General features: G+C 43.3%; 2 protein-coding genes across 3 annotated transcripts; one reads left to right on the top strand and one right to left on the bottom strand.

Annotated features, from left to right (window-relative positions):
- Positions 1–9,934: 9,934 nt before the first annotated feature.
- On the bottom strand, positions 9,935–94,999 carry LOC311142142 (A disintegrin and metalloproteinase with thrombospondin motifs 2-like). Its single transcript, XM_084177734.1, is given in 23 exon segments — positions 9,935–12,342; positions 14,310–14,384; positions 14,506–14,635; positions 14,774–14,981; positions 15,158–15,290; positions 15,761–15,920; positions 16,665–16,828; positions 17,189–17,269; positions 17,407–17,530; positions 19,147–19,280; positions 22,696–22,871; positions 22,989–23,134; positions 23,270–23,383; positions 32,105–32,237; positions 32,519–32,665; positions 32,860–32,965; positions 33,079–33,235; positions 33,923–34,006; positions 38,471–38,697; positions 65,675–65,840; positions 93,020–93,055; positions 93,057–93,448; positions 94,839–94,999. Coding segments are annotated over 23 exon segments (4,068 nt in total). The 5' UTR covers positions 94,924–94,999; the 3' UTR covers positions 9,935–11,452.
- Positions 42,540–47,048, top strand: LOC311142143 (G2/M phase-specific E3 ubiquitin-protein ligase-like). Of its 2 annotated transcripts, none has more exons than XM_084177736.1 (8): positions 42,540–42,724; positions 43,381–43,575; positions 44,079–44,165; positions 44,844–45,097; positions 45,178–45,303; positions 45,533–45,673; positions 45,839–45,947; positions 46,053–47,048. In XM_084177736.1, the coding sequence occupies exons 1-8, from the start codon at positions 42,721–42,723 to the stop codon at positions 46,262–46,264; spliced, it is 1,128 nt and encodes a 375-aa protein (XP_084033862.1). In that variant the 5' UTR covers positions 42,540–42,720; the 3' UTR covers positions 46,265–47,048. The 2 variants fall into 2 exon arrangements, with proteins under 2 accessions (XP_084033862.1, XP_084033861.1); XM_084177735.1 differs by lacking the exon at positions 42,540–42,724 and adding an exon at positions 42,854–43,023.
- Positions 95,000–119,726: the final 24,727 nt, after the last annotated feature.

The following is a 119,726-nucleotide window of genomic DNA, read 5'->3' as shown; positions in this document are numbered from 1 at the left end:
TCACAACTTCCGCCGAGGCTGCCTCCCCTCCTTGTTTGGGCAGGCTTCAGCGTTCGTCGTCACAGGCCTTCCAGCCACTGCCACTCCATATATCATCATTCCATTTGTCTTGTCTTGTCAATTACACACACCTGGTTCATATCCCCTCATTAGTCCGTATATAAGTGTTCCCTCTGCCCCCTTGTCCTTGTGGGTGATTGTTTTATGTGAGTTGAGTGTAGCTCGGTGGAGCTACTCGTACCTTGTATTGCCGGGGTAGATTATTCCCCTGTGCCTGTATTTTGTTGTCGCTATCCAGCGCAACTGTGTACAACGGAATAAACTCTGTATTCTGTGATTTACCCTCCTGCGCCTGACTCCATCTAATCACACTCATCACACCTACATATGGTGGGGTCTGAAATGATTGACACCATTGATAAAGATGAGTAAAAATTACTTTATAAAATAAATAATTCAAATTCTGAGATATATTGTATGCTAAAAAAGCTGGGGTAATTATATTTTATACTAATACAATTGCACAGATACATTTTGTTTAACAAGTAACAACTATTTTTTTCTCAAAAAGGTTTGGGTTAAAATGATTGACAATCCTGTTTTCAATACCTTTCAATGCCTCACCTTGCAAGGATAATGGCACTGAGCCTTTCTCTAAAATGTTTATTGAGTTGGAGAACACTTTGGGAAGGATCTTAGACCATTCCTCCATACAGAATCCCTCCAGATCCTTGATATCCTTCGTCTGTGCTTATGGACTGCACTCTTCAATTCAAACCACAGGTTTTCAATGGGTTTAAGTCTGGAGACTGAGATGGCCATTGGAAAAATGTTGATTTTGTGGCCAATAAACCATTTATTATTGGATTTTGTTGTGCGCATGGGGTTATTGTCTTGCTGGAAGATCCACTTGCGGCCAAGTTTCAGCCTCCTGGCAGAGGCAACCAGGTTTTTGGCTAAAATGTCCTGGTACTGGGTAAAGTTAATGATGCCGTTGACCTTAACAAGGGCCGCAAGACCAGTGAAAGAAAAATAGCCCCATAACATCAAAGCTCCACCAGCATATCTTACAGTAGGTATGGGGTTATTTTCTGCTTATGCATTCTCATTTCGAAGCCAAACCCACCACTTGTGTGCATGGCCAAAGAGCTTTATTTTCATGTAATCTAAGAACGCCTGGAGTTTGCTCAATGGCATTGGCACTTGGAATGGGATCGGTACTTTGGTCAGATGACATGAAAATAGAGCTCTTTGGCCATGCACACCCAATGTGTTCTCCAACTCATAAAACATCTTAGAAAATGGCTGTGCACACAATGTGAGATATTGAAAGGTATTAAAAGCCCCTACCTTTTTGAGAATTTGTTTTATAACTTTTTAAACAAAATCTCTTTCTCTGAGCAATAGAATTAGTATAAAATAATATAATTTACCAATTCTTTAGCATTCAGAAAGTATTCAGACCCCTTCACTTTCTCACCATTTTGTTACGTTACAGCCTTATTTTAAAATTGATTGAATGCACATTTTTCCTCATCAATCTACACACAATACCTCATAATGACAAAGCGAAAACAGGTTTTTAGACCTTTTTGCAGTATTCAGACCCTTTGCTATTAGACTCGAAATTGAGCTCAGGTGCATCCTGTTTCCATTGATCATCCTTGAGATGTTTCTACAACTTGATTGGAGTCCACCTGTGTTAAATTCAATTGATTGGACATGATTTGGAAAGGCACACACCTCTCTATATAAGGTCCCACAGTTGACAGTGCATGTCAGAGCAAAAACCAAGCCATGTGGTCGAAGGAATTGTCCTAGAGCTCTGAGACAGGATTGTGTCGAGGCACAGATCTGGGGAAGGGTGCCAAAAAAATTATGCAGCATTGAAGGTCCCCAATAACACAGTGCCCTCCATCATTCTTAAATGGAAGAAGTTTGGAACCACCAAGATTCTTCCAAGAACTGGCCGCCCGGCCGAGCAATCGGGGGAGAACAGCCTTGGTCAGAGAGGTGACCAAGAACCCGATGGTCACTCTGACAGAGCTTCAGAGATCCTCTGTGAAGATGATAGAACCTTTCAGAAGGACAACGGAAGCCACTCCTCAGTAAAAGGCACATGATAGCCCACTTGGAGTTTGTCAAAAGGCACCTAAAGGACTCTCAGACCATGAGAAACAAGATTCTCTGGTTTGATGAAACCAAGATTGAACTCTTTGGCCTGAAAGCCAAGCGTCATGTCTGGAGGAAACCTGGCACCATCCCTACGGTGAAGCATGGTAGTGGCAGCATCATGCTGTGAGGATATTTTTCAGCGTCAGGGACTGGGAGACTAGTCAGGATCGAGGGAAAGATGGAGCAAAGAGATCCTTGATGAAAACCTGCTCCAGAGTGCTCAGGACCTCAGACTGGGGCGAAGGTTCACCTTCCAACAGGACAACAACCCTAAGCACACAGCCAAGACAATGCAGGAGTGGCTTCGGGATAAGTCTCTGAATGTCCTTGAGTGGCCCAGCCAGAGCCCGGACTTGAACCCGATTGAACATCTCTGGAGAGACCTGAAAATAGCTGTGCAGCGACGCTCCCCATCCAACCTGACAGAGCTTAAGAGGATCTGCAGAGAAGAATGGGAGAAACTCCCCAAATACAGGTGTGCCGAGCTTGTAGCGTCATACCCAAGAAGACTTGAGGCTGTAATCACTGCCAAAGGTGCTTCAACAAAGTACTGAGTAAAGGGTCTGAATACTTATGTAAATGTGATATTTCTGTTTTTTATTTGTTATAAATTGCCAAAAAAAAATCAACACCTGTTTTTGCTTTGTCATTATGGGGTGTTGTGTGTAGATTGATGAGGGAAAAAATACGATTTCATCCATGTTAGTATAAGGCTGTAATGTAACAAAATGTGGAACAAGTCAATGGTTCTGAATTCTTTCCGAAGGCACTGTAGCTCAATATTTTGATTATTTATTTGTTCATCTTTATCAATGGTGTCAATAATTTCGGACTCCACTGTATGTCAGGTATATAAAATATATTGGCACCCTTGCAGTTTTCTTAAATAATTCCCTATTTCTTCTAAAATAAGTTAAAAATATTTAATTGGTCTCCACACCTTGTTATTGAATTTTCAACATTGCAGCACCAGCTCTCGCCATTGGTTATGGATGTGATTCAGATTTGGACTCTTAACTGGTCACTTTAGAACAGTCCAGCATCTCTTCTTGAACCATTCCTGGGGGGATTTTGATGTGTGTTTGGGATTAATGTCTTGCTGGAAGACCCAGAAGCTTCAACGGAGACAGTTTTTGGACCCTGTGTTGAATGTTGCACTCCAAAACAGCTTGATCATCTGCTGATTTCATGATGTCTTGAACATATTCAAGGCCCCCAGTACCAGAGGGAGCAAAGCAACCCCACAGCATTATCGAACCTCACCCATCTTTCATTGCGGGGATGTTTTTTATTTATTTTAATGTTTCATTTGGTTGTTGGTAAATTTAAATTGTAAACTTAAATTGAAAATCCAATAAAATAAAAAATATTAGGCCACAACTGTATATACAGTATAGGGTTGTGGCCAAATAATATGCAAAGTCAATAATGTGACCAAATATTTTAATGGAGTCTGTAAAGAAAGAAACCACATGGAAAAAGTGGTCAGCAAGTTCGGTCCTAAACCTAGCATTAAAGTGAGGTCCTAAACCTAGCATTAAAGTGCATCCTTGGAGCTTTGTGGGCTAATATAATCAGAATGTTTGCCTCAGGGTAAGTTGAGCCAATGGCCATGGAGTAAGTTGAGCCAATGGCCACCATACCCCATACAAATTATGATAACATTTAGTCCGTTTTATGCATAATATGCATATTATTTTTGCAATCTGTCATGCATATGAACTCAAGTGCATTTTTATTATTACAGAGCAGACATCATCATGCCCTGTGTATACCAACTTAAAACAAGCGGTGGTCTAGCCCCCCTTGAGGTTCTTGAAAAAGCAGCCAAGGAAGTGAGAGAAGGGAAAAAGTCAATTTGAGCAACAGCAAGGAATGAAAAAATAGACTCAAATAACACTGAAGAGGTACATTGACAAAAAAGAACATGTAACTGTGTGAAAGAGAGGCTATGATAGAGTAGCAGAGGACCACAACCCAGCGAACAATTCTAGGGAGAGAGAACATTTTTGTAATGTTATCCATAATGTTCCCCTAATGTTTGAGTGTCCAGTTTTCCCTTAGTTAGGGGAACATTCTATCTATGTTAGCAAAAACCTTCTGAGAACCTTTTTAGCACGTTTTGGTGTTAAAGTTAGGAGAACATTCCCTTAATGTCAAACAGAAATGATCTAGAACGTGGTTACAATGTACAATATTAATGTTCTAGACACGTTTCATGAGAACGTTGCAAGAACTTTCCTGTGTCCTGTTTTCTGAAGGTTAGGAGAATATTCCATCAACGTCCCAGCAAACACACAGAACATGGTTGCTATGTTCTCAGAATAGAAGATACAATGGCTTGCGAAAGTATTCACCCCCCTTGGCATTTTTCCTATTTTGTTGCCTTACAACCTGGCATTTAAATGGATTTATGGGGGGTTTGTATCATTTGATTTACACAACATGCCTACCACTTTGAAGATGCAACATATTTTTTATTGTGAAAGAAACAAGAAATAAGACAAAAAAACAGAAAACTTGAGCGTGCATCACTATTCACCCCCCCCCAAGTCTCTTGGGGTATGTCTCTAGAAGCTTGGCACATCTAGCCACTGGGATTTCTGGCCATTCTTCAAGGCAAAACTGCTCCAGCTCCTTCAAGTTGGATGGGTTCCGCTGGTGTACAACATTCTTTAAGTCATACCACAGATTCTCAAATGGATTGAGGTCTGAGCTTTGACTAGGCCATTCTTTGACTAGGCCATTCCAAGACATTTAAATGTTTCCCCTTAAACCACTCATGCTCTTCAATCGAACGCTGCTGGCACCCTCCCACCCGACTAGAATCACCACTCTCGACGGGTCTGACCTAGAGTATGTGGACAACTACAAATACCTAGGTGTCTGGTTAGACTGTAAACTCTCCTTCCAGACTCACATTAAGAATCTCCAATCCAAAGTTAAATCTAGAATCGGCTTCCTATTTCGCAACAAAGCCTCCATCACTCATGCTGCCAAACATGCCCTCGTAAAACTGACTATCCTACCGATCCTTGACTTCGGCGATGTCATTTACAAAATAGCCTCCAACACTCTACTCAGCAAATTGGATGTAGTCTATCACAGTGCCATCCGTTTTGTCTCCAAAGCCCCATACACTACCCACCACTGTGACCTGTACGCTCTTGTTGGCTGGTCCTCACTACATGTTCGTCGTCAAACCCACTGGCTCCAGGCCATCTATAAATCACTGCTAGGCAAATCCCCGCCTTATCTTAGCTCATTGGTCACCATAGCAGCACCCACCCGTAGTCTGCGCTCCAGCAGGTATATCTCACTGGTCATTCCCAAAGCCAACACCTCCTTTGGCCGCCATTCCTTCCAGTTCTCTGCTGCCAATGACTGGAACAAATTGCAAAAATCTCTGAAGCTGGAGACTCTTATCTCCCTCACTAACTTTAAGCATCAATTGTCAGAGCACCTTACCGATCACTGCACCTGTACACAGCCCATCTGAAATTAGCCCACCCAACTACCTCATCCCTATATTGTTATTTATTTTGCTCTTTTGCACCCCAGTATCTCTATTTGCACATAATCTCTTGCACATCTAGCATTCCAGTGTTAATACTAATTGTAATTATTTTGTACTATAGCCTATTTATTGCCTTACCTCCATAACTTGCTACATTTGCACAAACTGTATATATATTTTCTGTTGTATTTTTTTTGGACTTTATGTTTTTTTACCCCATATGTAACTCTGTGTTGTTGTTTTTATCGCACTACTATGCTTTATCTTGGCCAGGTCGCAGTTGTAAATGAGAACTTGTTCTCAACTGGCTTACCTGGTTAAATAAAGGTTAAATAAAATAAATAAATAAAACTCAAGTGTTGCTTTAGCAGTATGCTTAGGGTCATTATCCTGCTGGAAGGTGAACCTCCGTCCCAGTCTCAAATCTCTGGAAGACTGAAACAGGTTTCCCTCAAGAATGTCCCTGTATTTAGCGCCATCCATCATTCCTTCAATTCTGACCAGTTTCCCAGTCACTGCAGACTAAAAACATCCCCACAGCATGATGCTGCCACCACCGTGCTTCACTATGGGGATGGTGTTCTCGGGGTGATGAGAGGTGCTGGGTTTGCGCCAGACATAGCGTTTTCCTTGATGGCCAAAAAGCTCAATTTTAGTCTCATCTGACCAGAGTACCTTCTTCCATATGCTTGGGGTCTCCCACATGCCTTTTGGCGAACACCACACGTGTTTGCTTATTGTTTTCTTTAAGCAATGGCTTTTTTTCTGGTCACTCTTCCATAAAACCCAGCTCCGTGGAGTGTATGGCTTAAAGTGGTCCTATGGACAGATACTCCAATCTCAGCTGTGGAGCTTTGCAGCTCCTTCAGGGTTATCTTTGGTCTCTTTGTTGCCTCTCTGACTAATGCCCTCCTTGCCTGGTCCATGAGTTTTGGTGGGCGGCCATCTCTTGGCAGGTTTGTTGTGGTGCCATATTCTTTCAATTTTTTAATAATGGATTTAATGGTGCTTTTGTCTGTTGGCAAGGTTAGGGATACTCACACATAATGCTTTTAATATAGTGTTTCTAACACACATATTGATTACATTGTACATGTTCATTTACACAGTAATTATTATTCAGCATGTCCTCACCTGGGATTTGAACTCATAACATCTTGGTTCACAGCATTCAAAGCTTCCTGCTATGCCATCATGTCTGTATCAGTTAATTTGACTATTCTCTCATCATTGATTTAATTTACTTATTTCAACAATTTAAGGGCTTTCTGTATAGTTGTCTAATGTTAGTGGGGCATATTAACCTGTTTTAATTATACTCCTGAATCACTATGATCAATAAAAGCTTTTCTTGAGTGTACTTTTAACAGAGCTGAGATTTGCTTCAAAGTGCATTCACCCTACTGCTTACACCTATCCTAGGGAGGAGGGGTTAGGGTTTCTTCTGGACCGGGCCTAACTATACTAGCCTAATAAGCACATGCTCTAGAGATATCCCTTATTGGGACAGTGGTTAGGTTGTTTGATGCTGGTGGCCTGGGTTCAACACCTGCTAGGGCAGTTACCCTACGCTCACATTCTTAGCAGTTAATGTCATTTTTTGGTAGAATTCTAAATAGCTGAGCATCTTGGAGTCATGACTCTGTAGCTCAGCTGGTAGAGCACAGCGCTTGTAACGCCAAGGTAGTGGGTTCGATCCCCGGGACCACCCATACACAAAAATGTATGCACGCATGACTGTAAGTCGCTTTGGATAAAAGCGTCTGCTAAATGGCATATTATATTTATTATTTATATTTTAAAGAGAATTCTCGATTGTCTTTTTGAAATCCGCACCACATACTGTATACCTTGTAGAACAAACATGTCTCTGATTAGGAATCACATCAGCTCTCGTCATTGCATTTCTATCTGTAACATTCCTAATTTGTTTGCCGAAACATGGCCCAGATGGTAGTGTTGTTTCTGCTAGAAACATACCCAGAACATGGTTGCCATATTCTGAGAATATCAGAAATGTGTATATTTACACATTCTCACATTTGCCATTTAAGCAATGATGATGCCAGTTATACCAAAACAGTACAAAACACATAGTTCCATCTCCAAGTTTTAATGTGGAAAAACAGACAAATTGCAACAGAATCACTTGCCACAAATCATATGTTAAAGGTGCAATCTGCAGTTGCTACATCAATCTTTGAACGGTGTGGATTTCAAGAAGACTTTGCAGCTGTATAGAATTAATAAATACTAATAACATATGAGAGGTAGTGGAAATATGGTCATAATTCTTGTGCAAAGGGTAATCCTACAGATTCCCATCTTTCAATGAGAAACTCATTTTAATTAGATCAGATAAGTGTGTTGTAACTGTTGCCAAATAATGACATTAACATACAGTGGGGAGAACAAGTATTTGATACACTGCCGATTTTGCAGATTTTCCTACTTACAAAGCATGTAGAGGTCTGTAATTTTTATCATAGGTACACTTCAACTGTGAGAGACGGAATCTAAAACAAAAATCCAGAAAATCACATTGTATGATTTTTAAGGAGTTAATTTGCATTTTATTGCCTGACATAAGTATTTGATCACCTACCAACCAGTAAGAATTCCAGCTCTCACAGACCTGTTAGTTTTTCTTTAAGAAGCCCTCATGTTCTCCACTCATTACCTGTATTAACTGCACCTGTTTGAACTCGTTACCTATATAAAAGACACCTATCCACACACTCAATCAAACAGACTCCAACCTCTCCACAATGGCCAAGACCAGAGAGCTGTGTAAGGACATCAGGGATAAAATTGTAGACCTGCACAAGGCTGGGATGGGCTACAGGACAATAGGCAAGCAGCTTGGTGAGAAGGCAACAACTGTTGGCGCAATTATTAGAAAATGGAAGAAGTTCAAGATGACGGTCAATCACCCTCGGTCTGGGGCTCCATGCAAGATCTCACCTCGTGGGGCATCAATGATCATGAGGAAGGTGAGGGATCAGCCCAGAACTACACGGCAGGACATGGTCAATGACCTGAAGAGAGCTGGGACCACAGTCTCAAAGAAAACCATTAGTAACACACTACGCCGTCATGGATTAAAATCCTGCAGCGCACGCAAGGTCCCCCTGCTCAAGCCAGCGCATGTCCAGGCCCGTCTGAAGTTTGCCAATGACCATCTGGATGATCCAGAGGAGGAATGGGAGAAGGTCATGTGGTCGGATGAGACAAAAATAGAGCTTTTTGGTCTAAACTCCACTCGCTGTGTTTGGAGGAAGAAGAAGGATGAGTACAACCCCAAGAACACCATTCCAACCGTGAAGCATGGAGGTGGAAACATCATTCTTTGGGGATGCTTTTCTGCAAAGGGGGCAGGACGACTGCACCGTATTGAGGGGAGGATGGATGGGACCATGTATCGCGAGATCTTGGCCAACAACCTCCTTCCCTCAGTAAGAGCATTGAAGATGGGTCGTGGCTGGGTCTTCCAGCATGACAATGACCCGAAACACACAGCCAGGGCAACTAAGGAGTGGCTCCGTAAGAAGCATCTCAAGGTCCTGGAGTGTCCTAGCCAGTCTCCAGACCTGAACCCAATAGAAAATCTTTGGAGGGAGCTGAAAGTCCGTATTGCCCAGCGACAGCCACGAAACCTGAAGGATCTGGAGAAGGTCTGTATGGAGGAGTGGGCCAAAATCCCTGCTGCAGTGTGTGCAAACCTGGTCAAGACCTACAGGAAACGTATGATCTCTGTAATTGCAAACAAAGGTTTCTGTACCAAATATTAAGTTCTGCTTTTATGTCATGCAATAAAATGCAAATTAATTACTTAAAAATCATACAATGTGATTTTCTGGATTTTTGTTTTAGATTCAGTCTCTCACAGTTGAAGTGTACCTATGATAAAAAATTACAGACCTCTACATGCTTTGTAAGTAGGAAAACCTGCAAAATCGGCAGTGTATCAAATACTTGTTCTCCCCACTGTATATTGCTAAGATCGTAAGAGTAGGGCGACCCCACTAGCGAGTCTCAAACCCAGGCCACCAGCATCAATGACAAACACCCTAACCACTGTCCCAATAAGGGATATCTCTAGGGCATGTGTTTAATGAGCTAGTATAGTTAGGCCCTGTCCAGAAGAAACCCTAACCCCTCCTCCCTAGGTACTTGTGTATATCTGAAACAACTTGATAGGTGTAAGCAGTAGGGTGAATGCACTTTCAAATAAATCTCAGCTCTGTTAAAAGTATTTTATTGATGATAGTGATTCAGGAGTATCAGTAAAACAGGTTAATATGCCCCACCAACATTAGACACCTATACACAAAACCCTTAAATTGCTGAAACAAGTACATCAAATCAATGATGACACAATCGTCAGATTAATGGATATCTGATACAGACATGGCCACCATGACCGTGTCCGATATCCATTAGTCTGACTATTTAGGGCAGGAAAATCAGAGTACCATGGACCAAGAGGTTGAGTTCAAATCCCAGGTGAGGACATGTTGAATAATAGTTAGTGATTAATTGAACTTGCACAATGTAATCATGTGTGTCAAATATGTAAGCTAAAAGCACTGTGTGTGTGTGAGTATACCTAACTATGAATGGATCAGTGGTATACCGATCAGGGCCTTGATCGGCTCAGCAACAAGATGTGTAATGGATATTTTTTGACGTTTTTGCAATGTTTCCATGAAACGTTTCTAGAACATTAATATCTTATGTTCTGAGAACATGGCAACCATCTTCTGTGTATGTTTGGTAGGGCGTTGATGGAATATTCTCCGAACCCTCAGAAACCTGGACACATGAATGTTCTTGCAACATTCCCATGAAATGTGACTATAACATTAATATCTTATGCTCTGAGAACATGCACCAGCACCAGCACCCACTGTCACAGGACACCATCACCCACTTACCCCAAGGTGGCTCAACTTACCCCGTCCCTATATTCAACTTACCCTATACCCGGGGTAAGTTGTGCCAAGATACAGTACCACTTATGTTATGTTTTCAAAACTGTTGTTTACATGAATTCTGATTATTTCCAGGGATAAACAAGAAAGAATAATATATGTAGATATCTTTATTAGAAAGAATACTACAGTATATTTCCCTTGAGACTGAATGTAAAAAATGAATCAACATACTCCACTCTCCCCTATATATACTGTATACTGTGTATATATACTGTGTGTGTATATACATATGTGTGTGTGTGTGTGTGTGTGTGCATACATTCTTTATGTATGGGTGGTCCTGGGAATCAAACCCACTACCCTGATGTTGCAAGCACCATGCTCTACTAACTGAGCTACAAAGGTCCAAATTGTAAATTGTAAACTGTAAATTGTTTACAATCTAAACAAAAGTATAATATGTATTGACATCAAAGCATAAAAGACTATTCAATTTCTCTTCATTGCCAAGCAGCGAGTACAAATGTGCAATTATCACTCAAGAGAATGGATTTACAGAAGAGTAATTATAGAGTTAGTATATTCATTTCTCAATATTGTGTCTGTTTAGTCCATTTCTGTCCCCTTTCCTCATTGGATAAAAAAGCAAAGCAGGCCAAATTCCAATCTTCAAGCCACAAGTTTTAATTTCTACATGACTGACAGTCTCTGAACTGGAATGAGTGGTTTCACTTTGGTTCCATTAAAACGGAATTGTTTGCAGGTGTTCAATAGGAATATCCCCATATAGAGCACTAACAAAGATGACTTGAATGACTGACTATCAAGGTTTTCTTTTTGCTCGTCTGAGAAGTAAGTCTTGCCTCCTTTTCTCGGCTAGGAGTTCTTGTATCCTTTTGTTTCGTGTCGTTTCTCGGAATGGAGGCCGTATTCTAGGAACAAAGTGGTTTTGAGAGACCTCATTGTCTACACCAACGATCCTGTACGGCACGTCCACCGAGTTGTTTTCTCTCTTGTCCCCTGTCCGGTGGGGGGCTATGGTGGAGGGCATGAGTGTCACAATGACCCTACGCTGTGTTGGAATGGTTTTCCGTCTCTTGTCTCCTTTAGGTCTGGAAGTGGATGGAGCCAGGGTCATCCAGGACTTCCTCTCAATAACATCAACCCAAGCTGTGGTGGACTTGGGGACATTTGTAGTTCTGAGAGGTAATGGGTCCTGATTGGTGGGGATTGTGGTGGGTTCCGCGGTAGTGACGGTGATGACGGTGGTGCTGGGAACCGTAGTCTCCTCAGTGGTGGTGGGTGGAGATTTAGGACTTCTGGCAGTAACCGGGGGGGTGGTTACTCTTCTGGGCCGTCTAGTGGTTAATACAGGGGTGGTGGTAGGACTATATTTTTTTGTTGTGCTGTGTTCGTCGGTTTTGGTTGTATACTCCCCATAATCATCATACTCGACATAAGCAAAGTCAGTACTATATATCCCAGTGGTGGATTTGGGTCTGAGGGTTATTGTGGGGGTTGTTGAATAGGTGCTGTTGGTGGGGGTGGGTAGTGTGGTGTACCTCCAGGGCCCAGTGGTGAAGTTCTGGCCCATAGTGGTGAAGTTCCCCTCGGCGCAGGACTTGCAGCACATCTGTCTGTACCCAGGGTTGGTGCAGTACATGCTCAGCACCGCCATACGACAGAACGCTGACCTATCCCCCTTACACTGCCCTGAAACACAAAGCAACAAACATTTCAGAAACAAAACACAACCGCTACAAACATAATAAACCATAAACTACCTCAAAGAAAGAAAAAGTGAGAAAGTAACAGAAAAGGCTACTGTGATTAATCAAGCATAAAGGAAAGGAATGCTTTATTTGTCATGCTTAATCAGATGTAAGTATGTAAACGGTAAGCTACAGTTGTTCTTCATCTTATTAGTCATCACTCTAGGTGTATAATCTGTGAGACAAAAAGTTGAATCATTTTATAATGAGTTTATTTGTTGGGTTTGGGCTGCACTACTGAAACAATCTAGAAACCAAAGTCATATAATACACTCTCCCTGTCAAATATATGAAGCTGTCTATGCAGTTCAGAATGGAGCTGTTTGTCTTGATTGAGTACATTAAATCAGAAGGTACTGTACACAGTTAACAATTTGGTAAACACTTTGGTTAAGAACTGCATAACACCAGTAAGCCAAAACAGATGAACAATAACTGATATAAACACTGGTTGTCAAGGGAAACAATAAATGTGTTCTTCTTTGTGTAAAAGGAACAGCACATTTAGTGTCTCCTGATAAGCATAAAAACTCTTAATCCAGTATCTCTGATAAAAATAATTTTTGACCAATATATAGTAAGGAACACATACTTTCAGGCCTTACAAGTTGGCTGGTAAAAGCACACAATTCATTGTTGTCACCAAGTTGAGAAACTTGCTCCTTAATACAGGCAACACATTTTGATACACTGTAGATACTCCCAAGTCACAGTTCAAGTCTTGTTGACACAGGGTTTTCCACACGGCGGCCAGAATATAGCTTGCCACAATAATGATACAATGATAATAAATGATGATATCTGTGTTGTCCATGAAGGTGCTGTGAATAGAATCCATTTGGTTGTAAACATCAAGTTCAAGTTATTTTTTCATCCTCTGCTGTATCACACAAGAAAAAAACATATTTTTTTTATTTCTCTCAACAGCCTAATAAGGCAAAGCTATTCTCCAGATGTTTATGACAAAATCATTGCATGAGGTATCTGAGTATCTTTTTGACTAATGCCTTACAATTACACACAAACAAACAAGCATTTAGAGATGTAAGGACACATTTCAGTTTCCTTGGTCTTACGCACAAAATGTGTTTTGAGTAAAAGTCACAGTACTTTCTGAAAGTGAGAATGAACCATACTCACCTCCCCATAAACATTCTGGCCTCCTTACTTAATTTCCATACTGTTTAATGCTCATTAAACATTTCACTTAAATATTTAGGTAGAATTTATACAAAAATACATATATGGTACGGTAACAGTCAGTAATGGAGAGACTTATTTCTGTGGAACTATTTCTGTTGATAATCGTGTATACATATTGTATAACTATAACGAGCATGAGTCTGCTGCACCTTTTGTGTTAACAATCATGGAAGAAATGTCTCTCCCAAAAAAAACTTTCCAGCTTCTTGTTATCAAATCCACTGCATAACTCCATATTCACTTCCATGGAGTGTCCCAGGTTGAAACCCAACAACACGCAACCAGTGAGCGACTCCATAAACAGAGGCTAGGCCACGACCATAGTCCTGCATTCAGGCATTAATAGAGCCTTATCAGGGTCGGAACTTCCATTTTTCTCTTCAGTGAGTGTTCAAGGCCAGCTCTGCAGCCTACAGTACAGTAAGACCCATGAAGGAGAGAGTGTATGTGTGTGAGAGAAAGAGCCAAAGAGCCAGAGACCACGGTACAAGAAGCCTCCATCCCCAGACAGAGAAGCCACAGTCAGGCAGGAGCTTTCAGAGCCATCCTCCAGTGTAGAGGAGAACAGGAGAAGAGGAAAAGAGGAAAAGAGCCACTATCAAGGCAGTCTGCCCCGCAGAGAGAGGCAGAGAGAGAAGGGTAGAGCCCAGGTAAGCAGAGGCATGCAGCGGACCCCGCGCTCCGCGCTATAGAGGGGACGTTTACTTGAGGAGATCTTGGGTACAGGAAACTCTGGGTTGGACCGTGACAGCCACTGGATCAAAAAGTTTTTTCCGTCACCTGAGAACAAAACAAACAGAAAAGGATTGTGCACGGTGTGAAAATCAAATAATATTGTATCAGTAATAAAAAATTTATGTATTTGTGTTCAATAACTTAAGCTTTGTGATTGGACAGTCACCTGTGCAGGGGACTAGCTGGCAGGTCCTGAGTGTGATGGGTTTGGTCTCCATGCAGAGTCCCACTGAGTTATCAGGAGTGTTACACAGAACCTGGCGCTCCTGGGTCCCGTTGCCACACGTCACCGAACACTAAAACACACACACACACACACACGACACTCCTCTGAGTTAAAGATTTCAAGGAAACAAGTGTTTTCCTGTCAATCTTATATTTGCTGTCGGTAATGGTGGAGAACTATTCACATTTGTCTTTCAACATCTACGTACCTGGGACCAGGGTCCTACTCTCCACTGGGCAGGGCAGAGCTGGCGGTTGCAGGGTCGTCTTCCCTCTGGCCTGTCATCATTACAGTACTTGCTATGGATGGAGCGTTGGCCACCGCCAGAGAGGGGCTGCTGACAGCGTACAGAGCGGCTCTGGTAGCCAGTCTTCCCACAGGATGAACTGCACTCCTCCCAGTCCCCAGTGATCCAACTGGAGAATAGAGTAGACACACACATCACCATACAGGTAGAGTGAGAACAGAAATGACTTACTGAGACATAACAGGAATATGAATAGCTTATATACAGACATAGTAATATAATAGTTACATAGAACATTCACAGCACACATATCAAACAAACACACACATAAATGCATTCACATACACTGGCTGGGAGCACTCTTTCTGGTTGCAATCCCTGCTGATAGCTCTGAGATTGTCGATGTTCACACAGTGGGTGCGGTGGACCATCTTCCCATCTGACTTTCTCCTGCAGCCAAACCTTGTGTACTGCTTACCTATAGAGGGTACAGAGTGTACACAATACCACTCACATCAACAATGTTGGTCAATATCCAAGGTTATTTGACAGCTAGCACTTTCCTGCAGTCAATGACCAAAAGAGCCCTCTGGCTTCATGGGTGAAATGTTATTAATAATTTTCCTAATTTCCTAATTAATAATGATGAATAAATCCAGTGTTTCTATGTCAAACAATTGTGTTATATTTCAGTCTTCTGTGATGTACAGTATATAAAGTGTAATATTGGGATGCAAACTCAAAATTGAATACATTTCAACTCTATATCTGACATGGTACAGGTGTCTTCTTTTTTAAAGCCCATAGCCATGTGTGTGAGGTTTATACTTTTGTTTCAATGTAGATGTGTTTAAGACTACCCAGAATCACTTTGTGTGACCCTGATTCAGCCCAATGCAGTAAAGGTTTTTAATAGCCGATTTATTGACACTTTTAAAGACTGCCTACCTCCTCCACAGGGTTTAGAGCACTGAGACCACTTCTTCAGAGCCCACTCAAAGTAGGCTGTGTCCTCCTGCACCAGGTTGCTCTCTATGGATGACTGCAGCTTCTCGTGGAGAATGTATTTGTAGGAGAGGGTCACTTTGGAGTCACCGTGGGAACGGATCTGTGGGAGGAAAAGATACAGTAAATGCCATAAATGACAAATTGTAAGTTATAGAGCAGCTTGAGATGTGGCAAACATGACAGTGACAATGATATGGTACGTTTTCTTTAACTACTGTGCATTTTCTTTAAAGGCCCACACTATTAGGTTGGAATAATACTGTGAAATTGTGAAAATGATCAATTTCAGCCTGTTTTGGTGGGATGTAGTTTTGGCCTTCCATAGAGACATCACCATGCGATAAAGTAGTTAATAAATCAATAAGAAAGAGAGTTCCAAACCTCTTTGCCAAAACCAGCAAATTTTTCATTTTCTCCTCCACACTCAGACCACTCCTAGACAATCCTAGCAAGATTCTTGCCTGAGAAATTGCTCTTTGCTAAGAAGCTATTTTTTAATTGAAAACAATCACAGTAACGTTGTGACCCAAAAATGATTTGATATTGAGATAAAAACAGCTGCATTGGACCTTTAACTAACTCCACATGAGGCAAACAGATGCTCTGAGGTTTTTTGCCAACGATATGGCTGGATAGTGGATACTCACTGCACAGAGAACATTTCAGGTTAAATGATTTCCTGAAGCTACTCCTACTATATCCGTTGGTGAGGTGATTTTAACTAAAAGTGGGTAAGGACGAAACAATGACATTAAAAACATTGCTCTGTGACATGTAGGCTACACATTAATACAGGTAATCTCAGCAATTTTTACTTGTCAGGGACCTGAGTATATTGACTCACCATGACCAGAACAGCATATCCGAGAGGTCCTGTGGTCTGGACGGTCTCCATGTCGTCATGGTTGTGGTACTCCCACTCCACCCCATTCTCTATCACCGTACGGGACTCTGGAAACTCATCCTCATCATTCAGAAACAGATGACCTGTGGCCTGGTTCTTCACCGCTGACACAAGGAGAACAAGGAGAAAAGGAAATATTAATGTTTGGTTTCTTTTCCCTCTCAGAATTACACTTTTGGTTATTCATAGCAGGAACAAACCAGAGACATTTGGCAGGATTATGATGATGAGCATTAGAGCAGTTTAAATCAGTATCTGCAGGTGATCTCTTCCCAGCAGTCCAGAGCCACTATTGGCAGTCAACTACAGTTGTCTGTACTCTCAGCCAAAACCTGACTGAAGCAGCAATTAATAACAACCCTCCTTACCCAAGCTAGTCACAGATGACTGATTTATAGAGGCCAACGTCCAGGATATTAACGACCCACTCTGATATTCACAGAACAGTTATTAAATAAACCTACCGAGGATGTGAGGGGTCCCCTTGAACTCCTTGATCAACAGATGCCTGGCCCCTCGGGGGATTTCAAGTATCTTGAGGAAACCTGAAACATACCGCAAACAGAATAGATGTGTGATGACGAAGAGGCTCCTTGGTATCAAAACAGCTTTAGATACCGAGAAGAGCATCCCTAGACTCCCATTAAAAAATAACAACTAGTGAAGTTGAGGAGGGGCTCACCTTGTTTTTTAGCACTTCTAGTGAAGTTCCCCTTGATGATCTTACAGCTGGAGTTGTCTCCACCACATATCCCACATTTGTCCTCCTGCGTGTCTGAGGCTATCTGGTTATCACAGCCCACGTGCTGTAGAGAGATAAGCTGAGTCAGTGTTTGGGAGTATGGGATCAGGCTGAGGAGTGGACCTGGATGGGTCAATCAGGACAAAGACATTCTTTCGGACAAAAAAAATTTGGACAACCTCCTCCCCCCCTCCCATTGCACATTCAACATTTAAGAGTTGTACAGTGCCGTCCACCTCATTACTCCTTCCTCTAAGCTGTGTGCGGGCGTGCAGTGGCACCGAAACTGCTGCGCACCTCCCCAGGACTGCCTTGCAGAAGAAATATCAGCCCACAGAGAGCAGCACAAGATTGAACTTCACTCAACTTTCTAGAGCAGTGGTCACCAACCGGTCGATCGCGAAGGTACAAACTCTGCCTCCCCAGCGGGCCCGGAGAGCAAATCAAGTGCACTATAGGACTACCGCTGGCCAATCGGATGGCTCATAATGTAGTGGGCATAAAAGAAAGTTACAGCAAAGTTGATACTGAGACTTCAAAACGTTTCAAACCATGACTAGAGAGAGACTGTCAACGAATACAGCAAAGAGCTGCTGTTTTTATGAGTGAGTTTAAGTTCTTACTCAGCACTGTCAACACTTTTGTATTCAACACTTTTATAAGCCATAAAATTTGCGTTTTTGTCTATTTCCATTCAGCGCTACAACAAGCACTGCAGCAGTAATGAATGAGTAGGAAAGTGTATCTGTAGGCTTACGTTGTTATTATTAGCGGCTTGGGTCTTTTTTAATATCGAGGAATATTTCAATTTCTCTGTTCATAAGAGTAACAACATGAATTTGTGCATGAGGCAGAAATAATGTGGTGTGACTCGAGTTTCACCATCAGCTGGAAGACGGTGTCCCTTTTTGGTCAGTGTCAGTAGGGGAAAGGGATCGTAGAGGGACGTTGAGAGGCGGACTCTCAGATGCAGGCGCCATCAGCCCAGTAAAATAAAAAACGATTGATTTAAATGTATGCTCACTCAGCTGTGCCTCACAAGTAATACAACAACGGATCTATTACCGGTGTGATCATATAGCCGACCTCAAATAATAATAATAAATAATAAGTCCCGTGTAGCTCAGTTGGTAGAGCATGGTGTTTGCAATGCCAGGGTTGTGGGTTCGATTCCCACGGGGGGCCAGTATGAAAATGTATGCACTCACTAACTGTAAGTCGCTCTGGATAAGAGCGTCTGCTAAATGACTTAAATGTAAATTACTCATTCTACTCTAATAAGGTGGACAGACAGTATAATATAATACATTATATTTCAATATTTATTCCATGGAAAGGGAAAGTAGGGGATAAAGGATTCCATACACATGAAAAGATGAATGAGAGAGAGAGAGAGAGAGAGAGAGAGAGAGAGAGAGAGAGAGAGAGAGAGAGAGAGAGAGAGAGAGAGAATGAATATGCATGTGGGTGCAATGGTTTTCGTCAGTATGGATAAACAGTGAGTTTGGCAAACCCACATGGAAAACGGTCATAACTTAAAATGCACCAGACCAGAGAAAATACCCAGTAGCAGGAAGAGATTTATGGGATTGTATAAGGCATCGTAATGTTTATGGCCATATTTAATAATGTCCCTTCATGCATGACTTCTGTAGGCCATAAGACCTGGGCGATGCCTACCTCACAGTCCCCCCGCACACAGACACTGTAAGGGTCTTTGTAGGAGCAGCGTGTGCCATCGTGAACCATCCTGTTCATGGCCACCACGTCTCCTGTCTCCTTGGACTGGCAGTAGAGTTGACATCTCTCATCAGCTACAGTACAGAGAGGAAAGGGGAGGAGAACAGGATATAGGAGTTAATGAAGAAATTATAGTCATACAGTACATGTTTTCAGCTTTCTTTGATTGTGCCTGTATTCCTGTCCATATCCCACCAGCACAAATGAAACAATTTGAACAAACAATATTTTTAATTCTATATCATACTATGTCTGCATTATTTTGTTTTAGTCATGAGGATACACATTTATGGCAGAAACAACAGAATAATACAATAGGGCACTGTAAGGGTGTGTAATGAGAACCTTCATTTATAAAGCTAATCAAATAACACAATAACAATATTTCACCCCGGAGGAAAGCAGGAGGGATATTCCTGAGTAATGACATTTCCATGTGTCCTTACTTAAACACTAGCCTGACCGACGTTCCCCCGACATGTGGAGAGGCATGGCCTGTCTGTCTGAGGAACTCTCAGATTCCCAAGTAAACCAATCATTCCCCAGTGACCCCACTCAGAACAATCATTATAGTCGCCAAGAGACTTGAGCTGCTGGGTCATAAACTGAGCTGATACAGCCTTCAAATCAAAATCAAATCAAATGTATTGGTCACATACACATAGTTTGCAGATGTTATTGCGAGTGTAGCGAAATGCTTGTGCTTCTAGTTCCGACAGTGCAGCAATATCTAGCAAGTAGTATCTAACAGTCCTACAACACAAACCTACTACACACAAATCTAAGTAAAGGAATGGAATAAGAATATATAAATATATATGTCATTATCATTATCAGAGTGGCATAGTCTAAGATGCAATAGATAGTATAGAATACAGAATATACATATGAGATGGGTAATGCAAGATATGTAAACATTAAAGTGGCATTATTAAAGTGACTAGTGTTCCATTTATTAAAGTGGCCAGTGATTTTCAAGTCTGTATGTAGGCAGCAGCCTCTCTGTGCTAGTGATGGCTGTTTAACAGTCTGATGGCCTTGAGAAAGAATATGTTTTTCAGTCTCTCGGTTCCAGCTTTGATGCACCTGTACTGTCCTCACCTTCTGGCAGATAGCAGGGTGAACAGGCAGTGGCTCGGGTGGTAGTTGTCCTTGATTATATTTTTGGCCTTCCTGTGACATCGGGTGCTGTAGGTGTCCTGGAGGGCAGGTAGTTTGCCCCCGGTGATGCGTTGTGCAGACTGCACCACCCTCTGGAGAGCCATGCGGTTGTGGGCTGTGCAGTTGCCGTACCAGGCGGTGATACAGCCCGACAGGATGCTCTCAATTGTGCATCTGTAAAAGTTTGTGAGGGTTTTAGGTGACAGGCCAAATTTCTTCAGCCCCCTGAGGTTGAAGAGACGCTGTTGCGCCTTCTTCACCACACTGTCTGTGTGGGTGGACCATTTCAATTTATCAGTGATGTGTACGCCAAGGAACTTTCCACCTTCTCCACTGCTGTCCCGTCGATGTGGATAGGGGGGTACTCCCTCTGCTGTTTCCTGAAGTCCACGATCATCTCCTTTGTTTTTTTTACATTGAGTGAGAGATTATTTTCCTGGCACCACACTCCCAGTGCTCTCACCTCCTCCCTGTAGGCTGTCTCATCGTTGTTGGTAATCAAGCCTACTACTGTTGTGTCGTCTGCAAACTTGATGATTGGGTTGGAGGCGTGCATGGCTACGCAGTCATGGGTGAACAGGGAGTACAGGAGGGGGCTGAGCACACACCATTGTGGGGCCCCAGTGTTGAGGATTAGCGAAGTGGAGATGTTGTTTCCTACCTTCACCACCTGGGGGTGGCCCGTCAGGAAGTCCAGGACCCAATTGCACAGGGCGGGGTTGAGACCCAGGGCCTCAAGCTTGATGATGAGCTTGGAGGGTACTATGGTGTTGAATGCTGAGCTATAGTCAATGAACAGCATTCTTACATAGGTATTCCTCTTGTCCAGATGGGATAGGGCAGTGTGCAGTGTGATGGCGATTGCATCGTCTGTGGACCTATTGGGGCGGTATGCAAATTGAAGTGGGTCTAGGGTGACAGGTAAGGTGGAGGTGATATGATCCTTGACTAGTCTCTCAAAGCACTTCATGATGACAGAAGTGAGTGCTACAGGGCGATAGTCATTTAGTTCAGTTACCTTTGCATTCTTGGGTACAGGAACAATGGTGGCCATCTTGAAGCATGTGGGGATGGCAGACTGGGATAGGGAAAGATTGAATATGTCCGTAAAGACACCAGCCAGCTGGTCTAAATGTCTTACTCACGTCAGCCACGGAGAAGGAGAGCCCACAGTCCTTGGTAGCTGGCCGCGTCACTGTGTTATCCTCAAAGTGGGCAAAGAACTTGTTTAGCTTGTCTGGCAGCAAGACGTCGGTGTCTGCGACGTGGCTGGTTTTCCTATTGTAGTCCGTGATTGTCTGTAAACCCTGCCACATACGTCTCGTGTCTGAGCCGTTGAATTGCGACTCCACTTTGTCTCGATATTGACGTTTTGCCTGTTTGATTGCCTTGCGGAGGGAACGACCATATTCCCCGTCACCTTGCCATGGTTAAATGCGATGGTTCGTGCTTTCAGTTTTTCGCGAATGCTGCCATCTATCCACGGTTTCTGGTTAGGGTAGGTTTTAATAGTAACTTGTGAAGTAGTGTGAATATCAGTGCAGCCAGATGCTTCTCCTCCTTCTCCCCCTTCTCCTCCTCCTCCTCCTCCTCTTCTTCCTTCTCCTGCTCTTCCTCCTCCCTTTCCTCCTCCCCTGCTCTCCACTTAGAGCTCAGCTGTCTGTTTTAGCTATGGGCCACCTTATGTAACTTCAGATTTTTATGATGGTTTGCCATGGAAATTGGTCCTGGCCTCACAACGGAAGAATGAGAGCAGTGGTGTAAACTTTTTCCTCTCTCTGCCTCTACAAAGCCTCCAGGTCAACTTCTGAGTAAAAAAGCCATCTGGCCTCTGAACAGTCAATGGGTGGAGAAGGCAAGCACAACACAGGAGGTTGGTGGCACCTTAATTGGGGAGGATGGGCTCGTGGTAATGGCTGGAGCAGAATAGGTGGAATGGTATCAAACACATAGTTTCTATGTGCTTGATGCCATTCCATTTGCTCCATTCCAGCCATTATTATGAGCCGTCCTCCCCTCAGCAACCTCCACTGATGCACAAGTACCAATCAAAGAGGAGAGGTGTTAGGATGGAGAAAGTCCAACTCTTATTATACCCTGCTTATATTCTAGGTATTTTTGTGTCCATTTTGTGAGTGTACTTGTGTAGATTATGATATTTTCACGATGAATAACTAATCGTCAAGAAAGTGGTAGTTATGCTATAACACAGTCCACATGTTTAAGAATAGTGCTAAAGGAAATTAACGTCAGTCTGAACCCTTCTCTGGTCCCTCTGTCTTTTTCCAAGCCAGGCCTTTTGATTCACAGGCAGCGCTGTGGACTTACGGTCAGGATGCTCATAGGGCAGCCAGTGGTGCTTGGTGTTGTCATACTCAAAGTATGGGTCCCACATCTTGCACTGCTCCTCCCTGAAGTCAGCGAAGGGCTTGGAGCACTCCTCTAGGTTGCACAGCTGGAACTCATAGCTGTTGCCATAGCAGGTGCGTCCTCCATTGGCAGGGCTGAGTTATGGCAAGGGAGAGAGACAGCGGGTATTCCTTACATTTGAGACATTTTAGACATCTTCCTATCATGAGGAGAGCGTAAATGCATACATATCAGTCTTGTGTTGTACTCACATTGGGTTGTCACACTGACGGGTCCGGAAGCGCACACCACCCCCACAGGTGCGAGAGCAGGAGCCAAAGTTACTCCACGTGCCCCAAGCACCATCCTGCCTTAGAATGTCTGGGGTCAACTTGATGCAATAACCCTTGAAGCAGTGCTGAAAGAGAGGGAGGGAGGGAACGAGAGAGAGATAGAGAGAGAGAACCAGGGTGAGAGGAAGATAGTTGTTACTGCTTATGTTTACACAAACACTGTAGCAAAGCATTAACATGTAAAGAGGAATCTTTCTCACCTTCCCCGGTGCACACTTAGTGCCGTCGATGGGCGGACCCTTCTTGGTTTTGCAGAAGAATGGGTTTTCTGGGTGACTGCACCAGAGCTGCTTGCAGGGGTCATAGGTGCTGTACTAAAAGAAACAGATTCATGCTCTCTCTCACACATGTAGCTGAAGAAAGCTTCCCACAGCCTTGACATGTCAACCAAGAAAACGTCAACAGTATTGTGTGTACACAACCGTCCAACATTGTCATTGGTGGTATTAACTTAATACTATACCAGTCCAATATATCTCTAATATTTTTAATAGTTGTAAGCTTACACAAGATATGGTTTACTCAGGTCAATAAATAATACAGACCTATAAGCTTGCTGCCAGCTCTTAGCAAACTGTTGGGAAAAATTGTGTTTTACCAAATACAATGCTATTCCTCTGTAAACAAATTAACAACAGCCTTTCAGTGTCACGACTTCCTCTGAAGCTGCCTCCTCTCCTTGTTTGGGCAGGCTTCGGCGTTCGTCGTCACCGGCCTTCAAGCCACTGGCGCTCCTCATCTCATCATTCCATTTGTTTTGTCTTGTTTATTACACACACCTGGTTCATATCCCCTCATCAGTACCTGTATAAGTGTTCCCTCTGCCTCCCATGTCTTTGTGTGTGATTGTTTACTGTGGAGGTTACTATAGCCTGGTGGAGCTATATTGTATTGTGTATCGCCGGGATATTCACCCGTGTGCCTTGTTTTCTCCAGTGCGCCGTTTTACCGCACTGTAGCGTTTCACGCATTGCTGTGTACCGCTGTATTGCCGAATAAACCATTTATTCTGTGATTTACCCTCCTGCGCCTGACTCCGTCCAAAATCACCCGCTACAGAATCACACAGCCAACAGAGTCAGCAGGAGCGGGGAATATGCCTAGAGTCGTTGAGCGGGTCCGGGAGCATTCCAACATGTTAGCCAGCTTGGGCTAAGCGATGGATCGGGTTCTCCAGGTCGTCCAACGCCTGGAGAGGAGAGGACCCGACCCTTCGGGACCAGCTGAGCGACCGGATCCAGCCACCCACACCCCAGCGCCCAGAGGTATTCAACTATCTCGACCAAGGGAGCACGACGGGACAGCGGCCCGCTGCCAGGGATTCCTCCTGCAGCTGGACCTCTACTTTTCCACCATCAGCCCGGCACCATCGGAGCGGGAGAAGGTGTCCACCCTCGTCTCCTGCCTCTCGGGGAAAGACCTGGAGTGGGCCAACGCGGTCTGGAGTGAAGGAGGAGACGCGTTGGACAATTACGGGGCGTTCAATCGCCTCTTCCGGGCAGTCTTTGATCATCCCCCTGAAGGTAGAGAGGCAGGCGAGCGTCTGGTCCATCTGAGGCAGGGGACGAGGACCGCACAAGACTTTGTCCTGGAGTTTAGAACTCTAGTGGCTGGGTCCGGGTGGAACGAGCGGGCCCTCATCGACCACTTCCGCTGCAGCCTGCGTGAGGACGTCCGAAGGGAGCTAGCCTGCTGGGATACCACGTTGACTTTCAACCAGCTGGTGGACATGGCCATCCAGTTGGACAACCTGCTGGCTTCAAAAGGACATCCTTGAAGGGGCCTGCCCATTTCACCCCCCTTCAACCCGGATTACGTTCCGATGGAGCTGGGTGGTGCAGCGATCCGGGAGAACAGAGGACGACAGATCCAGTGTCACTCCTGTGGCAAGAGAGGACATTCTGCTGCACGCTGTCGTCCGAGTTCTTCTGGGTCTGGAGGCGGCAGGTAGGGCACTCTCGCATCACCCCAGGTAGAGTAAACCCACACTCGTTCAGAGCCCTCTGCTGCGTACTTCACCATACACGTCAACTTTCCTAATTCCCCAGCGTAAGGCGCTGGTCGATTCAGGCGCAGCTGGGAACTTTATGGACAGATCTTTAGCTAATAGTCTAGGTATTACATTGGTTCCCCTACCCATTCCATTGCCCATCAAAGCACTTGACAGTCGACCATTAGGGTCAGGTTTTGTTAGGGAAGTTACAGCACCAGTCACGATGATTATGCAGGAGACCCATAGGGAGCAAATCACCTTTTATATTATTGCGTCCTGTGATTTCCCTGTTGTGTTGGGTCTTCCCTGGCTCGCACTACATGACCCCACCTTTTCATGGCCGCAGAGGGTTATTACGGGGTGATCGCGAGAGTGTCAGGGTAGGTGTCTAGCTGTTTCAGTATGTGCAACCACGGTGGAAAGTCCAGACACTACCTCCACCGTGCGCATTCCCCCCGAATACCTCAACGTTTTCCAAAATGAAGGCGACCAAATTACCACACCATCGGTTAGACACTGTGCCTCCCAGGAGTCATGTATATCCCCTGTCGCAGGCTGAAACGGAGGCTATGGAGACACACGTCTCCGAGTCCCTGCGCCAGGGGTTCATACGTCCCTCCACTTCGCCCGCCTACTCAAGTTTATTTTTCGTGAAGAAGAAAGACGGAGGTCTGCGCCCTTGCATTGATTACCGGGCACTTAATCAAACTACCATTCGCTATAGTTACCCTCTACCCCTCATCTCCTCTGTTATCGAATCAATGCATTGGGCACGCTTCTTCACAAAATTAGATCTCCGGAGTGCGTACAACCTGGTACGTGTCCGGGAAGGGGACGAGTGGAAGACAGCATTTAGCGAAACCACGGGGCATTATGAATACCTGGTGATGCCGTACGGGTTGATGAATGCTCCATCAGTCTTCCAGTCCTTTGTGAATGAGGTGTTTCGGGACATGCTTGGTCGCGGTGTGGTGGTCTACATCGATGACATTCTGGTGTATTCCGCTATGTGCGCCGAGCATGTGTCCCTGGTTCGCAAAGTGCTGGCCCAACTGTTGGAGCATGACCTTTATGCCAAGGCAGAAAAGTGTCTGTTCTTCCAACAGTCCGTCTCCTTCCTCGGATACCACATCACCACCTCAAGTGTGGAGATGGAGGGAGACCGCATTTTAGCTGTGCATAATTGGCCGACTCAAACAACGGTAAAGGAGGTGCAGCGCTTTATTGGTTTTGCCAATTAATATCTGGGGTTTATCCGGGGCTTTGGCAAGGTCACAGCTCCCATAAACTCTCTGTTGAAGGGTGGGCCGTCCCAGCTCCGCTGGTCTGCTGAGGCTGACAGGGCTTTCAGTAACCTGAGGCATTGGCTCGAGGGGGCGAAACACCCTTTTCTCATCTGGACTGACCACCTTAACCTAGAGTACATCCGGGCAGCGAGGAGGCTGAACCCTCGCCAGGCCAGGTGTGCCTTGTTCTGTCTCCTGAGTGGCGCAGTGGTCTAAGGCACTGCATCGCAGTGCTAACTGTGCCACTAGAGATCCTGGTTCGAATCCAGGCTCTGTCGCAGCCGGCCGCGACCGGGAGACTCATGGGCGGCGCACAATTGGCCCAGCGTTGTCCAGGGTAGGGGAGGGAATGGCCGGCAGGGATGTAGCTCAGTTGATAGAGCATGGCGTTTGCAACGCCAGGGTTGTGGGTTCGATTCCCACGGGGGGCCAGTATAAAAAAAAAATATATATATATATAGGTATTCACTAACTGTAAGTCGCTCTGGATAAGAGCGTCTGCTAAATGACGTAAATGTAAATGTAAATGTCTCTGTTCACCTTAGCCCCGGTACTGGCCCATCCCGATCCATCATTACCGTTTGTGGTGCAGGTGGATTCGTCCGAGGTAGGGATAGGCGCTGTCCAAGCTCCGCCCCATGCCTTCTTCTCGAAGAAGCTCAGTCCGGCGGAGCAGAACTACAACGTTGGGGATAGGGAGCTGTTGGTGGTTGTCAGAGCCCTGACCGCGTGGAGGCATTGGCTCGAGGGGGCGAAACACCCTTTTCTCATCTGGACTGACCACCTTAACCTAGAGTACATCCGGGCAGCGAGGAGGCTGAACCCTCGCCAGGCCAGGTGTGCCTTGTTCTTCACCTGGTTTATTTCCCGCTGTCATACATACCAGGCACTAAGAATGTGAAGGCAGACGCACTGTCACGGCTGTACGACACAGAGGAGAGGCCCATAGACAACACCCCCTTACTCCCGGCCTCCTGCATTGTGGTGCCGGTAGTGTTGGAGGTGGACGCGGACATAGAGCAGGCGTTACGCACAGAGCCATCTCTACCTCAGTGCACAGCTGGGCTGCGGTATGTGCCGTCTCTTGTCCGTGATCGTCTTATCTATTGGGCACACACGTCCCCCTCTTCTGGTCACCGTACAGTGCGCTGCCTGACCGGGAAGTACTGGTGGCCTACCTTGGCTAAGGACGTGAGGGTGTATGTCTCCTCCTGCTCGGTGTGCACCCAGAGTAAGGCACCTAGGCACCTTCCAGCGGGTAAGTTACATCCCTTACCAGTTCCACAACGGCCATGGTCCCACTTATCAATTGACTTGCTCACTGATCTTCCCTCTCTCAGGGTAACACCACCATCCTGGTCGTTGTGGACTGCTTTTCTAAAGCCTGCCACCTCCTTCTTCTGCCCTGTCTCCCCACGGCCCTGCAAACTGCGGAAGCCCTGTTTACTCATGTCTTCTGGCACTACGGGGTGCCAGAGGACATAGTGTCTGACCGGGGTCCCCAGTTTACATCAAGGGTCTGGAAGGCGTTCATGGAACGTCTGGGGGACTCGGTCAGCCTGACCTCTGGTTTTCACCCCGAGTCTAATGGGCAGGTGGAACGGGTGAATCAGGATGTGGGTAGGTTCCTGTGGTCCTACTGCCAGGACTGGCTGGGGGTCCTGGCAGTACGACCATATCTCAAACTGGCCAATAAAAAGAAAAGATTAAGATGGGCAAAAGAACACTGGACTTTTTCTTTGCAACTCTGCGTAGGTCAGCATCCCGAAGTCACCTCTTCACTGTTGACGTTGAGACTGGTGTTTTGCGGGTACTATTTAATGAGCTGCCAGTTGAGGACCTGTGAGGCGTCTGTTTCTCAAACTAGACACTCTAATGTATTTGTCCTCTTGCTCAGTTGTGCACCGGGGCCTCCCACTCCTCTTTCTATTCTGGTTTGAGCCAGTTTGTGCTGTTCTGTGAAGGGAGTAGTACACAGCGTTGTACGAGATCTTCAGTTTTTTGGCAATTTCTCGCATGGAATAGCCTTTGTTTCTCAGAACAAGAATAGACTGACGAGTTTCAGAAGAAAGTTATTTGTTTCTGGAAATTGTAAGCCTGTAATCAAACCCACAATTGCTGATGCTCCAGACACTCAACTAGTCTCAAGAAGGCCAGTTTTATTGCTTCTTTAATCAGCACAACAGTTTTCAGCTGTGCTAACATAATTGCAAAAGGGTTTTCTAATGATCAATTAGCCTTTTAAAATGATAAACTTGGATTAGCAAACACAACGTGCCATTGGAACACAGGACTGATGGTTGTTGGTAATGGGCCTCTGTACGCCTACGTAGATATTCAATTTTGTTTAAAATCAGCCATTTCCAGCTACAATAGCCATTTACAACATTAACAATGTCTACACCAGGGGTGTCAAACGTCCGGCCCGCGGGCCCGGATCAGGCCCGCAAACGGGTTTAATCCGGCCCGCGAGATGATTTTGTAAAGTATAAAAATTAGCTGCCATTTTTCAATAAAAGAAACTGCTGTTCCAATTGTGTCCACTGGATGGCGCAATAGCAATTGTGTTAAGCAAGCAAACTGTTTAATACCGGGGCAGAGCAAATAGGTCAAGCAAGTGCAGCCAGTCCGGATGAGCTACTTTGTTTTGCCCGCGATATTTATTACGGCTTCTACTTTTAACATTATGTGCTTTGGCACCCTCATTGCCCCAATATGTCTCTGTCAAAAAAAGAGAAAAGTGGACGCAGAGTGCAGAGTGTTCCAAGAAAAATTGTCATCCTTCTATTTATTCACGGAATTGAATGGGAAAGCTGTATGTTTGGTGTGTTCACAGCATGTTGCAGTGCTGAAAGAATATAACCTTCGTCGCCACTATGTGAGTCTTCATGCCGACAAATATGACAACTTTCAAGGACAGCGGAGAAGAGAGAAGGTGAATGAACTGTTGGTGGGTCTGAAGAAACAGCAGTCTGTGTTTACTCACAGCCGAGACATCAGTGACGCTGCAGTGAAAGCTAGCTACCTCATTGCTAATGAAATCGCAGTGGCTTCAAAACCATTTAGTGAGGGTGAATTTGTAAAAACATGCATGATGAAGGCAGCGGAGATTGTGTGCCCTGAAAAGCACCAGGCTTTTGCAAATATCAGCCTGACAAGAAACACAGTTGCAGACAGGATTTCCGATCTTTCAGTGGATTTGGACAGCCAGTTGAAGCAAAAAGTAAAGTCATTTATTGCGTTTTCGGTTGCAATTGATGAAAGCACGGACATTACAGATGTTGCACAACTGGCCATTTTCATCCGCGGAGTTGATGACACATTGACCGTCACCGAGGAGTTCGTGGAGTTGGTGCCGATGACAGATACAACGACAGCAGCTGATATTTTCACTGCACTCGTCAGCCCCGCTGGACAGGGTCGGAGTGGACTGGTCCCGCGCTGTCAGCCTGGCTACAGATGGTGTGCCCTCAATTATCGGGAAAAAAGCAGGCGTTGTGACAAAGTTCAGAGAGAAAGTGCAATCTGCAAATGGAGGACGTGATTTTTGGACTTTTCACTGTATTTTGCACCAGGAGGCTTTGTGTTGCAAGTCATTAAAGATGGATAACGTCATGAATAAAACAAAGCTGCGCTCAAGGCTCACGCACAAGCACTTGAATCACATCCTGAAGTTGGCTGCCACTCAGGATGTGACGCCTGATATTGATGCGCTGGTGAAAGCTAAAAGATGCCAGGTATCAAGAGTCAAATAAACTATGCAACCCCACTTAAAGTGCTGCATGAGACACCCTGATATAGTTCTGTGATCTGTGATATACTTCTGTGAATCACTGAGGCATTGTGTGTTTGTGTGTTGTTTGTCCTCAGAATTTCAAATAACTTGAGGTGTTTTATGATTAATAGTGATGTTGTGCTTTTGGACACACTGTCCTCAGGCTCCAGCTTTATGTTTATATGTTTTTATGTTGATGTGCTATTGTTTTTAATTGATTTTATTTTATTTGTATATTTAACCTATTCTTGACTCTGTGGTTCTTGCACTTGTTTGGGGAACAGGATTTCATTATTTGTATCTACATTTCTGCCTGAGAAATGACACCCTGATATAGTTCTGTGATCTGTGAAACAGTTATGTGAATCACTGAGGCATTGTGTGTTTGTGTGTTCTTTTTCTTTAGAATTTTCAAATAAACTTCAGGTGTTTTATGATTAATAGTGATGTTGTGCTTGTACTATTTTGGACACACTGTCCTCAGGCTCCAGCTTTATGTTTTATGTTGATAGTATTAAAACAAAGAAAACAATCTGAAGTTGTTGTTTTTAAGTTATATATACCATGATTTTACCGGTCCGGCCCACTTGGGAATAGATTTTCCTCCATGTGGCCCCTGAGCTAAAATGAGTTTGACACCCCTGGTCTACACTGTATTTCTGATCAATTTGATGTTATTTTAATGGAAATTACTAAGTGACCCCAAACATTTCAACGGTAGTGTACATTACCAAGGCCCTTAAACAAGAAATTGAACTTGGTCAAATCTGATTCACCAAGACAAAACATAATGTTTGAATTACATACAGTACATAGAACCACACATACTATGAATCTATTGCTGTCCCTCACAGCACAGTACAGTCAGATACAGTTGCAGGAGTATGTTTCACGTATAACGCCTTAACTCCAGTAGTTTAGACTGTAGGTTAAAATCACCCCATCTTTGCTTTCTCCATCACCATCAAATAAACTAACAACCTGCGTGCGAACATTCAGTACATGTAACCTGGCCCTAAGGACATGGAACACATCATGAAGGTATGTGTGTGTGTGTGTGTGTGTGTGTGTGTCTGTGTGTGTGTATGTTTCTGTGTGTTTCTGTACACACGAGGACAGGTCTGTAAAATACATTATCTTACACCAGACAGTCCACCAAGCTTATAAAATACTAACCCTGATCGAAACGAATGTACATGAATGTCACGAAGGATAGACAGTGACATGGTTGACCACCCTTACAGACACCTTAACAGCTACATGGTTTGTGGACAACATTAAACAAAGAAGTTATGGACACACTTCTCTGACCTAGGCTTATCCCTTCCCTGCTTTGCTGAACGGGCCACCCCTTCACAGCTAAGGAAATAGTTTGACAAGAAAGGGAAGCAAAGTGTCCAATAGGCACTCCCTCCAATTTACGCCTGAATGTGATCTAAAAACCTGCTGTCACAGCTGTCATTATTCTCTTTTTCCCACATCAAACAAAAACCATCTCTCCAAATAGTTCAGCCTTTTCAATATAACTGACTCTGAAATGTTGTTTTCCTCTTCAGAGGGGCAATTAAACAAACCCGTTATTGTTTTGTAGTTCTTTTCATCCAAAGACTCACATGACACTGAAACATAATGAGGTCATACTGCAGCAAAAGATCAAGTTAGCCTGCTTTGAACTCATGAGTTCATAAAAATCGGATTTGTTCCCCTGGATGCTTTAAAAGCTAAGATGGCTCCAGTTTTATGGTCACGCCCTGACCTAGACCTAGACCTAGTCAAGGAGGAAGTCAAGGACGATGGTCATTAGAGAGACCCTGGTGTGAAGCTCTATTGAATTTGACCAGCGTAGGCCCCAGATGGTGGCCTTTCTAAGGGATGGATATTCAATTCAATTGGTACCACCACTAGATGCTGCTGGTGTGGCGACTAGTCATCTTGTTGGGCATATGGGTGCGTACGGGTGTGGAGTTGATGAAGGACTCACCGCCGTGCACATGGTGTAGCCGGCGCCAAAGTCAAATCGACACTGCTCGTCCATGGAGTAGTGTATCCCTGGTAACTGTGGCAACGCCGGCCAGTCATGGTCAAAGGGGTCGTCACGGAGACAGTCATAGGAGCTATGAGAGAAAAACATGAATTGGAGTTGAAGACTTTGGTTTCGATCTAACAGTTGAATAAACATTTCAAAATCTAACCCTTCACTGTAATCACATAAGGAATGAGCCACATGACTGCAAGACAGAACAGAACAAGACAGAGAAACCTCCCTAACTAACCTGATCTAATCTGTATAAGACCATTAGACAACATAAAGCCATGTTCTATTGGGGATTGAGATGTGTCGGTTCTGACTGTGGGAACAGAGAGAGGTCAGAGGTCAGGGTTGACCTGAACTCACTTCAGGTACTTGCTGAGCTCCGCCTGGCTGCATCGGGACCAGTGGAAGCGATGGAAGGCAGCCTGCACCAGAGGGGCCATGATGCTACCCATGGGCACCTCATCACCACACTCATTACCAGGGGGGCCATCATGCTCCATACCCAGCCTGACAGGGGAGGACAGGATGGCTTCAAATAAACAGCAGGCACTAATACACAGCTGTGAGTATGCGTGCATGTGTAAAAACATTTTTATAGAGTTTCTTGTTATCCTACAAAATGTAAATGCATAGTAGTAACTGCAGTAATAAATGTATTTGTGTATACTATGTGTTGAACGGTGTGTATAAGTGTGTCTCACACGTGTCCAGTCTCGTGTGCCACGACAAAGGCAGAGGAGAAGCCGTCCTCGTGGTTGAGAGTGCAGCTCCGCACTGGGTGGCACATACCCGTCACAGGAGCGTAACCTAAGCAACGAGAAAGAGAAAGAACGAGAGAGAAAAGAAGAAAGGAATATGTATACAGTGTGCACACACGTGACGTGTATACTGTATGAGAGCACATTAAGTATCTCCAGTACCTTGCATGCCGGAGGGACCGAACTCCTGTCGGGTGAGGAAGATGGCGTGGTCATGGTACTCTGGATCACTCCTGTCTTCCTTCTGCTGCAGGAAGGCCCAGCGACATATGTTCTCTAGACTCTGAGATGGGTTCCCCAGCTCTATCAGACTCATAGACTGGAGACAATACAGGAAAGGACAAACTGTCACCACATTACCTCAGTCCATTCTTACAACATTGTTATGCTAAAACACTAGATCAGTTATTGATGAGGGCGACTCATCAAGAGGATGTCGACAACTTATTTTTGTATATTTCCCTGTGTGTCTGCAATGCATTGAAAAGGCTTTTTTCCAAAGTATTTCTGGCATATCCTGCTAGCCAGTAGGTGGTACTCTTGAAGGGACAAATGCACAAAGATGCCATGACAGCAAATGAGGAATTCTCTCATATAAACTGACAATCACAGGCAATCCATAATACAATTGATGAAACAACAAAACAAAATGCTTTTTGCACACAAGAGATAATGCCTCATTCTGTCACTACAGTAATGGGGTTCTACTATTAAATTTACTTAACCAAAGTAGATACAGTAAAGGACTATTCTTTTTTTGATCAAGGTTTTTTGTTTAAAGATTATACAGACAAACACACACAAACACACACACACACACACACACACACACACACACACACAACTGATCCTCTACCGCATCAACCCCACACCGACCCACATGCTCCAACAGAACCCCACCGCAATACCAGAGTACAGGAGTATTCTGACATGGGGATCAGTCTATCTCCTACAGGTTACATCTGCTGACCATGTGAGTGAATGACTTAAGCCTATTGTCTCTTACCTTGGCAGGACACAGCATGATGATACGGACCAGAACCACGTTGATGTGAGCACCCAAGGTACGATCCTGGTAAATCTCATTCACCTGCAGAGACAGACAGACAAACTGACGGAAGCATGTGGCCTGCGACTACAGTACATAATCATAATGCATATTACTTGGCTGACTTATCTGAGAGAGGTTGGATATTGTGCAGGAAGGGGACATTTATATGTTGGAATTCTATCAATGCATCATGTGCACCTATTCCCCAGAAATGCACCTCTTGCTAGGAATGCTCTTCTCTCTCTAAGAGGAGGTCTAATTAAAAATGTATCCACCCATATTTTATGTCTTCTGTCACTATTCCAGTCCTAACTGTCAGAGATTAGTAGGAGAGGCAGGGGTGTCCCAGTTACCATCTGAGTGAGCATGTCCCAGAGAGGGATGGGCTCCTCTGGCCCTGTCTGGCCCGTCTGGCCCTGTCTGTCTGTCACACCTTACTCATTTACACACCTCACCTGTCCTGGCCCAGGGGAGGTGGCCCATGACAGTGCAGGGAGAGTGAGGGGTTATCTGTGTGTGTGTGTGTGTGTGTGTGTGTGTGTGTGTGTGTGTGTGTGTGTGTGTGTGTGTGTGTGTGTGTGTGTGTGTGTGTGTGTGAGAGAGTGAGTGAGTGAGTGAGTGAGTGAGTGAGTGAGTGAGTGAGTGAGTGAGTGAGTGAGTGAGTGAGTGAGTGAGTGAGTGAGTGAGTGAGTGAGTGAGTGAGTGAGTGAGTGAGTGAGTGAGTGAGTGAGTGAGTGAGTGAGTGAGTGAGTGAGTGAGTGAGTGAGTGTAGAGGTATAGAGGGAGGACAGTCCCCTGTCAGATAGACTGAGCTAATGAGGCCAGGGGAGGAGAATAGAGAGCTGACAGAGACCAGAACAGACACGCACACTGACAGACTGACTGACATGGGATAATGGAAAAGGTAACTCTGATGGAAAATCTTTAGCTGTATTATCATATCAGATTTATGCTAAAGGCTAAAAGGACAATATTATTCAATGTGCGTTGGAGTCTAGATACCTGATAGACCGAATCCTTTATGTATTATGCAATTGAATGCAGTTTAATTGGCACCAATGCACAATAATCCAAACGAGCCTATTAGAGCTAAACAGAGCCATTAAGGACTAGTCCCCAGTCAGGAGAACACTGCCTGTCTCCCTCGTGCTCTCTATCTCTCTCTCCTCTTCTTCTGCATAAGAGTTGCTAAGCAACCTTCAGAAGATGTCCTTGGTAGAAACTCCCTGGGGCCTGTGTCTGTCTGGGCCCCTCCCTCCTGATGGGCCAGCTGCACCTGAGCCCCTGATCCCTGAGGCCGCCTGGCCCTGTCTGTCTGTCTGTCTGTATGTCTATCTGCCTGCCTGCCTGCCTGACTACCTGCCAGTCTGCGTGCCTGCCTGTCTGCCAGTCTCATCATCTTTCTGTTGACCTGTCTGTCTCTCTGTCTGCCTGTCTGTCTGTGAGAATTGATTTAGTTGGATTCATCCTCTTGCTCTGCTTCAGAGGATCAAATGTAAAACGGCTAAATGACTCCCCTTACTGAGGAATAACACAACTGTGCCACAGTGTGTTTCTGGGCAGCGCGTTTGATCTTGTTTTTCTTCTGTGTGTGCCTTGTATTTTCCAGTGCACCTGTTTTGCGCACTGGAGTGTTTTGAAACGTTACTGCGTAACTCTGTGGTTGCGAAATATAGCCTATTATTCTGTGATTTACCCTCCTGCGCCTGACTCCTTCAACATCACCTCATCACAGAATCACACACCTAAGACATGGAGTCAGTAGGAGAGGAGCACATGCCCGGAGTCGTGGCATGGGTCCGGGAGCATTCGACGATGCTAGCCAGCTTGGGAGAAGCGATCTTTCGGGACCAGCTGAGCAACCGGATCCAGCCACCCACACCCCAGCACCAAGAGGGATTTTGACGGGACAGCTGCCCTCTGCCAGGGATTCTTCCTACAACTGGAGTTATACCTCTCGAGCATCAGCCTGGCTCCATTGGAGCGTGAGAAGGTGTCCGCCCTCGTCTCCTGCCTCTCGGAGAAAGCCCTGGAGTGGGCCAACGCATTCTGGAGTGAAGGAGGAGCCTACGGGGAGTTTGCTCACCTCTTTCGGGCCGTGAGCGGCTGGTCCACCTGAGGCAGGGGACGAGGACCGCGCAGGACTTCACCCTGGAGTTTCGTACTCTAGCGGCTGGGTCCGGGTTGAACGAGCGGGCCCTCATCGACCACTTCCGGTGCCATATACGAGAGGACATCTGAAGGGAGCTAGCCTGCCGGGACAACACGTTGTCCTTCAATCAACTGGTGGACATGGCCATGCGGTTGGATAATCTGATGGCTGCTAGAGGACGTCCTGGAAGGGGCCTGCCTCCCCACCTTTTCATGGCCGCAGAGGGTATTCACAGGGTAGTCGCGAGAGTGTCAGGGTAGGTGTCTAGGTGTTTCCGTAGGTGCAACCACGGTGGAAAGTCCAGACACTACCTCCACTGTGCGCATGGAGATGGAGGGAGATCGCATTTCAGCCGTGCGTAATTGGCCGACTCCAACCATGGTTAAGGAGGTGCAGCGTTTCATTACTGCCAATTACTAACGGAGGTTTATCCGGGGCTTTGGCAAGGTCGCAGCTCCCATCACATCTCTGTTGAAGGGTGGGCCGTCCCGGCACCGCTGGTCTGCTGAGGCTGACAGGGTCTTCAGTAACCTGAGGGTTCTGTTCACCTCAGCCCCAATACTGGTCCATCCCGATCCATCACTACCATTCATAGTGGAGGTGGATGCATCCAAGGTAGGTATAGGCGCTGTCCTATCTCAATGCTCGGGCACGCCACCCAAGCTCCTCCCCTGTGCCTTCTTCTCCAAGAAGCTCAGCCCGGTGGAGCAGAACTACGACGTTGGTGATCTGGAGCTGTTGGCTGTTGTCCGAGCCCTGACCATGTGGAGACACTGGCTCGAGGGTGCGAAACACCCTTTCCTCGTCTGGACGGACCACCGTAACCTGGAGTACATCCGGCAGCTAGGAGGCTGAACCCTCGCCAGGCCAGGTGGGCCTTGTTCTTCACCCGGTTTCAATTTACACTATCTTACATCCCGGTTACGAAGAACGTGAAGGCAGACGCACTGTCATGGCTGTACAACACAGAGGAGAGGCCCATAGACAACATCCCCCATACTCCCGGCCTCCTACATTGTGGTGCCGGTAGTGTGGGCGGTGGACGCGGACATAGAGCGGGCGTTACGCACAGAGCCATTTCCACCTCAGTGTCCAGCTGGGCTGCAGGACGTGCCTTCTCTTGTCCGTGACCGTCTGATCTATTGGGCACACACGTCCCCCTCCTCTGGTCACCCAGATATTGGTCGTACAGTGCGCTGCCGGAATGTACTGGTGGCCTACCTTGGCTAAGGACGTGAGGGTGTATGTCTCCCCCTGCTCGGTGTGCGCCCAGAGTAAGGCACCTAGGCACCTCCCAGCATGACTTCCTCCGAAGCTGCCACCTCTCCTTGTTCGGGCAGGCTTCGGCGTTCGTCGTCACCGGCCTTCTAGCCACTGCCGCTCCTCATCTCATCATTCCATTTGTTTTGTCTTGTTTATTACACACACCTGGTTCATATCCCCTCATCAGTACCTGTATAAGTGTTCCCTCTGCCCCCTTGTCTTTGTGTGTGATTGTTTATTGTGGAGAGTAGTGAAGCTCGGTGTAGCTCCTTGTATTTTGTATCGCCGGGATATTTTCCCATGTGCCTTGTATTTTCCAGTAGCGCCTGTTTTGCGCACTGGAGTGTTTTGACACGTTACTGCGTAACTCTGTGGTTGCGGAATAAAGCCTATTATTCTGTGATTTACCCTCCTGCTCCTGACTCCTTTAACATCACCTCATCACAAAAGGAAGGCTCGCTAGCACAGATACAGCTGTGAAGCCATTTCCTCCCTTGGCCAAATAAAACAAGCATCTGTTCAATATTCACCAGTCTCCCATCGCACACTTCTCTCCCTTCCTCACACACACACTCTTTTGCCCTCACCCTTATACGTATCTACCGTCCCCTGTTTAATTCCTCCCCTCTCTATATATCTCTTCCTGGTCCTACCCCATTCCCCTGCCCCCCAGCCCTTCCTAACCCTGTGTTAATAACCTCATTAGCACTGGCCCCTGTCCTGACCCACCGGAGGGCATGGGCTGGATTCTATTTCACTGGCCAGGTAGCTGGCTAATTGAAGCCAGTGAGGCCAGAGTGCCAGAAAATCATTAGAATCAAATTAATAATTCTGCAAGGTCTCACACAGGAGCTACTGTACATTCAACTGAGGGGAGATGGGTGGTGGAAGAGACAGAAATGAAACAAGGGAAAACACATGGAAACGTGAAGCACATAAAACAGGTTACAGAGTTTAGGTTAGAGAATGATTTTGTGGTAGAAAATCACCTCAGAGGTGGAAATGGTTGGGTGTGTGAAAAAGGTTTAGTGTAGTGTCGTGTAGGGTAGCGTAGTGTTGCGTAGTGCAATGTAATATATGGCACTAACTATGTTCATGAGGGTGAGGAGGTACTTCTGGATGTGCTCTCTGCCATGGAAGTTGACCACAGAGGAGTCCACCCCCAGTAGGACCTCGATGTTGAACAGCTCGTGTTCCTCGTTGGCCTGGCGTCGGGCCCGAGCCCGCCTGGTCCTGTTCCGGATCAGGTTGTGATGCTGCTGCTGCACCCCTCTGGACAGGGCCTGCAGGTCCATCAGACCACCTAGAACTGACCCTGAACAACATAGACAGACAGATACAGTATGTGTGGAAGAAGGCCTTAGAGAGGAGTCACAGTAGCTAATGGCATTGTATAGAAAATGATTTAAGCTGGATGATATTAGCCAATAAAACATTAAACGAAGTGCTGACTCAAATAGGATTCTTCTCCAAAATGTTTTGGTGCTGTATCCTTGTAATCCAGCATGTGCATGGTGGTAAAAATGTGTTTTTACCATTTAATGTTCTATATTAGTCAATAGCCATTTTTGGAACATACAGACAAATTAAATGTGTCTAATTCACAGCAGGGTTTGGCTAAATTCAGAATTGAATGAGAATGCCTATTAAATTCTAGTTCAATTCTTGAATTTGAATTGAAGTAGTAAACAGGATACAGAATTGCAATTCAAATTTGAATGAACGGAAATAGAATTGAATTCAGTGAAATTGAAATGCCTCTTCTATTCTATATTACATGTAGGTGTATTTTATACAAATATACATGTTGTATATAAAACATCAAACATGTCGTTATATACATATACCTGTATATGAAATATTGTTGAAACAATTGATTTTCAGGACATACTCTTAAAATGAATGATCAAGGAAAACAAAACCTGTATGCGAAAATTCTAAGTTATTATATTTCATTAATCACCAACATTTTGTTCAATATGGGAAAGTACTACATTTACCAGAATGCATTAGTTTAACCCTCACTTTGACCCTGAGGCCTTCAGAAAGACGTCAAACAAAGTAAATGGTTGGTGGAAATATAATTGGCTATTCTAAGCACTACGGTTAAAAGAGCACAGTTTATGAACATTGTTTTCTGAGAAAAGTGATATATTCTTTGGTATCTGAAAGTGTGACCTGTCAGATTCAATGAAACTCTCATGTTCTATTGCTGGCTTCACATGCTTGTGGGAAATGGAAAACTGGGAAGTGGGAAGTCGTAAATCCAACATGATTGTGTTCAAGTGCTTTTGAAGTCAGAACAGTTCTTCATCCAATAAGATTTTAGCTAGCTAGCTTAATAATAAAGTTAGCTAGCTTGCTTAACATTGACTATATTGTCAAAAACTGATTTGTTGCCATCTTTTGTTTGAAAAGGTAAAAGGTCAGTGGTGAAACGTCACAACTTGGCAACTCAGGCAACAACATTTTCTCTGAGTTTCACACTTGTAATTCCGACATGGAGGGTCGTTCAAGTGAAACTTCCCAGTCGGGAACTAGGAATTTCCAATAACTACGATAGCATGTGAATGCGGCACATGACTGAGTGGAATTTCTTTGAATTGTACTGAATTAAATTATACTTCCTGTCACTCAAACTCACATTCTACATCCTGTGGGGTGTGGCCAATTCAATTCAAATGTCAAATCATGAGCTGAATTGGAGTCAACCTTGATTCACAGTGCATAACCTTTTCTATGCCGTTTCGAAGTCTTGTGGTAAAATAGGTTGAACTGACAGCTTGTTAAAAAGTATAATCCTCTCGACTGTTTAAGCGCACATCTCCATCCTGCCAGAGAACATTATCCCAGCACTCTACGAACCGTTTTCAGCTTGGCTGAGCATAACTTTTCTCCAGCCGGGGAGAGAGATTCGTTAAGACAACCACAAAATTTCAGGTTTGCTCCTGAGAATAACATCTCTCTATCCATTGGTGAAATGAAAAGCATTCTAACATCCTCCCCTGCAAATCTGTCTGAAACATATGGCTCTCTTCGCCTTGGATGGATTCACGAAACCAAGGAGCCTTGGCACTCAACCTTTCTGTACACATGCAAAATCTCAATGTCTCAATGACGGCGGGAGGAGACGGGTGGAGAAACACACAGACACTGAGAGACAGATTCATAGATAGAGCAGGTCCAACAACACAGATGGCACAGTTCAGCAACAACTATTGTCATCCTTGGTTGTGGGCTAGACCCCCAACAACCCATGCCATAGAATAATAATATTATGCAAGTTACTGTAGAGATGAATTTCAGCTGTGATAAATTACCTAATCTGATCTAGCAGGGCATCTATTTAGTATGATTGTTGTCTTTACCATGTAAATGGTTCAAATACAAAGTCCAAAATGGGCTTTAGGTACTTCAGGCATAAATAGCTTATATCTCAGAGAGAATTCACATTTCTTCAGGAACACCACTTGGCTAAACAACCAGAGAACTGAACCTTGAAATATGTAAAGTGCATCTGTGATTAACATAGTCCTGCCCTGGGGAAAAAAGAGAGGGGAATACAGTGCATTCGGAAACTATTCAGACCCCTTCCCTTTTTCCACATTTTGTTACGTTACAACCTTATACTAAAATGGATTGAATTAAACATTTTCCTCATGAATCTACACACAATACTCCATAATGACAAAGCAAAAACAAGTTTATAGATATTTTTGCAAATGTATAAATTAAAAAAAAGAAATACCTTATTTACATAAGTATTCAGACCCTTTGCTATGAGACTCGAAATTGAGCACAGGTGCATCCTGTATCCATTGATAATCCTTGAGATGTTTCTACAACTTGATTGGAGTCCAGCTGTGGTATTCAATTGATTGGACATGATTTGGAAAGGCAACCCCCAAGACTCTTCCTAGAGCTGGCCGCACAGCCAAAGTGAGCAATTGGGGGAGAATGGCCTTGGTCTATGGAGGACTAAAAGTGCCACAATTAAATAAATAAATACACCATTAAATAATTACTTAAATGTGTCATTAATTAATTAAAATTAGAATTAAATACATAAATGTGTTATTAAATGTGTCATTAATTAATTCAAATACCGATTCATTTTATGTAAAATACATATATAATTATTTCACTATTTACATTTACATTTCATGATCCTGCATTGCAGTGATTCATGAATTACTTAAAACTGTCAAACTGACCCATCAAAAGTTGGTAGGCGGAACCTAACGCCTGATTGGTTACCCTCTGCATCAAGCCAAGACAAATCAATTCCGGATAATGGATTGATGCAGAGCTACTGAACACATTCCAATACACTGGGTGGCGCTATTCACCTCTACGTTGGTTTAGGGGGGGAAGCATAAACCTAGCTAGTTCGCTAATCGGCTAAATGGTGTTAGCTGGCTTGAGCATCCCAAGATAGAAGTAGAGGCTGTTTTAGCTGACTGGTGACCATTGAGCTGTTACGTTTTTCTGTGTTGCAGCGGAGGTAGCAAGGCTCTTTGCGCCATATAACATTGGAGCCAGAAGGAATATGACGAGACGACCAGCACAAGTCCAAGTTAGCCGAAGAAGCTACACACACACTGTCTGTTGTTTGGCTGACCACAATGCGGATAAAATTCCAAGCGTACTGTTTAAAGCTGAACTTCTTACTTCAGGACTTGGAGAGCAAAAAGTAACATTTTCAGGTCAGTGCGAAACTAGGCATTTACCAAAAGTAAAAAAAGTTTGTACTGTCTGTGGCTTGTTGAAATTATTTGCATTTCTTTTTATAGTGACTCAAACTTAATTGGTGTTCATAGTGTCAATAATAGTTATCACAGGCTTATTTGCTTAATTTAAGGTGAGGTGAGTTATGATTTTGTTTTGTTTTTTTCTCCAGGGAATGACCACGATCCCATGGTTATAACAAATAAACTGATGGAAGTGTTTCCGAAGCTCCAACAAGGGGGAGGCTTTGAATTTCTAAAACTTGTAGGATCTACTCGCAGTCGAAATCTTGCGTTGCTTCAGTGTCCCAGCACTGGATACACCCTTGCCTATCTGAAAGATCCATCGACGATGATTGGACAGGCTACAATCTACATACGTCCACTTCAACAGGATCTACCCTTAGATTGTGTACATACATTTACAGAGACTTAGTTTAATACATAATCAAAACAAAGATTACTGGTGACTTTTAATCATTAATTAAAAGCCATTTGTTGTTGTTGTTGTTAGGAGAGCTCACGTCCTGCCTCTGGTCCAGTCATCCCCTGCATCACTTGTCAGAAGGAAGTTCCCTTTTCAGAGATGAAGCTGCACAGATTGAGCTGCAATGGGTATGTACTTCTTAAAGCAATGCAAGGGTAGCATAATTTATTTTCTTTGGGAATATGTCTCTCTTATTGTTGTGCACACAAATAAGCGAGTATGACCATCATTTCAATTGTGTTAACTTCAAGGACACCCATGCAGGAATCAGAAAGAGAACAAGAGGGAGGCCAAAGTGAAGAAAATGATAGTGAGACAGCCCTAGTCAGTGACAGTGTTCCAGTGAGGCCTGAAACATCAGCTGAGAGTGCAGTAGTACCGGCAGTGATTGTCAACGAGGAGTTGGATCGCAAAGAAACAGACAGTGGTTTGTGTCATCACAATAGTGTTGCTATAAGATTGTGTGTAACTGAAAAGTTAATAGAAAGATAACACCTGTAGGATATAATTAGATAAGATAATACAGTTACAGACAATTAATAACATGCAACTGGGTTTTTCTATTTTTCTAATATTTAGTTGTAGTTGTTTAGTAGTGCTGTTTTTATGTCAACTCAGCGTTGTGACAGGTTCTGAAGATGTTGGGTCTCACGTTTTGTCAGTGAAATGAACAGAATTTTCCTCCTGTTCTGTAGAGTGAGAGGATATCTGTATATGCAGGTAACATGCCAACTCACAATATGTCTCTCTGTAATAGATAACTTTATTGTTGTTGTTTGTTTAGAATGGAAGCTTATTAAAGAACCCACTCAAGCTGCCAAAGTTTTCAAAGAGAATCTGCTAAGGGAACATGCAACTGGGAAACCACTTAGAATGAAGATGGATGTAAGGGACTCTGAAGAGGACAGGGAACGGGAGCTTCTCTTATTCTATAAACAGCAGCAAGAATGGGCATGTCCACTTCATTGTACTCTGGTTGGTAAGTAATATAACATTTATAATATAAATACATCAGTACAGTTTATACCACTCAAGTAGCTTATATGGAATTGTTAAATGGGAGAATGGAATGCACAAAATTATATAATTGATAAAAATGTTATATGTATGTATGTGAATATTGTGCACAATATACTCTTGTTATCTGGAATAATCAATATTAAGGATGCTATTCTAGAATTACAGCCAATAGAAGTTTTTCTCCCTTTCTTGTTAAATGTTACCAAATCCAGTTACCTGTATTGTGACGGGCGGCAGGTAGCTTAGTGGGTAAGAGCGTTGGGCCAGTAACCGAAAGGTCGCTGGTTCTAATCCCCGAGCCGACTAGGTGAAAAATCTGTCGATGTGCCCTTGAGCAAGGCACTTAACCCTAATTGCTCTTGTAAGTCGCTCTGGATAAGAGCGTCTGCTAAATGACCAATTATTATTATTATTATAGGCCGCCACTTTTTTTCCAGTGTTATTATCAGTATTTTATTTCAGGTGATGTTGCTATCGGAGAGGGAGTGATGCGGTACTTTATGACAACAATCATATCCAAACTCCAGTTTGGATTCAGTCTAGATCTTGGTAAGTATCTTACTAATTTTTTGAAGGTTAATCCATCTATAAATTGCAGAAATGTCTGTCTGTAGCGCATGTCTCTCAGTTAGTCCGATGGATTTCAAACTTGACAGGTGTCTTGCTCTGGTCACGAGTAAGTGCAGTGCCAAGTTTGACGACGTTTGGATAAACGCAAAAGATAGCGTTACATATATAGGTAAAAGAAGCACACATTGGCTTTTGCCGCTCTTGCTGCTTGCCATTCTCACACTGCATGCAACGCTGACTGAGCACCTGTTTGTGTCGTGACTCACTCTACACCGCCTCTCTCTATGCGCGCGCACACACACACACGCGTACACGTACGTTCTGGTGGTTGATGAACGCGGATATGTGCTGTTTAGCGGAGGGCCGGTGGGCAATGTTTTGTGTCAGGTAAGTCTGTAGTAGGGTATACAGGGGAATTGAATTTGAAGTGGTTTGGGGTCCTTCTGTAAGTCATTTTGGAGTAGGCTACAATTTGGTTTAAGTGAATTCTACAAGCAGCAATACCACAGGCCAAGTAATCGCCACTAGTATGATGTAATATATCTATCTATCTATCTATCTATCTAACTATCTATCTATCTATCATACATTTTTATTTAATGTATTTAAGAGGTTAATTGTTGTGACTTTATTCCCTGCTCTCTTGGTACTTTACAGGAGGAATGGGCCGAACACTGCTATTTGAGGGTGAACCTGACCATCTTGTTCCAGCAGCATCAGAGGCACTTATTGAAAGCAACCTCTTCCGGGTTGCAGGAAGGATGTTGGGCCACACCTTTCTGCATGATGGTCCCCATGTCACAGGACTAAGTCCTGCTGTAATTCATGTACTGTTCAATGGGGACCCTGAAATGGCTACTGTTGTTACAGAAGAGTGTCCTGATCTGCACATCAGGAGCATCATAGAACTGGTATGTAACCTAAAAGAAACTTTGCCATGTAAAAAATATTGCTTGGGCAGATATAATAACTTGTATGGTCTTAATTCTAGCTTGAACATGAAGATCTTACACCGGAACAGAAGGACACAGTTTCAGATCTTTCCATGTCTTGGGATCTTCCGGCAGTCACCAAAACAAATCGGAGATGGCTACATAACAAACTTCTACTCCATGCAGTGAGTTCCTGCTGGTTAAGTGACAGAATTCATCGCTGTACTTGTTGAAATTATAGAATGTGTTGTGAACCCTGGCTTGTTATGTTAACACGAGAGTTTAAGTACTAGAGTTTTAATGGATTTTTATAAAGCACTTTATTGTGTTTATTAACATTTTTCCTACTGTGCCAACTTTTGTCAAATTTGGGTTAAGGATTTGGGCTGTAATATGGGTCGGTCTGTCTCTTAGGTCGTTGGGAGGACCATGCGCCAAATTAAACAGTTGAGAAAGGGACTGAAAGATGTGATGGTATGGCCCCTGCTGACATCTAGGCCGGATGTTGTACCACTTCTTTTCCCCAAAATGGCTGAAATGCAGTTCACACCCCAGGTAAGTCAGTAATTTAGTTATATTTGTGACTTAACTTGATGAATTTACGTGTATTTTCAATGACTGAGATGGATATTTTTCCATTTTCTAAGAATTTGATCTGCATAGTCCTTCACCAAAATAAGTTCTCCCTTTTTTTAAATTACAATTTTTGTTTTCTTTAAGATGCTCCTAGAAAAAATCACATGGCCAGTTGAGGACAGTGATGATGAAGACTTTGACTTAGACACCACCTGCCGCATCACTGGCTTTCTAAGGATGTTCATTGAAACAGGTATAAACCTTATTTTCTCTCTTTACAAATGCTTCTATGTCTCATGGATAGATATGATCAATTACAGTTGAACTAAATGTCTTTAATCCATTTTATGACTTTTAGCTTCATCAGGTACCCTGGCCCAGCTGCTGACATTCTGGGTTGGCTGGGAGATGCTTCCTCCTGAACTGAGAGTGGAGATTTCTGGGGGAACCCTTCCTACGTCCTCCACATGCTTTGAAACCCTAAAGCTGCCAGCTCATTTCAAACTCTACATGGACTTTGAGAAAGCACTTGTCGCTGCCATAAAAAGTACTGGATTTGGGCTTGTTTAAGTTTTTTCAGACGTCAATTAGGGCTGGGCAATATTTTAATATTATATCTATCGTGATATAAGACTAGATATCGTCTTAAGGTGCTTTTCCATTACCAGTACCTACTTGACTCGCCTCGCCTCGACTCGCTGTGCGTCCGTTTCCCATTGCAGATTTTAGGACGAGGCGAGTAGGTACCATGTAATGGAAAAGCACCATTAGATTTTGAAGAAGTGTAATATCGTTACATGGTAAGTTTAGTCTTTTCCTGGTTTCAAAGGCTGCATTACAGTAAAGTGATGTCATTTTCTGAACTTACCAGACTGTTCTAGCTGTTCTATTATTTGCCTTTTACCACTTAGTCATTATATCCACAATATGATAGTTATTTATCCGAAATCTAAATGTGGAAGATATTTTGTGAATGCACCAATTGTCAACCTTACAATATCGTTGCAATATCGACATCAAGGTGTTAGGTCAAAAATGTGATATTTGATTTTCTCCATATTGCCCAGCCCTAATGTCAATGCATACACAGTTCAGATGAATTGACACAAGTTCAGTGTCTTTGAAAACATTAACACACTGTGCAGTAGTTGACTTTTTTTTCTTCCATTTACTAAAATCAAACTGTTCTGCACCTTCAGTGCTAACAGTACAGCATTCATGTTAGTCATTCTGTGGACCATAATGAGACAGGAAGCTTCAAAGAAACAGCTTTTTTTCCTTTCTTTTAAAAGGAAAGTAAACTTTCAGTTTTTCCTTGCTTGTTCTAACACAACAAATAAAAACATGGGTTGGACATCAGTCTAAGATTCTTGATAACACTTCCACAGTCTCTACATATAGTCTAAGTGCATCAGTAACAGAAACTCCTGGAGCTGGCAAAATTGCAACCTCTTCATCTGAGAGCTCACGGGCCAGCTGAACCTCGGGGACTGACACAGTGCCTCGATGAAGGCAGTGAGGTCCGTTCCAATCGATCCCATATTCTTCAGGAACCTGAATGGATGACAAGCATAATCAGTCTTGTACTTAAAACTAGTTTGACATGTCCTTACACAAGATTGTTATTTTTGGTCACCAAGGCAGTGAGAAATGAAATGTTACTTATTCAGTTTTTTTAAATAATACAGCTTTGCATAGTATGCACTGTAGAAACTACAGCTCACAGGTTGATGTCTTTCCATAAGCGGGCTTCCTTCACCTTTCAAAGGGGCAGAGCTCCAAATTAAAAATACATTTAAATAATGCCCATATTATTATCTACTCACTTGGAACATGCACACCTCTTGCATTCAGGTGACCACGCATTAGCTTGTAGCCGGTGTTTGGATGACTTTGTGAATTTCACTTACAATACGGTCTAACTCCTCATCATTCACAGCTGAATAGAGATCTGTCTTTCTGTACAAACAAGAAAAACACAACATCAAGTAATGTTACCTTAAACGTCATATTCTTTCCGAGTGTATGAGAGCAGCAATTCATAAACAGAAAACTCATGAATTTAGTGTAAATACCTTAAACTGTATTGTTGCATGCGCCTCCTGATGGTCCTCTTTGACACACCGAACATCGCTGCAAATTTGAACTGCGGGAACTCCACAAAGAAGTTGATGCTCCAGAACTGCACTCAGTATGTCAAACGCCAAACGCCCCGGTCCCTGTGTGTGTTGGGCCTGAAGTGCCCTGGTACCAGAGAAGCGGTGGACAACTTCTTCTAGATTTGCAATCACTCTGTGGTCGATATCTTCGTCGGAAAGTGCGGAAATGACTCCAACAACTTCAATAAGTTCCTCTGCTTTACTAGCTACATGCTCTGGGTCAGCAGGTCCTGCTTCTACATCCTCTGCTAAGTTTAAAATGTCTCTAACCAACTCCCTGGAAAGTTCACGGAGATCCTCCATTGTCTCTATCCAGGTTGGCCTACTCTACTTCAGACCAAAGCAATGGATCAGACTAGATTCGCGTTAGCCCCGCCCACTGACTTTGATGGGTCAGTTTGACAGTTTTAAGTAATTCATGAATCACTGCAATGCAGGATCATGAAATGTAAATGTAAATAGTGAAATAATTATATATGTATTTTACATAAAATGAATCGGTATTTGAATTAATTAATGATACATTTAATTACACATTTATGTATTTAATTCTAATTTTAATTAATTAATGACACATTTAATTAATTAATGACACATTTAAGTAATTATTTAATGGTGTATTTATTTATTTAATTGTGGCACTTTTAGTCCTCCATATTGGTCAGGGAGGTGACCAAGAACGGAATGGCCACTCTGACAGAGCTCCAGAGTTCCTCTGTGGAGATGGGAGAACCTTCTAGAAGGACAACCATCTCTTCAGCACTCCACCAATCAGGCCTTTATGGTAGAGTGGCCAGACGGAAGCCACTCCTCAGTAAAAGGCACATGACAGCCCACTTGGAGTTTGCCAAAAGGCACCTAAAGGACTCTCAGACTATGAGATACAAGATTTTCTGGTCTGATATTGTTTGTAGATTGATGAGGGAAAAAAATAATTGTAATCAATTTTAGAATAAGGCTGTAACGTAGCAAAATGTGGAAAAAGTCAAGGGTTCTGAATACTTTCCAAAATATCTTCATACTAGCGTTAGCACAATGACATGCTAGCTGTTCCCATAGACTTCCAGTCATTGCGCCAACTAGTATCCATTTAAAAGCGCATCCCAGCAGGAATGTATATATGTGACTTATTTCAGGAAATGCGTCACTACTTCACAGGAGAGGCATTTGAATGTGCTTTTTTTTATCAAAATGCGTTATTTGGCAGAAATGCTTTATGGAACATATTCATTTTAATGTGCCTTAATAACAAACTTGTATGCCATCTGTAAACATGAATACAATTGTTAAATTACGAACCTAATTGGTTTAGCCACAGAAAACGACAGGAACCTTCCTGCTAGCCATGATTGGCTGAGATAATGGATGTGCTGGACATACCGAGAGATGAGTTCGGATTGGTCTGTCATGTTACACGCTTCTGTCTATAACATAGACTCAGTACGTGTAGGTAATTCTTTCTAACGCAGCTTTTTTTTTTTATATCACGAAGAGTACCGAGTTTTGAAATCAGTGGAATGCCCGGTGGAAGCAGAGAATGATAGCTAAGGAGAAGGAGAAAATTGAGGTGTTTGATTGCAAATGCGGAGGGAGTCGAAAAGAGAACACAGAAGGCTGTTGTATAAAACACCTGTCTCCGGAATACATCTTCAAACTAAGGGCAACCATGGCATCCGTGGAAGAGAGGGAGAAGTGTTCATCCATGTATACGGGTAAGAGAGTTTAACTAGCTACATTTTCAGATATTATACGTTTCTAATTTGGTCAGAAAGTTGTTTTCATTACAAGTTAAAGCATAGTGTTAGCTAGCTAGCTAACGTTAGCTGGCTGGCTGGCTATATTCATATTATTGTTTTCATTGCTAGTTATAGCCTAATGTTAGCTAGCTAGATAACATTTAACCTAGTTGGTGGTTAGCATTAGCTACCTGTAGATTAATGCAGGGTAGTAACATTAGGAGTTGGGTTTATAGTTCATTGTTTAGCTAGCTAGCTACAGTTGAAGTCGGAAGTTTACATACACCTTAGCCAAATACATTTAAACTCAGTTTTTCACAATTCCTGACATTTAATCCTAGTAAAAATTCCCCGTCTTAGGTCAGTTAGGATCACCACTTTAATTTAAGAATGTGAAATGTCAGAATAATAGTAGAGAGAATGATTTATTTCAGCTTTTATTTATTTCATCACATTCCCAGTGGGTCAGAAGTTAACATACACTCAATTAGTATTTGGTAGCATTGCCTTTTAAATTGTTTAACTTGGGTCAAACGTTTCGGGTAGCCTTCCACAAGCTTCCCACAATAAGTTGGATGAATTTTGGCCCATTCCTCCTGACAGAGCTGGTGTAACTGAGTCAGGTTTGTAGGCCTCCTTGCTCGCACACGCTTTTTTAGTTTTGCCCACATATTTTCTATAGGATTGAGGTCAGGGCTTTGTGATGGCCACCAATACCTTGACTTTGTTGGCCTTAAGTCATTTTGCCACACATTTGGAAGTATGCTTGGGGTCATTGTCCATTTGAAAGACCCATTTGAGACCAAGCTTTAACTTCCTGACTGATGTCTTGAGATGTTGCTTCAATATATCCACATAATTCTCCTTCCTCATGATGCCATCTATTTTATGAAGTGCCTCAGTTCCTCCTGCAGCAAAGCACCCCAACAGCATGATGCTGCCACCTCCGTGCTTCACGGTTGGGATCGTGTTCTTCGGCTTGCAAGCCTTCCCTTTTTTCCTCCAAACATAACAATGGTCATTATGGCCAAACAGTTCTATTTTCGTTTCATCAGACCAGAGGGCATTTCTCCAAAAAGTAAGATCTTTGTCCCCATGTGCAGTTGCAAACCGTAGTCTGGCTTTTCTATGGCGGTTTTGGAGCAGTGGCTTCATCCTTGCTGAGCTGCCTTTCAGGTTATGTCGATATAGGACTCGTTTTACTGTGGATATAGATACTTTTGTACCTGTTTCTTCCAGCATCTTCATAAGGTCCTTTGCTGTTGTTCTGGGATTGATTTGCACTTTTCGCACCAAAGTACGTTCATCTCTAGGAGACAGAACGCATCTCCTTGACGGCTACATGGTCCCATGGTGTTTATACTTGCGTACTATTGTTTGTACAGATGAATGTGGTACCTTCAGGCGTTTGGAAATTGCTCCCAAGGCTGAACCAGACTTGTGGAGGTCTACAACTTTTTTTTCTGAGGTCTTGACTGATTTCTTTTGATTTTCCCATGATGTCAAGCAAAGAGGCAATGAGTTTGAAGGTTGGCCTTGAAATACATCCACAGGTACACATCCAATTGACTCAAATTATGTCAATTAGCTTATCAGAAGCTTCTAAAGCCATGACATCATTTTCTGGAATTTTCCAAGCTGTTTAAAGGCACAGTCAACTTAGTGTATGTAAACTTCTGACCCACTGGAATCATGATACAGTGAATTATAAGTGAAATTATCTGTCTGTAAACAATTGTTGGAAAAATGACTTGTGTCATGCACAAAGAAGATGTCCTAACCGACTTGCCAAAGCTATAGTTTGTTAACAAGACATTTGTGGAGTGGTTGAAAAACAAGTTTTAATGACTCCAACCTAAGTGAATGTAAACTTCCGACTTCAACTGTAGCTTCATGTCTAAACAAAAGACTCCACTATGCAAGTAACCATTTCACTGTATTGTTAACACCTTCTGTATCCTGCGCATGTGACAAATAAACATTGATTTTATTTGATATAGTGTGTATTTACCAGAGACAGTAATGTTGTATAATAGCCCCTTAAATATTAATTTAGAATCCTCTAACTTTTATTAGATCTACAAGGACATTTTATTGTTCTGCCAGCATTTTCATTTAGAGATTCCGGTAAACTCTTTGATGTTTCCTTTCATGTGTCCTACCAATTATTATTGGATTATTCACCATGGCAACCACTTGTTAGTATAAAAAGGAAATTTATTTCTCATTTCGGTTGGCTTTCGTGCAGGGATATTTGTGCGTTTTTGACCAAATATCACATGTAAATTATATTGTTTCATCATTAAACTCCTACACTGGACTTCTGTGTCTGTCATCACTCTTTGACCAGAGTGCAGTCCGGGATCCGTTTACTCCCAGTGGCCTATCCACACATTAGAGAGCACCAGACTCCATTTTATGGTCCTTCGAGCCAGATGATTGACATCAAGACTGAGGACAACCAGATCTCCCAAGGGTCCCAGCCCAGAGGATATGACCATCGACATTGGCAGATACAGCAGCCTAAAAGACTAGGGGACTACAAAGTCAACCACCATTCCAAGTGGACATGCCCACCGAGATGAGGGTATTCTAACTGGTGAGCCCTCCCCCACAGGTCAGCTTCAGGCAAGCCATGCCCCCGAAGAAGAAGACCTTGAGGAGGATTCTGATGAAGAGGATCATCACCAACCTTCACAAAGCAAACTGTTGAGCCCAGGCCAGCCAGAACAAAAGGCATTAAAAGCACAGCCCCTCCAAGGAAGGGGGTCGCCAGCCCGCAGTCAACAAAGCAGTAATGGCGACAACAGAGATCACTTATATATTCAAGTTCATCTTAAGAAGATAGAACCTAAAGAACTGGAACACCAGTTAGCTGAAGAGAGAGAGGCAGCACGGTTCAATTCCGAAATAGAGATGGAGAGACTCCAACTCACCATGGAGAGAATATACCAGGAGAAGCAGCTGGAGAGTAGAGAAAGACAAAGGAGAGAGCAGCAATGCCTTCACCAGGCCCAGAACGAGCTGACGAAGGCGCAGCGGCGCCACTCCCTCCTAGAAAAGGGTGAAGGTTACTCTACCCCTCTATGCACCCCTAGCCGTATCTTGCCCAGTCAGCCGACAAAGAGTGTCACCAAGCAGGAGTCAACAACTCAAGAAGCGATCGACCACCAGGCAGGATCACGTGAGGGGCACTCCTGGTGGCCCCAGACCAGCCACCCGCTCATATTAGGGCAACCTCCAGCAACTTCCCATGTCTCCTGGCATGACATCAACCAAGGACTTACCTCAGGTCCAGGTGTCCACAACCATGATCTAGTCAACCAGAGCGATGCCTCCTCCTTGCTGCTAATCCCACGCCATTGGACTGATCAACCTCCATTGTTTAATCAGTCATCCCAGCTCTCAGCATCAACTGCTGGACCACCTTTGAGCATGCCATCACCACGCCCGCTCTTATCCTACAAAGGTCACGGGCGATGAAACCACACAGGCCCAATCCACACCGGCAGCCAACACCTGGGGTGCTTCTAGCACTTGTGACTCCAGGCCCAAACCTAATGGACCTAGTTATATCCTCCTCCTTTGTGATCCCAAAGCCAAAACTCCCACACTTCAGCAGGGGTCGCGAGAGTGACTTTGCCCTACTGAGGATGGCCCTGGACAGCCTGCTTGGCCCCCATCCTCATCTGACAGAGCATTACAAGTACCATGTTCTGCTAGAGCACCTCAAGCTTCCAAGTGCTTAAAAACTGGCCCAGTCATGTACGCATGATCCAAATCCCTAATCCACTGCCATGAGCACACTCCAAGACAAATATGGACAGCCAAGGCAGTTAGTGCAGAGCGAGCTTGGAGCCATCCTGAATGCGACATCTATCAAGGTGGGACATGCTGCAGCATTCGACGAGTTCGCTCTCTCAGCCCATTCTCTCGTGAGTATGCTCCAGACACTAGAGGGTGCCAACGGATTCGAGTTGATGTGTGGCTCACACGTGGATCGCCTTCTCAACAAGCTGCCAGGAGCCTACAGAGACGGTTTTGTGGAGTATTGCCTTACCAAAGGTATTCTTCAAACAGGAGTCGATAGAACCTACACTCTACCTGACATGACTGCATGGATTGCAAGTCGGGCCGTTGAGTTGTACCAAAAAGAGGAAAAAATAACTAAAGAACAGCGCCCGCCTTCCCACAACAAGAACAAGTCTGCCATCGTCCTCTACAACACAGACCAGACTACTGAGTCTTCAACAAAGTCCAAGAAAAAGTCCTCAGCTCCGCAGGAAAGGAAGGCATCCAAGGGAAAAGAGAAGCCTAAACCGTACTGCCCTTTCTGCAAGAACCAAGAACACTACCTCAATTTTTGTGAGGAGTTTAAGAAGCTCTCCAAAGACCATATAGCTCAGTGGGTCAAGAATAAAGACCGGGGCTGGCGGTGTGGGCGAGGACACCAGCCAGATTCCTGCACCCTAAAGAAGTGGTGCAACATCTGCAAAGAGAAACACCTGACTATCCTTCACTATCCTCGCTGAAGAAGAGGATATGAGTCAATCAATCAAATGTATTTATAAAGCCCTTTTTACATCAGCAGATGTCACAAAGTGCTATACAGAAACCCAGCCTAAAATCCCAAACAGTAAGTGATGCAGATGTAGAAGCACACCTCAACACATCTCCGAACTACAGTCTACCTGGACCGACCAAATCACTCTGGCCATGTGATGCTAAAGGTGGTCCGGCTACACAATGGTAACAAAAGGTCTCCCGAGTGGCGCAGTGGTCTAAGGCACTGCATCGCAGTGCTAGCTGTGCCACTAGAGATCCTGGTTCGAATCCAGGCTCTGTCGTAGCTGGCCGTGACCGGGAGACCCATGGGGCGGCGCACAATTGGCCCAGCGTCGTCCAGGGTAGGGGAGGGAATGGCCAGCAGGGATGTAGCTCAGTTGGTAGAGCATGGCGTTTGCAACGCCAGGGTTGTGGGTTCGATTCCCACGGGGGGCCAGTATAAAAAATAAATGTATGCACTCACTAACTGTAAGTCGCTCTGGATAAGAGCGTCTGCTAAATGACTAAAATGTAAATCGCTCGAAACTTATGCAGTCCTAGATGATGCCTCAGAGCTTACCATTGTCCTTCCCTCTGCTGTTCAGCAGCTGGCATTGCCAAAGAAAGCAGAGTCCCTGATGCTTAGGACCGTACATCAAGAGGTGGTGCAGTTAAAAGGCCACTCAGTCACTTTTAAGCACTCACCAGTGTGCAACCCGTCCAAGCAGTTCAGTATCACCAAAGACTTCACTGCTGATGACCTAGGCCTCGCAGAGTACTCCTACCCAGTGGAGGTTTTGCAGAAGCATTACCAACACCTCCGAGGTCTTACCCTCAAGACCTTCACCAAGTCCAGTCCCCTGGTCCTGATCGGTTCAGATTACATTTTAGTCATTTAGCAGACGCTCTTATCCAGAGCGACTTACAGGAGCAATTAGGGTTAAGTGCCGTGCTCAAGGGCACAGACATATTTTTCACCTAGTCGGCTCGGGGATTAGAACCAGCGACCTTTCTGTTACTGGCACAACGCTCTTAGCTACCTGCCGACAGGTCACCCCACTTGCTGACATCAATGGAACCGGTGCACATGGGCCCTCAAGGTGGGCCTGTTGCAGTCAACACAAGACTTGGTTGGGCACTCCAAGGGCCTTTCAACTTCCCGTCCAATTCCGGCAATGAACAACAGTGCCTGTTCACTTCCACCATCTCCCATTCAGATGACTTCTTCCACCATGTGGAGAAGCTGTGGCAGATTGATACCCTGCCTTACCGTAACAAGAAGATGGTGACCCAGTCCAAGCAAGATCATGAGGCTATCCGCACCCTTGAGACTGACACTGTATGTGTGACTGTAGGAGATGTTGCATGCTACGCCACTCCTCTACTCTGAGTTAAGGTCTCTCCACGATTGAAAGCACCCAAGGAGGTAGTCTTGGCTCATCTGAGGAGCACCAAGCGGCATTTAGCCAAGAACCCAGAGCAGACAAAGATCTACTGCCAAGAAGTTCATAAGCTAGAAACTGCAGGCTATGTGATCAAGCTCCCCCAAGAAGAGGTTGACTCGGCAGAGGAGTTCTGGTACATACCGCACAATCTGGTGCACAACAACGGAAAGAACATGTTAGTGTTCAACTGTTCCTTCACGTACAAGGGCCAAGTTCTTAACAAACTCCTCCTACCAGGACCCACCTTGAGTCCTTCCCTGCTTGGTGTCCTCCTGAGATTCAGGCAGCACACAGTGGCTATCTGTGGAGACATCAAGGCCATGTTTCATCAAGTGCGCCTGCTGCCCAAAGACCGAGAACTTATCTGATTCCTGTGGAGGGATCTGAAGAGTGACCAAGGTCCAGACGTCTACGAATGGCAGGTTCTTCCTTTTGGCACGACCTGCAGCCCCTGCTGCACCACATTCGCCTTGCAGCAAGATGTGCGAGATCACAAGGATGCTAACGAGGATGTGCTACAGATGGAACATGCCTTTAACATCGACAATTGCCTGCATAGCCTCCCTGCATCCCAGGAAGCATGCCAGCTGGTGAACAAGATAAGGACTCTGCTTGCCACAGGAGGATTCGAGATCCGTCAATGGGGGTACAAGTACCACCCTGTGGTGGAGCCGATGCCCACCATGAGGACCATCTACCGTACTCTTGCCAGCCAGTATGACCCCCTGGGATATATCATCCCATACATGACAAGAGCAAATATCCTGGTACAGGAGCTCTGGAAGAAGGAGAGGGGATGGGACGACCCCCTCTTATCGGCACCCCTATTAGACCAGTGGAAGGAGTGGGAGCGCGAACTTCCGACATTGTCAGAGGTTGCCATCCCTAGGTGTTATGTCCCTCCAAATATAGACAGCGCCACAGTGACCACCGACATACACATCTTCTGCGATGCATCAGAGAGAGCATACGGCTCTGTGGCCTATCTCCACACCGAGGACGACCAAGGACAAGTACATGTCTCATTCCTTGTGGCAAGATCTCGAGTGGCACCCAAGCGGCAACTCTCAATGCCCGCCTGGAGCTCAGTGATACCCTGACTGGAGCCCAACCAGCTTGTCTTCTGCAAACTGAGCTTACTTTGGAGGTACGCAGGAACACCCTGTGGTCAGATTAAATGACCGTCTTGAAAGGCTGCAATCGGAGTCGTGTTGTTACAAAATGTTTGTCGGCACCAGAATCACTGAGATACAAGATCTCACAGATGTTAGGGAGTGGAGATATATCAACACCGCTAACAATCCAGCAGACGACATCACGAGGGGGAAAACTCTGGTTAGGATGTAACGTTAGGCCAACAAGACAGTCTCCAAGTTCTAAAATTCTCGGGTATGCCCTGCTTTTATTTCGTCACACTCACACTCACAACCGTAAGGTATTTTCTGTAATTAGCTCACCATTAACTTGTAAATAATGATCTTGTTGTGAGTTTATTTTCCTGTAATAATGAATACAAATTAGCTAAAGTTAAGACGTTGTCAGCTAAATGATATGGTCATTATTTGAACTGGCTAGCCAGCTAATTTAACGTTAGGTAGCTAGCTAACAAGCTAGAAATGACCCAAAACATTATTTAGAAAGTTGTTTTTAGTTGGCTGGTTTGCTAGATTGATATATACAAAATGCATTTTTATACGGATGAGTTTATTGGTTTTAAAATACACCAGTTATGCTATTTTGGACCACCAGGCTACTCATGTCATGGAGCCTGTAGTTTTTGTGTTTATAGCTACTTTTTCATAATGACAAGTTTGATGTCACATGACAATAGAATGTTCATGATGTCACTGTGACAACTACATACAGACGTGTCGATAGACGTAGTATAAACCAGCCTTTAGTCTTGAAATCTTTGGTTGTTTAGTACACTCACTACCGTACACAGTCTGTTTAGCACATGGCCTCACATGTGAATCTTTAAAGAGATGGGTGGGGCTAAGGCTTAAGACGGTGTGAACGATGCTAATTGGGTGTAGACAAGAAGAGCTCTTCAGTAGGCGTACCAAAACATTCAAGGGCCATTTTCTCAAAAGTGAGGTTACAAGTTTATCAACTTTCAAAGCAGAATTACTTTCCCATTGTTCCTCAACTGTAGTGTATGACATACCATTTTCTCGCTCTGAGTCTTTACTTTTATCCAATGTAAAAAACACAATTTCAAATTTTGCTACATAAGACCGAATCGAGCCGATCAGTCACATACAGTGGGGAAAAAAAGTATTTAGTCAACCACCAATTGTGCAAGTTCTCCCACTTAAAAAGATGAGAGAGGCCTGTAATTTTCATCATAGGTACACGTCAACTATGACAGACAAAATGAGAAAAAAAATTCCAGAAAATCACATTGTAGGATTTGTAATGAATTTATTTGCAAATTATGGTGGAAAATAAGTATTTGGTCAATAACAAAAGTTTCTCAATACGTTGTTATATACCCTTTGTTGACAATGACACAGGTCAAACGTTTTCTGTAAGTCTTCACAAGGTTTTCACACACTGTTGCTGGTATTTTGGCCCATTCCTCCATGCAGATCTCCTCTAGAGCAGTGATGTTTTGGGGCTGTCGCTGGGCAACACAGACTTTCAACTCCCTCCAAAGATTTTCTATGGGGTTGAGATCTGGAGACTGGCTAGGCCACTCCAGGACCTTGAAATGCTTCTTACGAAGCCACTCCTTCGTTGCCCGGGCGGTGTGTTTGGGATCATTGTCATGCTGAAAGACCCAGCCACGTTTCATCTTCAATGCCCTTGCTGATGGAAGGAGGTTTTCACTCAAAATATCACGATACATGGCCCCATTCATTCTTTCCTTTACACGGATCAGTCGTCCTGGTCCCTTTGCAGAAAAACAGCCCCAAAGCATGATGTTTCCACCCCATGCTTCACAGTAGGTATGGTGTTCTTTGGATGCAACTCAGCATTCTTTGTCCTCCAAACACGACGAGTTGAGTTTTTACCAAAAAGTTCTATTTTGGTTTCATCTGACCATATGACATTCTCCCAATCCTCTTCTGGATCATCCAAATGCACTCTAGCAAACTTCAGATGGGCCTGGACAAGCAGGGGGACACGTCTGGCAGTGCAGGATTTGAGTCCCTGGCGGCGTAGTGTGTTACTGGTGGTAGGCTTTGTTACTTTGGTCCCAGCTCTCTGCAGGTCATTCACTAGGTCCCCCCGTGTGGTTCTGGGATTTTTGCTCACCGTTCTTGTGATCATTTTGACCCCACGGGGTGAGATCTTGCGTGGAGCCCCAGATCGAGGGAGATTATCAGTGGTCTTGTATGTCTTCCATTTCCTAATAATTGCTCCCTCAGTTGATTTCTTCAAACCAAGCTGCTTACCTATTGCAGATTCAGTCTTCCCAGCCTGGTTCAGGTCTACAATTTTGTTTATGGTGTCCTTTGACAGCTCTTTGGTCTTGGCCATAGTGGAGTTTGGAGTGTGACTGTTTGAGGTTGTGGACAGGTGTCTTTTATACTGATAACAAGTTCAAACAGGTGCCATTAATACAGGTAACGAGTGGAGGACAGAGGAGCCTCTTAAAGAAGAAGTTACAGGTCTGTGAGAGCCAGAAATCTTGCTTGTTTGTAGGTGACCAAATACTTATTTTCCACCATAATTTGCAAATAAATTCATAAAAAATCCTACAATGTGATTGTCTGGATTTTCTTTTCTGAATTTGTCTGTCATAATTGACGTGTACCTATGATGAAAATTACAGGCCTCTCTCATCTTTTTAAGTGGGAGAACTTGCACAATTGGTGGCTGACTAAATACTTTTTTTCCCCACTGTATACAGTACTAGTCAAAAGTTTGGACACACCTACTCATTCAACGGTTTTTCTTCGTTTTTACTATTTTCTACTCCATCACTTGGTCAAATAGCCTGGAGGTGTGTTGGGTCATTGTCCTTTTTAAAAACAAATGATAGTCCCACTAAGCGCAAACCAGATGGGATGGCGTATCGCTGCAGAATGCTGTGGTAGCTATGCTCGTTAAGTGTGCCTTGAATTCAAAATCAATCACAGACAGTGTCACCAGCAAAGCACCCCCACACCATCACACCTCCTCCTCCATGCTTCATGGTGGGAACCACACATGCAGAGATAATCTGTTTACCAACTCTGCGTCTCACAAAGACACGGCAGTTGGAACCAAATATCTCAAATTTTGACTCATCAGACCAAAGGACAGATTTCCACCGGTCTAATGTCCATTGCTTGTGTTTCTTGGCCCAAGCAAGTCTCTTCTTATTATTGGTGTCCTTTAGTAGTGGTTTCTTTGCAGCAATTCGACCATGAAGGCCTGATTCATGCAGTCTCCTCTGAACAGTTGATGTTGAGATGTGTCTGTTACTTTAACTCTGTGAAGCATTTATTTGGGCTGAAATTTCTGAGGCTGGTAACTCTAATGAACTTATCCTCTGCAGCAGAGGTAACTTTGGGTCTTCCTTTCCTGTGGCAGTCCTCATGAGAGCCAGTTTCATTATAGTGCTTGATGGTTTTTGCGACTGCACTTGAAGAAACTTTAAAAGTTATTGAAATCTTCCACATTGACTGACCTTCATGTCTTAAAGTAATGATGGACTGTAATTTCTCTTTGCTTATTTGAGCTGTTCCTGCCATAATATGGACTTGGTCATTTACCAAATAGGGCTATCTTCTGTATACCACCCCTACCTTGTCACAACACAACTGATTGGCTCAAACGCATTAAGAAGGAAATAAATTCTACAAATTAACTTTTAACAAGGCACACCTATTAATTGAAATGCATTCCAGGTGACTACCTCATGAAGCTGGTTGAGAGAATGCCAAGAGTGTGCAAAGCTGTCATCAAGGCAAAGGGTGGCTACTTTGAAGAATCTCAAATATAAAATATATTTTGATTTGTTTAACACTTTTTTGGTTACTACATGATTCCATATGTGTTATGTCATAGTTTGGATGTCTTCACCATTATTCTACAATGTAAAAAATAGTAAAAATAAAGAAAAACCATGGAATGAGTAGGTGTGTCCAAACTTTTGACAGGAACTGTATATAAAAAGAAAATTACATCATCATTTTTGCAGTGGTGGCAACAATAGGGGAAACAATGATGCTCTACTGTACTGCAATTGCCAATACAATTTCAATGACACAAAAAGCATGTATAAATCCTGCACATTTAAATAGAGCCTGGATGATGACAGGGGTGCTCTTGAATTTTCTATTATGATAAAGTAAATTCCATTGGCTCAGAAGTGACATATAAAACTCAGACTAATAACAAATTAATAGGGTTCACATAAGGCCAGTCATATTTTTTAGAAAGCTCCCCTTTCAAGCGGTAAACATCTTTATTTGATCATTTATTATGTGTCCTTCTCAATAAACAATCTCCTCAGGTTCATTACAGGATCAGATTTATGTCTGATTCATAGACAGACAGGGTGGTTAGAGGACAGAGAGCTGGAACAGCCCTACTGCTGCCTGGCCACCGTACAGGAACTCATATGCTGTAGGCAGTAAATCTCATTAATAAATGGGAGATTTATATTTTACGAACTTCTAATAGGGAAACTGGAGGAGATACATTAGGTCACTGTAAAAAAAAAAAATATATATCTCTGGCCAAACATGTAGAAGATGTATCTAGATTTATAAAATATGAAAGATAATATTAAGGGTGAAGAAAAAGGTAATATATTCCACGAAAAAAAAGTATTTATCTATATTTAAAATGACATTATTGCTCCTCAATATTACAATAATACATCTTAAAGCATTGTGTCTTTGTACGCACTTCCAGGCTGTCCTGCCATAAAACAATGGTATGAGTTCTCTCTTCGTGAACTCTTGATCGAAGCATTGGAATAGATGGAGGAAACCTGGCAATCCAAGCAGCTTGGGATGTGAAGCGTGGGAACAGTGGAAAAAACACCCATTGCTCAGGTTACATTCTCACACCTGGGCCCCATTTCTATTCCAGCCCATCAAAAACAGAACTCAGCATGTTCGAACACAGGCACCCTGAGCTAGAATGGACGCTGCTGCTCACCCATTATAGAAAGTATCACAATGTCAGCTGACACGGACTTAAAAAAAACAAAGTCATCATATTTCAAGGGTATAGCCTTCGAAGAACAACAATGTTCTCTGCCAATGACTATAAATAGATTGATACAAAGGCGGGTGGGTCACGTGCTCTGGGTTTCTATACTGACTGTGGACATTGACTCCTCATTAGTGTTGATAGATACTGTGTCGATGCTGGTGAGCTTTAATACTGGGCTTCCCAGTAGCAGTCCTCAAGGACCCCTCATATTACACACAGATGAGAAGTGTGAATTGAGACATGATAACGCTTTCAAATGATAAAACGGTTGAATAGAAAGCATTCAACAACAGGTGTTTTTTATTGGAGTGTCTGGGCTACTTACATTTAAGTCATTTAGCAGACACTCTTATCCAGAGTGACTTACAGTAGTGAGTGCATACATTTTTATAGTTGTTCGTACTGGTCCCCCGTGGGAATCAAACCTACAACCCTGGCGTTGCAAGTGCCATGCTCTACCAACTAAGCCACACGGGACAAAAGTCTATACTTCAAGTATAAATAGTATGGTGCCTGGTGCAGTTCTAATGCTGTTAGCTGTAACCCCAGGTGGGACTGTGGAGGTTGTGCCCTTGAGGCAGGTACTTAGCCTTAGGGGCCTCTGGGAACATTTCAGTGACAATGCAAAATCTAAATGGTACACACACCACAAAGGTCACCCTGGATGAGGGTGGTCTCATGAGGTATGCTGGCTCAGCTGCTTTCAATCTGAATGTGAAGTGAAAGGATTCAGGTGCAAGGGAAAAGCATTTCAAGATCACGTCTACGCAAGATGAAGTGATTCTTGATGTTGTTTTCTCTCTGAGCGGATCTTAAAACAAGGCATCAGTCTGTGGTCACACTATCCTTCCCCTTTCCGTTGCTGCCCGCAGCCAAATCCCATCCAGATGTGTTTAGAATCCTAAACCTTCTCTGGGTTACCCAAGGTCCCACCTCTGTCACTCAACTGATCCTCCGCATCAGACACAGGCTAGCTCCACATTCAGGGGACAACGCCTCCAATGTGATTTGAACACTGACATGACAGCCAAATACAAAAATGTATGCTGCAGTGAAATAAAGGAAATGTGTTATGGGATGCAGTATACAAAACCCAAACGACTAAACAAGATGTAGTCAGATCATTTAAGACAGCACAGCACTTTGTACAGACAGAGAGAACCAGGGACGTCTGTAAAAAAAACACGTTCACCATCCAACATTAGTGAAAAAACAAACGGAATGTTTTTATTTCAGGGGATGACTTTCAATGAAAAACGTGTGGGGTGGTGAAACAAAGACATACAGACACATGAAGACATACACATACACGTGCAGGCATGCACATACACACACATGTACACACACACACACACTCTTAGCTACACACACAGTACGTAGAAGTAATGCAAGGTCTCCGCCACCTCTAGTATGAGGCATGACTATGTGTTTGTAGGGTAACTGGATATTAAGGGTGACCAGGATATACAGCAGCACTTCTTTGACGCATTCAAAATCACTCCCTGCTGCATGGCTATTACAGGAGAACATTACTAAACCCTCAGAAATAGTTCACCTACTCTTGCCATGAATGAGTTCACTCTGTCTTGCATCAGATAGGAGTGCCGCCACCTGACGTAAGACAATGCACTCAAGTTAGAAGGCTTGAATCACCTCAGCAGTCTACAGAGCAATGGTATGCAGAGATATGCAATGATAAGCAATTCGGAGATTGTCTATGGAAGGACCACTGCTATATGGAAAGTCAAAGGGGAATCCCTCTGCCATGAACAGGACCTCTTCCTCAGATCAGAATGAATACTGTGAAATGTTGTCATTGTTTTTGAGTGATTATGAAATGATGTTTATGAATGTTTCAGTCTGCCTGAAAATTAGTTATTCATTTGAGGTGATGGAAAATAATCCTTGATTAGTTAGTGAAATCTATGTGCATGATGTAAAATGGAAGGCATCCCAGAAAATGAGAAATACAATCTAATAGTAAACATCCTTGGACAATGGCTCCTCAAGATAGCTATGTCACAAAATGTTACACCTCAAATAAAATGTGCCTGTTTCCTTTTATTTTATTTTAATTAGGAACAAACTTTTAGGCGTAGATTCAATCAGATCAAGCGTTAACCGACGATAGCAGACACCCTTATAGCGGATGTTTTGGTGGTGTCGGAGGTGGAACTGCTTTGGAGCAGCTGCTCTTGCGATCATTGTCACGAAGCCCGCCCCTCTTGCGTTAGAATGAAATGAAAAAAAGGCCATATAGAAATAATTACGCTCAAATTGAAAAATCATTCAACTAAATAATTAGGATTTCTATCATCCTATTCGAGGTGTAGATTACATCTCACATTCCAGTGTTCAAACATGTAAACAAGGCCGCATGGGATTTCTCTTAATAAGACTCCGTGCAGCCAATGGCAATGTCCGCTTTAGGTATAATAATTTGACAGTTCTAACGCAGTTCCACCTCCGACACTGCCAAAATAACCGATATGCGGATCTGATTGAATAGCGCTCTTAATGTTAATTTTTACTTAATGTCCTTATCATTCTCTTGAACTACAAGGTCCATCTAGATTCTGCTCTAGATCAACCATGCTCTCCTCCACTGGAGGAGTTTAGTTTACTGTGGGCTAATATCCCATCAGCACTCAGTCCTGCCACATAGGAGTAGCCTGGCTGCAGCTCGTCTTGGCTGCGACCGAACCGCCTCTGATGGATTTGTGCGACTACATCTGAGCTTTTAATCCAATCCACACATTCCAGCTGATGTCGCCAAAGTCCATCATGAGGGTGTCTCTCCTGTATCTCTACCAGTTCCCCCTATAGATGTTCATACAATTATGTGTGTACTGTATGTGTGTGTATTGGTGTTCTTTACGTTTATATAAATTGTGTGAGAGTGTGTGCATTTGTGTTATGAGAATTTGTATATAACAATCCAAGTGGAATACATCTGCCTTTCGTATCATCTTTTAGAGTAGACAGTAGAACTACTCTGACAAATAAACTACAAATTTGAAGTGACTGAGAAGCAAGTCTAGCCTCCCAATATCTTCAGGCTGAGCTCCGCTGCTGGAACTGAAGTGACATGTGATTCCCTTTTATAACTTTATTCCTTGTCTTTATCCACCCACTCAGTGTACTGTATCTTCCTGCTCTGTCAGTGGAGTTTTGGGACACTTTAGGAACGGACAGGGTCAAATGGGGGGGAGGGGGGGGGGGGGGACTTGAGAGAAAGGAACATTGCACCATACTGTACTGTTTCCATCCAGTGAGAATGCTTTATCACAATTTTACAAAGTCCAATGGCTGTACACTGTAGAGAGACAATAGAAAGTAGGACATTTGGTTCATTCGAGTTTAGTAGCCTTTGCTTTGTCAAACAAGGGTGTTGAACTATCCTCCAGTTTGATTTGCTTAGTAGAGGCATGCCAGAGAGCGCACGCTTTTGTGTATTTACATGTGGAGTCATGACAGGTTATGTATACAGTGAACTAAATATTAGATTATAGAATCAGGAAACACAAAAAATCTGAATAAACAAATGTGGAATAGGATGCTTTCTCTGGATAGCATCCATAGTGTTCATCAGGCTGGACCAGGAGAACTTGGAGGATATGGAGATTTATACATTTGTTTTCTCTCTGCACAATAAAGCAAAGTTCACTGCCATTTCAACATACAGTATATCCCAAGAGGGATACAAATGGAATGTCTAGGAGACAAGTCTTTCATAACTGTTTCATATTTCAAAATGAAGGACAATAATCTGACAGAGCAGCTCATATATTAAACCCAGAAATCCCATAAGGCTTATCTGCATTCAGCACTCTAAAGTTACAGATGATAATGACCTATGAAGGAGTTTCATCATGTCTCCTGACAGTCAGGAAAATCATGTGGATTCTGTAGAGGTGTATCTGAAGTTCCTTTTACCTCTGGGGTGAGAGTCTGCTGTTTGATTGACAGGGGGCCTCTTAATGGCAGAGGAGCGATAAACAATGTGATGTCGTCCGTCTCCGCTCTCCTCCCCCGTCAGACCCCCTCCACGCACCAGGGGCTCGATGAAGAACTCCTCCTTCCCCATACGGATCATTCCTGCCTGAGAGAGAGAAAGATGAGAAGGGAGGGTTTGAACTGTACAATCACAAGCTTCTAACATGAAAAACTAACTGGCGCCAGAGGGGATGGCTGCCGCTTTACGGGCTCCTAACCAATTGTGCTATTTTGTGTGTTTTTTTGCATTGTTTGTAACTTATTTTGTACATAATGTTGGTGGTACAATCTCTTACGACCAAAAATAGCTTCTGGATATCAGAACAGCGATTACCCACCTCGAACTGGACAAAGATGTTTTATTTAATGAGTTGGACGCGAATAATATAATGTTGCTCCCAGACAAGGTAAAAATCCCTGTCATTCGCATTAAGAAAATAAGGAAACACAGTGGGCGGAGATCAGGGTACCTTGGGAGAATTCGTCAGCGAGTGGGTAACCTGCATCTACCATCTGTTCTATTAGCCAACGTGCAATCACTGGAGAATAAACTGGATGAGCTCCGTTCGAGACTATCCTACCAACGGGACATTAAAAACTGTAATATCTGGCTGAACAACGACATGGATAATATATACAGTTGGCTGGGTTTTCTGTGCATCGGCAGGACAGAACAGCTACGTCTGGTAAGACGAGGGGTGGGGGTGTGTGTCTATTTGTCAATAACAGCTGGTACGCAATGTCTAAAATTAAGGTAGTCTCGAGGTATTGCTCACCTGAGGTAGAGTACCTCATGATAAACTGTAGACCACACTATCTACCAAGAGAGTTTTCATCTATATTTTTTGTAGCCGTCTATTTACCACCACAAACCGATGCTGGCACTAAGACTGCATTCAACGAGCTGTATAAGGCCATAAACAAACAAGAAAATGGTCATCCAGAAGCTGTGCTCCTATTGGCCGGGGACTTTAATAAAGGCAAACTTAAATCCGTTTTACTTAATTTCTACAGGCATGTCACATGTGCAACCAGAGGAAAAAAACTCTAGACCACCTTTACTCCACACACAGAGACAGGTACAAAGCTCTCCCTCGCCCTCCATTTGGCAAATCTGACTGTAATTATATCCTCCTGATTCCTGCTTACAAGCAAAAACTAAAGCAGGAAGTACCAGTGACTCGCTCAATACGGAAGTGGTCAGATGACACGGATGCTACGCTACAGGACTGTTTTGCTAGCACAGACTGGAAAATGTTCCGGGATTCATCCAATGGCATTGAGGAGTATACCACCTCAGTCACCAGCTTTATCAATAAGTGCATTGACGACGTTGTCCCCACAATGACCGTACGTACATATCCCAACCAGAAGCCATGGATTACAGGCAACATCCGCACCGAGCTAAAGGCTAGAGCTGCCGCTTTCAAAGAGCAGGATGCTTATAAGAAAACCCCGCTATGCCCTCAGACGAACCATCAAACAGGCAAAGCGTCAATACAGGACTAAGATTGAATCTTACTACACCTGCTCTGACACTTGTCGGATGTGGCAGGGCATGCAAACTATTACGGACTACAACGGGAAACCCATCCGCGAGCAGCCCAGTGACGCGAGCCTACGAGACGGGCTAAATGTATTTTATGCTCGCTTCGAGGCAAGCAACACTGAAGCATGCATGAGTACACCAGCTGTTCCGCACGACTGTGTGATCACGCTCTCTCCGTAGCCGATGTGAGCAACACCTTTAAACAGGTCAACATTCACAAGGCCGCGGGGCCAGATGTATTACCAGGATGTGTACTCAGAGCATGTGCAGACCAACTGGCAAGTGTCTTCACTGACATGTTCAACCTCTCCCTGACCGAGTCTGTAATACCTACATGTTTCAAGCAGACCACAATAGTCCCTGTGCCCAAGAAAGCGAAGGTCACCTGCCTAAATGACTACCACCCCCTAGCATTCACGTCGGTAGCCATTAAGTGCTTTGAAATGCTGGTCATGGCTCACATCAACACCATCATCCCGGAAACCCTAGACCCACTCCAATTCGCATACAGCCCCAACAGATCCACAGATGACGCAATCTCAATCGCACTCCAAACTGCCCTTTCCCACCTGGACAAAAGGAACACCGATGTGAGAATGCTGTTCATTGACTACAACTCAGCGTTCAACACCATAGTGCCCACAAAGCTCATCACTAAGCTAAGGACCCTGGGACTAAACACCTCCCTCTGCAACTGGATCCTGGACTTCCTGACGGGCCACCCCCAGGTGGTAAGGATAGGCAACAACACATCTGCCACGCTGATCTTTAACACCGGGGCCCCTCAGGGGTGGGTGCTTAGTCCACTCCTGTACTCCCTGTTCGCCTACGACTGCGTGGCCAAGCACGACTCCAACACCATCATTAAGTTTGCTGATGACACAACGGTGGTAGGCCTGATCACCGACAATGATGAGACAGCCTATAGGGCTGTCCAAACACACCAAGAAAGTCGTGAAGAGGACACGACAATGCCTTTTCCCCCTGAGGAGACTGAAAAGATTTGGCATGGGTCCCCAGATCCTCAAAATGTTCTACAGCTGCACCATCGAGAGCATCCTGACCGGTTGCATCACCGCCTGGTATGACAACTGCTCAGCATCCGACCGTAAGGCGTTATAGAGGGTAATGCGTACAGCCCAGTACATCACTGGGGACAAGCTTCCTGCCATCCAGGACCTATATACTAGGCGGTGTCAGAGGAAGGCCCAAAAATGGTCAAAGACTCCAGTCAGCCAAGTCATAGACTGTTCTCTCCGGAGCGCCAAGTCTAGGTCCAAAAGGCTCCTTAACACCTTCTACCCCCAAGCCATAAGACTGCTGAACAATTAATCAAATGGCCACCCAGACTATTTGCAGACCCTTTGTTTTTACACTGCTGGTACTCGCTGTTTATTATCTGTGCATAGTCACTTTACCCCTACCTACATGTAAAAATGACCTCGACTAACCTGTACCCCCGCACATTGACTCGGTACCGGTACCCCCTGTATATAACCTCATTAATGTTATTTTATTGTGTCACTTTCTTTTTTTCTTTTTTCTTTAGTTTATTTAGTAAATATTTTCTTAACTCTATTTTCTTAAAACTGCATTGTTGGTTAAGGGCTTGTAAGTAAGCATTTCACTGTAAGGTCTACACCTGGCGGCAGGTAGCCTGGCAGGTAGGAGTGTTGGGTCAGTAACCGAAAGGTTTCTGGATTAAATGTCTGAGCCGACAGGGTAAAAATATGTCGGTCTTCCCCTGAGCAAGGCAGTTAATTCACTATTCCCCGGGTGCCGTGGATGTCGATTCAGGCAGGCCTCCGCACCTGTCTGATTCAGAGTGGTTGGGTTAAATGCGGAAGACACATTTCAGATTAATGCATTCAGTTGTACAACTGACTATGTATCCCCCTTTCCTGTTATATTCAGTGCATGTGACAAATAACATTTGACTTTAAAGGTACACTATGGAGAAAAATCACTCCGCCATTTCCTTGTTGCAAAAATTCTAACAGTTTGCCTCATTTCAGTTTATGTGATAAAACAAGCAAATATAGTGTAGAGAATCATTGTATCATCTACACCGCTGTGAAATATATTTTCCATAACTCAAAATATTGTATTTCAAGCTGTTTGAAGCTGGTGTACAAAACCAAAAGTAAAATACACAAAAACGAAACTGAAGAACGGGAAGCATAGAAATAGCACACATAGAACAGATCTACCACTTCTTAGACTTGCTTTCAATGTGAATTTGGTCGGGTCGCCCAAAAAGTTACCTATTGCAGCTTTAAAAAACACTTTAAGAATAACTTTGAGAAAGGGAAATACACAATAATCAATATCTCAACCACTTTGAAGATCAGCCAGAAGAAAGGACAGCATTGACAAGTAGAACTGACATGAGACTGAAAGGGAAATGAGTTGATCAATATGGGGCCATTTAGATCAACCAACAGAAGAAAAAAACACAAAAGCACTAATGTTTCCATAAATGCAGACAGCCAAAATGTGGCGTGACAACGCAATCCAAGTGGCCCCCTATCATGTGTCTGACCTGGAGAATGGGGAAGACAAGGAGTGTGAAATGCTCCTCTCTCTCCCCCCGACCGCAGAGCTAGAGTGGGGCCGCTGATGCTGCCGTTTAGCCACAGCCTCCTGGGAAATATTACATAAGGAGCTGTCACATCCTCCCGAGGTTTAATTACCAAGGAAAGATCTGGACGCAGCATAAATTGACACCAGCGGTTACACCTCGATTAGCCAGCTCTCTGAGCCACTGTGAAGTCAAACGTAACCTGCCTTACGATGCAGCAGGGCTAAATACACACACATCCTCCACTCAGAAAGGCAGTTGCTCACCTCATCTCAGGAACTCTAGAACTCTAATAACGGATCAAATCAAATCAAAATAAAATAAAATGTTATTGGTCACATACACATATTTAGCAGATGTTATTGTGGGTGTAGCTAAATGCTTGTGTTCCTAGCTCCAACAGTGCAGTAGTGTCTAACAATTCACAACAATACACACAAATCTAAAAGTAAAATCATGGAATTAAGAAATATATAAATATTAGGACGAGCAATGTCGGAGTGGCATTGACTAAAATACAGTAGATTAGAATACAGTATATACATATGAAATGAGTAAAACAGTATGTAAACATTATTAAAGTGACTAGTGTTCCATTATTAAAGTGACCAGTGTTCCATGTCTATGTACATAGGGCAGCAGCCTCTAAAGTACAGGGTTGAGTAACCGGGTGGTAGCCGGCTAGTGATGGCTTTTTAACAGTCTGATGGCCTTGAGATAGAAGCTGTTTTTCAGTCTCTCAGTCCCAGCTTTGATGCACCTGTACTGACTTTGCCTTCTGGATGATAGTGGGGTGAACAGGCCGTGTCTCGGGTGGTTGATGTTCGTGATGATCTTTTTGGCCTTCCTGTGACATCGGGTGCTGTAGGTGTCCTGGAGGGCAGGCAGTGTGCCCCCGGTGATGCGTTGGGCAGACCACACCACATTCTGGGGAGCCCTGCGGATGCGGGCGGAGCAGTTGCTGTACCAGGCGGTGATACAGCCCAAGAGGATGCTCTCAATTGAGCATCTGTAAAAGTTTGTGCAGGTCTTAGGGGCCAAGCCGAATTTCATCAGCCTCCTAAGGTTGAAGAGGTGCTGTTTGGTGTGTGGGTGGACCATTTCAGATTGTCAGTGATGTGTACGTCGAGGAACTTGAAGCTTTTCACCTTCTCCACTGTGGTCCCGTCAATGTGGATAGGGGCGTGCTCCCTCTGCTGTTTCCTGACGACCACGATCAGCTCCTTCATTTTGTTGACGTTGAGGGAGAGGTTGTTTTCCTGTCACCACTCCGCCAGGGCCCTCACCTCCTCCCTGTAGGCTGTCTCGTCATTGTTGGTTATCAGGCCTACTACTGTTGTGTCGTCTGCAAACTTGATGATTGAGATGGAGGCGTGCAGTCATGGTTGAACAGGGACAGGAGGGGGCTGAGCACGCACCCTTGTGGGGCCCCTGTGTTGTTTCCTACCTTCACCACCTGGGGGCGACCCTTCACGTTTCCTAAGTCATGCTAGGGAATAAAGGAGCTAACAGGAAATATTCTACCCTGGAGGAAAGAAGTACACACCTCAATGCACAGAAGACAGAAGTATTTTAATATTTTTGTATTTTACCCCCTTTTTCAATCTTGTCTCATCGCTGCAACTCCCCAATGGGCTCGGGAGGCGAAGGTCGAGTCATGCGTCCTCCAAAACATGACACGCCAAACCGCGCTTCTTAACACCCGCCCGCTTAACCGGAAGCCAGCCGCACCAATGTGTCGGAGGAAACACCGTTCAACCGATGACCGAAGTCAGCCTGCAGGCGCCCGGCCCGCGAAAGGAGTCGCTAGAGCGCGATGAGTCAAGTAAAGCCCCCCGGCCAAACCCTCCCCTAACCCGGACGACGCTGGGCCAATTGTGCGCCGCCTTGTGGGACTCCCCATCACGGCCAGTTGTGATACAGCCTGGGATCTAACCCAGGTCTGTAGTGACACCTCTAGCACTGCGATGCAGTGCCTTAGACGGCTGCGCCACTCGGGAGGCGAGAAGACAGAAGTCTTGAAAGCAAGAATTCCCATTCTTCTACGTGTTAGGGAAGGCTACTTGGAAAAATTAATAAACTAAGTCAAGTTATTTCTTATTAAACAATGGTGCAAGACTGGGGTTTTGCAGACTCATTATTTCTGGTTTCACTGTGATAGACATCCAAACTCCCAAATCTGAAATCAAACTCCGTCTTCAACAACAAAGAACATTGCCATTTGGGCTAGAAAATCTCAAACTAACATTTGAGGGATCAACTTCACCTAACAATCACAATTATATCACTCTGTCACCAGCTTTACTGTCTGAAAAAGGTCTACAGTGTCAAGACAGTTGGATCACAACTCTGGTATTATCACCATGAGACCAGAGCACAATAGATCTGTAGCTGTAAATTGGCATAGAAATTGTAAACCTTGACAGGAGCAATGATGGATAAGTCAGCAAAAACTATGCTGAAGTGCAGCATCTTATTGAAGATGGGATCCAGCTCCACTGTAACAGTGAGCCTGCCTGGCCTGCCAAGACTGAAATGGGAGAGCAGAGCCTGAGAGAGCCTGAGAAGCCCTGTCCCGTCTGTGTTTCCAGCTCAGAGTCAGGCCTGACTGGCAGTGTGTCTGAGGCAGAGAGTTCTGATGGAGAGAGCAGTACTGTGCTGGCGTTTGATCGTTGGATCTGGCCAGGAGGGTCAGCCTGCTGCCTCGTTAAAGGAAAATTCCACCCAAAACCACTCATTCCTATAATTTACTGTGTTAAAGCTACAATATACAGTATAGCTTTTTGGGCTCCCTGATAAAATGCACATAGAAATGTGAGTTATAGATCTGTCATTCTTATTGAAAGCAAGTCTAAGAAGTGGTAGATATGTTCAATGTGCACTATTTCTATACCTCTTGTTTTTTATTTCAGTTTTGTACACCAGCTTCAAACAGCTGAAAATACAATATTTTTGGTTATGGAAAATATATTTCACAGTGGTTTAGATGGTACAATGATTCTCTACACTATACTTGCTTGTTTTGTCACATAAACTGAAATTAGGCGAACTATTAGAATTTGAGCAACCAGGAAATAATAATACCCAAGTCAACATCAGCCTGTGAAGTAGCTAATTAGCTGTAAAATCACCTAAACAAACTGCACTATCAATTTAAGAAGTCTACAATCTCACCATGTTGAACCTGCAGATCGATGTGCCTCGCAGAGTGGAGTCTGACATTCGCAACGGCCATGCAACGGCACCATGCAATGCACCCTGGACTGAAGAGGCAGACAAATAGGAAAAATGTTGTGGACTCTCTTAAATTACACTTTTCCCGAGGTAGTAATATTGCAAAAATATGACCAATGGTTCATTCAAGAGAAGACAACCTCCCGCATTATGACATCGGCCAGTATTGAAATCTGACATGTATGATAGACGTTTACCTGATCTAAAAGTCGTATTCCTATTAACTTTCAGTGTAGTGAGAGCATCTTTATCACAATGCTACGTCATACCGGCCAAATTTCTGCTGCTTGAACTGCAATAGCTCAGATACACATGAGAACATGAAATGACCTTGGGAATCGATAGAACATCGCTCAGAGATGCACAAAAACAATTTAACATTCAAAATCTTTCCTTTAAGAGATTGGTTGCCCGGGAGACCCACTGTTCCCAAGGCTCTAATGAGGAAGCCACAGCAACAGCAGCAGTCAGAGGTTAACTCCTGTCTCCGAGGCAGACCCTCTGTGCATACCATAACTTCAGTGTTCACTGATCACTGTTCAGTGTGTGTGTGTGTGTGTGTGTGTGTGTGTGTTTGACTCTGTGTGCCTGATTGCATATTTTCAGGGACTGCAAAATACCAGGCCATAGAACGGGCCTAAAACAACAATGCATTTCCAATAAGACAACAAACTCATCTTTGGTACAGGGGAATAAAAAATTCAAAGTAAAGATGAGAGCTAATTCCGTATGACTGAGAAAGGCAGGTTTTAATCTATTTTCAGACCAGAGAAAAGAGCTGAGAAGTCAGGAGAGGAGAGGTAGGGAGAGGGGGCAGGAAAATGAATTAATAGAGGTATTCATGTCTGTAGGGAGAAGGGAGAGGAGCACATAGCCTGCCTGACACGTTCCAAATGAGAGGCAGGCAGAGCAAGAGCTCTCACTCAGAATGACTTTGCCTTGCTGCCTTGCTATTAAGAACCAGACAGCTGTCTGTCTGTCTGTCTGTCTGTCTGTCTGTCTGTCTGTCTGTCTGTCTGTCTGTCTGTCTGTCTGTCTGTCTGTCTGTCTGTCTGTCTGTCTGTCTGTCTGTCTGTCTGTCTGTCTGTCTGTCTGTCTGTCTGTCTGTCTGTCTGAACAGGGGTGGAATCCCCTGAGCACTCCCTTAGCTCTCACAATGGACAGCTCTGTGTGGAATTACAGATACTGTATACTGCAGCTAAGTACACCTCAAAGAGTTAATGGCAGGTTTTATAGGGTTGACAATAGTAATCTTGTCAAGTTGATATGAATGAAAGAGCCATTGTAATAACTCCAGCCCTGTAGCCGTTTACACTCACAGCCCCTGTCATCCCGTATATGAGTTGAAAAAGGCAGATTTGGTCATTGATAAGTGCCTCAATTGGAATGCAGTGGCTGTATAGTAACATACTATATACAACTCCAGAGCTCATATACAGTGCATTCGCCTTGACCTTATAAACTTTTTGTTACGTTACAGCCTTATTCTAAAATGAATTAAATCGTTTTTTTTCCTCATCAATCTACACACAATACCCCATAATGACAAAGCAAAAACAGGTCTTTAGAAATGTTTACAAATGTATATATATATATAAAAAATGAAATATGACATTTACATAAGTATTCAGACCCTTTACTCAGTACTTTGATGAAGCACCTTTGGCAGCGATTACAGCCTTGAGTCTTCTTGGGTATGACACTACAAGCTCGGCACACCTGTATTTGGGGAGTTTCTCCCATTCGTCTCCTCAGATCCTCTCAAGCTCTGTCAGGTTGGATGGGGAGCGTCGCTGCACAGATATTTCCAGATCTCTCCAGAGATGTTAGATCGGGTTCAAGTCCGGGCTTTGGCTGGGCCACTCAAAGACATTCAGAGAATTGTCGCAAAGCCACTTCTGCGTTGTCTTGGCTGTGTGCTTAGGGTCGTTGTCCTGTTGGAAGGTAAACCTTCTCCCCAGTCTGAGGTCCTGAGCGCTCTGGAGCAGGTTTTCATCTAGGATCTCTCTGTACTTTGCTCCGTTCATCTTTCCCTCGATCCTGACTAGTGTCCCAGTCCCTGCTGCTGAAAAACATCCCCACAGCATGATGCTGCCACCACCATGCTTCACCGTAGGGATGGTGCCTGGTTTCCTCCAGACGTGACGCTTGGAATTCAGGCCAAAGAGTTAAATATTGGTTTAATCAGACCAGAGAATCATGTTTCTCATGGTCTGAGAGTCCTTTAGGTGTCTTTTGGCAAACTCCAAGTGGGCTGTCATGTGCCTTTTACTGAGGAGTGGCTTCCGTCTGGCCACTCTACCATAAAGGCCTGATTGGTGGAGTGCTGCAGAGATGGTTGTCCTTCTGGAATGTTCTCCCATCTCCACAGAGGAACTCTGGAGCTCTGTCAGCGTGACCATCGGGTTCTTGATCACCTCCCTGACCAAGGCCATTCTCCCCTGATTGCTCAGTTTGGCTGTGCGGCCAGCTCTAGGAAGAGTCTTGGGGGTTCCAAACTTCTTCCATTTAAGAATGTGTTCTTGGGGACCTTCAATGCTGCAGACATTTTTTGGTACCCTTCCCCAGATCTGTGCCTCGACACAATCCTGTCTCGGAGCTCTACGGACAATTATTTTGACCTTATGGATTGGTTTTTGCACTGTCAACGGTGGTACCTTATATAGACAGGTGTGTGCCTTTCCAAATCATGTCCAATCAATTGAATTTACCACAGGTGGACACCAATCAAGTTGTAGAAACATCTCAAGGATGATCAATGGAAACAGGATGCACATGAGCTCAATTTCGAGTCTCAAAGCAAAAGGTCTAAGTTTTTTAAATAACCTGTTTTCACTTTGTCATTATGGGGTATTGTATGTAGATTGATGAGGGGAAAAAATTACTTAATCCATTTTAGAATAAGGCTGTAACGTAACAAAATGTGGAAAAGTCAAAGGGTCTGAATACTTTCCGAATGCACTGTATACGGTACAGTGCCGTCAGAAATTATTCACACCGTAATGTCAAAGTGGAATTATTATTATTATTTATACACAAAAAATGGAAAAACTGAGTCTAAACGTATTCCTAAAGTTCAGGAGTAAACATTTGCTTAACAAGTCATTTAATAAGATGCATGGACTCTGTATGCAATAATAGTGTTTAACACGATTTTAAAGGACTGCCTCATCTCTGTACCCCACACATACAATTATCTGTAAGGTTCCTCAATCGAGAAGTGAATTTCAAACACAGATTCAACCACAAATACAAGGGAGGTTTTCCATTGCCTCGCGAAGAAGGGAACCTATTGGTAGATGGAGAAAAAAACGACTAACATTGAATATCCCTTTGAGCATGGTGAAGTTATTAATTACACTTTAGATGGTGTATCAGAGACTGATAAACTACTTTTATCTCAAGGCCATCAGACTGTTAAATAGTCATCACTAGCTGGCCTCCGCCCAGTACCCTGCGCTGAACTGTCACTAGCCGGCTACCACCTGGTTACTCAACCCTGAACCTTAGAGGCTGCTGCCTATGTACATAGACATGGAATCACTGGTCACTTTAATAATAGAACACTGGTTACTTTAATAATGTTTACATACTGCTTTACCCACTACATGTGCATACAGTGCCTTGCAAAAGCATTCATCCCCCTTGGCGTTTTTCCTATTTTGTTGCATTACAACCTGTAATTTAAATGGATTTTTATTTGGATTTCATGTAATGGACATACACAAAATAGTCCAAATTGGTGAAGTGAAATGAAAAAAATAACTTTTTTCAAAAAACTAAAAGAAATTAATAACGGAAAGTGGTGCGTGCATATGTATTCACCCCCTTTGCTATGAAGCCCCTAAATAAGATTGGTGCATCCGATTACTTTCAGAAGTCACATAATTAGTTAAATAAAGTCTACCTGTGTGCAATCTAAGTGTCACATGATCTATCACATGATCTCAGTATATATAAACCTGTTCTGAAAGTCCCCAGAGTCTGCAACACCACTAAGCAAGGGGCACCACCAAGCAAGCACCATGAAGACCAAGGAGCTCTCCAAACAGGTCAGGGACAAAGTTCTGGAGAAGTACAGATCAGGGTTGGGTTATAAAAAAATATCCGAAACGTAGAACATCCCACGGAGCACCATTAAATCCTTATTTAAAAAATTTAAAGAATATGGCACCACAACAAACCTACCAAGAGAGGGCCTGCCAAGAGTGAACCATGGTGGTGGCAGCATCATGCTGTGGGGATGTTTTTCATTGGCAGGGACTGGGAAACTGGTCAGAATTGAAGGGATGATGGATGGCGCTAAATACAGGGACATTTTTGAGGGAAACCTGTTTCAGTCTTCCAGAGATTTGAGACTGGGACGGAGGTTCACCTTCCAGCAGGACAATGACCCTAAGCATACTGCTAAAGCAACACTCGAGTGGTTTAAGGGGAAACATTTAAATGTCTTGGAATGGCCTAGTTAAAGCCCAGAAAGCAATCCATTTGAGAATCTGTGGTATGACTTAGAGATTGCTGTACACCAGCGGAACCCATCTAACTTGAAGGAGCTGGAGCAGTTTTGCCTTGAAGAATGGGCATAAATCCCAATGGCAAGATGTGCCAAGCTTACAGCCACATACCCCAAGAGACTTGTAGTTGTAATTGCTGCAAAAGGTGGCTCTACAAAGTATTGACTTTGGGGGGGCGGTGAATAGTTATGAATCATTCAGATGTTCATTGGCAAACTTCAGACGGGCATGTATATGTGCTTTCTTGAGCAGGGGGAGCATGCGGGCGCTGCAGGATTTCAGTCCTTCACGGCGTAGTTTGTTTTCTTGGTGACTATGGTCTCAGCTGCGTTGAGATCATTGACAAGATCCTCCCGTGTAGTTCTGGGCTGATTCCTCACCGTTCTCATGATCATTGCAACTCCATAAGGTGAGATCTTGCATGGAGCCCCAGGCTGAGGAAGATTGACAGTTCTTTTGTGTTTCTTCCATTTGCGAATAATCGCACCAACTGTTGTCACCTTCTCACCAAGCTGCTTGGCGATGGTCTCGTAGCCCATTCCAGCCTTGTGTAGGTCTACAATCTTGTCCCTGACATCCTTGGAGAGCTCTTTGGTCTTGGCCATGGTGGAGAGTTTGGAATCTGATTGATTGATTGCTTCTGTGGACAGGTGTCTTTTATACAGGTAACAAATTGAGATTAGGAGCACTCCCTTTAAGAGTGTGCTCCTAATCTCAGCTCGTTACCTGTATAAAAGACACCTGGGAGCCAGAAATCTTTCTGATTGAGAGGGGGTCAAATACTTATTTCTCTCATTAAAATGCAAATCAATTTATAACATTTCTGACGTGTTTTTCTGGATTTTTTTGTTGTTATTCTGTCTCTCACTGTTCAAATAAACCTACCATTAAAATTATAGACTGATAATTTCTTTGTCAGTGGGCAAACGTACAAAATCAGCAGGGGATCAAATACTTTTTTCCCTCACTGTATATACAGTTGAAGTCGGAAGTTTACATACACTTAGGTTGGAGTCATTAAAACTCATTTTTCAAACACACATTTCTTGTTAACAAACTATAGCTTTGGCAAGTCGGTTAGGACATCTACTTTGTGCATGACACAAGTAATATTTCCAACAATTGTTTACAGACAAATTATTTCACTTATAATTCACTGTATCACAATTCCAGTGGGTCAGAAGTTTACATACACTAAGTTGACTGTGCCTTTACACAGCTTGGAAAAGTCTAGAAAATTATCATGGCTTTAAAAGCTTCTGATAGGCTAATTGATATCATTTGAGTCAGTTGGAGGTGTACCTGTGGATGTATTTCAAGGGCTACCTTCAAACTCAGTGCCTCTTTGCTTGACATCATGGGAAAATCAAAAGAAATCAGCCAAGACCTCAGAAAAGAATTTGTAGACCTCCACAAGTCTGGTTCATCCTTGGGAGCAATTTCCAAACGCCTGAAGGTACCACGTTAATCTGTACAAACAATAGTACGCAGGTATAAACACCATGGGACCACACGGCCGTCATACCGCTCAGGAAGTAGACGCGTTCTGTCTCCTAGAGATGAACGTACTTTGGTGCGAAAAGTGCAAATCAATCCCAGAACAACAGCAAAGGACCTTATGAAGATGCTGGAGGAAACAGGTACAAAAGTATCTATATCCACAGTAAAACGAGTGCTATATCGACATAACCTGAAAGGCCGCTCAGCAAGGAAGAAGCCACTGTTCCAAAACCGCCATAAAAAAGCCAGACTACGGTTTGCAACTGCACATGGGGACAAAGATCGTACTTTTTGGAGAAATGTCCTCTGGTCTGATGAAACGAAAATAGAACTGTTTGGCCATAATGACCATCGTTATGTTTGGAGGAAAAAGGGGAACGCTTGCAAGCCGAAGAACACCATCCCAATCATGAAGCACGGAGGTGGCAGCATCATGATGTGGGGGTGCTTTGCTGCAGGAGGGACTGAGGCACTTCTTTATGTGGATATATTGAAGCAACATCTCAAGACAGGAAGTTCAAGCTTGGTCGCAAATGGGTCTTCCAAATGGACAATGACCCCAAGCATACTTCCAAATTTGTAGCAAAATGGCTTAAGGACAACAAAGTCAAGGTATTGGAGTGGCCATCACAAAGCCCTGACCTCAAACCTATAGAAAATGTGTGGGCAGAACTGAAAAAGCGTGTGCGAGCAAGGAGGCCTACAAACCTGACTCAGTTACACCAGCTCTGTCAGGAGGAATGGGCCAAAATTCACCCAACTTATTGTGAGACGCTTGTGGAAGGCTAACCGAAATGTTTGACCCAAGTTAAACTATTTAAAGGCAATGATACCAAATACTAATTGAACTTCTGACCCACTGGGAATGTGATGAAAGAAATAAAAGCTGAAATAAATCATTCTCTCTACTATTATTCTGACATTTCACATTCTTAAAATAAAGTGGTGATCCTAACAGACCTAAAACAGGGAATTTTTACTAGGATGAAAAGTCAGGAATTGTGGAAAACTGAGTTTAAATGTATTTGGCTAAGGTTTATGTACATTTCCGACTTCAACTGTATATATTTAAACTCCGGACTCAGATATTGCTCGTCCTAATATTTCTGTATTGTTGTGTATTGTTCGATATTACTGCACTGTAGGAGCTAGGAACACAAGCATTTCACTACACCCGCAATAAAATCTGCTAAATATGTTTATGCGACCAATACAATTTGATTTGATCAATACACCCAGTCATTACAAAGATACAGGCGTTCTTCCTAACTCTGTTGCCGGAGAGGAAGGAAACCGCTCAGGGACATTAAAAAAGTTACAGAGTTTAATGGCTGCGATAGGATAAAACTGAGGATGGATGAACAACATTGGAGTTACTCCACAATACTAACCCAATTGACAGAGTGAAAAGAAGGTAGCCTGTACAGAATAAAAAATATTAAAAAATATGCATCCTGTTTGCAACAAGACACTAAAGTAATACTGCAAAAATGTGGCAAAGCAATTAACTTTTGTCCTGAATAAAAAGTGTTATGTTTGGGGCACATCCAATCCAATACATTACTGAGCACCACTCGCCATATTTTCATGCATGTTATGGGTATGCGTGTAATCGTTAAGGACTGGGGAGTTTTTCAGGATATGAAATAAACAGAATGGAGCTAAGCACAGGCAAAATCCTAGAGGAAAACCAGACACTAGGAAATTAATTCAACTTTCAGCAGGACAATAACCTAAAACACAAAGCCAAATCTACACAGATGTTGCTTACCAAGAAGACAGTGAATGTTCCTGAGCGGCCGAGTTACAGTTTTGAATTAAATCTACTTGAAAATCTATGGCAAGACCTGAAAATGGTTGTCTAGCAATAATCAACAACCAACTTGACAGATCTTGAAGATTTCTTTATTTTTTTATTGGCAAATGTTGCACAATCCAGGTTTGGAAAGCTCTTAGAGACTTACCCAGAAAGACACACAGCTGTAATTGCTGTCAAATGTGCTTCTACAAAGTATTGACTCAGGGGTGTGAATACTTATGTAAATGAGTCTGGGTAGCCATTTGATTAGGTGTTGAGGAGTCTTATGGCTTGCTGGTAGAAGCTGTTTAGAAGCCTCTTGGACCTAGACTTGGTGCTCCGGTACCTCTTGCCGTACGGTAGCAGAGAGAACAGTCTATGACTAGGGTGGCAGGAGTCTGACTATTTTTAGAGCCTTCCTCTGACACCGCCTGGTATAGAGGACCTGGATGGCAGGAAGCTTGGCCCCAGTGATGTACTGGGCCGTACGCACTACCCTCTGTAGTGCCTTGCGGTCGGAGGCCGAGCAGTGATGCAACCAGTCAGGATGCTCTCGATGGTGCAGCTGTAGAACCTTTTGAAGATCTGAGGACCCATTCCAAAACTTTTCAGTCACCTTAGGGAGAATAGGTTTTGTTGTGCCCTCTTCACCACTGTCTTGGTGTGCTTGGACCATGTTAGTTTGTTGGTGATGTGGACACCAAGGAACTTGAAGCTCTCAACCTGCTCCACTACAGCCCCGTCGATGAGAATGGGGGCGTGCTCGGTCCTCTTCTTTTTCCTGTAGTCCACAATCATCTCCTTTGTATTAATCACGTTGAGGGAGAGGTTGTTGTCCTGGCACCACACGGCCAGGTCTCTGACCTCCTCCCTATAGGCTGTCTCGACATTGTCGGTGATCAGGCCTACCACTGTTGTGTCATCGGCAAACTTAATGATGGTGTTGGAGAGTTGTGCCTGGCCATGCAGTCATGAGTGAACAGGGAGTACAGGAGGGGACTGAGCACGCATCCCTGAGGGGCCCCCGTGTTGAGGATCAGCGTGGCGGATGTGTTGTTACCTACCATTACCACCTGGGGGCGGCCCGTCAGGAAGTCCAGGATCCAGTTGCAGAGGGAGGTGTTTAGTCCCAGGGTCCTTAGCTTAGTGATGAGCTTTGTTGAACGCTGAGCTGTAGTCAATGAACAGCATTCTCACATAGGTGTTCCTCTTGTCCAGGTGTGAAAGGGCAGTGTGGTGCGCAATAAAGATTGCATCACCTGTGGATCTGTTGGGGCGGTATGCAAATTGGAGTGGGTCTAGGGTTTCTGGGATAATGGTGTTGATGTGAGCCATGACCAGCCTTTCAAAGCACTTCATGGCTACAGACGTGAGTGCTACAGGTCGGTAGTAATTTAGGGAGGTTACCTTAGTGTTCTTTGGCACAGGGACTATGGTGGTCTGCTTGAAACATGTTGGTATTACAGACTCAGACAGGGAGAGGTTGAAAATGTCAGTGAAGACACTTGCCAGTTGGTCAGCGCATGTTGGTAATCCGTCTGGCCCTGCGGCCTTGTGAATGTTGACCTGTTATAAGGTCTTACTCACATCGGCTACGGAGAGCGTGATCACACAGTCGTCCAGAACAGGTGAAGCTCTCATGCATGTTTCAGTGTTACTTGGCTCGAAGCGAGCATAGAAGTAATTCAGCTTGTCTGGTAGGCTTGTGTCACTGGGCTGCTCGCGGCTGTGCTTCCCTTTGTAGTCTGTAATAGTTTGCAAGCCCTGCCGCATCCGACGAGCGTCGGAGCCGGTGTAGTACAATTCGATCTTAGTCCTGTATTGACGCTTTGCCTGTTTGATGGTTCGTCGGAGGGCATAGCAGGATTTCTTATAAGCTTCCGGGTTAGAGTCCCGCTCCTTGAAAGCGGCAGCTCTACCCATTAGCTCAGTACGGATGTTGCCTGTAATCCATGGCTTCTGGTTGGGGTATATACGTACAGTCACTGTGGGGACGACGTCATCGATGCACTTATTGATGAAGGCAGTAACTGATGTGGTGTACTCCTCAATGCCAACGGAAGAATCCCGGAACATATTCCAGTCTGTGCTAGCAAAACAGTCCTGTAGCTTAGCATCTGCTTCATTCAACCATATACGTGTCAACAACCACAGCTAATGAAGTCGCTGAAACCCTTAACAAGGAGTTGTAGTCAGTTTTGGAATTGGTGGCCAGTAATAAACTGGTCCTGAACATCTCTAAATCTAAGAGCATTTTATTTGGTTCAAATCATTCCCTAAGCTCTAGACCTCATCTGAATATTTTAATGAATGTTGTGGCTATTGAACAAGTTGAGGAGACTAAATTACTTGGTGTTACCTTAGATTGTAAACTGTCATGGTCAAAACATATAGATTCAATGGTTGTAAAGATGGGGAGAGGTCTGTCCGTAATAAAAATATGTTCTGCTTTGTTGACACCACACGCCACAAATCAAGTCCTGCAGGCTCTAGTTTTGTCTTATCTTGATTATTGTCCAGCCATATGGTCAAGTGCTGCTAAGAAATATCTAGTTAAGCTGCAGCTGGCCCAGAACAGAGCGGAACGTCTTCACTGTAATCAGATGGCTAATATAAATACTATGCATGCCAGTCTCTCTTGGCTAAGAGTTGAGGAGAGACTGACTGCATCACTTGTTCTTTTTATAAGAAACATTAATGTGTTGAAAATTCCAAATTGTTTGCATAGTCAATTTACGCACAGCTCTGACACACACACTTACCAAACCAGACATTCCACCAGGGATCTTTTCATGGTCCCCAAATCCAGAACAAATTCAAGAAAGCTGTATATACAGCCATTATTGCATGGAACTCCCTTCCATCTCATATTGCTCAAATGAACAGCAAACCTGGTTTCAAAGAAGAGATAAAGCAACACCTCACAGCACAACGCATCTCCCCTATTTGACTTAGATATTTTGTGTGCATGTATTGATATGTAGGCTATGTGTGCCACTTTTAAATATATGTACTGTAGTTCTGTCCTTGAGCTGTTCTTGTCTATTAATGTTCTGTCTTATGTCATGTTTCATGTTCTGTGTGGACCCCAGAAAGAGTAGCTGCGGCATTCGCAACAGCTAATGGGGATCCTAATAAAATAACAAACAAAAAAGATCGTATTTATAATTTAGCTAGCCATGTTGGCAACAACAACAGTAATTGTGTGATGGTGGGGACGCAGGGCTGTGTTCCAAACAAAAAAGTGTGCTTGCTTCAGTTCCTCAATGGAAAAGCTAGGACAGCTAAAAAAATGCACCTTATATTTGAAGGCTATTTCCTTGTGTCATAAAAGTGCATTGAAATTACTTAGGAATTGTGCGCTGTTTGGAGAGGTGTGTGGCCACTTGGAGACACCAGTTAGACCTCTCACTCAAACACTTTTTTTTTCTCCCTTATGTTGCACCTACCCCAAAATGTCCATGAATATTATTTGTATGTTATTGAATGTATTTAGAGTATTTTCAGATCTCGTTATTGACAAACACTGTGAAAAGTACAGTTAATGTAAAATGCACATGAAATCAACAGTTTAATGTTTGGATTCAGTCTTGTGTCAGGTCAACTGTTGTGTCCTCACCTTGGGTCTCATAATTTCCCCATCATCTCCAAAGTGTTCTCTTTCAATTGTTACCTTGTCATGCATATGCTTTTTATAGTTCTTCTGTAAGAAACATTTCATATTGTCCCTATCCATATTGGCCAATTTCCATTAGTGTAAAAGGTTAAACCGGGGTAAGTGATAATTATTATAAACTCTCCATTTTCACTGCTGGAGTTATACTTCAGTGGAAGGGCAATGAAAATGATAAAATACAGTGTTTACACTGTAAGTGTTGGAAAGGGAAGATTGGGGCCATATCCATAATAGTCCTTTAAGAAACATATTTCCATTGCACAAAAAGCATGACCTTATTCCATAGCAATAGTTCTCATTGAAGAAAGGCCAAAAGTGTTTTTAAACTTTTGCTATGTTGACTCACGGTATTCGGTGTTAGTTGCCATTCGAAGGGTTGTTGGGTTTACGTGACCCTCACTCTACAAAAAAAAAAGCTATTTCTAAACTTCCTCAAACTTCCTTTCAACCTTTAATTGAATCATATTACAACATTTATTTTCAGCCTTTTCAACATAATCTTACACATTATAAATTACATTTAGCCAAATCTGAGATTAGACGTTTTGCTGAATTTTGGAAGTGAATTCTGCCAGTTGTTATTATGGCAAGTGCAATAGACACCCAGATTGTGTCAATCTGACAGTGTGACACCAAATCTATGGGATTCAAGGATTAATGAGTCCTGCATCAAACTTGATCTTGGTCCTGAGTTGCATACAGTATAAAATCCTGAATTTACAAAAAAAGTTTTAAATTAGTCAAATACAGTTTATCATCAAACAGGCCCATTTTCAAGCCTAGCAAGAATCGTTATGATGTGCGGGCCAAAGCTACTTGTGATTTGAGTTGGATTGTTGATGTTCATTCTAGTAATCCTTTTAATTTCTGGAGGGGGGCATGGGCTCTGGGGACCCCAAACAGGGGTTGGAGCCCCCCCTCCCCAGATAGCATATGAACACATCATAAGCCATGGCAAAAATTACATTTACATTTTACATTTTAGTCATTTAGCAGACGCTCTTATCCAGAGCGACTTACTAAACTAAACTAAACTAAACTAAAAATGTTTAGAATTACAGGAAATTAGCTGTAAAACTGCACATTCTTCTCTCAGCCTCATGGCAAAATTTGTAGAATAGCAGGAAATTAGATTTTAAAATGCTAAATTCTCTCAGCCTCATTGCAAAACATGTAGAATAGTATCTATAAAACTGCACATTTCTCTCTCCATGATAATGTGTAGAATTGCAGGAAATTAACTTTAAAACAGCAACATTTTCTCTTTGCCCCATGGCAAAATGTGTTGAATTATAGGAAAAGCTCAGACCTTGCTGGGGGGTTGCGAAAGTGCTGTACGCCACTGACGCTGTGCACACACATTAAACTGTCCTGGATCATCGGGTCAGATCCCACATGTATTGCCTCCATTCTGAACTCTCTTGACTAACATCCACGCCACACTGCTGTTTTCCATTTGGACACTCCTACAGGGACTGGCCGAGCCAGGTGGCTGAGATCACATTGCATACTGTAACTACATACAGGACCGGAGGGAACTATCAAGACCCAATCTCCTCTTTTTCACTCCCACCCATCACTTTAACATTGCATTTGGATAGAGTCACACTCAACCCTTTGTCTGTGTGTGCCCTGACACACTTTTCCTTTTAAAAGTTTTCCTATGAAACATCTACTGTACGTATCCCGGTCATGCTCCTTCACACCATGACATCCATAGACAACTCTAAATGCTAAGGTGTCAGTCATGGAATTCTTCAAGACGTTCCTATTTTTTCCATCTACATAATTGGACCGAGTCTCATGGCCATGAAAGAAAGCTGACACAGAATTCAAATTAAAACAAAACATGACAAGACATTTATTGGCTTCCATGTTTGTGATGAGACAGTTGTGTTCTCTAAGGAGGTCAACTGTATTCATGCGTGTAGACCTGTTCTCTACAGCAGAGGCATTGTGTCTTCAGGTTCAAAAATCCTCTTTACACTCCAGTTGGGCTTGTTATCTCAACTATAAATCCTGATAAGAGCGCCAATATGTCACTTTGAAACGGTAATGTAACACACAGCCTGCTGGACTGGGCATTCAGCCAGATGGATGAGAGATGGAGAGAGGGAAGGCAGACACTAGACAGACAGACAGTGAGAGACAACCTGATAGACAGACAATGTGGTAGACAGACAGACAGACAGGCCACATTAGCGCTTAGTGGTGGAAGAAGAAGAATGCTTTCTTTTATCCTACAATTAGGACTGAGGTTTTCATCCATACATATATAGAAACAGATCTAAACTCTGGTGAGAGGAAATTAAATGTGCCTGTGCAGTGGGCTCCTCATACTATCATTCAATGCTGCTTCCTCCAGCTTGTAGCAATGGTAAGTGTGGCTTGTGGAATGTTAATGGAAATCATCAAAGGCCACAGATACTACATAGACACCAGATCCAGGGGATTCTGGAATGGCCCTAGCTGACAAGTGTGTTCCTCTTTAACCCCTCTCCACTGCCCACTCAGCTCCACAAAAGAGAGTGTCTCCTATTGGCCCAAACCAGAGAGGGGAGCGACAGATGGATGTATCCTCTGCCGAGTACCCAACAACTGATGTTCCGGTTTTCACGGGAAATGGAAAAGAGAGCCTGTGACGCGACTTCCGCTTTTGGAAGTTAACAAGGCGACACTTCATCTTAACTCCTCCTCCACATTTACTGGATTGGTTGAACAGTGCAGAAGAGGACCTCCCCCGACAGTGTTTTTCCTTCTCGTCAAGACCAGTATGTACGGGATCTAGTTTCAGGCGTTTCTTTTACGCCTGCTACGTTCGGTTTTATGGCTGAAACAGTGAGCCCTGGTCCAATTTGGTGCCTTTGGCTCAACATTGATTTGAGAAGGCTCAGAGGTCATACAAATCACGACACAGCTCCAAACACACCAGCCCCGGCCCAGCCAGGGGAGCAACATGAACAAGACTCATACAACTTGATTATGTTATACCACAAACCTGCACCTAATTAAATATGTGTGACATGACATCCAAAGCTTGTGTTCAGAAGATTAAAGACCACTGGGATGACAGAAACTGTAGAGACGTTGCAACTTCATTAGTAGGTTACACACAGCTGTCATACACTGCGTATACAAAACATTATGAACACCTTGAGTTGCACCCCCCATTTTGCCCTCAGAACAAGCCTCAATTCATCGGGGCATGGACTCTACAAAGTTTTCAAAGGGTTCCACAGGGATGCTGGCCCATGTTGACTCCAATGCTTCCCACATTTGTGTCAATTTTTGCCAGCCTGAGATCTGTATGGGATAATGCTTCTTTGGTGGCTTGATTACAAGCTGGATAAGACTACAAGCTACAGGACCACTGTATGTAGTAGAGGATTGATTTATCTGTTATCATAACACAGAGAAAGCACACAAATTATAATTTCAGCCACAACATGCATCTCTGGAACAAGGTGACACAGGACATACCAAACAGAGAAGGGAGGAGGAGAAAAACAGATAGATATCACGCACGCGCACACACACACACACACACACACAGACGAAGCAGACAGGCTGACCCCTTGGGACAAATTGCATAAGAGGATGGTTTCCATGACAACTGTCTGTAGCATAGGCCACAACAGATTTGCTCATTTGGTGGATGTCACTTGCTCCAATTTCCGTTACCTATAGATACTGTGGCAATGGCAACAGCTTGTGCCTCTGCTGAATGTCTGAAGCGGACACTTGTAGTGCACCTCCTACTCAGTTCTCACTTAGCAGGGGTAGCGGCCTGCTCTGCTCTGGCATGGTGCAGTCTGCTAATGATGATACTCATGCCTGGCCTGCAATACCATGGCCATGCAGAGTGATGTGTGGAGAACATAGAGCTGATGACGAGAAGACCTGGGGCCTTAAAGCCAGACTCAGTAAGTCCCAAATTAAATGTCAGTTTTTTTTCTGGTTTAATATATCTCGAAGTGTATAGATGAAAGATTAATTTGCTATTTGCATCACTTCAAAGTGATACATATTAAGGTTTTATTCATTATTGTTTACAAACTGCAGGTAAGGTTTCTCCAGGTAATTATGACGCATAGGCCTATTGATAATTTATCTCGCGCACGTTCTATCTGTCCCTCTGATACATCCACGACTACAGCAACACATCAACAATACATATCTAGCTATATCCCTCTCAATTCAAACGAGACACATAAATGAGAGTTGAGTGATACAGAATAAATGTGTGATTCAGCTGACAAATAAATGTGGTAACGGTTAATAATATTGGCTGCTGGCTGTCAGTCCGTCTGTGCATCTGCTTGTCTGTGCAACAGCTGACGATAGGCAAGAGCACAGATTTGAAAACACTGGTGGGTCTGTCGTTACAAAATTGCTTTGATGTTGCTAGCTTGAGCTTCTGAATGAAAACTGGAATTGTGGGCGATTTTCATTCATCAAGGGATTGAGAATATTTTACTAGTGCAACACTTGCTAGTTGGACCATATTCCAGACTTCTCAGCATGACCAGTGCCAGCATGCTGGACACTATGGATAATAATAGCAGGTAGCTTAGTGGGTAAGAGCGTTGTGCCAGTAACCGAAAGGTCGCTGGTTCTAATCCCCGAGCCGACTAGGTGAAAAATCTGTCGATGTGCCCTTGAGCAAGGCACTTAACCCTAATTGCTTCTGTAAGTCGCTCTGGATAAGAGCGTCTGCTAAATGACTAAAATGTAAAATGTAAATGTAATAATAGCTAGCAAATATAGCTGGCTCGCAAACAGATAGATCCACATACGCATTGCTTGCAAATCGACATAGCCTACCGGTGGGTGATTAGCCTACAGCTAAACAAACCTTCATGCACTTGCAAACTTTGCTGGAGTTGCTAGCTGGCTAATTGTTTTCCTCTAGGATGTGGAGTTTACTATTGCAACCTTTTGATGGCAAATTTATTCAACCCTATAGTTGCTGAGGGTTGATTTTTCCAGGCAATTACATCTTACTTCTGTAATGTTCATAGCTGACTCCACTTGTAAATCATAATTTGTATACAGTAGAGTAACCTACACTGAACAAAAATATCAACGCAACATGTATAGTGTTGGTCCCATGTTTCATGAGCTGAAATAATAAATCCCCACAAAAATTCATACGCACAACAAGCTTATTTCTCTCAAATGTTGTGCATAAATTTGTTTACATCCCTGTTAGTGAGCATTTCTCCTTTGCCAAGATAATCCATCCACCTGACAGGTGTGGCATATCAAGAAGCTGATTAAACAGCATGATCATTACATAGGTGCACCTTGTGCTTTGGACAGTAAAAGGTCACTCTAAAATGGGCAGTTTTGTCACACAATGCCACAGATGTCTCAAGATTTGAGAGAGCATGCAATTGGCATGCTGACTGCAGGAATGTCCACCAGAGCTGTTGCCAGACAATTTAATGTTAATTTCTCTATCACAAGCCGCCTCCAACGTTGTTTTAGAGAATTTGGCAGTACCTCTTACCGGCCTCACAACTGCAGATGTATGGCGTTGTGTGGGCGAGCAGTTTGCTGATGTCAACATTGTAAACAGAGTGCCCCATGATGGCAGTGGGGTTATGGTATGGGCAGGCATAAGCTACGGACAAAGAACACAATTGCATTTTATCAATGGAAATTTGAATGCACAGTGATACAGTGACGAAATCCTAAGGACCATTGTCGTGCCATTTATCCGTCACCATCACCTCATGTTTCAGCATGATAATGCATGGCCCCATGTCGCAAGGATCTGTAGACAATTCCTGGAAGCTGAAAATGTCCCAGTTCTTCCATGGCCTGCATACTCACCAGACATGACACCTATTGAGCATGTTTGGGATGTTCTGGATCGACGTGTCCGACAGTGTGTTCCCGTTCCCGCCAATATCCAGCAGCTTCGCACAGCCATTGAAGAGGAGTGGGACAACATTCCACAGGCAACAATCAACAGCCTGATCAACTCTACGCAAAGGAGATGTGTCGCGCTGCAGGAGGCAAATGGTGGTCACACCAGATACTGACTGGTTTTCTGATCCATGCCCCTACCATTTTTTTTAAAGGTATCTGTGACCAACAGATGTATATCTGTATTCCCATTCATGTGAAATCCATAGATGAATGAATTCATTTCAATTGACTGATTTCTTTATATGAACTGTAACTCAGTAAAGTCTAGAAAATTGTTGCATGTTGCGTTTATATTTTTGCTCAGTATACATGCTTGATGTAGGCTACAAGCAAACGAGAACACCATCTGTCTGGTACTGACTGTTGGAAGGGTGGCTGTCCTAGCGGCCGCTTGAGAACTCTCTGATAGAGCACGTTATGACGTCTTGCCTAGGTTAGTTAACATTATGTCTTGCCTGGGTTTGTTTTGTCGCCCCGACAGTTTGATATTTTACAATCACAAATTAAGTAAATGAGACTTACTGAGTCTGGCTTTAAAGCATTGTACTATAATCTCATAATCATTCAACACTGATGAAATACCTTTCAGGAGGAGCTTGGTGAGTGTAAAGCTTGGAACTGCAACTCATCAAAAATATTATTGAAAACACTTTGAAGTTTGTGGAAATGTGAAACTAATGTAGGAGAACACATTAGATCTGGTAAAAGATAATACAAACAAAAAAACATGTGTTTTCTATTATTTTTTTGGTTCCATCATCTTTGAAATGCAAGAGAAGGGCCACAATTTAATATTGCAGTTTAGGCGCAATTTAGATTTTGGCCACTAGATGGGAGCAGTGTGTGTGCAAAGTTTCAGATTGATCCAGTGAAGCATTGCAATACAGGACTATTTTGTCTCAAGTCTGCCCAAATGTGCCAAATTGGTGAATTGCTACATTTTCAAGTACATAAATATAGAGAACATACAAAAATGATATGGTAATACAAAATGTAAGTTTACACACTCCCAGGAATGTCATACATGATAGATAATTAGCTTATACACTAACTTTCACACATCTAGATGGCCGGGCGGGGTAGGTGTTGAGCCAGAGACAGCAAGGGTTCAAACTGTAGAACCCAGTTCCTACATTTGAATATAAAAATTGATTTTATTAAACAAAACTATGCTACATTTTATCTCTGGGACCCTTAGGATTGTAAGTACATTATTTACCTTCAGAGGTAATTGTATCAAACCAGTTGCCGTGATAAGTTTTTTATTGTTGTGCACTCTCCTCAAACAATAGCATGGTATTTTGTCACTGTAATAGCTACTGTAAATTGGAGAGTGCAGTTAGATTAACAAGAATTTAAGCTTTCTGCCCATATAAGACATGTCTATGTCCTGGAAAATTTGCTGTTACTTACAACAGTCATGCTAATCACATTAGCGCACGTTAGCTCAACCGTCCTGTATACGGGACACCGATCCCGTAGAGGTTAAAATAGAGAACCTACACTAGTCTGTCACAACACAGACAGTACTGTGTATGGACATGCTCTGGTGCTATGTGCTCCAAGCAGAGAAATGTAACACTCCTCACAGAGAGGAAAGAGTAATACAAGTCTAACACACTCTCACAGACAGACAGAAACTCACCAATGAGACTGTCCATGTTTGAAGACTGGTCTTTCTCTTGACAGTTGTTTTCTGACACTATAATCTGGACATGTTTATTGGACAGGTCTGATCATAACACTGCAAGTATGATTTGTCCAGATGACATGGGAAACCACAGGGGGTAAAGAGAGAAAAACAGTGGTGTCTTTTTAACAAATTGTTTACTTTATCGCTAATTCTAAATTCAGACCTGTCTGAAACCCATCCTTGAGAGAGTAATATTCTGTAATGAGTGCTCTGTCTCTGTGTATCTTTAAGGAGCACATTTAACTAGATGGGGTGGGGGCTTTGGCTAAACTATTTCATGTGATCATTAAGGAGATGTGGTTTTATTGCAGCAGGGTGGGAGGGAGAGAGGAGGGATGAAGTAGCTGTCTGAGATATGAAGCGTATGCCTCCAGGGACTTACAGCTCCACTGGGCCTCCCTCCCTCCCTCAGCACAGAGACCTGCATACTGAATACTGCCACCCTGCCTGCTGGAGGCCAACCAGCAATGCCAAGCAGGGAAAGAGAAGTTTGTTTTATTATGAGATTACGTATGCTGCTTTTGTTTTTTACAATCCTCTATTTTCATGCAGACCATATGAAAAACATCTGCCTACATCGAAAATAACTTCAGTCCTTCTGTGCAGAGATACACAACCACAACAATGTGCCAGAGGTTAAACTCTCCAACCTCTCCTGTCTTTTGGATGTAATAAGTCTAGCCAGCTTTACTACTATGGTATTCCACTTTGTCTATCAACTGTACCTAATAAAGTTCTACAGGTGCAATATCAGTGTAACTACAATACGTGAGGGATACATTTCTCAACGGTGCAGCACTTACCAGACCATCACAGTTGCTGATAGCGACGGATGTGTGTGTCCCTGACGTTGGTGACCTCTCCTACATAAAAGCAGTCGCTGTCCCGTAGAGGCTCGTAGCGGGTCTGGTTGCCCTCCTCGTGCCACTCCACTTTAGCTCCGGGGGCCACCAGCCTGGAGTTGAAGTGCAGGCGCAGGTGGAGCTCCTGGCCAAATACAGTGACATTGTAGAAGAGTGTCTCCCTGTGCCTGGCTGTACCCTCTCCCTCCTCCAGGTCTCCATGGCTGGGGTCTGAGGCAGCTGCAGCCTCTCTTCTCCAGCGTCTGTGGGCCTGCTGGTGCTGGCTGTCCAGTTGAGGTGCAGAGACAGCACCTGAGAGGAACCGGCCCTCTGCGTCAGTGTTCACAGGCTTAGCCACGCCATACTCCCTCAGGACATGCTGCAGAGACTCTGTATGCACGGGGAGAGACAGTCACACACTGATCAATACACACATAATCATGCACAGAAGTAACAGATGCAAACAGAGTGCCACACACACGCACGCACACATGCACAAGCACACACACACGCTTTAGTATCTATAGCACAGTGGAGGCTGGTGGGAGGAGCTATAGGAGGACAGGCTCATTGTAATGGCTGAAATGGAATGGAGTCAAACATGTGGTTTCCATATGTTTGATGTGTTCCTTTGATAAGTTCCATTAATTCCATTCCAGCCATTTCAATGAGCTCATCCTCCTATAGCTCCTCCCACCAGCATCCACTGCTATAGCATGGGTAAAAACATATGATGGGTCTAACTTTATAAACACATATACAATGTGAATCTATAGCTGACACATTTTACAACCACAACTGACTTTGGCATATTCCCTACCTTATCAATAAACCACAGGCAATAATAAGCCTAGACTAATAGGCCTATCAAAAAAAGAACACGTCGGTGATGTGCCCTTGAGCAAGGCACTTAACCCTAATTGCTCCTGTAAGTCGCTCTGGATAAGAGCGTCTGCTAAATGACTAAAATGTAAATGTATGCCCCAATGTTCACGTCCGTTCCCGCAGATGAACACGCTCGACTACACTTCTTTGTGAACCATAACAAACACGTCCAAGTTCAGAGCAGATACAGCAATTTATATGCATGACTCCATCCATTGTCAACTTGCGAGTTGCGACTTCAGTTTTGGTAGGAAGCTGTGACCCAGCACGCAGACAAGCACGTCAAGACGGGGTGATGATTAAAGCTGTCAACTAGGAAGAATAACTAAGGTCAATATTCATGAAATCAGGTAATTACAAATGTCAAATTAAATTGAATGTCAAATTAAAGTTTAATTTCATTCCAACCATTTATTTTACTAGTCAAATGGAATGGCTTATTTGGAGACGGTCGTTGTTAGTTTAATTTAAGCTATAACTGCTGTAAAAACTTCAACAATATTTGTGCTAATTCACATGACTATATATATATAACCAATTGCAATCAATAGTGCATGATCAATGTTCCATTGGAATGTTCTTCAGATGCTGAACTTGTGCGCACGTAAATTATGTTTGAATGAAAAACAAATGTGGAAAAAGTTGGTGTCATGCAAAAGAAAGGGAAACGTACAGACACACTGCATAAACACACTACCATTCGTACTCAACGATATTTCTGTTTATGCAAAATGTAATTGAACTTGTATGGGCTACGGAATAACCTGTGTGAATTTGACATGCTTCAAGATCGATTCGTGATCAGATCATTTTCGCAAGGGTGGTAGCCTACCTAGGTTATAGCCTAAGCTTTACACAATTGTATAAAATGTATAAAATCATAAATCACACATACCTATGCCATTGGAGATATAAAGTCCATTCGCGAGAATTAAATGCAGTAAAATAATAAAGAATGCAAATCCAGGCGTAACATCCATTGCTGGTCTGAAGAAAAAGACCGCACATCAGAGAGGCAGACTTTGAAATTCTAGATAATGCGATCTACCAGCCCCGAACCCCCTCCGGAACAGATCGCAAAGTTCTCTCTCTCTCTCTCCCTCTCTCTTTCTCTCTCTCTCTCTCTCTCTCTCTCTCTCTCTCTCTCTCTCTCTCTCTCTCTCACACACACACACACACACACACACACAAACCCACATACACACACAAAACGTAATAAAGTCATTTGCAGAAATTTAGCCAACTTGGTCTTTGACAGTGTTCACAGAGTGACAGCCGAATAATAGAAATGCCCAGTTGCATATTCTTATGGCTACCATGGCTAGAAGAAGATATCTCAGTGACTTTGAAAGAGGGATCTCAATGGAGCATAGGGGGTTTAAAGGGTATGTGTGTGTGTATGCGTGTGCGTGTGTGCGTGTATGTATTTACAGTATGTATGTATGTATGTATGTATGTATGTATGTATGTATGTATGTATGTATGTATGTATGTATGTATGTATGTATGTATGTATGTATGTATGTATGTATGTGTATGTATGTATGTACAGTATGTATGTGTTTGTGTGTGTTTCTCATTCACCAGATCTCAACCCAATTGAAACCTTATGGGAAATTCTGGAGCGGCGCCTGAGACAGCATTCATCAACAAATCAACAAATTATGGAATTTCTCATGGAAGAATTGTGTCTCACCCCTCCAATAGAGTTCCAGACACTTGTAGAATCCATGCTAGGCCATTTAAGCTGATCTGGCGGCTCAACACCCTGTTAAGACACTTTATGTTTAGTGTTTCCTTTATTTTGGCAGCATAGAAGGGTTGACTGACAACGTCATGAAAATGATGCTCGCGCATCGATGAGGCAGAAGGCCGTGTGGTGTTACGATTCTGAACGGTCAGATAGCTAGCAACAATGACAAGAATCTGCCATGTGGGGAATCTTAGGTGGCTAATTTTAGCTTGTTGTATCTTGTTATTGATACCATGTCTTGTTTTGAGATGTTTTGACTGATGTAATGTCTATGTTAATATGGCAAAAATTCGCTAGCTAGCTAAGCAACAACTGTAACGATGTATTTGAGAGACAACAAGTGCTCATTGTGCAAAAGTATTTATGTTTTTGATAAAAATTTGGAGACTAAATATAGTTTACATGTTGTCAAGGATCTAAGCCAGCGCAGGCAGGCTCTAGCACATTTTGCCATGACTTACATTATGCCATGATATCTGAGTGAGAGTGACTAACAAAATCAAATGGGGGCCTCCTGGAGGTCAGGGCCCCTGGGCACGTGCCCTGTGTGACCGGTTGGTATTCGGCCATGATTACTACAAGTTTAGATAGCTGGCTAGACTAATTTACCAATCTAAAAATTGTTAGCTGACATAGCTAATTGAGTGACTGTCAGTGACTTACAGACAGTGGTGTAAAGTACAAATACTTTAAAGTACTACTTAATACTATTTATATTTTTATATTTTTGACAACTTTTACTTTCACTTCACTACACTCCTAAAGAAAATAATGTACTTTTTACTCCATACATTTTACCTGACACCCAAAAGTACATTTTGAATGCTTAGCAGGACAGGAAAATGGTCCAATTCATGCACTTATCAAGACAACACATGGTCATCCCTTCTGCCTCTGATCTGGCGGACTCACTAAACACAAATGCATCTCTTGTAAATGATGTCAGAGTGTTGGAGTGTGCCCCTGGCTATCCATAAATGTATTTTACTAGAAAATGGTGCCACCTGCTTTGCTTAAGGAATTTGAAATGATTTATACTTTTACTTTTGATACTTAAGTATATTTTAGCAATTACATTTACTTTTGATACTTAAGTATATTTAGAACCAAATACTTTTAGACTTTTACTCAAGTAGTATTTTACTGGGTGACTTTTACTTTTACTTAAATAACTTTCTATTAAGGTAGATATACATTTACTCAAGTATGACAATTGGGTACTTTTTCCACCACTGTTTACATAACAAGAAAAAAATTGCTGATGCACAAGCAAATGTCGAACTTGAACCTTGTGCATTCTACTATTCTATCTCTCAACAGTAAGTTGAGACCCCGACTGAGTCCCCCCCCCCCCCCCCCAAAAAAATGTCAGAAAGATTTTTTGACAGGGGGTGCAGTCGGGTAGACTGTTTTCCGGTTTCAGCCAGCTGGATTTAGGACTACACGGACGCCAAAGAGCGCGCTCATAGGCTGTGTGAAGGCAAAGCTTCTGAAAGGCTGGCGTATAGGACCAGCACGGGAGAGATGATCATAGGCAGCTGCTGTCTGTGTTGCGCTTTTTCTCAGAGTTGTAAAAGCAAGCAGAGCAGAAACTGGCTACTCTTTAGTTTACTGATCTAGCTGACAAGGTAACTGCTGTTTGACAGAAAAAAAGTATTTATTCCCAGTGCTGAGCTAGTAGTGTAACTGACATGTTACGTAAGCCAGTTTTTCTTCCCCTCTCGACTGACGTGAATGAACTACTAGCAGCTAGTTAGTGAGCTAGTAGCTACCACAGCCAGTTCTGCTCAAGCTAGCCTCTAGTTATCTGTCAGGTAGCAGCATCTAACAGCTGTTGTGTATATGGAAATTTTTTGTAGCCTTTGTTTTGTCCCGTTTCATCCAAAGTAAATTTGATGATGTACCATTAGCTAGAGCTAGCCAAAAGTTGGCTAACGTTAGCTAGCCAGCTCACTAACTTTAGCTATTATTTTTGCCTCAATCCCACTAGACCTGAATCAAACAATGAAACCAGCGGCCAAACGATTGAAGATCGATGTATTCAGACATTTCTTCAGCGTAATGTGAGTTTTTATTAGTCAGTATAGCAATGTAACGTTATTGATCTGTCAGATTCCTTAGCTAATTCCTTGTCCTTCAATGTCATGGTGCACAGTCACAACACTATGCTCATTATGTCTTAGCAGGATCAGATGGTGACAGGTGGCCCAGCATGGTCAGACAGCCAGGGAAGACCAGTCTACGGAGCTCAGGTGAATTTTGCAATATATTATAACAATCAGTAAATGGATACAAAGTTCCATCTTCAGTTGATGGGTGGGCTACAGTCTGGGATCTGGGAATTATGGTCATATCAATTATTGAACCATTGATTCTATTCTTGGATAATATAATGTATAAATGTACACCAAGGTAATTCTTTGTCATGCCTCATCTGAGCAGGATCAGATGGTGACAGGGGTCTCATCAGGGTCAGGCAGCCAGGGAAGTCCAGTCTGTGATGGCGCAGAGGTGAACTTTTGCAGATGCAACATTTTATTCTCTCTGTGCAGCAAACACTGGACAAGCAAGAAGCTTCAAAGATTGAAACTATTTTAAGGCAGCCTGACAAACCTCTGAAGTTGATTTCCAAACTGTATCAAGGGTTGATAGTGGCTTTCCCCGATGACACAAAACATGTAAAACAAAAATGTGAGGAAGACCTTGGAGACGCTATTGATGATGATGAATGGATACAGATATGTTAGAATGCCCAGTCATGTTCATATAATCTCAGACATAAATTACTGCAGTTTAAGACCATCTATAGAACACATCATATGCCAGTTAAACTGAATATCATGTACTCAGAAATGTCATTCTTCTGCCGGAGGTGTAAAACACAATACGGGACATATTTGCATATGTTATGGTCTTGTGAAGGCTGGCTGAATTCTGGCAAAGAGCATGGTCTTTTATCTCAGCATGTCTACAGATTCTCCCTGTTTTTGTTTGCTTGGAAATGTTGATACTGGAGACTGTTATCAGAAGAAACTGTATAACCTAGCACTTATAGCGGCTAAGATATGCATTGCCATTAATTGGAAAGTTGATTATCCTCCCATAATGTCACAATGGATAGCAGAAATGTCAAGTTATGTATCACTAGATTTGATTTATTACCAGATTAAGGGTATACTGTGCAATTTTCATAAGGTCTGGATTCCTTATATGGAAAACTGTAAGACAAAAGGAGTCTGTATTGAAAATATGCCCACGTCAGGAGAGATACCTATTTAGGCAATCCCTAGCTGCTGGGCTGCTCAATCCTGGCCCTGGGGGTCTGACATACTGTTGGTTGTCACTCTGGCCTTGGCCTAACACACCTGAAACCAATAATGAATGATTCACTAAGATCCTAAAGCTGAGTAGGGTGTTGGGTTGGGGCGCTGCAGGGCCGTGGACCTCTAGGGGCAGGACGGGGTGACCCAGCTACAGTGGGGGAAAAAAGTATTTAGTCAGCCACCAATTGTGCAAGTTCTCCCACTTAAAAAGATGAGAGAGGCCTGTAATTTTCATCATAGGTACACGTCAACTATGACAGACAAAATGAGAGAGAAAAATTCCAGAAAACCACATTGTAGGATTTTTAATGAATTTATTTGCAAATGATGGTGGAAAATAAGTATTTGGTCAATAACAAAAGTTTCTCAATACTTTGTTATATACCCTTTGTTGGCAATGACACAGGTCAAACGTTTTCTGTAAGTCTTCACAAGGTTTTCACACACTGTTGCTGGTATTTTGGCCCATTCCTCCATGCAGATCTCCTCTAGAGCAGTGATGTTTTGGGGCTGTCGCTGGGCAACACGGACTTTCAACTCCCTCCAAAGATTTTCTATGGGGTTGAGATCTGGAGACTGGCTAGGCCACTCCAGGACCTTGAAATGCTTCTTACGAAGCCACTACTTCGTTGCCCGGGCGGTGTGTTTGGGATCATTGTCATGCTGAAAGACCCAGCCACGTTTCATCTTCAATGCCCTTGCTGATGGAAGGAGGTTTTCACTCAAAATCTCAAGATACATGGCCCCATTCGTTCTTTCCTTTACACGGATCAGTCGTCCTGGTCCCTTTGCAGAAAAACAGCCCCAAAGCATGATGTTTCCACCCCCTTGCTTCACAGTAGGTATGGTGTTCTCTGGATGCAACTCAGCATTCTTTGTCCTCCAAACACGACGAGTTGAGTTTTTACCAAAAAGTTATATTTTGGTTTCATCTGACCATATGACATTCTCCCAATCCTCTTCTGGATCATCCAAATGCACTCTAGCAAACTTCAGACGGGCCTGGACATGTACTGGCTTAAGCAGGGGGACATGTCTGGCACTGCAGGATTTGAGTCCCTGGCGGCGTAGTGTGTTACTGATGGTAGGCTTTGTTACTTTGGTCCCAGCTCTCTGCAGGTCATTCACTAGGTCCCCCCGTGTGGTTCTGGGATTTTTGCTCACCGTTCTTGTGATCATTTTGACCCCATGGGGTGAGATCTTGCGTGGAGCCCCAGATCGAGGGAGATTATCAGTGGTCTTGTATGTCTTCCATTTCCTAATAATTACTCCCACAGTTGATTTCTTCAAACCAAGCTGCTTACCTATTGCAGATGCAGTCTTCCCAGCCTGGTGCAGGTCTACAATTTTGTTTCTGATGTCCTTTGACAGCTCTTTGGTCTTGGCCATAGTGGAGTTTGGAGTGTGACTGTTTGAGGTTGTGGAGAGGTGTCTTTTATACTGATAACAAGTTCAAACAGGTGCCATTAATACAGGTAACGAGTGGAGGACAGAGGAGCCTCTTAAAGAAGAAGTTACAGGTCTGTGAGAGCCAGAAATCTTGCTTGTTTGTAGGTGACCAAATACTTATTTTCCACCATAATTTGCAAATAAATTCATTAAAAATCCTACAATGTGATTTTCTGGATTTTTCTTTCTCAATTTGTCTGTCATAGTTGGCGTGTACCTATGATGAAAATTACAGGCCACTCTCATCTTTTTAAGTGGGAGAACTTGCACAATTGGTGGCTGACAAAATACTTTATTTCCCCACTGTATATTGTGTGCAAGTAAAAAGAGCTCACAGTACTATTAGGTCTATGAAATGAATTATATGGAGGATGTACTGCTTCTGTGTGTTAATGTGTAGGAGGTGAATTTGTATTTTTATTAAATTTTTGATTTCCAAACCTTTCCCTTGAGACATAAAAAAAAGATGGGAAGGAAGTTGAGTTATTGACTAGACTGGTGGGTGTCGGCGCTGTGCAGGTGGCTCAGGGCAGCTGGGTGGTCTGGCTGAAATTTGATAGAGGATGTCTTAATAAAGACAATCAAAAGTTAGGTCTTTGTACTTTATTTGTAAGAGTTGTTCATTTGTTAGGCTATTGGTTAAAGGTGCAACACAATATTGATTAATGAATTATTATTGATCTAGTTTAGTCTTATCAATCACTTAAACATATTTAATAATGGTATCTTTACTAGCTTGATGACTGTGGGCATTTTTGCTCCCTTTTTGTTGTTCTAAAGGGAGAAGGCTAGAAGGTCCATGGGTCATATTAGATTGTGTAGAAATGCAGGAAATGAGCTTTAGAAGCCCCCCAAAATGGGAGGACCCTCAGACCCCCCGCCAAGTTATGTCAATTGATTGGACATGATTTAGAAAGGCACACACCTGTTTATATAAGGTCCCACAGTTGTCAGTGCATGTCAGAGCAAAAACCAAGCCATGAAGTCGAAGGAATTGTCCGTAGAGCTCCGAGTCAGGATTGTGTCGAGGCACAGATCTGGGCAACGGTACCAAAACATTTCTGCAGCATTGAAGGTCACCAAGAACAAAGTGGCCTCCATCATTCTTAAATGGAAGAAGTTTGGAATCACTCAGACTCTTCCTAGATCTGGCCGCCCGGCCAAACTGAGCAATCGTGGGAGAAGGGCCTTGGTCAGGGAAACCTGCTCCAGAGCACTCAGGACCTCAGATTGGGGCGAAGGTTCACCTTCCAACAGGCCAACGACCCTAAGCACACAGCCAAGACAACGCAGGAGAGGCTTCGAGACAAGTCTCTGAATGTCCTTGAGTGGCCCAGCCAGAGCCCGGACTTGAACCCGATCTAACATAACTGGAGAGACTTGAAAATAACTGTGCAGTGACGCTCCCAATCCAACCTGACAGAGCTTGAGAGGTTCTGCAGAGAGGAATGGGAGAAACTCCCCAAATTCAGGTGTGCCTAGCTTGTAGCGTCATACCCATGAAGACTCGAGGCTGTAATCGCTGCCAAAGGTGCTTCAACAAAGTACTAAGTAAAGGGTCTGAATACTTGTAATAAATGTGCAAAAATGTCTAAAAACCTGTCATTATGGGGTATTGTGTGTAGATTGCTAAGGAAATTTGTTTTTTAATCCATTATATAAAAAGGCTGTAATGTAACAAAATGTGGAAAAAGACAAGGGGTCTGAATACTTTCCGAATGCACTGTATGTTGCCCTAGAATACTAAATAAACACTTGCTCAACAGAAGAATGTAATAGATCGATAGAATGAATGCTTCAATCTAGTTGACATCGGTAAAGTTTTCTCTGTAATCTTTTGCGGAGCAAAGACGTTTTGGGACTGGGGAGAAAATACAATAATGCGAAATGTCCAAATTACATCAGTTTGACCGGTTGTAAGGAAAAAGAAAGCTGTGAAAACAACCCAACTTGTTTCTAATTAGATTTCAGTTCGGTTTCCATGCATATTTTATGTGGTTGAAATTCTACAGTCACAAGCAGGGGCGGTGTGTTCAATAGGGCGATATGGGCGACGCACTGCCAAACGGGAAAAGGAAGGGATTTTTTTTCTAATCAATTATATCACGGCAACAGTAGTTATCAGTGTTCTAATCTGATCTGACTGCCACTAAATGTCAAATCAGGCTAAAGTCGTGCTTCAAATGGCCCCGCCCGTTTTTGGGGCGATTTCAGTCATGTTGAAAATCGCCCAGAAGTCTGTCATAGACTCCCATGTAAAATCTATTTTTTTCAAATTTCAAAGCTTTCAATACAATCTCTATGGGTGTCTGTGGGCTTGCACTTACGCGCTTTCGTCATACGTGACGTAACCATGAACGTAACTAAGAAAATAGCGGCTAGCAGCGTCTCTGTTGTGACCTGCAGTGTGGCGTTATCTTATGTTTTTAATTTGTACACTTAGTGGCGTTATTTTATGTTTTTAATTTGTACACTTAGTTTACAAACATTCTGCCAACCATGGATTTCCAGTGGTGGGTTTTGGACTGATCTTGTTGATCGTGTACATACCCGCTACGAACGGACTAAATAATGAAAACGCTGCTGGCAGCGGAATCCAATACAGCTGGGAGACTTGGCTGGATGACAGAGTCCCGGACAGAGAAGTGGAGCCGGCCGGCTTCACCCTGGTCAGAGCGGACCGCAATCTGACACAGTCACAGGGAAAATCGATCCTGGTAAGAGAGCGACTCTGTACCCCCGACATTGAACTGCTTTCTGTGTCACTGCGACCTTACTATCTGCCCCGTGAGTTCCCCCAATTGTTTGTTACCGTTGTGTACTGTTGATAATCACAAGTTTACTGGAGAACTGAGACCAAGTAGAGACTTTGGACAGGGTGGATATGGTATAATAAAGGCAGTTTATTCAGAGGTAAAGATATCTGGAATCGCGTGCACGGACTCGTTCGTCAAACTCTTAGGGAGCTATCTGAAGAGAGCCCCGAAAACATTGTGTGCAGACATTTTATACAATAAATGATGTAGGTTGAATCTAGTAGTTCTGATCTTCTGATTGGTCCTGATGAGTTGGGCGAGGTCCCCTCCACTGTTGCATTGGCTCTGAGTCGGGTTCTCTGTCTTCAAATGTTCAGCCTAAAGAGAGGGGATTTTTGTGTGTGTGTGTGTGTGTGTTTAACAGTGATGATGTGTGTGTGTGTGTGTGTGTTATCAGTGATGATGTGTGTGTGTGTGTGTGTGTGTGTGTGTGTGTCCTCAGAGCAAGAACTCGTGAGTTGGAAGAACTGAGAGACCTATGGCGTGGGTGTTGTCCTTGGCCACCTGCTGACAAGGCTGACAAGATAGGACTATTTTGTCCATTGTTATAGGATAGGAACAGCATTGATTGAAAACAAACGCCCAACACAAAATGGGTCATGCACAAGATTTTAGTCAGACCAAGCTATAACATTATATATTTACTACGACAGTACATTCAACCAAAAGCTAATATAACAAAGGCATCAGAGATTATTTATAATCTGTCACAGAAACTGGAATCCATCTCCCCAGATCAGTCAATAAATGCTTCTGGTATTGACTTATATGCTGCCCCTGTCTTCATGTTGTTGCTGGACATATCTTTTTTAAAATGTGTGTAGGTCACCTAAATCATCAGAACAATTGCCCCTCCTGAGAATTTTTTCAGGAGCCGCCACTGGTCACAAGACGGGACTTCAAATAGGCCTATGGCATGTCAAGGGAACTGTAGCCTACTGTTTAGATGGGTTAAATGGAAACGGAAATCTGGACACTGACTGTAGGTCTATAACCTCTCTCATAGCCTTAATAATAACTTCTGCAAAATTAAGCATTTCTTGCAGTAAAACGATACACCAAATGTAGACAAAATGTTGACTTGGGAACAGGAGTGGAGAAATATGATTTCTTTCTTTCTGCATCTTGAGAGAATGCAATGCTCAGTTAGATACCACCTGTAGAGGTGCTGTCTTCATCATAAAAGCATCATAAAAGACAGCACCTCTACCATGACAAAGACCGAAGCCGGCAGGAGTACCTTTGAGGACAGTGGTGTCTCTCTATCACAGGTGAAGGATCTTTTAAACAAACAAAAATAGTTCTACAAGCAGTTATGACAACACAAAGAAAATAGCTCAAGGTGTTTTGTCCAAATACAGGTGGAGTCAACTAATAAAATAATGGACGACCTGACCAGAGAGGTCCAGGACCTGAAGAACAGTTTCAGTTCTCCCAGGGTCAGCTTGATGAGTTTAAACAGGAGAACGGCAAGATGACAGCAATCTGTAAATCATTGAGAGAGGGCATCAGTTCTGTGTGTGAATCCATGATAACAATGACAGAGAAATCAGATGATCTCTTAGGGACAATCAAGGCAGAACAACATTGTTGTGGACAGAATTGCAGAATCTCCACATGAGACCTGGACGGTGTCTGAGGACAAAGTGAGGGAAATGATCTCGGAGAAATTGAAGATGGACCACAGGAAGATTGACGTGGAGCGCGCCCACAGAACTGGAAAACCCACCCCCGGCCCAGGTGACAGGTCCAAGCCGATAGTGGTTAAGTTCCTGAGGTTCAAGGACAAGATAGCTGTTCTGGAAAGAGACAATAACTTGAGAGGAACGTATATCTTCCTCAACAAGGACTATCCTGAAGCTGTGTGCGCCAGAAGAGGAAATAACTTATCCCAGCCATGAAAGCTGCCAGAGCACGTGGGGACATTGCTTTACCTCCTCTATGATAGACTCGTTGTCCACCCTCCCTCCCAAAAGCCTGGAAGGGATGAGATAGCCAAGCCTATGGGTTCGTAGCTTCAACCCCGCAGCACACACACACACTTACACACACCAATTGATTAATGAACAGCTGAATGTATATCTTTTCCATATTATGTCTATCTCTGATAAGCTACCCAGGATATGGCTCAAACTAGCCCATATGAATATATGTAGCCTTAGAAATAAGGTTAATGAAATTAATAACTTGCTAACATCAGATAACATTAATATATTAGCCATTTCTGAGACTCACTTAGATCATTTGTATGATGATACAGCAGTAGCAATACAAGGATATAACATCTATAAAAGAGACAGAAATGCTTATGGGGGAGGTGTTGCTGTATATATTCAGAGCCATATCCCTGTAATGCTTAGAGAATATCTTATGTCAGGTGTTATTGAAGTGTTGGAAGTTGCAGGTTCACTTGGCACATCTAAAGCCTTTTTTGGGGGGGTGTTGCTATAGGCCGCCAAGTACTAACAGTCAGTATCTAAATAATATGTGTGAAATGCTTGATAGTGTATGTGATGTAAAAAGAGAGGTCTACTTTCTTGGGGACCTGAATATTGACTGGTTTTCATTAAGCTGTCCACTCAAGAGGAAGTTTCTCACTGTAACCAGTGCTTGTAATCTGGTTCAGGTTATTAATCAACCTACCAGGGTGTTTACAAACACTACAGGAAAAAGATCATCCACATGTATCAATCACATTTTTGCTAATACTGTAAAACTTTGTTCTAAAGCTATATCCGTACCCATTGGATGCAGTGATCACAATATAGTGGCTATATCCAGGAAAGCCAAACTTCCAAAAGCTGAGCCTAAAAGAGTGTTGACTTATGTGGATGATGATACAAATATTTGTTGGTCTGATGTGACTAATAAGGAGCATCCAGACGCTGCACTTATGAAATTGCTTCTTCCAATTATTGATAAACATGCACCTGTTAAGAAACTGACTGCTAGAACTGTTAAGGCTCCATGGATTGATGAGGAATTGAAAAACTGTATGGTTGAAAGAGATGAGCAAAAGGAGTGGCTAATAAGTCTGGCTGCACATCTGACTGGATGACTTACTGCACATTGAGAAATTATGTGACTAAACTCAACAAAAAGAAGAAGAAACTGTATTATGAAGCCAAGATCAATGACAAAAAGAATGTTAGAAAAAATACTTTGGAGTACTTTAAATGAAATTATGGGCAGAAAGACTAATTCAACTCCATCTTTCATCGAATCAGATGGCTTATTCATCACAAAACCATTTGATGTTGCCAATTATTTTAATGATTACTTAATTGGCAAAGTGGGCAAACTTAGGCAGGAAATGCCAACAGCGAACAGTGAGCCATTGTACTCACGCATAAAAAAACTAATAATGAAAAAAAAGCATTGCAAGTTTGAATTTTGTAAAGTTAGTGTGGGAGAGGTGGACAAATTATTGTTATCGATCAATAATGACAAACTTCCTGGCATTGACAACTTAGATGGAAAGCTACTGAGGTTGGTAGCTGACTATAGCCACTCCTATCCTGAGCCTAGAGTAAGGTGTTTGTCCTCATGCCGGGAGGGAAGCCAAAGTAATTCTGCTACCCAAGAGTGGTAAAGCGGCCTTTAATGGTTCTAAGAGCAGATGTATCAGCTTGCTGCCAGCTGTTAGCAAACTGTTGGAAAAAAATTTGTTTGACCAAATACAATGCTATTTCTCTGTAAACAAATTAACAACAGACTTTCAGCATTCTTATAGAGAAGGGCACTCAACATGTACTGCACTGACACAAATGACTGATGATTGGTTGAAAGAAATTGATAAGAAGATTGTGGGAGCTGTACTGCTAGATATCAATGCAGCCTTTGATATTATTGCCCATAACCTGTTGTTGAGAAAACACATGTGTTATGGCTTTTCAACCTCTGCCATATCGTGGATTCAGAGCTATCTATCTAATAGAACTCAAAGGGTTTTCTTTAATGGAAGCTTCGCTAATGTCAAACATGTAAAGTGTGGTGTACCGCAGGGCAGCTCTCTAGGCCCTCTACTATTTTCTATTTTTACCAAATGACCTGCCACTGGCATTAAACAAAGGATATGTGTTAACAAAGAGTTGCAGTCTGTTTTGGAATGGGTGGCCAGTTATAAACTGGTCCTGAAAATCTCTAAAACTAAGAGCATTGTATTTGATACAAATCATTCCCTAAGTTCTAGACCTCAGCTGAATCTGGTAATAAATGTTGAACAAGTTGAAGAGACTAAATTACTTGGTGTTACCTTATATTGTAAACTGTCATGGTCAAAACATATAGATTCAATTGTAAAGATGGGGAGAGGTCTGTCCGTGATAAAGAGATGCTCTGCTTTTTTGACACTACATTCGAAAAAGCAAGTCCTGCAGGCTCTAGTTTTGTCTTATCTTGATTATTGTCCAATTGTGTGGTCGAGTGCTGCAAGGAAAGACCTAGTTAAGCTGCAGCTGGCCTAGAACAGAGCGGCATGTCTTGCTCTTCATTGTAATCAAACGGCTGTAATAAATACTATGCATGCCAGTCTCTCTTGGCTAAGAGTTGACGAGAGACTGACTGCATCACTTCCTATTTTTATAAGAAACATTAATGTGTTGAAAATCCCAAATTGTTTGCATAGTCAACTTACACACAGCTCTGACACACACACACTTACCCCACCAGACATGCCACCAGGGGTCTTTTCATAGTCCCCAAATCCAGAACAAATTCAAGAAAGCATACAGTATTATATAGAGCCATTATTGCATGGAACTCTGTTCCATCTCATATTGCTCAAATGAACAGCAAACCTGGTTTAAAAAAACAGATAAAGCAACACCTCAGGGCACAACGCCTCTCCCCTATTTGACCTAGATAGTTTGTGTGTATGTATTGATATGTAGGCTACGTGTGCCTTTTTAAAATTGATGTAGTTCTGTCCTTGAGCTGTTCTTGTCTATTCATGTTCTGTATTATGTCATGTTTCATGTTTTGTGTGGACCCCAGGAAGAGTAGCTACTGCTTTTGCAACAGCTAATGGGGATCCTAATAAAATGCCAAATACCAAAATATAACTGAGCATTGCATTCTCTCAAGATGAAGAAATAAATACATCAAATTTCTCCACTCCTGTTCCCAAGTCCAAATTTTGCTTACATTTGGTGTATAATTTTACTGCAAGAAATGCTTAATTATGCAGGAGTTATTATTAAGGCTATGTGAGAGGTTATAGACCTACAGTCAGTGTCCAGATTTCAGTTTCCATTGAACTCATCTAAACATCCCTTGACATGCCATGGGCCTATTTAAAGTCCCGTCTTGTGAATGTCAAATTTGTTTAGCGCCTCACAATCATCACAAGTAACATAACAACACTGTTATCATCCTCTTTTACCACTTCACCAAATATTTTCCAAACATTACTTTTCTGGCCCTCCCCTTACTCTTTATTTTCAACTCTCCTTTCGCAGCTTTTGTCTTATTGAATTAAACTTCGACAATGTCCTTTTTGCCTCAATGGATTGACTAACTTTTTCTGCCCGTTCCCAAAAGCATTATTGGGCGATTGGCTGTAGGCTATTTGGCGTGCGTACAGTTAAGCCCTTAAAAATAAAAAATAAAATTGTATTTACAATGACGGCCTACACCGGCCAAACCCGGATGACGCTGGGCCAATTGTGTGCCGCCCTATGGGACTCCCAATCACGGCCGGTTGTGATACAGCCTGGAATCGAACCAGCGGGTCTGTAGTGACGCCTCAAGCACTGAGATGCAGTGCCTTAGACTGCTGCGCCACTCGGGAGCCCTAAATCTTAGGCTTATGCACTAATACCAGATAGCCTAAAATAATTAAAGAGAAACCTCAATGTAGCCTATAGATATAAATTGCACAAGAATGAAACATTTATTGATTTGTTAAGGTATTGTTTCTCTTTATTCAACCCGCCTGCCACCCAGCCGCCCTTCACCCACACAACATTGAATTACCCTAAACCCCTCCGCCCCGCGGATATAACAGTGGGGACCGTGGGTTATGGGTCAACCCGCGCATCACTAGTAAACATAACCCGAAAATCTAACCCGTCTATATACTCACATGGCAGGCCGTATTCAGTCTTCCACCGTAGATCCTTTTCTATGGGCCCCTGAAAGGGAATTCATTAAAACATGCTGATACAGAGTTCATGGAATGATAAGATAAATTACTTATTGACTTTGACAATTGGATGGTTGTAAATAAGAAAAAGGGACTTGAATGGTATTTCAAATGCATCACAACTGTTCTGAGGGAAGTGGACTGAACGCTATGTATTTGTCATTGCCTCTCCATCCCAGCCATGTCCATAGGATCTGATGTGTGCTCTTGAATAGAAATTGCAGGCTTTTCCAGCCTCACAAAATTCTAGGAACCCCAGGTTGTCTGGTTGCCACGGCTATGTTAGCCTGCTGAGCTAAAGCCTTGGGCATTTGCTCATGGAATTAACTTAAGTTTACAGGTCTCAGGAACGGTTAGTCATTATACAAGCATGGTTCATCGAACCACCTTATTACACAATGATGAGCTACAACCAACAAGAACACCACGCCATAAGCCTCCATATGATGTGCAGGACCTCATGTGACTCATCCTGCCACAAGAGGGCCTGGTGTCTGTCTAGTCTAGTGTACATCCCAGATCTCTCTGTGCAGTATCATATGCCAAAGCCAAAAAACACACATTACCACACAACGTCATTCAAATGTACAGCTAAGCAACTTGCCAGTTTAACAACATAAAGGAATACAATTCTTAGTATTCAACCCCAAAAAATGTTTTAGGAAGAATATTTTACACCATGGCCAGTTGTCTGACTGCCTCTAACAGTATGTTAGTTGAGTGAATGAATCCACAGAACTGCTGAAAAGTGAGTTAGTAAAAACAGATGGTGATGTGTATTAATTCTTGTCATGATACCAAACCCCAGAGGCATATTCCCGTATGTAGGAATATTTTGCTGTTGCCATTCTACTCACAGCCCCTGTCATCCCGTATACAGGTAGAAAATGGCAGATTATGTCATTGATAAGTGGCTAAATTGGAACGCGGTGGCTGTACAGTAACATGTTATACATTAAGTTAGAGCTCCAGGTCTCTGCTTCACAGCGCTGTATGGGTTTTGACAGACAGCAGTTATAAACTTGAGCACCGCGTGCGACAAGAAGCTGCCCCCATCCCTCCCGCTAACTGGGCTATTTTTGCACATTTGTTGTTGTCTGAGTGAGGGAAATGCTGTAAACCATGAGGAGTCGATGTGTTCTGAAAGATAGATGAGACATTGAGGATTATAATAAATACCGCTTTGATGTCATACAAGCAAACCACACACCCATGAGTCCAAATGTGCACTTCACATTTCCATATTTGAAAACTCATGTCATTTACAGTATCAACGTTTACGATCGCTATGTTTGATCCACAGTTACAAGGATGACGTGTTATACCCTGGGTTGTCCTGGATAGAATGAGCGTATGTTTGTCATATTGTGAAGAAAATTTGCCATGTAACATGCACTTGAATGCACTCATGACTCCATTCTATGCGCACCAAAATTACAATCTGATTGTCTGAAGTGCCTTTTGAAAGGATAACACTGTAAGTTTGAATTTTATAACTTAGCTAACCATGTTGGCAATATAATAAGCTTTCAAATGATGCCAACCTGACTCAATTTCCACAAATGTAAGGGGTTAACCCCTATATAGCCCCACAGTGGATGGGTCATAATACCCCTAAAATCTAGCTGTCAAACATGGAAATGGTTCCAATAAAAAAAAAGTAAATTCATTTTTTCCCCATATGGGATTTTAGAACCACTTCAAACAAAGTCTGTGTTTCATGTAGGCTTTCCCTAGCGTGACGTTTTGATAATGTCACATAAATCTCTCTCGGACAAGTTGACTTTTATCAATATATTTGGTTCTATTCAAAACTGCTAATTAGCATAAAAGTAGACCTCATGCAAGACTACAAACCCCTGCAGAGATAAAATGGAGAGTTCCAAAGTGTCCGAAGTTGAGGGACTATGGGGCATAAAAGGCATAGTGTGGAATAATGGGTAGCTAGTGGGATGGTTGGCCATGGAATAAACATAAAATGGGGTACTGGTGTGCTTCTGCACCCCTTTTAGGTCATTGTCACAAATATCCGGCCCATGTCCAGTCATCCTCGGTTTCTGCTGAGAACACGCTGGTGTGTCCCTCGACGTCATTCCGTCTCAGTTGCAGCATTCAAATCGTGGTCATCGTGTGTCTGTGAATCACAACATTAAAGACGATGAGTAATTAAAGCATTTCCAGAAATTGAGCCATACTCAATACAACTTAAGCACTGAGGACAACATTTTGTTGACAACATGGTGGTTTACACTATGTCTACTGTATGTGAATAATGGATCTTAACCCAGCTGTAGGTCCATTTGAGTGTGTGTGGTCACTTAGGCCTGCGCATCAACCAGTACTGGGACCATTAGAGACTTGGGATGCTTGCTCCCAAGTGGAGGAAGTGTAGAAGCTTAGATTGACTTCAAAGTTGACACAAATGATCAACTAAGCAATAGGATGCAACAAACTACTACACATGAAAGACTGTACTACACAGGCCAGTACAATAGCCTACACATGGAGAGGAACCTAAAGGCATATACAGTACCAACCAATACTACTCCCCCGACAGACAGGGCAGGTGTGGACCAGTGCTGCCTTGGCTGTAGTTTTCTGGTCCGCAACTGCTCCCTTCTTGTTAGCAGCCGTCGCCTTGGCATCAGTCAGCAAGTTCAACTTCAACTTGAGAGTAGAGCATGCGTTATATATCATTACTGTACATTGGTGAAAATCCACTTCGACTGAGGATGATAGAGAATTAGTGTAGGAGGAATTTGACCATAATATAATCTTTGTGTGAATGCTATAGGCCTATAAGTGTATCCAATGGGTCTAGTTAAGGTAGCAAGTCTTGCATCACCACTTGGAATACTAGAAGTTACATGTGTCCACGGTAACCGTTATGCAATTATTAAGAGGCTGAGGGACAAGAAGCTAATATCTTGCAATCAATTTCCTAGCATTAAATTATTGATTTAACCGTAGCTCAGAGCTGCACAGTTAGAGGCCAAGCATACACTGTATGCAATGTCTAGTGTGAATAACATTTACCATTAGACCATTCACCAAATAATAATACAAGGATTATTACTCAGAAATATGAGGACTATGGTTCGTATCCATTTCAAAGTAATCAGATTTATTTCAGTTATGCAATAAGAATACAATTATCAAATGGTACATACCAGACATGTCTTCCATGTCAAAAGATACAAAATATCTAAAAGTCTAAACATAGAAAAGACACACTATAGTATAGGGTCTATTGACGCACCCGTGCATCAATCTATGTAACGTAATTTTAACAATCCCTATCAAAATCTGTCAGTTTAAACTAGAGCTACTGTATGTTTTTTTTGCATGGGCTGCGTCTCAATCCACCGCATCCGCCTATGTCGGCCTTCCGCAACTGCGGTGGAAGGTGGCCGAGCTACAGCGGTGTTTGTCAGACCATGACATCCCGAAAATTGGTCTTCTCACGAAACCGTCTGTAACGTCCAAGCAGTGTCACGGGACTAGTCTGAAGTCGGTAATGCTGATGTGCTAACCTCTGTCTGTAGCGTCTGAACCGTTTGAGCTACAAACTAATACAATGGTGTTCTCCGTTTTGCTCTACAACCCCCACAAGTGTCAAGGGACTCGTCTGAAGGTAACCCATACAAATGAATGGAAGTATGGAGGTAGTTTTGTGCAAAAAAAAATAAGGGGTTAAATATGTGTCCAAAAAAGAAAAATATTTCCTGAGCTTGCTTATATCTCCTAGATATAAGACAGAAACGTCAAAACCTTATTCCTTATGATTTATTTATTGACTCTCTTTTATTCATGTGTTATTTAATGTGTTTCTATGGGCTACAGTAGTAAAGGCCAAATTCAATATTTTATTAAATGTATTATATCTAAAGTAGTCCTAAAATTCAAAGTCAAATAGCTAAATGATCCATATGGTATGACCATCTTAAAGAAATTCCATATGTTAGCTCAGTAACCATGAGCTAGCTAGATAACAGGTATTGTGTAAATGTTTTACTTGCCCAAGACAGTTCACAGAATTGTCAATTTAATTTAATTTTGCCAATTTATTCATTACTAAATTTAGGTAACATTAGATAGTTAATCCAGAGATTCTTACCTTGGCCTCGATTCGGCAGTCTCGTCCAGATCATCATGGCCCTGGTGAGTGACGTGAAGCTTGAGACAGGCACTTGTAGTTCTGAATGACAGCCACATTAGCAGCTAATTAGCATTTCATTTTTTGGGGGGTAGCTACAGGTGAATATATTGATGAAGTGTTTCTAAAATCCCCTATGGGAAAAACAAATGGTGGAAAAACGAATAATTTTTGTGTTTGACCACTAGGTTTTATGGGTATTATTGCACTATGTAATAGTTCTAGCTAATCTTAAATGAGTGCGCTAGAAAAATGTTTTGTTACAATATGTCCATTAATTTGCGCATAATATTCAAATGTTGGCAATTATGTCCTCAAATTATGACGTTTGAAATGCAACCATATCAATAAACTAGACCCAAATAGTTGTATTTTTGCTGCATGTGCTCATTTCTAATTAAGCCATAAACAAATTGTTTCAGCAAATGTTTGTGTTTTTCATAAAACAGCTACATTTCAAATCAAATCAAATGTTATTTGTCACATACACGTGTTTAGCAGATGTTATAGCGGGTGTAGCGAAATGCTTGTGCTTCTAGCTCCGACAGTGCAGTAATATCTAACAAGTAATATCTAACAATTTCACAACATATACCCAATACACACAAAATTAGTGAGGAATGGAATTTAAGAATATATACATATATGGACAAGCAATGACAGAGCGGCCTGGACTGTAGCGAAATGCTTGTGCTTCTAGCTCCGACAGTGCAGTAATATCTAACAAGTAATATCTAACAATTTCACAACATATACCCAATACACACAAAATTAGTGAGGAATGGAATTTAAGAATATATACATATATGGACAAGCAATGACAGAGCGGCCTGGACTAAGATACAGTAGAATATTATAGAATAGAATGCAGTATATACTGTACATATGAGATGAGTAGTGCAAGATATGTAAACATTATTAAAGTGACTAGTGTTCCATTTCTTAAAGTGGCCAGTGATTTCAATAGGCAGCAGCAGCCTCTAATGTGCTAGTGATGGCTATTTAACAGTCTGATGGCCTTGAGATAGAAGCTGTTTTTCATTCTCTCGGTCCCAGCTTTAATGCACCTGTACTGACCTCGCCTTCTGGATGATAGCGGGGTGAACAGGCAGTGGCTCGGATGGTTGATGTCCTTGATTATCTTTTTGGCCTTCCTGTGACATCGGGTGCTGTATGTGTCTTGGAGGGCGGGTAGTTTGGCCCCGGTAATGCGTTCGGCAGACCGCACCACCCTCTGGAGAGCCCTGTGGTTGTGGGCGGTGCAGTTGCCGTACCAGGCGGTGATACAGCCCGACAGGATGCTCTCAATTGTGCATCTGTAAAAGTTTGTGAGAGTTTTAGGTGCTAAGCCAAATTTCTTCAGCCTCCTGAGGTTGAAGAGGCTCTGTTGCGCCTTCTTCACCACGCTGTCTGCGTGGGTGGACCATTTCAGTTTGTCGGTGATGTGTACGCCAAGGAACTTGAATATGGTTTCATGGCCATGCTTTTACATGGCTTTGCTTGATAGTGTATAACTGATGACTTCACTGCAGTTATTTCGACCAAATCTTCTGCATATGTGTTTCCTAGTAGTGTCCTTTGAGTAGCCCAAGCTCTGTACTTGAATACCAAACATCACAAAACAAATTATTGTCCTCAGACTGGATGGATTTAAAAATCAGGAACATCCATCCCATCAATGTTCTGCCTTGATTGACCACCATCCACTGTGACTGTAAGTCGCTTTGGATAAAACCGTCTGCTAAATGGCATATTATATTATATTATTATTATACTTGGTCCCAACTGGGGGGTGGATGCCTTAGTTACAGTACTATGGAGAGAGAGAGAGACCCTCTAGTGGGACTTGTAACTGCTGTGACCTCTTTATTAAGGAGAGCGGCTGCAGTGGCGTCACTGCTGGCCCACAACTGGAGCGTGGCCTAGTCTGAATGCCCCGCCAGGCTGTGTGTTTCCCATTTACTCCCCTCCTCCCTCCATCTCTCCATCCCTGCTCCACCAGAGGAGCTCAGCGCTAGGCTGGCACGGCCCTACACTTCACATCCCTGCAGCAGCTGCTGCTGGTTCACCTGCGTGGGCGGGCCGGCAGACTAACTGACAGACACATACATGTGCACAAACACTGGGGAATGTGCACACACACCCACAGATACATACATATGTGTGCGAATGGACACACGTGCACTTCCTGTTATGTTTATATGGGGTTTTATTCTGTTAGAATCACGAGGCAACGTTTTTTCATACATTGTCTAAATAAAATGAAAGAAAAGGAAATGTCAACATTTGATAGATTTCAATAAGCCAGTATTAATCACAAGAACGTTTTCATTGGCATGTCTTGCTCTCCTATTTTGCGTGTGAGTTCAGACCTTTTAAAGTTAATAAAATTGTACAGCTCACCAGGATCTGACATTTGAAGACCTGTGTCGTCAGTGGAGCTCTGCCGAGAGGTGGGAGATGACGGGTCCTATAGTGACATTTACAGGGCCAGAGGGAAGCCAGGGGTCAGCAAAGAGATCACACTGGCATCCTTATGAGATGTGCAGCTCAGCCTTCATACCGTGTGATTTATAAAGCCCCTCACTCACATATGATATCTACATCATAGAGCACAGAATCGTGTTGAAAGGCACATCTGATTCCCAATGTAAAGGAAATGAACCTGTCCAAGATGCAACATGTGTGTGCTGTCTAGATTGTTGATGACAGTGCTATATTGTTTATCTTCTCCCTAAATTGAATGCAGAAGCCAAAACAGAATCAGGGAAAACAAGCCACTGTATGTTGTCATAGAGAAAAGCTTTTCAAGTGAAGGCAGACCACTGCAGGTCTGAGCAGAATTTACGGGGCATGCATACCACAGTAAAGCATGGCACAAGCCACGCTGCCATTACCTCATAGTAACACCTTGATAATGTAATCAAGACCAAGTTCAGACAGAGGCTATCCTCTATTCCTCTGTCAGCTCACTAGACTGATTGGCTAACTCCCAGGAAGCAGTCGTCTGCTGCAGTATGTAATTGTTTCTCACTGTAGGTCCAGAAGGCCCACAGGGCTCCTCTGGTGTCTGTTGTGCCTCCATGCTTGGATAGTTAATTATTCTTCGTGCAGATATAGAGTAAAGGTAGAAAATAACATTGCAGAGCGTGACAACTGCCCAAGTAGTGGAGGACATGACATCACAGACACCTAGATGAAGTTGGTGACAACAAACGTTGTCCTCCCTCTCTCCACTCAGGCCTGATAACTCAACTGCAGGATGGATGAACTCAGTAATACTGTGAGTCTATAACCGTCGAGGCAAAGCCCTCAGATAATGGATTGGATTTATATACCACCTTTCTACCAAATGAGGTACTCAAAGCACTTTACATAGTAAGGGGGAACTCACCTCATCCACCACCAGTGTGTGGAACCCACCTGGCTGATGCACTGCAACCATTTTGTGCCAGAATGTTCACCACACATCAGCTAGCATGGTAGAGGGGTGAGGAGTGATATAGGCCAATAGGGAACTTAGCCAGGACACCAGGGTTAACACCCCTACTCTTGCGATAAGTGCCATGGGATTTTCTATGACCACAGAGTCAGGACCCCCGTTAACGTCCCAACCGAAAGACGGCACCCTACGCAGGGTAATGTTCCCTCCACTGTCCTGGGGCATTGGGATTTGATCTTAAGACCAGAGAGAAGAGTCCCCCTACTGGTCCTCCAACACCGCTACCAGCAGCAGCTGGTCTCCCATCCAGGTACCGACCAGGACCGACCCTGCTTAGCTTCAGAGGCAAGCCAGCAGTGGAATGCAGGGTGGTATGCTGCAGATGTCACACACATCCCACAAGAGCCATATAAAGAGAAGAAAACAAGACTTACTCTAGTACTCTAGTTCAGGGTTTCCCAAACTCGGTCCTGGCCCCCCGGGTGCACATTTTGGTTTTTGCCCTAGCACTACACAGCTGATTCAAATAATCAAAGCTTGATGACTGGTTGGTTATTTGAATCAGCTGTGTAGGGCTAGGGCAAAACCCAAAACGTGCACCCAGGGGGGGCCCGGGACCGAGTTTGGGAAACCCTGGTCTAGTTAAACAAGCTGTATTAACAGAGTTGATAGACCACAGCGTGATTTATTCTGGTTCCATCCTGGCACACTCATGTAATGATCATTCCTTTCTGATCAGAGAATTTAAGTGTTTTAATCTGTGAAACACAAGGCTTTTCCAGCCTGCTGCAGCCTCCTCTCCTCTCCCCCTCTCTTTTCTCCTCGTGAAGATGTAATGAATTGTGATAGACTGAGAGCTAAGCAGAAACAGCCTGTGATCCTTGCTGGAAAAAGGTTGCCACGTATGCTGTCTCCAATTCCATGATCAAAAGCAGTTGAAATGTTGGACAGAAATAAAGTGGAATGGAAAGGGTATGTTCCAATAAAGAATTGAACAGTCACCAGGATATACCAAAACAGTTTGTTTTCACAGCTAGTTTTAACACCAGAGCAGACCTGTGAGGCCAAATTGAAGAAGACAAAAACATTAAAAAAACACAGAATAACTTCTTATCACTTCTAACATAACGATAAACACCTTCTCTGATCCAAAATGCCCTCCATCAATAGCTTTGGCCACTGAAAAACAAGACCTGCATCTAGAGATGATATACAGTGCATTCGGAAAGTATTCAGACTCCAACATTTTGTTATGTTACAGCCGTATTCTAAAATATATAAAATTGTTTGTTTTTTCTCATCAATCTACACACAATACCCCATAATGACAAATCAAAAACAGGTATTTAGAAATGTAAAAAAACCTGGAAATATCATGTTTACATAAGTATTCTGACCCTTTACTCAGTACTTTGTTGAAATACCTTTGGCAATGATTACAGCCTCAAGTCTTCTTGAGTATGATGCTACAACCTTGGCACACCTGTATTTGGGGAGTTTCTCCCATTCTTCTCTGCAGATCCTCTCAAGCTCTGTCGGGTTGGATGGGGAGCATCGCTGCACAGCTATATTCAGGTCTGTCCAGAGATGTTTGATCGGGTTCAAGTCCGGGCTCTGGCTGGGCCCCTCTAGGACATTCATAGACTTGTCCCGAAGCCACTCATGCGTTGTCTTGGCTCTATGCTTAGGGTCGTTGTCCTGTTGGAGGTCCTGAGCACTCTGCAGTAGGTTTTCATCAAGGATCTCTCTGTACTTTGCTCTGTTATTCTTTGCCTTGATCCTGACTAGTCTCCCAGTCCCTGCCGCTGAAAAACATCCCCACAGCATGATGCTGCCACCACCATGCTTCACCGTGGGGATCGTGCCAGGTTTCCTCCAGATGTGACGCTTGGCATTCAGGCCAAACAGTTCAATCTCGGTTTCATCAGACCAGAGAATCTTGTTTCTCATGGTCTAAGAGTACTTTAGCTGCCTTTTGGCAAACTCCATGCGGGCTGTCATGTGCCTTTTGCTGAGGAGTGGCTTCTGTCTGGCCACTCTACCATAAAGGCCTGATTGGTAGAGTGCTGTAGAGATTGTTGTCCTTCTGGAAGGTTCTCCAATCTCCACAGAGAAAGTCTGGAGCTCTGTCAGAGTGACCATCGGGTTCTTGGTCACCTCCCTGACCAAGGCCCTTCTCCCCCGATTGCTCAGTTTGGCCGGGCGGCCAGCGCTAGGAATAATCTTGGTGGTTCCAAGCTTCTTCCATTTAAGAATGATGGAGGCCACTGTGTTTTTGGGGACCTTCAATGCTGCAGACATTTGTTGGTACCGTTGCCCAGATCTGTGCCTCGACACAATCCTGTCTCAGAGTTCTATGGACAATTCCTTCGACCTCATGCCTTGGTTTTTGCTCTGACATGCACTGTCAACCGTATGAACCTTATATAGACAGGTGTGTGCCTTTCCAAATCATATCCAATCTATTGAATTTACCACAGGATGTTCAATGGAAAGAGGATGCACCTGAGCTCAATTTTGAGTCTCATAGCAAAGAGTCTGAGTACTTATGTAAATAAGGTATTTCTGTTTTTTATTTTTAATAAATTTGACAAATATTCTACAAACCTGTTTTTGCTTTGTCATTTTTGGGTATTGTGTCTAGATTGATGAGGGAGAATAAATATTTAATCAATTTTAGAATAAGGCTGTAACGTAAC

The sequence above is a fragment of the Coregonus lavaretus genome (assembly GCF_964263955.1).
Source record: "Coregonus lavaretus genome assembly, chromosome: 15".
Taxonomy (NCBI): Eukaryota; Metazoa; Chordata; class Actinopteri; order Salmoniformes; family Salmonidae; genus Coregonus; species Coregonus lavaretus.
The sequence above is the reverse complement of the archived record's forward strand: the minus strand, read 5'-3'. Positions and strand labels throughout refer to the sequence as shown.

What these genes read in the sequence shown, in the direction of transcription:
- LOC311142143 (XM_084177735.1), top strand. Translation starts at nt 42,855, where the DNA reads ATGCAGGAATCAGAAAGAGAACAAGAGGGAGGCCAAAGTGAAGAAAAT. An exon ending in TCAGGAGCATCATAGAACTG is followed by an intron (nt 45,098 to 45,177) that starts GTATGTAACCTA and finishes TCTTAATTCTAG; the next exon opens with CTTGAACATGAAGATCTTAC. An exon ending in AAATGCAGTTCACACCCCAG is followed by an intron (nt 45,674 to 45,838) that starts GTAAGTCAGTAA and finishes GTTTTCTTTAAG; the next exon opens with ATGCTCCTAGAAAAAATCAC.